Source organism: Corvus cornix, chromosome 1 (assembly GCF_000738735.6).
Source record: "Corvus cornix cornix isolate S_Up_H32 chromosome 1, ASM73873v5, whole genome shotgun sequence".
Lineage (NCBI taxonomy): Eukaryota > Metazoa > Chordata > Aves > Passeriformes > Corvidae > Corvus > Corvus cornix.
In genome coordinates this window covers 53,095,196-53,219,181 of record NC_046332.1, presented here as the reverse complement: position 1 = coordinate 53,219,181, position 123,986 = coordinate 53,095,196, and the positions used below count along the sequence as shown (strand labels likewise).

Below are 123,986 nucleotides of genomic sequence, written 5' to 3'. Positions count from 1 at the left end.
GTCCTGGACAATCTGCTCTAGGTACTCACTTTGGCCAGGGGGGCTGGAGAAGATGACCTCCAGACGTCACAGAATCATAGAAAGGTTTTGGTTGGAAGGGACATTAAAGATCATTTACTTCCAACCCTTCTACTGTGGTCAAGGTTGCTACCCACTAGATCAGGTTGCTCAGGACCCCATCCAACCTGGCCTTGAACACTGCCAGGGATGAGGAATCCAGAACTTCTCTAGGTAGCCTGTTGCAGTACCTCACCACCCTCACCATAAAGAATTCCTCCCTAACGTGTAATCTGAATCGCTCCTCTTTTAATTTTAAACTGTTGCCCCTTGTCCTATCACTACCTGTCCATGTAAAAAGCCACCCTCCCTCTTTTTATAAGCCCTCTTTAAGTGCTGGAAGGCTGCAATGAGGTCTCCCTGGAGCCTTCTTTTCTTCAGACTCAACACTCTTAGCCTGCCTTCATAGGAGAGATGTTCCAGCTCTCTGACCATCTTCATGGCCCTCCACTGGACTTGCTCCAACGGGTCCATGTCTCTTCTGTGTTGAAGACACCAGAGCTGGATGCAGAACTCCAGGTAGGATCTCACCAGAGAGAGTGGCAGAATTCCCTCCCTCGCTCTGCTGGCCACACTATTTTTGATGCTGCTCAGGATGCTGTTGGCCTTCTGGACTGCAATTGCACATTGCCAGCTCCTGCCCAGCTTTTTGTCCATGAGAACTGCATAAGCCCTTCTCTGCAGGGCTTCTCTCAATGAGTTCTTCCACTCTGTACTCATGTGTGGGATTGCCCCAAGCCAGCTACAGCACCTAGACATTGAGCCATTGACCACAACTCTCTGGCTGCATCCATCCAACCAATTCCTCCCCAGCTCAGACATTCTGTGATTCTGTGAACTATAAATTATTAGAGCTGAGAAAACTATTTGATATTCCCCCCATCATGCAGATTGTTCCCTAAACAAGCAAGTGAAACTCAAAAGCCAGATATGTAGGTGTGTCCCTCATTAATTAGTCCTCTTGCTTCCAGGAACTCTCCACCATTATTACTTAAGTCTCATCTTAATTAAGCTGTGACTTGTGGTCCTTCAGCTTCTTAAAGACTTGGTCTAAGATTCATACCTTCCAAGGGAGTGACTAAGGACTCCTTTTCAAGTCAGTGGGGAGAAACATAAATTTCATCATCTAAAATAGTCTGGACTTCCTGTTCCCTAGAATAACTTGCCTCCTCTCTGAACTCAGGCAATAATCTTCAAATGTTGAGAAAAGAAAGGTGTGTTGAGTTGAGAGATGTAAATCCAGCAGAGATCTATTCTGTAAACATTCCACATGCTTTTAAGGCAACAGCTCTGTCAGGGAAGAGGCAAAAGACTGAGGGAGAGAAACCAATGCCTGTTGCACCCTCCTTATGAGAGCTGTTGGTTCAGAAATGAGATGTTAGGCCATGTTTTCTGGACCTCCCACAGACCTCTTCCAATTTACCTTTTGGAAAGGTCCTGTTTAAAGAAACAAGGTTTGAAATTCCCTCAAATTTTGGACAGCCTCAATTCTGCAAGAGGCTGAAGAATGAGTTATCTGGATCGAACTTCGCATATAAAGCATTTTATTATTTTAAAATTGAGTATGTGGTGGGGAGAAAAGAAACATGTAGCAATGTGACAGGAGATCAGAAATGTTTTGGATTGTTCTGTCAAAGTCTCTCCTGATCTAGAGAGTCTGATACTTTCACTAAACGCTTCCCAGGACCCCGGAGAGCAGGATGAGTTCCTTAAGTTGTTCCAAGGAAGACATTTTAGGTATATGAAGTCTTGACGTGGACTGACACATCATTAGTAAGATTTTGAAAAAAACAGCACCATTCAGTCTTACTGCTACACTGACCCTCTGGTCTGTGCCTATACTCTGCAATCAAGACAAAGCAGGGGAAGAAGTGTATCAGCTAAAGATAACCTCCAGTGGAAATGGACCCCATGATCATATTCCTGGGATCCTTTTGGAGACCGTGCCAGGCGCAGTTTGACACTCTGCCCTCGGCCTCACAACATCAACCTGCACACAGTCGCAGGCAGCTCCCTCTCGATAGTGAGGAATTCACTGACAAGCAGGAGATTACGGCAGGGCTGCAAGCCAGGATATCGAGGCCCTTCCTCTCCTGGCTAGCGAGAAGGGCCAGCATTTACATAGGCAAAACTTGGGGGAGTGTGGGATGCAGAAGAAACCCCGTGTTCCCGGGAGGCCTCCGCCTCCTCACAGTACCCCCCCTTCCATCCTGCCCGCGGAACCCGAGGACATCACTTGAGGAGGATGCAGGGCAATTCAAGGAGCAGCACGGGTTATGTCTGACTAAGCTGTGCCAGTGCTGTGCTGCTGTCCACTCTCCTCTGACATCTCTGGGAAAAACGCTTCCGAGCAGCGGCACAGTCCCCTCCACAACCTACTGCACTGCCTCCTTCCACGGGAGTACGGGTTCTGTGTTCGCTGGGTGGGGTGAGGGCGAGGAGGAGGCGGGGAAGGAGGCGGGAAGGAGCTGAAGGAGGAGGCGGAGGCAGAGGCAGAGGCGGTGCCGCTCCCGCCCCTCCGGGGCGCTGCCAGCCGGGATCAGCGGCCCGGCTGGTCCCGCCCCGCCGGCCGGGAGCCGCCCTTTCCGCCGGGAAGGCTACGCGGCGCTGCCCAAGATGGTGGCGGGAGGGCTGTGCCTGTGTGGGCTCCTCAGGTACCGGGGCGCGGGGGCGGCGCGTCCTGGCGGCGGGCGGGCAGCGAGGGCGGGAGGCGGCCCCTGCCCGGCCGCGCTCCTCCGGCCCCCCGGCGTGGCCCCTGCCCGGCTCCGCGCTGTGCCGCCGGGCTCGGGTGGGTTAATGTGCTTTTCCGCCGCTCCCGGCCCAAAATGAAAGTGCTTCCTTATGTGTCAGTCGTGACACGTGGGTCGCTCCTTTGGTAAGCAGGAGCGGCCGAGTAAACGCTGTTTATCCCAAAGCGTAGCGGCACTGCGGCACAGGCGCTCTCCCTGCGAGGCTCCTGGGCCAGGAATCCTCCCGCTACAGGATTAGGAGAGCTGTCAGGGAGGCGGTGGAGAGCGGAGGGAATATGTCTGTCAGTGACTGAGAGACGGGAGGAAACGGGTCTCTCTACACAGGGAAGCCGCACAGAGTTGCTCTGGACAGCTGGCATAGCTCTTCATGCCTCCGGGGAATGGGAACTGAAGGCTGGAATGGGAAATGCCTGGCCCCAGTAACTCGGCACCAAAGCAGTTCACAGTAGAGCGAGCCAAAGAGGAGATCGGACCGAAAAAACCTCTAAAAATCTATTTAGAAGTCACTCTGCTAGTTGTGTGTTGCCAGGTTGCTAAGGGGATGCAAAGTGTGTAGAGCACACTCATATAGATAACTCATATAGGGCATGAATAAACAATAATAAATGATTGCAAGGTAGCAGCAGGGCAAAAAGAGATCTTCGCATAACGCAGCATAGCGATTTCATTTCTGTAGTTGTAAAAGTCATACACACTGGTGATTTCTGAGATTAGAAGAACTCAAGAAATTGTTCAACTCCCTGCAACTCTACCTTTAAACACTTCTTGCTCGATGTCATACATAGTATTTCTTTAAAGCAATTACATATTTTAAAATTTCTGTCTTGTTTCAGATTGCTGTGCTCATTGTTACTCCCTGCGTTATTTCTAAGTGGAATTTTGTGCGTCTGCTTGGTGGTACTGCTGTGGGGAATACGGCTCTGGATACAAAGGAAGAAACAGTTGAGCTCAGCAGGAGGAGATGGGAAGCGGCCGCTGCTGGTGGCCTTTTTTCATCCATATTGTAATGCAGGAGGTGGAGGGGAGAGAGTCCTGTGGTGTGCCATAAGAACGCTCCAGAAAAAGTAAGCATATGTGTTTATCAAACACCATATTTCATTCTTAGCTTCTGATGCCATTCTTTATGCATATGTTGGCATTTTACATATTTAAGCGGGTGTCATTAATCTACTGGTCTTACATTTTATTTTACATCTTGAGTTTCATGTGGTTGCATTCTACTTCATGCCTTTAGATTTTGATATTTCCTGCTGTGGCACCTCTCACTTTTTTCCTTTCATTCCTTAAGAGAAACCCTCCTTCCTCTTCAGTTTTCCGCTACTGGTATGGAACTTTGTACAGTCATAACTCCTCAGTAGATAACTGATCATCTTTACACTTGCCTCTTGGTGCAGGGGGCAAAACGAGTTAATACCTAAAGTGGATTTAAAATGGGTACATCCATTGATTTGCCATAATTTTCATTTTTCTCAGGCTATATGCTAGACAGATCTCTCCTAATGTAGGGCAGGGTGTTCTGAAGTCTGTAGAATAATACTGAGCTCCTTTTATGTTTTACTCAAATGAAAATATTCCCCAGTTTCTCAGCCGTATGTTTTTCTGCAGATCAGAAAAAACCTGAAGTATAAGGAAAAGTGTAATTTAGTTAAAATCATTTTTTGGCCAGACATTTCTTCTCACATTCTTCTTGAGTACTTTTAAGTGGATTATATTTTAGTTTCTTGCTGAAAAATATAAGAGAACAATATTTGAAATTCTTTTTCTTTATTTTTACAGGTACAGAAATGTAACATGTGTTGTTTACACTGGGGATAGAGATGCCACTGGAGAAGAAATAGTAGAAGGTGCTTTCAGAAGATTCAATATTAAGTTAATCCATCCTGTGAAGTTTGTATTTCTAGAAAAACGCTTCCTTGTGGAAGCTTCTCTTTATCCTCACTTCACTTTGCTGGGACAAAGTTTAGGATCAGTGTTCCTTGGCTGGGAAGCTCTTCTAAAGTGTGTTCCTGATATTTATATTGACTCAATGGGTTATGCCTTCACAATTCCCCTCTTCAAATACCTAGGAGGTTGTCGCGTTGGATGCTACGTCCATTATCCCACTATCAGCACCGATATGCTCTCTGTCGTGAGGAATCAGGATACCAGGTTTAACAATGCTGCCTTCATTACAAGCAGTCCTCTCTTCAGCAAATTTAAGCTTGTCTACTACTACTTCTTTGCTTTCATGTACGGTTTGGTTGGTTCCTGCAGTGATGTGGTTATGGTGAATTCTTCTTGGACACTGAATCACATCCTTTCCCTCTGGAGAGCTGGGGCTTGCACTAGTGTTGTGTATCCACCATGTGATGTTCAGACTTTCCTGGATATTCCACTGGAAGTGGAAAAGAGCACCAGTGAATATTCCATTGTTTCTGTCAGCCAGTTCAGGCCTGAAAAAGATCATCCTTTGCAAATCAGAGCCTTTGCTAAATTGCTGAAAGAGAGAGTGGGGCCGCAGCCGTCACTGAAGCTGATCTTAATTGGTGGCTGTCGTAACCAGCAAGATGAAGAGCGTGTAAATAACCTGAAATGCCTGTGTGAAGAGCTGGGAGTTAGTGACGATGTGGTGTTCAGGATAAACATTCCCTTTGAGGAGCTGAAGAGACGCCTGGCCGAGGCCACCATTGGCCTGCATACCATGTGGAATGAGCACTTCGGGATCGGTCAGTACATTTCCTGAGTGTTCAGCTGCTTGTCCCTAGGTGTCTCAGCACAGAGGTCTGCTTGCCAAGCAGGTCTCCAGCTCCTGTTCCCGTTGGAGGTAGTGGAGCTGCCGTAAAGCCTACAGGAGCAGTGCAGGTGTGGTGCAGATGATGCATCACTAGGTGCTACTGTAGTGCAGGCTGAAGTGCTGTAGTCAGAGACTCCTAATTCTGTACATCCTCTGGTCACCTAAACACAGAGGTAGTCCCATCTGTGCTGCCCAGAATGTCCTGCTGACCTCCAGCTATAGCCCTGCAAGGTCATGGGTCACCTTATTGTCCTTGGGTTAGGTTTGCTAGCCTTCTGGAGCTTCAAGAGGCTGCAGGTGCTTCTGTTTCAGCACTTTAAATTGTGCCCTGTTGGCTTCACTGACTGTGCAGGGAGCTTAGAGACAGTTCATGTGTAGACATCCACGTCAGAGATTTTGCTTGTGTGTTTCACCTGCCTCAAATGCCATTTGAAATGTCTAGTATATGTCATGGGGCTCCAGCTGCTCTTTCAGGGGTGTGAGTCTCCCACACATCCTGTCTGGTGTAAGTAAGCCCCATATAGATGCCCCCAGGTGCCTTTGGCCATCTCATTGCGTTAGGTATCTCTGCTGAGGCAAATGTATCAAGCCCTTAAATTAGTTGGTGTAGCGTGGAGCAGAATGCTAGAGAGGAGCTGGGACCCAGAATTAATTATGGGGCTCAGTTTGTTGGGATTAGATGGGCCCATGTGCTATAAATCTACAACGGTTGGGTAAGTTAGTAGCCAAGCAGATGGATGCCATACTTGGCTATAATGTAATTAAACTGCAGTTAATGTCTTCAGACTTTATTAGAATTCAGGTTAAGTGTCAGGAGTAGTAGTTTATGGTCTGTAGGAACTTGGTATAAAAAAATTGACACTGAATTGTCTGTCAGAAGCAACTGCAAAGTACTGGAAATTGTCTTTTTTTTTTCTCCCACAGAACAGTTTTGTTAATTTTTTTTTAAAAGTGGTGCAATTGCACTGTGATTTTGAATTTGAGCAGGATTTCACCTTCATCTAACGGGGTTTTTATGTATAAAAAAACATATTCCAAAACTTTGGAGCATTATTTATAGTAGGCAATGTTTGAGCTGAGGGAATTTATAGAAATCAAATGAGAACTGAGAAGAATCAGCATTACTGAGGTCTGTTCTGGAACCGTGGAGGAGAATTGAAGTTGCTGTATACATTATGTTGTTCCTATCCCCCTGCTATTGGCTGAGGAAAGCTTACTGATTCCCATTTCATTAAAGTTTCTTCCATCAAAAATAAAGATGTAGAGATATCAGTTTTTACTAGTGTCTTGCTGAGTTGTCAAAAGCTATAAAGATTTGTTCATCTGCAAAATACTGAACTTCTGAGTATTACCTGATTGAAATGTGCATAGTCAACTTTTTTCATGGCATCTTCCAAACATTTAAAATCAAGTATGTTACAGGAACAACAAATTAACCTGTTATATCCAGTTTCTAATTTCAGTGTTATGTGTTTAAGAGAAACTATGACTTCAGTCCTTAGAACTGAAAAATTCAAATTTGTGTTTCTTACAGGACCATTTTCACTGTATTTTTCCAGCTGATTTGGAATGGCAGTCTGTAGTGAATTTAACTGTTGGTTTAACTTTCCAGTGTTTTATAGAAGGTCAAAGCACATGATGTGCACCCTCATATCAGCATTTTTTGTATCTCTTACAGGAGTGGTTGAATGCATGGCAGCTGGCACAGTTATCCTGGCTCACAATTCTGGAGGCCCCAAACTGGACATCGTGGTACCTCATGAAGGACATGTCACAGGCTTCCTGGCAGAAGACGAGGACAGTTACGCTGAGACCATGGCTTATATCTTCTCTTTGTCTCCTGAGAAAAGACTGGAGATCAGAGAAAACGCTCGGCGCTCTGTGCACAGGTTTTCTGACCAGCATTTTGAAGACACATTCCTGCTATCTGTGGAGCCATTATTTAAATAAATGTATATAAGTAAAAATGAATATGGGTAAAATTAACGTTTTTTTTGACTGTGTGGCACATGTAAATATAACTAAGCTAAGATCCCTTGGTCCCATTCAATAAAAAGGTTGTTTTTCTTTCTGTTAGGCTGTCTGCTTTATTTAACAGAGACTTTATGCTTCTATGTTAACTACATGAGAGTATGGTGCGCTTAAAAACCCTCTGGATTCACAAACCATGATAGTGCTTTGGTAATAGAACTACATCAGGAAGTTCTTTTATTTATCAGAATCCTCTTTTATTTATTGAATATTTTCAGTCTTCACCTGTTACATGGCTCTCTACCCACAGTCACACTTTTTGAAGTCAACACTTCGTTTTGTAGCCTTTGTAACCAGATTTTTTTTTCCCCCAGAATCTACAGTCCTGTACTTGGCACTGGTGAGGCTGCACCTCAAATTCTGTGGTCAGTTTCGGGCTTCTCAGTTCAGGAAGGATGTTGAGGTGCTGGAGTGTGTCCAGAGAAGGGCAACAGAGCTGGGGAAGGGTCTGGAGCACAAGTCCTATGAGGAGCATCTGAGGGAGCTGGGGGTGTTTAGCCTGGAGGAAAGGAGGCTCGGGGGGAACCTTATCCCTCTCTACAAGTGCCTGAAAGGAGGGTGTGACTGGGTGGGGGAGTCAGCCTCTTCTCCCAGGCGACAAGTGATAGGAGAAAATGGCCTCAAGTTGTACCAGGGGAGGTTTATACTGGATATTAAGAAAAATTTTGACATAGAAAAGGTTGTCAAGCATTGGAACAGACTGCCCTGGGAAGGGATGGACTCACCATCCCTGGAGGTGTTTTTTTAAAAGACACGGCACATAGGGACACAGTTTAGTGGTGGACTTGGCAGTGTTCGGTTAACAGCTGGATTCAATGATCTTTTCCAACATAAGTGATTCTTCAAAAAAACTGCTAAAATCAGACTATAGACTGTAGTTTTCTCTTTATTTAAGATTCACTTGGCTTGTATTAAATTTTTATATGGAAAAATAATGGTTGGAAGAACCTACATACTTACATGTTTTATTAGGAACTGGGGAATGCACAATTCTCATGGCACTAATAAACCATTTTACTGCTACTATCTAAAATTCCTGAGTAGTTGATGTTACTATGTATGGTGAGTACTGTGTAAATGAAACTGTAAATTACAAAGCTGTACTGGCAGTACACAATGATTATGAAAAGCTGGAAGAGATTCTTAAAACCAGGAGTTGATTTATCTAGGGAAATAAAATACACAAAATAGGACACTCTCTTACATAAGACAAAAATGGTAAAACAGAGTACACAGAAATCAGAAATTTGCTCAAGCAAGACTTGTCAGTTATGTCCAAGTAGTTTAGGATAATAGATGAAACAGCATTTCAGTCTGTATGAGGATTATTCAATGTTCAAGACATCTGAAAAGTACCTTGGTTTGTTTTTCCTTTAAAACAAAAGACTTACAGCTTTCTATTAATTTTAAATCTTTTCATTATGTGCATCAACACCAAATTATCCATGATTATTTTCTAAATCATCATCAGATTTTCCAAGTTTGTAAGGTAAACTCATCTTTTCTTCATCTGCTTGACCTTTATTTATTGAAAAGATGTGAGACTCTATGGTTCTCTCTGCTGGAGAAGTTGCCAACTTTTCCAGAGATTCTTCCAGCTCGTGTCTGAGTTCATCTTCAGAATCTTCAAAATTCCTGCACAGTAAAACAAGAGAATTCGATTAATTAAATAAATATAACTTTATTACAAACCTTTCTCAGTTCAAGGACTCTTAGGGTTTTTTAAAGCACTTTATAAGAAATATACAAGCGACACACCTAATGTGAACTGTTTCTTCTGTTTCTGTGAGATTGTTTACCTGTATTTAAAAGGCAAGAGAAAAGAGCTGCAAAGCCATGTTAATATTTCTGCTGTGTTTTTTAATGACAGCATTGGCTGTGACAAATTACAGAATTAAAAGTTAAATTAGCAGATTCTGTAAGTTTTCTTTATTTATGAATTTTTAAGAACACAGAAAAACTTTAGGCAATGCAGCCTGTTATTTCATGAAAACTGTCCAGTTGTGTGGATTTTCCTTCTGATGTGCTTGACTTACGTGTCTTCATCATCTGATCTTGGCTCAAGTCTACCTTCATCAACAGCAACAGCAGAGTAGGTTTCTGAATCATCTTCCTTGTTTTCTTTTGGAGGCAACAGAGTTAATCTCCCTTCTGTAAAGAAAGGGAAACGTTTCTTCAGCTGTATAGTAGAAAACTGTAAAAGTATGTGTAAAGGAATAGCAAATAAATGCTTGAAGTGTTTGTTGTTCAAATTACAGCAATGTAAATACCACACTTCTGTTGATGCAAAGTAAATGTAATTTCTGAAACAGTCTGTTACTTTAGGAAAGTGTGCTGCAGTGTAGGTGAGTTTGAATCAATTGCAGTGTCAGCTGTATCAGCATGGACCATGTTGTAAAGCCACTACTCATTTAAGTCACCATATATGTATTTGAGTAAATGTTTTTTACAGGGTTCTTCAACCTCAACAGGTTTGTGGTACCTGCCAACATGCTGGCAGTAGTAGCTTTCCTCTGTCTACCCAAGCAAATGAAAGAATTACATATGAAGGTAATAGCCAGTAAGTAGGGCTTGGCCTTTTCCCTGCTATTGAAAATAACAACATCCTGAAGAGGCCTCTCTGTGCTTCAGGACAGAGCAGAGGTTCTGTCCCTGTTTTTCTAGGTTGCCAGCTGCTTCAAAATGTTGTTTCTCATCACACACCCTCTGCCAATGGTAGAAGAAATATTACACTAAAGAAAAACATGCAGAATTTACAGGAAAAAATATCCTACCTATGTCTTCCTCGAAAAAGATAAAGGAATCCTCAGACAGCTCTGCTTTTGCTAAGATGTTCAGGAGTGTCTCTGGTGGTGTCTGTTTCCACTGCTTCCTGTTTTCTGGGATGTCTTCAGACAGATTATGGTCAGCTGAAGAACAGCAAGGTTCTCAGATCACTAAAGCATAACTGTAGCTCAGCACTGCCTTTTGTCAGATTCTGACTTTCTAGTCTCTATACTGATTTCTTCCTTTTGTGTAATTCTGGAATCTGGTTTTTTTTTCCTTTATGGAATATGCCTGATTTTTTTATAAGTACTTGATCTGATGGATAGGGAAAAATTAGTCTGGACTACTCATCGCTAAAAATGTTTAACACCAGTTTTAATGCTTAAGTAACTTCCATTAAGCCTGGAATACTCAGGTGCAGCTTCATTGAGCAGTCCCTGCTCTGAAACTTCTTGGCTTCTTGGGGTTGACAGAGCTTAAAAAAAGCTCCTGTTTCTTTTGTGCCCTGTGGTCTTTCATCTAAGGCAGAATCAACAAAAGCTGGTGTATTAATAATATTCTGCTTTGTCTTCACTATCTATGAAAACTCTTCAGGTTATTTTTTTGTCTATCTCGGGTGTTTGGAGCGTGCTGGAATGCTGGAAGAGCTCCTTGTTTGCAGAAACCAGTCACTGGAGATACTTGTCTGCCTGGGAATATATGCAGTAGTACTGTAAGAACTGTAGGGACTTTTCTCTTCTGAAGTGGAGCATCACCACAGCCACAGCTGGGTGAGGTGGCATTTGTGACTGGGTAGCACTACCACTGTGTGCAGAGGGAAAACAACTCCACCACATTCCAGGACAGCACTGGCACTTCACTGCCCTAGTTTCTGTGTGTCATCAGCTCAAAGCCTGAGAAAGTGGCGTTGATGAGCTGAATAGATTGGCATTTTTACCCTGGCCACAGAGTGATACATAAAATGCAGCACTCTCAATATGTATGAGCAACACAACGTGATTGCAGTGTTAGAGGGGAAAGTGACAACTGTTTTTTATGGCTTAACACGTACAGTAACCTCTGATGTTACAAAGCCCTGCAGGTAAAAGCCTGCTGGATCATGTGAACATTCAGGTATGGATGAATCCAGTCTGGCTGAATTTTAGGTGCTCACTGCTTTCACTGAAAGCCAAAACTTTCTCACCACCAAGTTCGTTTCCAGCCATAGTAGGACATGCAGATGGGACGTCAGCACCAGCTAAAACGTCCAGTAGTGTCTGAGGGGCTCCAGGTTGCCAATGTTTTCTGGTTTTTTTCATACAATGTATGGACTCTAAGGGGAAGAAAAAGAAGAGGCAAAGCTCTTTGGATTTTTTTCTAAAGTAGATTTCCATGTGATTATAACATTATGTGATATAAAGAAAGAGCTCATGAGATGAACTTGTTATAGCCTGGAGTTACTGAATTTACCTAACTCCTATGTAATTTTCAGGATTAATACTCAGCATTGCATTTCCCCAATAAATACCTGTTGGGTAGTCAGACAGTTCTTCCAAAGCTCTGTCTGTATGATTTTCATAAACTTCCACCAATTTCTCCTTAAGATTCTCACCATCCACAAAAGTTAAAGTCTCATTGAGTTTATCTAGTACCTGAAAAAACAGTAAGTTACTCTGGGAACAGTAAACAAATATGGTACAATAGCTAATCTCTTCCCATTTTACTGTTTGCCAGCCAACCTCATGTATGCACAGGAAAATTGGGTAGCAAAAAGTGAAGCCACATTGTGATTTGTGCATCAGAGGGCTGCATGGGGCTCCACAGAGATGTGAAACAATAGAATTACAAAATAGTGCTTTAGAAATTTAAAATATATATACTAGAAATATAATTATTTTTTGCTGTTAGGAATATTTTTTAAAATTCTAATATATTAATAAAAATCTTAATAGGTAGCTATTACATGTTGATTAGCCACAAATATAATTTTACTAAATGAAAACACGTCTGTAGTTTTTCTTGCTTTGTGATACAATACTAGTGAAAAGAAACAGAAATGTACTAAAACAATCTACAAATTGAATTTGGCATTTGCAGACTAACTCAGTTTTGAGGTAAGTTCTTCCTCTCAAGCCCATTTTAGGAAATTTTAATATCTGCACTCCTTCATATTTTACCATGTGAAAGACTGACCCAGGCATCACCCAATTTCTTCTGAGCAGTTATCCTCTTGCAGAAGGGCAGACATATGCAACATGTCAACAAATCCTTAATAGGAAGCTTCATTGTAACAAAGGCAGAGGATGATGGTAATGGAAACAAGTCTTAGATTATGGAGCTGCCATGGTTTCTGATTGCTAATGTAAATGCTCTGAATATAATCAAAACATACCTCTGCTTCTTGAATACTGTCTTCCTCAGGAAAACATAGATCTAAATTAATTTCAAATTTTACTCCTCCCTAAAGAAAATTCACATTATTAATTTTTTTTAATAAATGAAAGGATTTAATTAAAAGTACACAGATTATATGGAACTACAAATTTGAAAATTATTCTTCTGTTGAAAATAACTTCTATTTAACAACATTTTTCTTCTATTTAACAAGATCAAAGTTGAACACATTGGACAAAAATAGACTTCTTTAAATACAATCCTTTTACTTTAGTGATATTTTTAAGTTACTGCAACCACTTTTGATTTCAAGTGGTTTATTTATATATATTATATGAATATATATATATTCATTTAATTCAAATCATTGCAATACACAGAGTTGCAACACAGAGTTGGTTCTTGCAGCTGGTTCTCAACCAGAATTAAAACTAAATACTGTACTGCTTCCATGCAATATTTCACAAAAGACCTTTAGTCCACTTCACAGTGATCTTATGGTCAGAAACCTTCCTGGTATCTTATGTGCATTTCTAATTCAATTCCCATCCCCTTCTATGATTTAAAAAGCAGTATAGAGAATCATGTTTTATAACAAAATATTTTAAAATTAGCAATCTGACTTGACTTTACTTAGACTTTGAATAAACGTCAGTTCCCATTCACAACTAATGCAGTTTGATATAATGAGGAGTAGATAGAGATTAACTACTAGGTAGGACTATCTAAAGGGAATCTCCCTCAAATTATCAGAAAAGCTCATTTATTTTCTTCTGATATAAATTTTAAACAAACAGAAAATCAGCACTCTTAAATGACTCTCAAATAACTTCACTTCCAGAGCTACCACAGTAACACAGTAATTTGAAATGTACAGACATAATAAGAAAATGGAAAAAAACCCAAAAAACAGTAAAGATGGATACTTTTGTGTTATGTTTCTTTTCTAATATTGTTTGGTCTTGCCTATCCTGGAGTCTGACTTGTTTAAAGTTTTCCTCCATGTCCTGGAATGAGAGAAAAAAAAACCAGTTTGAATTACACTCTTTATAACTGAGTATGTGTATACCTCATAAAGAAAGAGACTTGTTTAAGTAGCAAATATAGCCTTGAATTTCCTTGTACATAGATCTGTAAGAATATTCTGTTCATTGCCAATTCTGGCTTATCTGGCCAAAAGAAAATCAGAAATTCTTGCATAAAGTGCAAGCCTCTGATTTTTCAAAAACCCAAGTTTGAAAGATACAGTACTGTGTCAAGATATAAATAATACTTTTTTTTTTTTTTTTTAATGATCACATACAAGATGACTCGGACTCATTTCATTCTGGAAAACTTTGGAAGTGATTAAAATTAAGATTTTAGTGGAAGCCTATGCCTGTGAAAGTATAGCCATGTTTTGCAGTATCTTATTTTCTGGAAACACCTAAAAATATTTAATTACTCCTTTTCATATGATTATGTCTTTGTTAGAACCTTTCAGAGAAAAGCAAAGTAAATAATAGTATACAGCTTCTTCAGTGATCTGTGGCAATCAGTGCATGTCTTCAGCTTCAGGAGAAACCACAACAATTTATAGATTTTACTTTTTAAAACATCTATACAGTTTCTCCAAAGATGGAGAGCCCATGAAGTAAGGTGACACCAGGCAGGCCCAAAATCTATTGTTTCTTTTTCATTATCATGCTTTTCCCATTAAATCACTGGGAGTCTAAATTCTCCCCTAATGTGGCTCTGGCTGCCTATAAGCCATTTTATTGGTATGAATTCATTTTAGTAAAAGTCAGATCCAGGATCACTGAGGAGGATGCTACTGATATTGACAGATTTGTCACAGAGAATGAATGAAAGACCATGTGGGACTTGCTCAGAAAGATCTATTTAGATGGAGATGATACCAATACCTGAAGTGATTCTTCTCCTGTTGCACATATATCTTTGTTTTCAGACTGGTGCTCAGCTTTCCCTTGCCTCACAAGATAGGTTTTATCTTGTATTTTCTGATTCTCCTAGGGAACATTTTAAAAAATGTTCATTTCAATTCCTAATAAAGTATTCTAGCATAAAAAAGTAAATATGACTACCCATATGTTTGAGCTTTGTTACCTGGAGTACTCCTGCTCTAAATCTGAATTCCTTTATATCACTGTGGTATTCTTCCCGAATTTTCTGCAATTGTTTCAAATACTCCTAGAAAAGAACAGTAGGGTAGAATACGTTTTTAATAAACCAAAGATAGAAAGATTAAATGTATTTATATATGTTCACATAAGATAGAAGTATCAGTTTGTTTTCTCTGTCACCCAAAAGCAAAACTAGAAAAGTATGTTGTTTCTCTATAAAAAGATGGGAAAGAATGGAAAAGAATCGATGATCAAAAAGAGAGTCTGATGAAAAAGAATTCTTATACCAGGAATACTACTGTCAAGTAGTATAAGAAGACAGTTTTAGGCAATTAAGGAAGAAATTTCATTTACCTGTTCTTTCATTTCATTCTTTCTAGACATGTTTTGCTGATGGGTTTTGAGATGCTCTTCCTTTATTTTCTGCTGCTGTATTTGGTCATGATACGGGTCAGCAGAGGATGGTCGTAGTCCCTGTGGATGCACAAATGAATCCCAGAGCAAATGAGTTTTCATTTAGAATCCTCTCCTTCAGTGCTCACTCAATTCATTCTCCCTGTTCCACTGAAGAATGCAGTAAGGCAAGTGTACATTTTTGGAGGAAAAAGTCACAGTAGAATTACACATTGTTACAGTTTTGTATGAGAAAATAAAACCTCAGGATGAACATTGAAGAGCAGATCAGGGAATTTGCTAGAGCAAAACCTTCTACCTGACAGTGTTACAGACTGCCACTCAAAGACATCCATTCATCTTTGGATTTTCATTCTCCTTCTTTTACAGATTTATTTTGTGGTTCAGTATTTACCTACCATCTGTTTTTCCACTTTGATCTTGTACTGCTGGGCTTCAAACCGCCTTTGAAGAAATTCTGCAGTCCTGAGAGAAGAAAGTGATGTACATATTCTAAGTTTTATTTCACAGACTCTGCTATGTTTGCACAAATAATCCTCTACAGGTTCTACCACATATGACAAAGAGAGCTTTCTTTGTACTACATGAATATATAAATATGGGTAAAATATGTATAAATATGGCACAACAGTAAAATAAGAACACATTCTTTTCAGGCATTCCTTTTCCTATTACTTCAGTTACTTAAGCCTTTCAAAGAGTACAGCAAAGCCCTTCCCCACCTTTTATTTCCTAAATGGTATTGAAAAGCGTTAATTAAAATAAAATTGATTTCCCTGACCCTCAAAATGAGTGAAAATTGTCAGAATGAAGGTTGTATATTCAGCAACCTTTTTATTGTCTTTCTCCTCTGTGCCTAATTCTATCAGTCCAACTTTGTGTAGTTTCTAAACTTTTACTTTGCTTTTTGATATAAAATAACCATCAGTCACTTGTAAGCTCCCTGTTTCCTATTTCTTTCATTTCCTATCTCGGGAATCCACTTGTGCAGCAGGGAGCCAAACTGAATTGACTCTATCCTTACACAAGGCACCAGAAATTCAGATCAGGAAAGATGTTCTAAATCTGAAGATCTGTAACTGAAACATTCTAAACACTGTTGTTGTTGAATGAGAATTAAAGATTCTGTCAACCTTAAAGGAAAGCTTTGGAAGTAGGCTGTATTTAAAATTTATTTCTCAACTTTTTCAAAGTTCATCCACACCTAAAATGGCCAGTCACAGAATGGACAGGAAATCTCCTAAGGTTGTACCTCTACTTTGTAACAGAAAGGCTTTGAAGTAAATAAACTGGTAGAGAAAGGGTCTTTATAGCTGAAACAGAAATATAAGCGCTGCGTGAAAAAAAAACCACTTTCACGGCCTGTCTCTCACTGTTCCCTTCAGTGCAGAACTGCTTCTGATCTCTGTATTATTCTCATCCTGGTGTGAAAGACAGGGCTTATCCTTGGTATAATCAGAGATTCAACAGAAAGCTTATGCTTTACTATTTACCCAGTACAAGATTGGGCTGAGACTTGGGAGACATTTTGACAACAAAATGTCAAGCACCAGGTTAATTCAGGTGGAATTTCCGGATGAACAGGAACAGGAATTGTGTTGCTGTGTAACAAACTTATGTAAAAAAAAAAAAAAAAATTGAAGAAAAAGCAGAGAAAGCATTCTACTAAATCAGCTATGCCCAGTGTTACCTACTCAGGAGGGCTGATAGCTCAAAATACACAAGACAGACCACTAATAAATAGAGTGAAACAGTTTACCAGTCAGGTGGTGGAGGTGGAGGTGCAACTCGTCCTTTAAGTTTATAGTAATCTTCAACTCTTTGGCTGATACGAGAAAGGTCATAATGTGCATTAGCTTTCCTCTGCAAGTTGTCAAGCTTGTCATAGTAATGACCATAATGGCCACGTACTCGAATGCTTTCTGGCCTTTCTGCCATATTAAATCTGGAGGTCTGTGGCTGAAAGTATAATAAAGGATGTTATTTTACCTGTACTCATCTGTATCAGTACAAGTTTGAATTAACCTGTTCTTCTCCCCAGTCTGAGTTGCATGGTAATATGGACTGCCTATAGTATAGTCAGTGTAAGTTTTCCAAATCCTTTCACATATAACCCAGAAACTTCCAAACTTCTCACTTCTTACGTGATCTCACCACTGCCTTTTCCTTTTCCCCTGTTCCATTAGCTGCTGTCATTAATCAGCAGCCCACATTGTTGTGCAATTGAATCAGCATGGGGCTTTGTACTCTGTAGTGCCATTGCCCTAGAGTCACTTCATTGTTCTGGAGCCTAAAGCACTGAATTATTTCAAGGAGAGCCTCATTTTGACAAGTGATAGCAAGGGGAACCTGGGATGCAGTTTTGGACAGTACAGGCATTGATGGCTGCTTTCAGGGAAGCACTGTGCTGCTTCATTTCATGTCTCTTTGATTATGTGCATGTGGGAGTTGGGCCTTCACTTCTCGAAGCCCTTCCTGTGATGAAACAGCCCCGTGTTTCTTCTTTGTGACGAGAACGTCGTTTCCATTTCTCCTAAGAACAATGGAGAGAAGATGATCACCTAGCTGCCACTGCATGATATAAATGTGGTCAGACATCCACAAACTTCTCTGTTGTGGGAGACTATATGGTGCATGAGAAAAATGCTGACTTTGCTTACTTTCTTACATAAATGTCAATGCATCTAAGTATTGCTTTCACAGATGGTAAATACATTAACTACTCCTCTCCATTTTCCTTCTTAGATACACTGAAAATAGGCTCATGTGCCTGGTACAGTCCAGATTACAGTAGAATATAAATTCATATCTGTATAAGAAGAAAGTTTCCAACTTTCAGTAAAGTTCCCAAGGAAGAAGTAACATCAAAAAGTGTTTATGTTGTTCCTCACTGGAGTAGGTTTTCCAGTATGGTATCCAGAAGTATGGCAACCCCAAGCAGTAGGGAGAACAAATCAGGCTATCTAAATAAATGTCAGAGGACTGAGAACTGTGACTAATGAGGTAGGCACCAGGAAGTCATGCTTGACCAACTCAATAACATTCTACAATTAAATGACTGGCTTGATAGACAAGAGGAGAGCAAGGGGGTATCTCTTATCAGGCAACTGCCTTCATGGAGGATTTTGACACTGTCTGCCATAAAATCGTCATAGAGAAGCGATGAATTGAGGGTGGGATGAGCAGGCAGTGAAATTGCTTGAAAAGTGGCCCAGAGTGTGGTGATCACAGGGCATAACTGAAGGCCAGTAACTAGAGTTCAACATCTTCACTAAAGATTTAGGCCATGGGAGAGAGGAGGGCAGAGTGCACCCCCAGCAAGTTTGCTGATAACACAAATTGGGATGAGTGGCTGATACACCAGAGGGTTGTGCTGCCATCCAGAGGGACCACAAAGGGCTGGAGAAATGGGATAACAGAAACTTTGTGGAGTTCACCAATAGAAGTGCAAAATCCTACACTCTGCACCAGTATATGCTGGGGGCCATCCATCTGGGAAACAGCTTGGCAGAGAAGAAGGGGGGGCCTGGTGGACAACAAGCTGACCATTAGCCAACAATGTGCCCTCACTGAAAAGGTGAATGACATCCTGGCCTGCATTAGTAAACGCATTCCCAGCAGGTCAAGGGAGGTGATCTTTATGCTCTGCTCAGCACTTGTGAGGCCACACATGAATTGCTGTGTCTAATTCTGAGCTGTCCAGAACAAAAGAGGCAGTTACAAGCTCGGAAAAGTCCAATGAAAGGCCTGGAGCATTACTCCTATGAGGAAAGGCTGAAAGAGCTCAGACTGTTTAGCCTGAAGGTGGGATCTTATCAATGGTTATAGCTACCTGAAGGGAGGGTGCAAAGAGGATGGAGCCAGACTCTTTTCCACTGGTACCCAGTGACAGAACCAGAGGCAATGAGCACAAATTGAAACACAGAAGTTTCCCTCTGAACATCAGAAAACATTTCTTTCACTGTGGGGGAGGGTGCCTGAGGGTGGGGCATAGGTTGCCCAAACAGGATTTAGAGTCTCCATCTTTGGAGATACTCAATAGCCAACTGGACATAGTCCTGCACAAATGGATCTAGATGACCCTGCCTGAGCAGGTGTGGACAAGGTGACGTCAAGAAGTCCTTTCCGATCTCAACCATTCTGTGATTCTGTGAATCCTGAAGCAACACCTTCAAAGTATGGCACTATGCAAGTATCCCTGAAACCCTGCACACTGTTTGCTTTATTTGGACGTTGAAAGAATGTGGAAACATTCCCAGTGTCGGTCAAAACACTGTGAGCAAAATTCTGCCTTTGATTATAGCAGTGCACAGTGAAAGGAAATGATCTTTCTAACTTAATCCATCTCTGGATTTGCATTGGCACAAATGTAACTGTGAGGAAGACAAAATCCTGTGCTATGCACAAGAACAGTATTAGTCATAGGCAGTAGGACTGCATGATGGATGCAATTCTGGGAAATCCATGTTCCCTATCAGCAGTTAAGCTCATATAACTGCAGCGTGCGGATCTGGGGGCTCTGAGATCCTAAATGTGCTTTGCTTATGTTCACCAGCATTCAAGGTACTACTACATGCTCTTGAAGATAAACATAAATGTGTGCAGTGATGCTAAGTAAGAGGCTGGACATAGCATACAGCTGATACCCTGCCTGAGGAAAGGAGGAGGTAGAAAACAAGTGAGAGACAAAGTGGTTGTGGAAAACTGGGCTTGCATTTGGGAGAAGGCTGTCAGTAACAAGTATCTGAGGCAATGGCAGTGAGTGCTGGTGATTTTGCCCATGAACGAGCTGTCAGAAGGGCTGAAGTAACAGGATCAGTGTATTTGCTTTTATAGCAAAAAATGCAAATGCGGAGCTTATTTGCCTTTGTGCAAACATAAATGCAAAGCATGCCTGAATCCTTTTGTTACAAAGGACCATACCAAAGCAGCCTAGTTTCAGTATTTCCCACTTAGGCTTTCAAAACACTTCTTCTGAGGATTCAGGCATGTTTAACTGTCTCTACTGACTTAGTGTGGGCACTAAGCTAAATTTACATCCTTATGTCTTGAGCCTTTTAAAGTATCTGTTTTAAGTGCAGGTATTTGCTTCCTGAATATTATATGTATATATACATACACATATATATGTAATAATATATAATTCTGAAGATGATTATATGTGTGTGTGTGTGTGTGTATGTGTGTGTATATACATATATAAGAATGTGGATACACAGTACCTGAGGTTGTTGTCTTCTTGAAGGAGGCTTCCACTCATTTCTTTGAAATATTTCTTGTTTCCTGACAGGCACTACCATTCCAGATTCCAGAGAAACTGGGTCCTGGACTCTTGTTTTCTGAAGTTTATATGCTTTTTAACAATAACAGATTAAAAAATTACATTCTGTACTCTATGTGATTCATGATCGTGTGGTTGCAAACTATAGTAGGGTGCCCACACCTAACACTGACAGGTTGGGTTAATAAACATTCCTTACATCCTTTCACCATCATCACCCTACTTCACAGCCTCCTAGGGCTCTTCATTCTGAGAATTACAAGCTTTTGAAAACATGGTTTGTCACATTCATGTAAAGAGGATCTTATTGATTAGTTTTGTAAAGCACACTGAAGAAGAGGGAGACCTCTATAAACTAGTGTTGATTTCATGCTATTACCAAGAACAGAAAACAGGTCTGATTCATAGGTTCCAGGTGCCTACCTGCTTAGGCATTCATTCCCTTTCTAAACCCAGCCCTCCATATTCTAAAAATCATTAGGCAATGTTGTAGTACTTGTGAAATTAGAAAAGAAAGGCTGAAAAGTGAAAAATCTACCTTATCAGTTTCCCATGTAGGAGAATACAAGTACAGACCATTCCAGTTTGGTCAGTCAGTATTTTGCAAATATCTTGGCTGCAGAAATGAAAAGCAGTGTCCTTTCTTGGATTAAGTAGTTTCTAAGTGAGTTTTAAATCTTTCATGAGTATTGACTGTTAGATTATCATGTTTGGGAGATAAAATGTATTAAAACTATGATTAAATGACCAGAGATTTTTTTTTAAGTGCTTAAGTTACTTAGTTGTTCAGGCTTCTGTCCAAATTGCATTGGTTGTGTAGGCAGATAAACCTCTTTGAAAGTCATTTTCAAAATATCATGGGTTCCTACACTACTGATGAATATTTTTGAAGGTGGAGGGGGGAGGAGGGGAATCCAAAGTGTATTAAGTAACTACAGATCTGTTTCAACTGTTTTGATATTCCAAAGATAAATTTGAGGACTAATTGCAATATAATGAAGAATATAGAATTAGGAAAAGGGTACACTGCCAGAAACATGCTAGATGTTCAACAGTTCATACAGACATACATTTAGTCTCATCCATGCTTTCTGAGAAACTGCATACATAATCTGGTCTATCAATGGGCACTAAATCCAAACACAGCTCATTGTCTCCCGATTTAATAAAATTTATAAGATTTTGTAAAATACATTTTTATTGTTTTGTAAAATACTATGGAACATGTTTTGCAAGATTTATGCTTTTTTTCACACAGTTTTTCATGTGACAGACCTAAACTAGACCAAAACCTCTCAGTTTTGCAAATTCTGTTTTTTAAAGAACTAAGATTAATGTTTCAGCACCTTCCTATGGCAGCTCTTCTAGGTGAATGCAGCAAATAAGCTAGTTTTAAAGCTGTCCTTCCCTGAACAGGACAGCAGTGCACTGACTGGGTAAATGGTTCTGCAGCTGTAGTTCTCTATTTACTTTTAGCTTTGGGTGAAAGCTTTTTATCCAAATATGCAGCAAGGACTGTTGGTGAAAGCTATAGCCAACAGTTGTATCATAACTGACAAATGTTACTGTAGAACTAATGATACATAATATTATTATCATTACCTTGTATCTGCTTGGCTCCAGACTGCAATGCCAAAGGCCTTTTTCTTTGTATTACCGTGTGACTGAGTTCTTCCTGTGCTACCTATCAGAAAAAACAATATCTGCTAGAACTGTTTATACTACTTTCATACTTATTTTCTCTCAGCAGGCAGCAGTACAGTCACTTACCTCAGGGGGCAAATACCTGAGAACAAGTTTCTGCAAGAAGGGCTTCCTTAGAATAGAATTGATGGATGGTCGATCTCTCGGAGATGTTTTAAACAACTGGGAAATTAATATTCTCAGATCGTAGGAATAGTTAGGAGACACTGGTTGAAAACGTCCTCTGCAAATCTTCAGCACCAGTTCATGCAAACTATTGCCTTGAAACTCAATTAAGGGAAACAATAAAAAGAGGACAGTAAGTACTGCTGGTTCAGACATCCCAACTTGAAAATAGGTACTTGTTCACACAATCATGGAATGGTTTGGGTTGGAGGGGACTTCAAAGATCATCCCACTCCAACCTCCCTGCCATGGGCAGGGACACCTTCTCCTAGATTGGGTTGCTCAAAGCCCCATCCAACCTGGCCTTGAACACTCCAGGGATGGGGCACCCACAGCTTCTCTGGGCAACCTATTCCAGTGCCTCACCACCCTCACAGTAAAGAATTTCTTCCTAATATCTAAGTTTGCCATCTTTCAGTTTAAAGTCATTCCCCTTTGTCCTGTCACTCCATGCCCTTGTCAAAAGTCCCTCTCCAGCTCTCTTTCAGGTCTCTTTAGGCACAGGAAAACCGCTCCAATTCTCCCTGGAACCTTCTCTTCTCCAGGCTGAACAACCCCAACTCTCTCAGCCTGTCTTCACAGGAGAGGTGCTCCAGCCCTCAGATGATCTTTGTGTCCCTCTTCTGTACTCATTCTAACATGTCCACATTCTTCTTACGTTGGGGGCTTGTCAGAGACTGAAGTATTATAGTCTATGACTTAAACATTTTCTTAAAGGGCTTTTAAAACTGTATTACAAAAGCTGCAGAGAAGACTGCTGTACCCTGGATGGGGCCCTGACTGAGGCCTTACACTGCTCCCTGATGAAGATAAGATTAAGTAACAACTCAGGGCTGGGGACATTCACTGAGCACAGGCTTAACACCTCCAAGATGAGGACCACAGCCCCGGGGCTATCAGCTGCCAGGCTCACACAGACCCCTCGAACCAACTGGTGGAGGGAGGAGAGGCTTTGGGTATCTGGGAAAAGCCTCTGGTCAGAGGTGCCGTGACTGCCCATCCTCCACTGTGCAGAGGAGCCCAGCTGAGGGGTCCTCACTGGGGGGAGAAGCTTATCCACAGCAGAAGGGGGTGACATGGCCCATCACAGGTGCCCCCCGCCAAGGGGTCCCCAGACCCTGCACCAGAGCACCAGAGATGATGCAACAGACCCTCAGTGTTGCAAGGGACAGTGTGTCAAGCTGGCCCCTGCAAGAGAGGCACGTGGGTGTTCCCACCTGGCCCGAAGTGTATATTAATCCATGGGATTCTGTACTCTTGGGCGTGTGGTGTAGTGGTGTGTGGTGGTGTGGCCACAGCGGTGATGGGGGACCCTCACCACCAGAAGATCAGATGAGGGGAGCAACGAGACGTCATTGGGACCCTCGGATGGGTGATACCCTTGGATGGTTAGCTTCCAGCTAACCCCTGTCACCTCTCCCTGTCCCCCCACCCACCAACCACACTTCTTTTTTCTTTCTTTCTTTTTCTTTCTTTCTTTCTTTCTTCCTTTCTTCCTTTCTTCCTTTCTTTCTTTTCTCTTCCCTTCTCTTTGCCTCTTTTACTATTAAATAAAATACATCAATTTTTTGGCATCAACATCTAACCTCGTTTGGTTTTAGTCTCATTTCTGGGAATATTTTGAACCTTTTAAGTTCTTTTCGGTTTATGCACAGAGACTTAGCTTGCTTTGCTTTTCTGAGTTTAAACTGGATTGTAACAGGGCTGCAGAGCTAGATGCAGCACTCCAGCTGGGGTCTCACAGAGAAGAGTAGGGGGAGAAGCCCTGTGCTGTGGAATCCCTCCACAAATCCTTTCTTGCTAACCAGAAATGTTATGCTGTGGAAAATTAATATAACCACTCTGTTTTTTGGCTATGTTCTCCTTGTTGCAGCTGCACAACTAAAAGGTCTGATGACTTCTGTACCTGGAAGAGTTTTATTCACACTCTGCTGTCAGACAGCAACATAGAAGCAATCTTTCCAGAATGAAACATGATGTATTTTGCAAAAGTTGTTCAACAGAGATCTACATACATACAGTCTTCACAGTGTTCACCTTCAAAACCTCACTTCACCCAACAGCCTCTGCATTCCGTGCTCCCTCTGGAGCAAAGACACAATCCTGATTTTTTAACAAGTGATGCCAATCAGATAATTCAGTCCTCTCAGTTCACCAGATCTCTTAAGAGGCCAGCATCAATATAGTTTTTAGGGCCTTAGGCAAAAAAAAAAAAAAAAAAGCAAGTGCTTTCTAAAATCACCCTTTTATTTATGTGGCTATTTTGAAGGCGGTAGAATTGAATTTACCTTAGCTTCACTTGCATTTCCTGTCTACATCTGCATTGAGTCGCTGCCCTCACACTGAAACAGTGGGCAGCAATACAGAATAAAACACCTAATATTCATACAAAGTAATATTTCATGTTTTGCTACTTTGTGAAATCAGCAGTTTTCTTCAGCAGTATCCCCCTTGCTCCTAGCTCAGCACAACTGCTCTATTAGTGCTGCTCTACCTTCTCCCACATCCAAGCTCAGCTAAAAGTCAACATCTGCTGGTCCCAGGAATCCGATCTTTCTCCTGTTGTCAAGATTAGTTTCTGCTGTGTTCCCTTCTCCACCTAATAGTCACAGGCTAAGGATTACCTGACCAGGCTGAGGACAACACAACTTGCTGAAGATGCTGTTTCAGTTATTTTCTTACATGAATGTGCTTTCAAACCAAATAAAAGCTTTAGGAAAATGCTTCTGGGGACTCAAACCATTTTCTGGGGAAATGTGGACTATAAGTTCTTTAATAAGTATAGATTGGTATTTTCAAATAGAAATTACTAAAATTATATACCTAAGGCTAACCTTGAAGTCTGGCTTTAATTCTTTCCATTGCTCATCTGTCTTGATTAAGTTTAGTACTTTTTAGAGAGTAAATATATGTTCAAAGTGTGTATACACACATGCACATATGTAAGTTACAGGAATACTGCATAATACCTTTTATTATGTACAAAACAGATAAAATATGAAAAGTTAGGCACTAGCAGTCATTCTTTAATACCAATAAATAAGATGAAAATAACTCTTGTAGCTGACTATTACTACTACAGGCTTTGCAAGGTGACCGCTATATTTTCAAAGAATAAGATAATGACCTGATTGTACAGTACTTACAGGATGCTTTAGTGTGCACAGCTCATAGAGCACACAGCCAAGAGACCAAATATCTCTGTGAATAAGAAGTAATTAAAGTTTTCAGAGAAAAATCGATAATATTTTCATCCATGTAATCAGTACCTCTTCTCAGCTCCCAAATTTATTACCATTATTCTGTCACAGACTGGTGCAAGTTTTATTTTTTCTTAAGATGCACTAAAAAGACAACTAGAAATTTATTTTTAGTTGTGGCCCCAATGTTTCTATGGAATCTAATTAGGTTTTATCATTGTAATATGAAAAGGGACATGATACAGAATGTCTGCGTAATATTTCTAGCAGGATGAAGGACAAAGCTGACCTGATAGCTGAGGAGACAATAAGGGAGTAAACTTGTGTGAATAGCACCTCAGAGCTGAGATGCTACTCTGGGCTCCAGAACATTTGGTGTTGATCATATCCCCCACACAGATAAGTGGGTCTAGGCCCACTCACCTCCTGACTTTGCAGGGCTTCTCATCTGGTATTTTGTGTTAAGCCTCAGAACCATTTGTCCTTCCTGCAAGTGGCTACTGCAAATTTCCAAAGTAGCCAAACTAGCAGCTTTCCTTTTAGTGTATTCTTATAAATAATAAATGAGTGTATCAAAAATTCATGAACTTGGAACTGTAAAGATGCATTGGTTATTGCATCTTGGAAACAAGAGAAACTTAGTAACTGATGGAGAAGCAGATAAAGCAATGGGAAAAATACTGGTTTACATTTCCCACCGCTACCCACAAGAAATATTAAAAGAGAGTTTAAAGTATAAGTAATTTTATGAAACCAAAAACTGTAATTATGTTAAGCCTGTAGATTAATCACAGCAAAGTCAGGATTGCTATATTTTGGATACTGTGAGTCAAAATACTGCTGACATTGTTGTATAGTATAAGGTAGTTGTTGTGTACAATGATGCACCTACTTATTGTACACAATAATACAAAACTTCACAAAGGGTGACCATGAGAAATTCCTGTGCACTGCACACAAATACTGATTTAAACCATATTACTAAAATGAGTTGTTTCATGCCTGCACATCCTCACACACATATGAAAGAAAGACTGAGACTTACGTTTTGTTGTTGTATGGTCGATTTTCACATATCTCAGGTGAAAGGTAATAGGGGGTCCCTACACAGGTATGGGCAAACTCTGTAGTACTAACGAAACAAAATGAACAGAAAGGCTTACACACTGAAAACATCCACAAACAACAGAACCAGAGACTTCTGTGCCCCAGGTTAAAAGCCTATGGGGGACATTATTTCTGCCCTCCAAGTAGTTGAATAATGGAACACCCCATGAAAAACTACAGTATGTCCCAGTTCTGTGTAAAATGACCCCCTATTTTAATAGTGGAGAGTGCTTGCACTTCAACAGAAAGCACAGGAATTCCCTGTCTTCATCTTGGCCCATGAGCCTTTCGTTGTATTTTCTCTCCTCTGTAGAGCTGAGGAGGGGAGTGACAGAGCCGTTGTGGACACCTGGTGTCCAGACAGTGTCAACTCACCACAGAAACTTAATTCACTAGTTACAGGAGGAAAAGTACTGTCAAGCTCCAATTATATTGTTCTATAAGCCTATTACAGACTTCTAAAAATGTGTGTCTTGGACATTCAAATTCTGAGGTTTACTTTTTATCTGCTATGTACTGTTTTGCTGCATAGGAGCAATCCTTACAGCAATTATCCCCAGAACACTTGTGAAGGAAGGCTCTTTGGGCATCAGTAGTTTACATGCTGAGAGTTGAGTTCTGTCAAAGATAATAAAAAAGCACAAAAAGAGATCAAATCTAAGCATTTTCCTGTTGTTATCATGCCCCCTGGAATGTTTTGGGCACACCTGGCCACTACAAAGGATACAACAAAGGGCCAACCTTGTCCCCAAAGTCATTAAAGATAAGGCCTCTCTTTTTGGGGGAACACCACAGATGCAAGCCCAGCCATACCATGCTCTCAGGCCCAGGTGGTCATTCTGGGTCCTTTTAAAAAATTAACGTAGGCTCAGTCTTTGAGGACACACAACATCTGCACAAACTCTGTTCCTTTACTCTCTCTTTAGTTTTAAATGCTCTTCGCTTTTGTTTTTATGAGGTAACAGAAATTATTACCAACAGCTGCATGAGCAGGAACTGTGCCTCCAGAATCTCTTTATGTTCTCAGTTCCACAGAAAACAGGCAAAGACTGTAGCTTCTCCACCCTATGTCTTATACCTCAGAGAAGTCCAGTTACTAGGCTAGATATATCTGTGGTTCCGTGCAGGATGGCATGTTTTAGGATAAAAAGAGAAAATGTAGTGTCAGACCCTTTGTATCCCAGACCTCTTGAGTAAGCACAATCCACAAACGATTTGCATGTTCAGGCTGCATTCTGGACATTCACAAACAGTCCTGTTTGGTGCAGGTCACTAATTAAAACCATGCTTACCTGTTCAACTGTCTTGCGATGCCAAAGTCCCCAAGCTTTGCTACCTTTCCATTGTTGCTAAGAAAAACGTTCTGCAAATAAACCCAGAAATGGTATGTGAAAATGAAAGATGGCAGAACTTCTTAAGCATATTTTTCACAGGACAAAATAACCCCCTCTCCAGTACCAGTTTCACTACCTGTGCTTTTACATCTCTGTGTAAAATCTTCTTGTCATGAATATGCTTCAAGCCCAAGGAGATCTGCACAAACCAACTGAGAATCTGCAATGAAAGTTAAAGAAAACAGATACCTATGGATTTGTGTGACTCCAATGGGACATCTTACTGAAATATATAAAATAAAGACAGTAACAAAATCTAAAATATATAGAACATATACAACGTAAAACAGTAAAAAAAGTATTTTCCAAGTTAATGCCACAGACTTCTCCTTTCCATTTTGTGCTACCACTAAACTAAATGGAAGTAGATACCTACTCTACTTCCCTTATCCCCATCAAGTTTTCCCTGACTGTGCCAGGACATGCACTTGAACAAGGACTGAAGAATCATGACAAAGGAGAGGGAGAATAATAGACATTTTTTAAGAAGTGAGGGAGTGCAACTAAGACAGAATTGGGAAGTGTCTTCTTAATCCTCAGTGATGGAAGTCATGCCACCCAGCTGTATTATTTGTAGTCCCACTGAATGTGATCCAGGAACCAAAAAAAAAAAGAGAAAAAAGATGAAGGACTGAAATGTGGTGAAAGATGTGAGCTATGAAGAACTTGCATAATAAGTAAGCACATGTGTTTATCCTTTATCCTTGACCCAGTACAGCTTTTAAACATATAGTTAACTTCCAATATACACGTCTTCTTAAATAAGGGCCTTTGGACTAAATTCAGAAACAAAACTACAACCTGCTGATATGCTTCTCTATTTAGGAAAATTCATGCACATGAAAGACATTGATTCAAGTAATAACTTTCTATTTAGCCATGCTTCACATTTAATAGATGATTTCCTGATTAAGGCTGATGCCACAAATGAGGCTTTCTCAGAAGTACATTTAAAAATATAAAGATATTTTAATACTATTATGTTAAATTGGGCAATTTGCTTCCTTTCTTTTATCAGCAGATATATCTTTAGTTCCTATAATTCATTCTTCTGTCTGTATTTCTTTTGCCTTTTTTTGATATGCATTATTCTGTGTCGTTGTCAAGGGGTTTGTGCGTTGGTTCTCTCCTTTGTGCTTTCATGATCTGTGGGTTTGTCCTCTCTTTATTTTCATGTTTTCTCTGCCTCTAGTATGACTCCCAATAGGATCTTAAAATTCATTATTACTGAACCAGTAATTCACTTTCAACTGACTTCTCCACCAAGGAGTTATTCTTTTACTACTAAAGTAAAAAGAAAAGTCACAATATTTTTTTTCCTTCATTTTTATGCCTTAGAGTATATTTCCACTAGCAGGTTGGATACTATCTACTCTGTTTCTAAGCAAAATTTCATTGTACCTGCAAAGGTAGATTTTATTTATGACTAAATAACCCCAGAGTTCAGTACACTAATTCCCACATAATTTCTTTCAGAAAGCTAAGAGTTAGTAAAAAAATAAAGGAATAAGTAAGGAATAGTGGGAAATTCTACTTCTGTGAATTGCAATACTTATCATACTCACCTATTTACAAAATAAAATATATGTGAACATGGCCCAAGAGCAGTCAGATATCTGGGCTTGTTTCTCTGTGCTGGTTTAAAAATTTAAATGGCATCAGAGAAGTTTTGACCGAAATGAAATGAATGAGAGATTTACCACAGACTTCAGTATAGAGGAGGCTATGTCATGATGCAAATTAAGAATTTGTATCTAATACATCCCCCCCATAACTGGAAAGCCATGGTTTAATGGGTGTATTACCAAGGCAAAGAAAACGTACATCCATGATGCAAAGAGCAATGGGAGGAAGGGAGCATAAAAAACAGCATCATCATCATACTGCTAATGAATTCATGTCAGATCTTAAAGAGTGCTTAAAAACCCTCCTACACTCCAACTAAAATTACCAAAGTTTTCTTTAAAAGTTAAGTTATTACTGGGTAATTCAAACCACGTGTTTCACATACTATGTTCTTCCCTCTTAAGAAAATGTCTTTCACCTGGTCCTCATCAAACAGCACTCCATGCTGCATATTTATCCGCTTCATTAAATCTCCACCATCACAGTATTCCATCACAATATATAGCTTGTTCTTTTCTGAAAGGAAAAGCATAATTTTTCCTTTATTCCTTCATTCCGTCATTAACACAGCAACAACTTATTTTATATGGTCTTTCTTTCAAAAGGTAGCAGTTAACCTCTACCTGCTCCTCCATTTCAAAAACTAACTGAGAAAAAATGGATACTTCCAGTGAAACCTGATGCAAAAGTAAGATGTGAAAATATATTTAAATGAAGATTCAGCAAAATATTAAATACATGAGGAAATCCTCAAGAGACCCCACTGACAGATGTTCTTACAGGAAACTTAGCAGAATGCTTCAAAGCGCAGTTTTTTGCTCAACAATTAAGTATGCAGTAAGGCTTAGGGAAAAGGTTAAAAGTAGTCAGTATTCCAAACAGCAAAAATAAACAGCAGGGTCTGCTTAATACGGAAATTCAACCAGTTCTTACCTCTTTGGGGTTCAGAAGACTATCTGATTTACATGTCCCCTAAAAAATTTACAGTCCTGGTCACAGGGAACAATTTGGGTGCAACTATAGCTTTTATTACATAAGGCACTGCTTATGACAGATGTCAGCAGGAAAAATAAATACAGAAAATCAGCTTTTATGGTGACTAGGATTCCTTCTATCTCTTTCAGTCCTGAAGAATTCTTTATCCTTGAGTGATAATTCAAAAATATACCTCAAGAAAAAAGGCTAAGCACAGCATTGTGAGATTAATATTGGATCACTGGAATGACTGTGCTGTTCCAATTGAACAACTGAACAACTGACATGCCAATACTGTTTTTACATTTCAGATGCTGAAAGACATTTTCAGATTTGCTAATAGATTGCATTATCATTTAATGGCCTCTTTTTGTGCTTGCCTGTTTTGTCTGTGTGTATGTATATGCATACATAAGTATGTATTTATGTGTGCATGCATATGTGATGTCTCATGATCATATGTCATATGTATATGATGTGGATAAGCAAAATATGAGGAACCCGAGGTTAGATCAGATGAAATTATCATTCTATTTCATCAGCCTTTTGTCCTATCTGATCAGCCTATTCCTTACTATACTCAAAAGCTCTCTTCTATTGACACTCCTAGAAAATTCCCATTAAACTCTGGACTCCTATAAAAAAATCAAGACTAAAGTTCAACTTGTACAGTACCTACACCTCAGGATCTAGGATTCCTGCCAAAGTACCCACTCACACAGATGAAAAATGCATGTAGATGCCTGAATTTGATGCCTTGTGTCCATTTCTAGGAGCTGAGACCTGTTCCCACTTTTAAGTAAGGCATTAGGGACAGGGCTAAGGGTGGTAAACACTAACAAGGTAGGTTTTCTGCCTTTCACTCTTTTCACCACAATTAAAACAGAAATGTTAAAAGTAAACCTTGCAAAGAAGCATAGAAGGTTACAATATTTGCATGCTTCATCTTGGCCAGAAGAATGACTTCTTTCTCAGAGGCTTCTTTTTCTTTCACAGGCATCTACAAAGAATTAAGAAACTAAATGGTAGCAATGATATGTTTAACTCTTTTCAAAAACAGTTACATCACCAGCAACCCATTCCCAATAATACAAAAATACTGTGTACCAAGACAATGTAGGAATATTATAAGATATGATGTATATCTAACATAAAATATAAATTTGCAGTGTATGTTTGAAAATGTATTGGAACATTACTGAAGTCAAACCCAATTTTGACATTATACAAATAAGAAAATGTATACCTTTAAACTTAAGTTAAAGAATTTAAACTCTTTAAAGAATTCCCTTAAGAATTTGAAGAATATGGATCTAGATGATTCTGTAATGCTAATAGGGGTGATGTCAAAAGATTAAAGTAAAAAGAATAAAAAGGTCCTTCATTTTACTGGTGTTAGTTGTTCTGGTAACATTTCAGGCAAACTCTTTGCCCTGTTACATTAATGGAAAACTTCTATTTAGTTTATTATGATCACATTTTCTTCAATACTACTTAAAAATTAATTTCTCTGAGTATCTATCCATCAAAATGTCCTCTTGTATTTATAAACAGTTTCTTACCCTCATTCTTAAGAAATATTTTTGAAATGTAATCCTTAAAGATTCAAAAATCAGTAACTGAATAAAACACACTCTACCAAATAAAAAAATCTTATGATTTCAAAGTAGTAATTTTCTGTATCCAGCTTCTGATTTTTCAACAAGTGGGATCCACAGTAATATTTCATTAGCAGCCATTCTTCTAGCTGTACATCAAGATCTAAGATTAGATATGCATGGGGTTTACTGGTCACGAGCAGAGAGAGAAACTATTCACCTTTTCATTTAGCTGTCATTACTCATGTATCAGTTTTTCCAGGTTTGAATCTGGAAGATATACAGCTCTTTCTAGAACTCATTCTTCTGTTGTAATTCTCTAATATATTAGAAATTCACTAGTGTGGCCCAGAATAGCAACAGACCTGTCAAAAGCATGTAGGCACTCGCTGAAATTGACTGCTAAAACCCTTGTATTGAAATCACAGAGTTTTTAATTGCCTTTATGGAACCAGATGCAGGCATGGTATTCCTCTAACACCCAAGCAAGTGGCCCCAGGCTGCCTCTGCAGTCAATGGGGAGAAAGAGAGAAGTTTCATGGCCCGACTGAGCTCATTCTAAATCAGAAATCTAAAACACACATGATCAACAGCTTCCTAAAGAGACATATTTCTCTTACTCTCCTTGAAAGGGAGTCTAGCCAAGCAGCTCAGATGCTGACAGCAACAGAATGGAAATTTAAAATCAGATGAGATGAATTGAACTGGCATAAACATAAATGAGAATTGGGAAGACTCCATTGTGAATTACTCATGTCTGAAAATATAGGTGTGGGAAACAAGGAAATAAAAAAGCTTAGAGAAACGTATCACAGAATTGTGATTTGTTATTTTAGTGGGAATATTTTCACTGTAGTTGAATCAACTATTACAAAGTCTGAATTAGTGTCACACACTGTAGGCAGAAAGAAGTTTTGAAAAGAACAAAAATTCAGTAAAAAGCAAAGACTTAAAATACATATTTCATCTATGCTTTTAAAACAATAAATTAGCAAAGAACATAGTCTTCGGAAAGCTTAGCTCTACATAATTGAGATGGAATCCCAAAGGAGATCAAATATAACCCAAGTTCATACCCAGCTAAGTTCAACTAGCACAATAAACGCAAGCAGCACAATCTGGTAAATGTAATTCAGGTTTTATTGTTTTACCTTTGTTAAATTGATCTCTTTGATAACACACGGCTCATTATCCATTTTTCCTTTTGCCAAGAATATTTTGCCAAAAGATCCTTCTCCAATTTTTTTAATGATTTCATATTTATCCATGATGTATTCGTCTTAGAAGAGCGTCTAAAATAAAAATTCCCCAAATTAGTACTGCACATAGTCAGTGCTTTAACATCTGAGTTGGTGCTACTGAAATAGACACTACCTTTTCAGACTGTCATTTTTATTACTTTTTATAACGTTACTGCTGCTGATTCTTCCTAAAAATACCATGTCCTGGAAGTATGCAAATTATTGCAGATCTTAACTTTTAATAAGAAGCAAGTTTATGAGTGTCTCATAAAGAAATGCATAGTGCAGCCTGAAGTTAATGCATGAGAAAGAAGTACAGAGTACTGTGTAGGATTATGATATGATTTTGTAAAATGTGACATTATTTCGTGAACAATACTGCAGGATTGTTCTTTTAATGGAAAAAACAATCACCTGTTTCATGTTGATTTAGTTTATACTGATGTGACCTAACGTTGGCAGCAAAATGAAAAGCCACTGCATTTTGCAGGAGCCCACGGCCAAGTGAAGTCGGGCATTAGGGGTCGTCTGAAAACCTCTGTCAGGAACACTGAACTCACTGGGTACTTGCAGTGGTTCCGTAGGCAAAGCTGCACACCTAAATATCAGCAAACACCATAAAACTGTTCTTATTAGTTGTCCTGAGGTAAATTTAGCAAGGGAGGTTGGCTCCTATACCAGACGTTCCCTGCCAGGGAAGCTCTGCAACAGGCTCCATCGCCGGCAGTCCCCGAGGGCCACTGGCAGCGCCAGCAAGGCGAGCTCGGGACGTTTGTGATTTCGGTGTCTGGGTCAGAGCCAGCTCCTGTTGGCAGTCCCAGGAGAGAAGCGGCACTCGGGACAGATGTCCGCAAGAGCAGAGGGGTGCGCCCCGCCAGGGCTCAGCCCCGCATCCGTAGGCGACACACGGCCTCCCGCCGCCCGGGAAGGGCCGGCCACGGCAGAGGGGCGCTGGGGAGGGGCGGGCGGCGGGGCCAGCGCCTCCCGCGCAGCAGCGCCTGCCCCGAGTGCCGGGGGCGGCCGAAGCGCTGCTGGGGCCGGGGCAGACACACCGCGGGCGCGGGGAAGGGCCCCTGGCGGCGATGCCGCGCTCTGGCCGCCCTTTCCGCCCGGCCGCCCTGCGTCCCCATGGCGACGGGACGCGGCGGCGGGCAGCCCTCGCCGGGGCCTCCCTGCCCTGCGGGCCTGCTCGGCCCGGCCCGGTTCAGCCGGCCCAAGCCTCGGCAGCGGCCGGGGGCGCCGGGGGGACGCGGTACCTGCGTGCGCTCAGCCGCCGCCGGAGCCCACACGGCCGTGGGAGGAGCCGCCCCGCTCCGCGCCCCGACGGAGGTGTGGCGTTTGCAGCGCCCTGCGGGAGCGGCAGGAGCCTCATTTCCCTCGCAGAAATCGCCCCTCCTTCCCACGGACACAGACTTAGGTTTGGATGGTCAGTGGTGGGAGTGGAGCGGTCCGAAAGGAAATCTCGACTGCCTCAAGGTCTTGAATCCTTGGTGGAAACTCACGTACCAGCCTATGTGCAGTAGGGGAGGTGCGGTATGAACTGGCTCCGCACCAGAGCTACAGCTTTCCTAAAGCTTTCCTTGTGTATTCTTTCAAATACTATTTTTTACATCGACATAGCCCGGGAGAGCGTCCCCAGGAGAGCTCTGCCAAGAGAGTTTGTGCTCTCCCTTGCCACATTTCTCTTGTAAAGTGCCTATTTATTACCCAGTAACCAGAACAGAGCCCAAACTTGACATTGCCTATATACAGCGCTCTCTGCAGCCCAAGTGTGTCTCCAATCAAAGTCGGAAAATTTGTCCTTATTTACGAACACATTTGCTTCCTTTCACACACGCAGTGGCATATAAAAAACCCTTTTTATTTAATCAAGGCAAAAGTTCAGTCTCAAAGAGTTCTCAGGGGATTAATAACTGCACAAACAAAAGCCTTAAATACTTATCATAGCTAAATGTTTCCCATAATATGCCCTTCAAACATCAGTTATACATATGTATGCATTGGTTTGTGCGGCAGGGTATCAATAGCAGAGAAGAGCTGCAGGGGTGGCTGCCAGCCAGCTCCAAGACAGATCCACTCACCTGTGTCCCCATCCCTGCCCCTCTCTCCCCTTCTTTAATCTGTTATTCCAGAGGCATTACCACCACCGCTGATGGGCTCGGCCTTGACCAGTGAAGTGAAATTGAGTCCAGGAAGAAGGGACGGTGGGAGAAAAGTGTTCTAAGATTTGGGTTTATGTCTCATTACTCTGCTCTGATTTGGTTGGTAATAAATTAAATTAATTTCCTCAAGTCAAGTCTGTTTTGCCTGTGACAGTAACTGGTGAGTGATCTCTCCCTGTGTTTATCTTGACCCATAAGTCTTTCATTAAATTTTCTCTCCCCTGCCCAGCTGAGGGGGGGAGTGACAGAGAGGTATCCACCCAGCATCAGCTCACCACAACGCTGCATTTCCATATGAAATCCAGAAAAACACCATTACACTTCTCGTAGTGCTACACCATCTCCTCAAAATGTAACAAGAGGGCAATTTGGAGAATGCTGTAATTTGACTGAACATTTCTGCAAAGCTATTACCAACTTCAAATACATTTAATACGTGGACTTGTTTAGCTATTTGCAAGTGTTCTTCCTCAAAAAGAAACTTTTCTAAAAGAGTTTATTGTACATTTTCCATCCTCAGTTTTGCAATACAGAAGATATGCCCACTCAGATTTTTTGGACTGAAATTATTTAATGAATAACCAATGATTAACAACAACTTGGATACCAGCACACCTAACTTCACTAATCATAGATAAATTCAAGTTTTCAGTCATTCTGTTTCAATACCATTTTCAGTTCCAACACCCAGTCCGGGTCATCTTCCTCGAAGTCCCTAAAAGTAGGTTTAAAAACATGATAATTTAAAAAGCAAAATACAACTTTATAAATTGTTAATTGCTTTTTTCCCCAAAAAAAATTACCCTGTAATTAGGATAAATTATGTTAAAAATATCAGCACAAGAGACTTACTTCCTGCCCCACTGTGATTAATGAACCAATAGATGTTCTCTTTGGAATTTACAAAAGTAAGTTTTATCAAAAGCAAAGCCAAATTCATATACTAAGAGACTGCAGATGTGTTGATACTGACAGCCTGCAGCCAAACTGCAGCAATACAGGCCTATGTGGTTCACCTCTAGGTGCCACAGTCTGAGAACTACCCCCAAAATATACAAACATCCATAAATCACAGCATTTTTGTTCATACATTGTAAGGTATCAAATGCTACTAGATTTCTATTTCATTATGTAAGAAAAGGGATGGATTTAAATGCTGAGAAAAATACTTTTTTTGGGGGGGGGGAGGAATGTTATTATGCAAGAATCTCTTTGAGGAACCAAAGAAAACATAAATGCAAGGACATCATTTGGACATACGTGTCATCTTCATCAGATCTAGGCTCAAGTCTCTCAGAATCTACGACAACAGCTTCATGTTCACCATCTACTTCATCAGATGCTTTGCTTTCATCAGAAAGTGGACCTCTTAATATGTTTTCAGAAGCTTTGAAAATACAAAAATTAAAATGTCACCAAAATATTTTATTTTTTAAAGTAAAACTATTAATAATATAAATACAATAGAGTCTTTCTAATTCATCCCCGGTTTGCAGCAGGTTCCAGGATAAGTTGTTACCTATTTTAAGTGGGAAGATAAAGTAGTAAGACAACTGAAGTGCAGAATATGTATTTGTGACTGTGGCTGTGCACATCTGTAGACTGCAGTCGTCTTCAGCTGCGCCATCTGACCATGCTGCCCTCAAACCAGGGCACCACTGCCTTAGTGAAGGTGGATCTACCTAATGGGGCTACAGTGCATTTCCTGCACCTCCCTAACACACACACACCACACAGCTTAGCAGAAGGGAGGACACAGGAGGCGCCTGTGTTTTGACACAACCTCATTCAGCTGTTGAGTTGCATATGAAAATCCATCATGAAGAGCTGTAGTGGAGATGTACAATGACTCATGAAGGCCAAACCTGGTTTTTTGAAGTCCATGTTTCATTTGGTAAACTTAAAAAACCCAAAATCTAGCGTGTTGTGATACGAATTCAAGTGCACTATCATAGGGGCTATGTGTGAAAAAAATAAAGAAGAAAAAGCCTTTATTAATAAACCTGTTTGCAAAAATGTTTGCCCAGAAAATGGGGATTTACCTGGTTTATAAATTGTGTATGTTTTAAATGCTAAGCTGACATCTGCATTGCTGAGCATGTTCATCAGGGTCTGAGGAGGTTCCTTGTTCCACTGCTTCCGTGGCTTATTTTCACTGTAGTTTATAACACCACCACCTGGGTATAAAAGCATTCATAAATGCTATTTAGATAAAATTGCATTAGCAGTGTGGGTCACACTCAAGAGAGAAACACAGGAAGAAAAGGTGCTCCATCTGTAGCATCACTGACCTCTCAAAAAACTGAGGTTGACACTGTCAGCATAGAAAGGAAGAAAAGTTACAGAAGGCCACGGTGGAACCACGTGTGGCCAAGGAGCCAGCAGGAACTGGCTGAGGGGTGTGAGGAGGCAGAGTCCCTGCAAACTTATGTGGTGGCTCTGCAAGTCTCACAAAACGAAGCCTGAGGCTGTTTCTGTGCTTTTTAATAGCAGAACACCTAAATACATGCATTCCTCTGTCCACTTTCCCTGCCCTGTGTATAACTATCATCTAACATTCCTACCACAGCTTAGGAATTTTCTGACTACTCGTATCGTGATTATTTATTTCTGCAGCATTTATTCACATTTACCTAGAATACATATCCAGAATCACATTAAATAACAATTGCATCAGTGTGGGGCATTTTAAAATTGAAGCCTTTTTCAGAAGAAACCTCATGTTAAGTGTTTTAATTAAAAGCTGTTGAGAATGAAAAGTCTCTGCCTCACATCTGCGGTACATCATTAATAGTTGTTGTTACTGGCCTTGTTGTCATTTTGTATGTTAAATGACAACAAAAGTAGAGGTGTAGATGTTCTATGCTCCCAATAGTATGCTGTACTCTAAAGGTTGCATTCTGCACCAAATGAATTCCTCACTGGTACCTCCACAGATGGTGTATTAAGAGGAGGGTTGTAGGATAATTTCTTAGCAATGATTGTAATTGTAGGGTTGCTAATATTAGCTGTGTTTTTCACGACTTTTTGCAATCCTCCTGTCACACAAAAACACAAAGAAATTCCCTTCAGCACAGTGAAGTTTTTGAGTGTTCATTAATGAAATATTTTAAAATTATTTTAACATAATTTTAAACATGCCGTGTAAAGTTTTGGCTTTTAAAATCTGTAAAGAATCACTGACACTACTTGAATTAAAAGCACATGTAATTAAATCTTACTTTCAGTCTCTTCAGGTGTAAAACTGGAAGAAAGCAAGGATGCATTTTCCAGGACATCCAGTACAGTATTGGATATCCTCTTTTCCCATTGCCTCCTGTGGGCGTGTGACAAATCAGTACTTCCTGGGAGGACAGCAGAAGCTGATACTGTAATTGTAACAAAAAAACCCCATGATAACCAGCATCTAACTTGATTCCATGTCCAGACTGCCCCATACAGGCAAAGCAGTACTAAGAAGCACTTAACTAGCAGTGATGTTTGATTCTATGGGTACAAATCTGAACTGGAAAGTGTTCCCCATACATTTACTCTATTCCAAATGTTTTCAAACAGTCATTTTTTAATACTTTGACAAGATAATTTTTAAGGTTTTTTTTAAAAATCTCAGATGAGCACTATGAATCAATGTACTTGCAGAAGTAACTGATGGTGGCATGGTTTTCTTGTCTTGAGTTACCTGAGACTAGTTTGAGCTACCTATTTAAATGGCCATATCACTGACATGTAGATACCAGTACACAGAAGGAAGTCCATCAGCCTTAAAACTGTAAAACTTACCTTCTTGATAAGATTTCTTTTGTTCCCTCGTGCCTTCACTCAAACCCTCAGCATTTTTCCTTTCTAAGGGGCTATGCTTGCTACTTTCATCTTTCCTTCGCTTTAAAAGAGTAAAGACTGTATTAATGTTCTTGTTGTCAAGAAAGACAAAGCAGTAATATTAGCATGGCATTAATTATTTTAGTTTTGCTATAAAATACCTGGCCTAAAGATTGGAAGATTTGAAAACTAAACCACTAACATCATGAAGACAACTGCAATTGCACATTACCTATTATTACACTGTATTTCACACTGTGTGCCCATGACAGACAACCTCAGTTTCTGAATCTAAGCACATATGTAGTTATTTGATGTAATTTGGGGGATTTTTTAAGTAGTTTGGTTTTTTTTTTTTACATTTAAGAACAAAAGCAATATAAATTATTTACATTCCCAGGGAAAACAAGATGCACCTGACTACTAAACTTCTCAGATTGACAGGTTTATGAAAAGAAAAAAACATAAGCCCCAGGGCAACATGCTTTTTAAAAATATACTGAATATGGCTGAGTCAGGCTATGCTGTAATGTACCCATAGTAACATCTTGGCTACCTGTGACTTTATTCTCCTCACTTGAAATCTCACCTGGGCCCTAAAACCTGGTGACAATTACGTCAGACTAGACTGTTTCCACAGCAGCCAGTTCTAAACGTGTCCCAAAAGCAAAGAAAATGGATAAACTTTGGCAGTATCAAAAAAACTTAGAAAAACAAGAGAGGTTTTTTTTGTTTGGATTTTGTTTTAACAGGGTTAGAAGAAAACCCACTTTGGAACAGAACTAAACGTGGGAAGAATCAAAGAGTTAGAATGGTGGGAAACACAGAGGAAAACTACAATTTGAACACTAATAGGCCGATTTATGGTTTAGCATAGCAATAATTTTCTGTAAAAACTTTTCTATAATATAGAACATTCTAAATTAGTAAAATACAAACATTTATATTTGCATACTTACTCTATTTTCTGTCTTATTGTTTGAGCTTCCACCAACCATGACACTACCTGATACATTAACGAACAGATTCAAGAGTTAACACCTTTAGCAAACATTTGTAGCAAAGTGGTATTCCAGAGTATGACAGCAATGCCACTGAGCCAAGCAACAAAAATTGTGTGATAGCTTCTTCACACTTCTGACAACGTTGAGCTCAATTTCAACAGAGAATCCCTCTACTATTCCATTCCAAATGTGCGCAAATTTTGGTGTAGCTAAATTTATGCAGAAGAAAAATGTCCAACATTCTCGCTCTAAAAATTAATGAATGTAACCTGCTTCACCATTTTCTGGGAAAAAAAGAACTGTCATGTTCAAAATACATGCAATTGTTAAAACTTTTATTTATTTTAAACATGAAAAGCTTATTTCTAGCACAAGCCTTAAGTCTTACAATACACATATTGCAGCTTTGCACTCTACTTAGAATATAATTTACACCCTTCAAGAATTTTTCCATGTAAGTTCAATAATATAAGATTTTGAAATAATTAAAAGTAGATTGGACAGATAATACTAACGTTTTATAGCTGTATTTAAGATCTTTCATTTCCTACTCATTTTGTCATTCCTTACATCAACAAAAATGTTACTGACTTACCCTTTGGTCTTGATGCATTGCCTTCATGTTTCTTGGTTTCCTTTAATACCTGCTCAAACTCATTTGCCATCTGAAAGGTGTATGAAGAAATGCAAGTACTGTGTCATTTTAAACTTCTTCAAATTATTGCATATATTATTGTTAAAAATAGACTCACTATACAAAAGCACTGTTCCAGCTAAAAATATCTAATTTTATTAGCCTTGGGTTAATATCCAACCTTAATTTTCAAAACAAACACTTGTAAGAACTCGAGTTTTCTGGTAAGTCTAGAATTGTATGGCATTTAGAATAGGACCTACATAACACTACATTTTATAGTTACACACTAACAAACTACAAATGAAAATGACTTAGTATCTAAAATGTAGATAGTATTGCTTAAATCTAGAGGCAAAGAATATACCATACCTCAGAAGGAAAACAATTTTTTACAAGTTTGGCTAAGCAACCTCTTGAAAGAATAGTACTGGCTGATGGACGATTCTGGGGATTTCTCTTAAACATCTGTTTTATTAAGTAATGAAGTTCATAGGAATAGTGAGATGGAAGTGGATCGTAGGACCCTTTGCATATCTTAAGGATGAGATGTTTCCAGCTATTGGCTTGAAACTGCATTAAAAATAAATTAATATTAGAGTACAGAGTTTAAGCAGAAGGTAAAAAGTAGCTGACATAATTTAAGATAACCTGTACAACTGAAAAGCAGATAGGAATTATTACTATAAATTTATGATTGTTCAGATTTTATTTTTATAGAAATCAAGTTCATCAACCCATATACTTGAGCTCAGACTCAAACTACAAGAGTGAAACAGTAAGCTAGGAAATATGGAGACTCTGATTTAAAAAAATCATCAAAAGTAGGCTGTAAGAGCACAAACATCCTCTTGCAAATCTAGTGTCTGAGAACTTCTAGATACCATGCAGGAAGTTTTCTTGGATTACACCCTGCTGGCTTGGCCGCAGGGTGCCAAGCACCCAAGGAGTGTGTCATCTTCTTGTATCACCTCTGATAGCTTATGCAAGAACATATGTGACCATCACATCAAAGCAGATATGTAACTTTTCAACACTGCTAATAAGGGAAGAATACTCCCCTCCTTGAAATCCCAGCTCTGAGCTCTGCCCCAAGAGCCGTGACACTACCAAAGACTTGCCACAGACCTACTTAGGCTAACACACACCATGCACAGGCTCCCTTATCACTCAGTCACATCAATGTGAACTTCTACACTCTTGCACAGCTGGCACTGGCAGCTGTGGAGAACCTTTTGGTGACACACAGGATGTGAACAATGCTCTCAGGCATATATGTCATTCTTGGGCCTGTCCTTTGCAGGGTCAGGAGCTGGGACTTTGATGATCCCTGTGGGTCCTTTCCAACTCAGAATATTCTGTGGTTCTGATTTCAAGATACAGTATGAGCTCAATGAAAGGAAACTGCTGCTTATAAAAATCTAAAACAAAATGACCCTCAATTAGGATCTCATTTTCCTGCAAAACAAACATATCCTGACAAGGGCTCTCATTTCACCTATGTGTCTGTATAGAGAAGCCAGAGGAAGTTAACATGTAAGAAACGTAGCAACAACACTGTAAAAGACAATGTCCCAGAAATGACAGAAAGACAACCATTCATCAAGGTCCCCACCGTTCCAACAGGAGAATAGTGTTTGGACAGTGACTTGTTTGATTTGAAGAATAAGCAAAGGTGTATCACTGATGCAAGCTATGAAAATGTTTATTGCTTACTACATTTTGCTATACTTGCACACAATGTATTTTCATTAGCAGAGATTTTGAGTGTCTTTGTCTCCATGTCCTGTGATTATCTTGATCCTGTAAAATGCAATGCTCTTGCAACTGCAGATATCTGGAACTAGCCTGGCAGCTGCTGGACTCAATATGCCCAGATCACCTCACTGATATTGAGGAAAATTAACCAATTAAAAAAACAATTGTTTTCTAACAAATTTGAAAATTGAGTCTTCTACAGAAGGGTCCAGTAGGTCCCAAGAACTGCTGAAACAGAAACATATAGTGAAGGAGGCATGGAAAGGGTGGAGCAATACCTCCCTCTTTTGGAAGCAAGCAGCAAGCACTTCAGTCAACTCTATAGTACAGCTAACTGCTAATTAAGTTTCAAGGAATTCCAAAACTTTTATAGCAATAAAGCTGTACTTACCGGGTGTTTTAGAGTGCACAGCTCATACAGAATACACCCCAGAGACCATATATCACTGTAGATACAGAAAGAGATAAAAAGTTTTGAGACAAAAATTACAATGTAGTATCTTGCTTAAAAGTGTGAGATTTAATATGTGTACATAACTGAGCTGAATAAGCTAAAAATAAATGTAAGTAACCATAAAGGACAATACAATTATGTGTTTAACCTCTCCTGTGGAAATGTTCTTGCTTATTTTACCCTACCCTGATATAAAAAAGGATGACTGTCATACAGTTGTAGGCGGCTTTTTATTCCTAAGATGTCTCTTAAGCAATTTGCTCCAACAATATTTATTCTGCACTTGAAAGCCTTTGTATTCTATGGCCCTTAAGTCAGATGGCAGCCACACAATCCTAATTCTGAGAGCTAGAATTCTGGCCCTGCCAAAAAGAGTTCTCCTACTGAGAAAAAAACCCTCATCATTTTTCACCAAAAGTGAGTACTGCCATCTGCACAAGAAGCAACTGCAGCCTTTCTTGCAAGAAGAGCAGGAAACAACTTGAACTGTAGAAGGTTTCTTACCTCCCCTGGAAAATCAATCCCAGTTCTTGCATAAGGACCAGAATAACTGAGCTCTATAAATCTAAGTAATCCATTCTGTGCCATTATCCCTACATAATCAGGACTGCCATGAAGAGCTTAAAAAAATCAACCATCATCCAACCAACCATCCCCAAAAAATAAGACCAGCAAAAATATGCAAACACGTACCTATGTTTGTGCATATATACACACTTCCTTGTGTGTGTATGTTTGTATGTGTGTATTCACTCTCCCAAACAAACAGAGGTCTGCACACTGGTTTTCAAACTTCGAGGACTAAAGATACTGTGCTCTCAGCTACCTAAGTAAAGAGGAATTTATGCACTACCATCTTAAAAAAATGTAATTACCTCTTTGTAAATATTCTTCAGCTCAGTATCTTCTCTGAAACAAATATGGATAAGCCACAAAGCCAGATTGAGACAGCAATAAAAAACCCATCCATCAGTCAGGCATTATTTGTGACCACTGAAAACATGAGTACCTTTTGTTGTTGTATGGCAGGCTTTCCCATATTTCTGGAGGTACGTAATAAGGAGTTCCCACATAGGTGCAAGCATATGACATTGGACTAATGAAACAACAAAGAAGAAATGCCAGGTGAAAAGCAATGATTTATGAGCTCTGTACTGTTCGTCAACGGTAAAATTAAACTTGACGCCAGTGAGATCAGTTGGGATGTCCACATACTGTGCAAGAAGGCGTGCAGATCCAAAATCTCCCAATTTGACTTTTCCACTTTGAGTGAGGAAGACATTCTGCATTTCAAGAGCAAAGATTAACATACTTAAATATTCTCCTACAAATCTTCTGCAGTTTGGATATACAGAAAACACAGAGATAACTACTTCTGGTATTTTATCTTTGTATCTCCTTTTACTTGCTTCTCCTAATACTTCTGCCAAAAAAAAAACCCCAAAAAAGCCCAAACCAGAATGGCTTTATGGGCCTAAAGCCCTAGCATCACTAGCAGAGGAAGAATCAGAGCTTAGAATTGCCTTAATCTCTATGCTGTACTCAAACCAAGGGCCTACTTTCTTCTGAATTTCCCTCTTTCTGATAGGGAAGAGTAGAAAAGAAAAAACTGTGAGGCAAGATATTTGCAAACTGCATAATCCATACACCTTTTTATAATTCTGTAATGTCTTAAATTATATGCAGTCTGTCACAAGCAATTGGTGCTATCAGCTGTGTGGATATGAGGGATATAGATATACTTCAATGATGTTTACACCCACAGTATTACATCATCCCATGCATTCAACAATTTCATTTACATGATATTCTTAGGCCTAAATAAAACCCACAGAACTTAGCAGTCACGGAAAATTATGAAAGAGGGGGTTTAACTTTTGCATGCAGGAGAGTTTATTAATGGCAACAAAACTTGCTCTGTTCACCTTGGATTTTATGTCCCTGTGCAGCACACGTTTATCATGAATGTGCTTCACAGCCAGGCACATCTGCACAAACCAGTGAAGGATCTGAAAAAGAGTAGCTAAGAGTTGTAACAGCTCACTGCTCAACATAATGAATACTTTACTAATAGATTTTTAAAAAATTAGGAAAACAAAAGCATGTTCAGAACATTTGGGAGTTAAAAGTAACTCCAGCCTCCAACCAGCATGAAAGACTGAGCTCTTCAAGACACATTATATTTTAACATAGCAGAAGGAATGTTGATTGGTTGTGTCCAGAAAGCTCTAATAATACATAGCAATAATGAATGCGGAACCACTACCCGGGCCTTTACCTGATGGTCATTTTATAAACAAGTTAACTACAGTTACACAGTAAATTAGCAAACAGAAAAAAAACCCAAACCACCAAATATCAAACAAAAACAAAACTCACATGGAAATAATGTACTGTTTCTAAAAGGAAATGTGTTCCTTTTTAAGTACAGAGGAAAACTCTTAAAGGTGCATAGAAAGCCTAAATATTCAATTAGCTGAGGTTTCTGATCCTATCATTTTAACACAGGTGATACTCCTAACTGTAGCAGGAAATAGCTTCTATTCACAAAAACGTCACTTTGAATCTTCTCCTACCTAATTTTATAGCTTCTCTGACTTCTCTTCTAAAAGGAGTTAGCACATGCTGAATAGTTTAAACATTTAACTGCTACCTAAAAAGCAGACATTTATTCTCCTGGTTAGCTTTATTTATCTTGCCAGAGTGGTTTGTTTACTTTTCATTTGCAGTACTCTTACTGTGCTTTAAATTCTGTCTGAAGGTTGTGTAAAATTCCTACTTAATTGCATACGAACCTGACCAGTTTTCACACTACCTGAACAATTTTCAGATACAAGTAGCAATTTCTTTTTTTATTCCTTTCAGTCCAATTCTTGTCTTGATCTGCTGGAAGCTATGAAAGAAATAATGCTCCTATCTGTAAATTACTTTGTTTCATCAAGATGTTTGCATATCTCTGATTTGGTTTATGCAGCATGCTTCAGTTTACCCCTTGGTTGAAAACGATGTCTTTTCTTACCGTGTCTTCAGGGAAAAAATTTCCTCCTTGGTGTTTAATCTTTTGCATTAGATCTCCATTGTCACAATATTCCATCACTATATACAGATGGCCATCAGCTAAATTTTTGATAATTTAAGAATAATTAATATTTTCATTAGCAGGATAAGTACTGTTTTTTTACTATACGTAATACTTTTTACTAGAAAGCTCTGACTACATGCTATGTCTTCTATGTTACAATAAACATGTATTTTGTTTATAACACATTATAAACAAAAAAAGAAAGTAATCCCTGAGGACTACGCAGCTTCAAACAAATGAAGAAATTTAATTTTTTATACTTACCTTCAAATGATTCTTTAAAGGCAACGACATTTGGATGTTTCATTTTAGCCAAAAGAACAGCTTCCTTCCTAGAATTCTCTACACCAGATGAAGACTGAAAATATAAATACACTTACTATAAATGTCACACTAGCAAGTTTTCACATATACACATAAAGTACCTCACTTTTCACAGAAAAATATTTTTAAGAATTGTTCTTCACTTATTTTAAGTCATTTAGAAACTTTTAAAGTCCCATCTTTTTAATCTATGGTTTATTACTAGCTGAATACTTCTTTGGGTTTTTTGGGCATTTGGTATTTTGTAGGGGTTTTTTTTTTAATTTGAGAGATATTTTCCTACTTCAATTAATAACTTTTTCTATTTTAAAAGTGCAGAACTATATAACAAAGCAGCACACACAGACTTTGAAACAGCTGATAGGCTGCATGAACTCAATATAAAGCGAAGTGCCCATGTGTTAGCCGAGCTTTGACCTCCAGAAAGCTAGTGCCCCCCATTTTGTGACTTTCAGCTTAGCTGAGTGCAGAGAATGTAACCCAAATAACTAATTACCAGCAATAATATGGTATTAATTTCCTCATTAGGCATTGCAGATGAAATCTGCATTTTAGTGAAATCAAGGGCAATCACGCCAAGGGCATCAGGGGGAACAGGGGTTTCATTCTAAGCATCTTCATACCTGCTACACTTCCCAAAATCCCAAAATCTAACCACGTACTTCAGGTAGTACCAACAACATCAGCTCAAGATGTAGTTACACAGTAACCATACTACACAACTGTCTAATACACAAAACTCTAAGCAAAAGTGTTCAGTGTTTCAAAAATACACCCAGAATTCCCATTTTTAATTTTTTTTTTTTTTTTAAGTGGTGAGTGAGGTTTGTGTTACACTTACCATTGGAAGCCTGATTTCCTTCATTACATACTTCTGGTCACTGATTTTGTGATGAACTAGCAGAGCTCTGCCAAAGGATCCCTCTCCTAGTACTTTCAACACATTGTATCCTTCCATTCCTTATAAAACCAGTTCCAACACTTTTCTTCAAGTGCCTTCTTTCACAGGATTATCTTCTTAACTTTGTCATGACCTTAACACTTTTAAAAATTTTCTCTTGATATAACCTGCATGAGAAAAAATCCAAACAAAATAACAAGAAGGGGTGATAAATGTGGGTACCTACATCTGTCCAGCATTACCATGACACACTTCCCTGCACTGTTACCTTGATTCTACTGAAAATGAGGCCTCCAGGAAGTACAACTTGAAACATTATAGTGTTATTTCTGTATTTTTAAATTTAAAATGCTAAAGCTGTTCGAAAATGTCAGTAGACTTACAACTTCACATCTTTTTTGTTACCTGCACTCCTGCAGGTGGTTTCGTAACACTAAAGAAAACTCACAGGCATAGTAATAGAAACAAGAAACTTAAAGCTTCCAGTGACAATTCTCACCTAAAACAGCATAAGCAGGATCAAACTGGTAAAAGTTACTATGCAAAGACTTCAACAACTGGAAGATACAGAATATTTTAGTTGCAAGCGACCTACAATGGTCATCTGGTCCAACTGTATGGCCACTTCAGGGGTGACCAAAAGTTAAATTACCTTGATAATGGCATTGTAACAATGCCTCTTGAACATTGACACGTTTAGGGCATTGACCACCTCTCTAAGAGTCTGTTCTAGTGTTCAACAACCCTATCAGTAAATAAGTGCTTCCTAATGGCCAGTGTAAACCTTCCCTCACGTACTTTTGAAATGTTCCCAGTTGTAAATCACTACATTTAGACTACATCGCAAGAATCAATGAGGTTGGAAAAACCCTCTGCGATCACTGAGTCCAACCCAAGAGCACCACGTCGACTAGACCATGACAACGAATGCCACATCCACTCCCTTTGTGAATACCTCCAGGGATGGTGACTACCACGTCCCTGAGCAGCCCATTCCACTGTCTAATCACCCCTTCTGTGAAGAAATCTTCCTGATGTCCAACCTACAAGTCCCGCGGCACAGCGCGAGGTTGTGGCCTCTCCTCCACTACTGAGCTTAGCCCCACCCCTCCTAAGAGCTCCCATAGCAGTTGAAACTCACACGTGATCCCGTTTTCTGCTAAAAAAGCATCTCCTGAAGGATTTCTCGGCGAGCAGTGGCTGTTAGCCTTTATTCCAAACGCTGGTGCTATTAAGTGGGTTGGCCATAATTCAAACATCCTCCTATGTATATACCTGAGCACACAGGGTGTTCTAATGGGTTGACGAGCTCTTTTGTTCCTACGGCTCCTTTACCCTGAAGAGGAGCAGCCCAAGCCCGCCCCGAGCCCCTCAAGCCCCGCTGGGCACTCACCTCAGCGGGCCGGGCCGCGACCCGCACCAAACGCGGGCACAGCCCGAGCGCCCGCTCCGCGCTGCCCGCGGCCGGCCGGGGCGGAGGCGCAGGAAGGGGGAGGGCCCCCGGGAGAGCCTGGGCTGCTGCTCCGCTGAACGGAAACACCCAGCGGGGCCTGAAGGGGGCGTGTGCGGCTGTTGTGTTCGGACAACTCGCTTTCAAGAACAGAATAAATAGTTTTAGCCCTTAAATAAAGAACAAACACAACTAAATTGATGAGTTTAATAAGTATACCATAGTACAAACTAATACAAACCAACATAAAAAATGTCAGACAGTAAGTAGTGTATCAGACCTCATCTAGGATTACTTGATAATGAACAAAGCTCAGTAACTAAAGAGATTAAACTGTTTTGCTGAAGCAGCCCTAAAACTAGATAAAACAGCAAATTCAGCACACACTATAGTAGCTGGCTTCCATTTTCAAAGCTAAATCTTGTCAGTGTAGACATGCACCTACATTACTTTGTTTCCTTAAACTAAAAGATTGAGGGTCTCTAAGCAATTAATAGGAGTTGCAACAAGAAAACAGTAGATATTAGCTATATACCACAATCAACTACTAACATGAAGCATTAGACCTAGTCCTTAATTGAAAATTTAATGAAACAAAGACAGTGTTTAGTCTAGTACTAAACCAGGACAGGATTTGTTGCAATTTTGAAAAGGCAGAAACTTTAAAAGTTTATTTAGTGACTCAGGCAGTCAAATTTCAGCTCAGGCCATCCACTCAAACTGTAGATAGGCTCCTTTCTCAAAGCTGCATAAAACAAGTACCCTTCAACTCCCCTTAAAAAGTATGAAATCTTTAACCCCTCTGTAGCAGTAGCACTACTTCTACTCTTCTATTTCAGCACTTGTTTCTTGCAGAGCATTGCTGTGTTTGTGGATAAACACAGTGGCTTTTGATTCCAAGTCTCCCAGCTGCTCAAGTGAAGAGACACACGAATCTTGATCTTTAACACCCTCAGGCAGCTTGCACATCTTCTCCCGAATGCGTTGAGAATATCGCAAAGGAGTTACGATTTTCAGATCTTTAGCACTGCAGTCATTTGCCTCAGAATGCATCTTCACACTTAGGAAAAAGGAAAAAAAAATAAACAAAAAAAACATTACAGATAGGCACACCATCATACAAGCTACTTCTGCAGCAACTAGCAGAAACAGCAAATCACAATTCCTGTTCAACTCTTTCCCATTCCCATAGCCAAAGGAAATGAGCCTCTTCTCATTCATCCAGTTAAAACCAGATGTATAACTCTTTTCTTAGGCAAAATATTTTAACCCAGAAAAACTCCTGAAAAGAGTTTCCAAAGAAAGATTCTTTCCTATTCCATTACGGGGAAACTGTTCTTCTGGCTATGAGGGACAGTGGACAGCTGCCAGGACTCCAACTCCATCAGATGTCAAAGCTGAGCACAACTGAGCACAACTTTCCTAAGTCTGCTATCTTAGAAGAAAACTTATGGCAAAAAAAAAAAAAAAAAAAAAAAAGTGTTAGTTGGTTTGTACTGAGGTTACTACCCAGGTTTTGCCTCAACACACAATTAAAATAATTTTTACAGGACAGTTACAGCTTGTTCACTAATTCTGTGTTATATGACATAAAACCTTATCTACATTTGAAAAGAGGAGGAATGGAGACACCTACTTTCTCTTTACTTAGTTCAGTGTAGAACTGCTACTGCCATGTTGGCAGTGGGAGGGAATCCTAAATCTGGTCTCTGCCACAGAAGTCTGGTTACTCTGTAGTGAACCATTCATAAAGCAAAACAGTTTGCATAAATAGAGGAGCTTACTTAAAAATACTTCCTTCTACAGGAAGAGGAAGCAATCCTAAAAATGTAGTTCTTGAGAGCTTTCAACTAAGTATTCATAAGTGCAGTGCCTCCCTGTTTCAACAGGACACAAACAGTACTGTTACTCCGGACACTACAGACTTTCCATGGTTACCTGAAGTAATCTTACCTTTCCAAGTATGGTGTGGTAGGAAGATTGTATCTCATTGAATAAGATGTGTCATTCTCCTTCTCAGGAGAATTAACTGCTTGGGCCATATTTTTTTTCCCATCCTCATTCTGTTCTCTTTCGCATTTTCCTTTCTTTTTTGCCCGTTCTTTAGCCTTGTGCTTTTTATTCTTTTTTGGCAAGATCTCTTCTCTTGGTTTTAAGTCTAAATCAATTTCTTCTTTTTTGATAACTTCACTGCTTTTCTCTGCCCTCTTATTATCACTCTCTGCTTTTTGGTCATCATCAGGGCAGAAATCCTTGAAGGCTTCCTGAACAGGCTCTACAGGTGAATTTGGTTCCTTGCTGACTTCCACTACCTCACTTAAATGAGCTTCTATCACAGTTGCCCCTAAAAATAAAACATTGAAGAAAGTACAGCTGCAATTAATTACAACTAAAGAGAATGTTTTAGAGAGATACCTGAAATCTTAGAGCTTTACATGAGAATAAAAGTTGAGTATGCATTGAGTCTGAGCCACAACAATTTAAGTTATAATAATTTTAGCCACCTTCAAGAACCTGCAACCTGAAAGCTCAGGCTAAATACACATCCTGAGAAGTCGTTGTCTTCCTTTTCAAGTGCAGCAGCTCTCAACAAGTATTTCAGCCGGTTTCTGGGTTCAGATACTTGTCAGGTTATGTTACACTGAAGGGGAATATTTATGGCTACTTCACTTCCAAAATTAGAATATTTTAACTGACACTCTGCCATAAAACCACCACGCTTCTGGTAGTGAAGGGGTTTGTGTCAGAGGCACTGACTTTTAGCTCACAAGAGTATTTTTATTTACTCTTTGATTATCAGGCTGAAATAACTGGATGACACAGCTTTGATAAAGTTAAAGTAACAAGTTTGAATACAAGAGCATCCCAAATCATTTTAACATACCCACTGTTGAAGAGGATTTGCTTAGCCAAGATTGTTTTCAAAGACAATTTAGTATAAAATGATCACAGAAAATTTTCCATGAAATAAAATTTAATATCAGTACAAATAGTTTAAACAGTTCGTGTTGCCTGTCAAATCAGACATGTAACTAGAACAGATTACTCAAACTTACCATTCTCAGAGTTACAAAGACTTTCAGTATTTTTGATTGTATCTACTAGTGTGTGTCGCAATTCCTCTTTGGGCTGAAAAAAAGTTGTACTGTTTCAGAAAGACATTTCCAAAATGAATTATTATCTCAGCTTATTTGATTGGTATAATAGTTACAGGGAAAGTGGAATAGGTCACATGATGTTCATATTACAAATCCTTTATTTAATGCTGTTCAGAATTAAGTCAGAACAAAAGTAAATCCTGTCTTTTCAGTATTCAGTGTGCTAAAGCTGTATTTGATGCTCTGAAATCTTGCTGATATTAAAGCACAGAAATTAAGTCCATCAGTAAATGTAAAATTAAGTTCTATTTTGGGTTTCTAGCGGTACTAGAAGTCTCAGTCTTTAATTCATTCTAGGCAGAACATCATATGGTATTTTGATGATCCTAAACCTTTCTTCTTCAAAGTAGTACCTACAGTGGTTACAGAGCAAACCAAATCCATTATTTAATGGTCAGGTAGGTCATATGGCTCTCCTCCTACTATAAAGGTATTTCATAAAATCAGAAGCAGTTGTATTTTACATGCCATACTTTCATGCCTCTCTAACTGTTAATCTCAGGTATTAATAAAAGTTGCTCACCATTGCTCCTGCCAAAATGGCCTCTTCATAGACAGCAATAAGCTTTTCAAGATGGCCCCTCTGTTCAAGATGCATACAGCAGATCCAATATTTTGCAAGCTTTTTAACCCCAGGAATGCTCTGTATCAGATCTTCCAGCATGGCACGTACTTCATCACCTTGATGCCCCTAAAGTCAACACAAAAGTAGAGATTTAAATGCAGCTGACACATTGAGGTGCTGTAGTGTTGTTGCTTTTGAACTAGAAAGCAAGGGTTTTTTCTGTGGCAGAATTGTGATTCACCTATTTTTCAAAATTAGAATTAATTATACAGTCTTGTAAGTAGAAGGGGTAGTAAGATGTACAAGCATCTTCAGAACTACTTGAAACAGACTTTTTCAGAAGTACAGACAAGTTTCTGGAAATGCAAACTTGTTATAGGTTAATTCCTTCTAGCTACTCTCATTACATTGTAGTTCTACTACTATTATTACCATTATGGCCTATACTTACTTACTCAGTAGCTCAGTAAGTTAGTAAAGCTTAATTTCTTCAGTTGTTGGCAAAAACTATGATATTGCTTAACTTGGGGAACAATTAGTCCCCTCTATTTGATTCACGTGGGTCTAGCATGCCCATAGGATTTACATGTTGTCAGGACCTATATGATCAGAACTCAGTAGGCAGGGGTCCAAGTACCTGTTCTGTTAACTGCAGGCATTCACTCAGAGTCTTGTTGACCTTTTCGATATCAGCAGCAGAGAGTTCTTGCTCTTCACTTTTAGACTGGGGTCCCAGAAGTGCATATATAGGAGGTCGTCTCATTGCTTTTCCTCTAGATGCCCTCCATTCATCCAGGCGAGCTCTGCATTTAGGAATATTATCAACTAAAATAACAGATGTTTTATCTTTTTTTTACATTGACTGATGCTAATTAGGGTAAATCATGCCAAGATACACTTTCCAGGTAGTCTGAGTCTTCTCCTTTTAATCTCAAGAGGCATAAAGCAACCTTTTAGATCTGCACGGAAATTCCAAAACTACACGTTACTATCTTCTTTAGGTAGCTATCAGGTTAAAACACTTTAATCTCTTCCCTTCCAGAACAAGGACTTAGGTTACAAACCCTTGTTGTCAAAAGAAGGTAAAAAAATGCTTCTGAATTATTCATCTGTGTCACTTTTTTTTCCTCCCAAGCCCACTTCAAACCAGAAAACTAGAAACTAGTCTCTTAAGACACAAATGTTGCGGTGACTAAGTCCACTTTACACCCCCCAAATTACCCTAATCTCTTAAGACACAAAGAGTGGAGAGCAGCCCAAAACAATCCTATCAAACAATTTATAAAATCTGAAACTGATGTGAAGCATAATTCAGTTTTAATATTTCATTTCAACTCCACCCCCTAGGCCATCAATTTTTAGTAAATGTGACGTAGTTAAAGGAGCTCTATATGAGGAATATTAAATAACTTTTAAACTGTGAATCATATCCCCACCCATTGTCTACGCTGCATTCACTAAACTGAAAAATGTCATTGACAAGTGTTCTCCTTTAGTCTGTAAAGATGGTCCCATCTATATACATCATGCCTCAGTCATTTTTTTTAAACTGTGACATGCAAGTGAAATTAATTTACAGGATTATCTGTCATACTTAAGGCTGTCACAACACTTAGACTAAAAAACAGCTCCAGCAACATCTATTTTTCAACTGCACAGGAAAAGTTGTAAGCCTGGAAAGCTCTTGCAATCAATTTAAATCCTGATTTCTCAGTTTAGGTCTAAAGTTTTAGTCTGTTGTCCTTGGGCATCAAGTCCAAACACTTAGTTCTCTGAGAGTCTAGCTATTCTTGGGAAAAAGGCCTGAATAGCTTCCAAGAGTAATTTAGTTACCTTCTCTCTTCTGCTGACTCTTTTGGCAGAATAGATTTTCTGTTGCCATCCATTTTAGAATTCTGTCCTGATTTTGTACCAGGAGCAACAGAAGTTGATTTTGTTGGAGCTTCTGGTCTTGCATCTTCACAGAAATCTGCACATTTCTTCGCACCCCACACTCTGCGATCAGGATTGCTAGAAGCAGCCTTTGATGGCTGTGGTCCCCTTCCACCAACCACTTTTGGGACTGTTCCTTTCTTTGGTCCTACTGCAAATGTCAGCTGTTTCTTCAGACCAGACTGCAAGTTAGTAGCAGCTTTGTCAGATGGTTTGCTTTGAAATGGCAGGACACCATTTGATTTTACAGACTTAGGGTTGTTTGTGACTTTGATGGTCTTCAGAACTGCATTACAGCTTTTTGTGGACAAAGAATTTGCTGCTTGTTTGGTGGCAGAAGGAAAAGGCTTCTTGTCTGGCAAAGAACTATTTTCCCCCTCGGTTTTTACTGCTTTTCGGAAAGAATTTATCTTGGATTGGATAACTTTGCCACGATATCTGCCAAGAGCTGGTTTCTTTGGTGCACTGATACTTGCATTTTGTTTTTCTGCTATCAAATGCTTCTCTTTAATTCTTTTTATTTCCAAGAAGGCCTTGCTAAGTGATACATGCTGAGATTTTATATCAATAACTTTATTCTTTGGATCTTGATCTTCAAGATTACAGTTTGTCCCTGATAGGCAACTTGTCAGTGGAATTGCAGAAGAGTTTAAAGTGACTTTTGTTTCTGAGCTTACAACTGAGTGGTCCCATGACACTTTATCAACATTCTCTTTATTTTCCTGAAATCAAAAGCAAGTCCATGGAAATGTTAGAAGTACATTCATGCTGCATGTTACTTATTTCCAAAGAGGCTTCCAATGATTTACAGGACTAAAGTGCTTAACAGTAAATGCCAGGTGCCTACAGAAGCAACGTATAAATACTGAGTAGATTATTTGTCAACTACTACTGCAGAATTCACATCAAAAAAATCAAGTAAAAATTGCTTAAATGCTGCCTTGGAAGTAAGAAATAAAACTCCTAAAGCAACTGCTGGCTTTTAACTGCCCAAATTACCTTCTTAGAAGAGTTTAAAAGTAGTTGCTTTAGGCTGTATATAGTCAAAAGCAGTATCTGTTTGCATACCTCATCACTTAAAGGCAGCACCATTCCTCCACTTAGTGTGGATAGCCTACTAACACAAGATAGTGAGTAAAATAGTAATTAAGGCACTAAGAGATGTCACCAGAAGAGGGAGAATTTATCTTACAATTGAGATATAGGATGCTGCAAGCTGAGAATAATTACATCAGTTTTACATGGCTTTACTGAAACTCTCAGCCACATGTTCTCAGCACAACCCCTCATAAGAGGGGTCTTTTCCTCCAAAAAAGATGCTCTACAGCAACAAATTCAGCATTGTCCAAGCAGCAGCTTTTGGAAGAGTGAAATATCCAAAGGCAGGAAAAAACCATGTGAATGACACATGGAAGTCTGAAGGAGCAGACTTTAAGGAAGATGCCCTTGACCTGTAGGAAAACTACACTGCATCTCATTTCCTGGTCTGTCATTGAGGCTTAGTAGTTAGATTTGACAAAGCCTACATAACCAGATCTTGAGTGTGAGGACCCTTATTTTAGGAAACTACGTAGCTTAACTCAACTTTAACACAAGATATTTATACAGAACAAAATATGTCCCTTCAGGAAATTTAAGAAAGCACTTTTGTTCTCTCTTTTGGAATTTTTCTCCTCAACATTCAGTTTTGAAGTTCTAAATTTTTTGCTTTTCTCCTCAAGTAACTCCAGGTCTCAAATATTTTGAAAGCCAAACTCAAAACTGTCTACCATGAACACAGGTCTTATGTCTATTTTTTCCTCACCTTTCCCTGAGGACAGGTCTGGAGAAGAATCTCTATTTTGCTATTTCTAAGCAGCACAGCCATTTGCATCTTAATTCCAGGAAAGTGACATGAAATGATACAGGGAACACATTCCCTTAAACTCTGATTAGGTATTGGCATTTACTTCTGATTACATTAGTTTTGCCAGCACACCACTGAAAAACTCTAAACACTTAACAGTTTATTTTGTTAATGGTTTGGCTTTCTTCCAAGTAACAGAAAACTTTTTTACTGTGACAGATGACCTTACTCAGATTTTAAATAACTCCCCCAAAGACTCAAAATGTATCAAAAACCCCTCTGAGATTGCTGAGAAATGTTGTTAAAAATTAAGCATTATTTCAGCAATAATGGTATCCTCTTTAACTCTCTCTCCTGTTGGGTACAAACTGAATAGCAATATGATCCATTTCCTACTGTAATATGACAGTTTCCCAAAAAGCATATAGTAAGCAGTGACTAAAAGTTTTAACAAACCACACCTCTGCACTTGCAAACTTCTCATGCTCTGGAAGTCATACAACATAAATAAATTTAAGTAAGTGGAATGTTGTACCCATAGAAACAGAGTGCCATCAGTATAAGTATCAGTCAAAAACTTACCATTTCTGGCTTAGGAGACGTTGAGAGCTGTAATTTGTCTTGCAGTTTACTGGTAGTCGCTCTCCTAGTTCTGCTACTGCTTAAAAAAAAAAAAAAACAAAGACATCTTAAATCATGCAACAAAGGAATGTATTTTTAGAGGATGCTCACATGTTTCAGTTGGCAGTCTGCAGAATGAACTCATACTGAAGCATTTCTGTTTAGCTTGTACTATTTCTCCAGCAAAAATAAATGGTTAAGCAACCACTGATCAGAACCCAGGCTGCAAAACATCCCTTCTTACATCATAAAGAGCTGTCTAACAGATTGGAATTTACTGCTGGTGTAATTTCTTATGTTTAAGAATGAGTACCAGCTTGTCTAGTCTGATGCATCTGGTACAGAAGGTCAAGTTTCTAAATGCTGCTGTTGAGGGGAAAAGGGGAGTAGCACAAGAAGCTGAAGCTCAGCTACCACAATCATGAGAGCCCAGGCCATTTGAGGCAAGTCAGAAGAAGGACACGTAGTTCCTACCACACTGACAGGTTCCAAAACCTTCAGTCAGGCACCAGAGCTGGCATCAGACTGACTACTCAGAAAGTTACAAAACCACCAAGACCAGTATTGACTCCTAGCAACTATGAAAATGTATTGACAACTCAGAAGAAAAACATCTCTGTTTACAAGGTTACAAATCCAAATTCTCCCTCAGGTTCTTTGTGATGTGTTATATAAAAGATGTGGTACTACTGCATATGCCTGAAAATGAACGTTCTAGATAGCAAGTGGTATCTTTGCATCAGATGATCTTACAGAAGCCAGCTGAGATTAAATTGAAGGAACATTAGTGAATATAAAAATAAGAGAATGAAAGCCATAGCAGAAATACTACCTGATCGATGTCTGGTTTTCTTGAATGGGCACACCAGAAAAAGTCTTCTTTCTTGATAGATACTCTTCGACTTTCTGTCGTCTTTGTTCTAGCAGATTTTAAGAAAGACAGACTTGTTACTTTTTTAGCTGAAATATTAATGCCGAACTTTCTTAGTCAAGAAGGAAATGCAATTGGAAAAGCATCTAGACACTACGGATTAAGAAATCTTTAGTTTTCACATCTCAGTATCTTACACGTTCTCACATTTCTTGAGAAAGGCAAAATTCAAGGGATGGTTGAATGTAATTTCACAGCTACACACGATGGCTGGTTTGCTGTATTAAGCTAAAAGAAACACAATTTTGTGACGTGAAGAAGTCCGGCTTGCTCTTATCTCCTGGATGCCTGTCCAGTATTTCACATAGTTACTGTTGGTTCAGCAAGCACACTTTTCACTTGTGGCAGTAGCAAGTATAGCATACATCACAAACATCATGCACATGAACCCAACTGACCATCGGTAAAATCATTTGCTTCTCTTCCACTGTCACAGATGTTAGACTACTGGAAGTGTTAATAACAGCACGAAGTGATCCTGAAAAGGCTCTGAGAACAGCTGTCACTATCCCTCCAGGGATGGTGACTCTACCATCTCCCTAGACAGTCCACTCCCATGCCTAACCACCTCTTCTGTCAAGAAATTCCTCCTAATGCCCAGCCTAACTTCCCCTGGCACAGCTAGAGACCGTGTCCGCTTGTCCCGTCACTGGCTGCCTGGGAGAAGAGGCCGATCCCCACCTGGCTCCACCCTCTTTTTAGGCAGTTCAGAGACTGATAAGGTCCCCCCTTGAGCCTCTTCTCCACGCTAAACACCCCCAGCTTCCTCAGCCGCTCTTTATAGGACTTGTGCTCCAGACCCTTCCCCAGCTCCTTGCCCTTCTCTGGAAAAAGCGTACAGAAGGCAGCGTCCATCACGGGCTTGTGAAGGAGCTACCACAGCTCGTACAGCAGCGGTGCCCCTGCCAAGAGACAGAGCTCGACGTGCATCCCAGAACCTCCCAGCACCTTCTGCTGAAAAAGCGGTTCTCACCGCCCCTCACACAAACAGCAAAGCCCCACCAAAGCAGCTTCCTTGCTTTAACTTGCAGAAGCCGAACCGGTCAGAAAGTAAATAAGCAGAAGAGCGCGGGTCTAGGTCGGCGTCGCACTTGGTGCTTTCAAGGGGATGCCCTTAACGTCAGGGCGTCCCATTTGTCAGGAGGGAAGGCTTCCATCCCAGGAGCCCTATCTGGGGTAGGGAACAGGGTGGGGCGGGGTCCGTACCGGCCCCAGCCGTGTCAAGGGAGCTTGAAGTCTCGTACGCCCTCTCGCACCGCTCGGAAGCTGTAAGACCACGACAGCGAGCGCTGCTGCCAAGACCTGTCCAGTCTCCGACCTCGCCTGGAGCTCCTGCCCTCCCCTCCCACTGGCCAGAGAGAGCACCCAGCTCCTCTCTCCCACCGGCTCCCCTGCCGCCCGCCGTGGAGACCCGCGAGGCTGCAACGGCGGCCAGTAACGCTCAGCTCCGCGCGAGCAGGCGGCCCGCAGCGGGGGCGGCTCGGCCCCTCGGTGTCCTGCGGTGCCTGAGTGTCCCGGTACCCCTGTCCCAGCCCGGTATCCCGGCCTTACCGCGGAATGCGGGCTCGGACCTGCGACTAGCCGGGAGCTGCGGAGCCACACGCGCCGCCATGGCCACAGAGCACCGAGCGTTTGAATCGCCCGGCGCCCGCCCCGATTGGCCCGGCCGCGGGGCTTGAACTGGCCAATGGCGGCGGGCGCTGCGCTCCCGCCGCTCGGCGGGGGGGAACATGGCGGCCGCTCCCCGGGCCGCCGCTAGAGGGCGCGGGCCGACCGCGCACGGTCCCTGCGCGCCCGGCGGCCGCGGCCCGGTGCGGGACGGGAAGGGCAGCCATGGACAGGTTCTCGTGGACCACCGGGCTGCTGGAGCTGGGAGAGACGCTGGTGGTCCAGCAGCGCGGCGTGCGCCTCAGCGACGGGGAGGAGAAGGTGACGGGAGCTGGAGCGGCCCCGCGCGGGGCCTGGCGGCGCGGCCGGGGTGGGGGAGGAGGGTAAAGGACGCGGCCGTGGGCCCCAGGCAAGGGGGGTGGTATGGCGGTGAGTACGGACGATGTCGGGCGAGGGGCGCGGTACGAGGGGCGTGAAGGGCTTGGGCTGCAGGCGGAGCATCGATTGGGGGTGTGGGAGGACGTTCTGCGCCAGGGTCTGGCAGGGTTTGTCTCTGTGGGGAGATGAGGGCGCAGGCTTTGAGGGGTTGTGCCGGTAGACAGCCGGCTGAACGTCACCCAGCAGTGTGCCCAGGTGGCCAGGAAGGCCAGTGGCGCCCTGGCCTATAGCAGATAGTGTGGCCAGCAGGACCAGGGCAGGGACTGTACCCCTGCACTGGTGAGGCCGCGTCCCGAATCCTGTGTTCAGTTCAGGGCCCCTCAGTTCAGAACAGACAGAGGTGCTGGAGCGGATCCAGAGAAGGGCAACGGAGCTGGGGAAAGGTCTGGAGCACAAATCTTAGGGCAGCTGAAGGGGCTGCGATTGTTTAGCCTGGAGAAGAGCAGGCTCTGGGGGGATCTTACTGCTCTCTGCAACTGCCTGAAAGGAGGGTGGAGCCACGTCGGGGTCGGTCTCTTCTCCCCGGAAACAAGTGACAGGAAAAGTGGAAGTAGCCTTAAACTGTGCTAGGGGAAGTTTAGGTTGGCCATTAGGAATAATTTCTTGACAGAAAGGGAGATTAGACATTGGAATGGGCTGCCCAGGGAGGTGGTGGAGTCACCGTCCCTGGAGGTGTTTAAGGAAAGACTAGACATGACACTCAAGTCCACGGTCTGGTTGACATAGGGGTGTTGGGTCATAGGTTGGACCCGATGCTCTCAGAGGTCTTTTCCAAATTAATTGATTCTGCGGTTCTGTGAGAAAGGCCTTGGACAGTGTATGTGATGTGGGGTGAGGGTTGGGACCCCCACAGAGTGTGTATAGGCAATGTCACTGTCACAAAGCACTGCCCACTGCTTGGGCTGTCACTCCTGTATGGGAGTGAGCCCTTGCTTTGGTGTGGTACAGGGCATGATGCACAATTCACACTTGAGTCATCCTGGTAGCTGTAAAATGCTCTTGAGCCCTAGTCATCAAGGGTGCTGACATACTCTCTACTCTTTTCTGAGCCATCCTGCTTATTGTTTCACTTCACTGCCGGACTGACTCTTGATCTCTCCATTTTTCCACACCATGGTAATTGCATGCCATCACAAAAAGCTGTGAAAACATGCCTCAGATTTTACAAATAGGAAGCAATTTGCTAATGCAGGTTTTCCAGGTACTGTTTGCTGTCTGATAAGTAAGGAGCTTTTCAACAGCAACACAGATAGAAGCAATACTCCTGTGTGATAGGATGGAAGATTTCAGACTGTGTGCAGCATCTTTTTATTAGGTTGCTTTGCTTTTTTGCATAATTTTTACCTTCTTTGTCAGAATATAATGAAGGTTCCAAAGCCAATAGCTCTGTTTAAAATACATTTAAGAACTTTTGTACATCTTGCAGAGTATATGGAGGGAGGATCCCTCAGGATTTCCGGGGGAAAAGTTTATACGCTTGAAAAAGGAAGTTTGTGTTTATCCATCTAATCCTTTTATACTATTTTTCTAAACTTCATGTATTTTGTTTTCTGAAAAAAAGGGAGTGTTCTCAAAATAGTGGCCTGTTAAATCTGATTGCTGTGTTGTGGTAAGGTGTAACGTTTCCAAGACCAGTATTTATGCAACTTACTGGTTCAGTTTTTTGTTGATCTGTTTTATTTTTCCTGTCCAGTTGAAATTCGATAGTGGAGTTTTACTGCTGAGCACACACCGACTGATCTGGAGGGATCAGAAGAATCATGTAAGTCCCACTTTTGTTTCCTGTATGTTCCGGTGTCACCCCAAGACACTGTATGTCATTCAGTTGGAAATTCCATAATAAACAAGTTTTTGCAATGAAAAGCCTGCACACAGAGAGGGGATTTTTCCTGCCGTTGTGTGTGTTTTGTTGTACAAGTATAGTCCACTTTTTGGCTCACAGCAGAAAGAAGATTATGTAGTGTTCTTTCACTCAGTCTTGCTTTAATAAAATAATCATGCAGAGATGAGAAGGGATAGGAATGTATCCTATAAATTTTCCTTTTCTAACGACACAGAAATAAAGGAGGAAAGAGCCTGGTGTCATGCACTAAAAAGCATTGATTTTGAGACTTAAGTTGAATGTGTCAGGCAAATCATAATATGAACTTCTCTCCTGTGCTCCTTGTCTAGGAAAGCCTTTTTTTCCTTGTTGGTTTCAAGTCCAAGTTTCACAGTCTTCTGCTCCCACCATATAGGCCAGACCATGATTTGATAATAGGACGTGTTTGGTGGCAGTATTGTTTTGCACACATCTTGCCCTCCCAGCTGCCTGCTCCTGCTATGAACCATCCCTTCGATCAGCCAGAACATTTGTCTGTACTACTGTGGACAGCTGGTCACAGGTTAAGTGGCACTGTCAGAACTGCAGTGTGGTAACTGTACTAAAGTAAAAAAATAGTGCTGAATGCTTTGTGTCATCAACCACAGCCCAGGAATGCAGGCTGGAAGTGGGAGAGAAAGACCACAAACACATAAAGCTCTACGCATAGACTGTGACAATGGGCACTGCTCCACAGATGCAATTGAAGGAGAAGTCTTCCTCAGACCAGGTTGGATTATGTTTGTTTTGGACACAGTAATTGAGAAATTTAGCCCTGAAAGCCAAAGTTTAGACAGAGCACGTTTAGGTGACAACTTTTCAAAAGCAAATTGTATTCCACTGGGCTGGTTTTGTGCAAGGGCAGCTGAAGCACCTCTCACACCCAAAGGCTGTTCCCTAGCAAATACCACATCCTTGCTCCAAAGCAGGGTGCTACTAAGGGCAGTCTGAAGGTAATGTCACCAAGGTTGTTCTTAATTTGGCAAAGCAGTGTTTTTTTCTTTAGGGATTGTTTGCAGAAACAGGAGAATTATTTTTAGTACAAATTTTTAAAAATGTTTGAAGGGCTGTTACCCGTGGTAGGGTTACTGTTACACAAGTTAGGGCTTGATTGTCCAGACCGTGGCTGTTTTGTATAAATTAACATGGGGCTTTTTTGCACAGTCATCATATTATCACATAAAATAATGTACTAAACTCTGTTAATCCTAAACCTTTTATTTCTTCCTCAGCATCTCTTTTTGAGAGCTGAGCATGTACTTCAGCAACTACTGCTTCTAATCGTCTCACTTGGACTTTTTGCATGCTTGGAGTAACATTGGGCTTTATGGCTTCAGCAAGCTGTAGAACTGAACATAGCCCCATTCTCTCCTTTCCAACAAAAAGATTACATTTGTCTCTTTTCCCCAACTTCTCCCTCTGCTTCTAGGCCATGTGATTTCTTGTACTCTCCCAAGGTCATTGAATTTACTAAATCAGCAGAGGAAAACCTTGGAGAAGAAGAAAAATTATTTTATTTTAACTAATTTAACTCAGCAAAGATTCTGACAGACTCAGGCTTGATTAACAGAAGGGGCAGAAATATGGCTTAGAGATGGGCAAAAATTACCCATCTGATTAGGAGATGTAATTAGCTTTGTTAGTGGGGTAAATAAAGCTGATTTATTTTCAAGCTCTCAGTACTGAAACGTGGGGAGCATGGTGCCCTTTTGTTTTCATGGTGAGTTGTTGTCTAAGCTCAGGTGTGATTTAACATCAGACTTAGAAACCTTAGCTAGCTTACCTCGAATAAATTTGTAGAGAGTCCCTTTTTATTGTGTCAGTAATCTATAATAATAAATGGGGCTCTTGTCATTAGCTGTGCTTTGTAGCTGCTTTTTACATGCCATCTGCAGTTGAACAGTGTTTCCAAAAAAAAAAAAAGGAATTCTGTAAAGTTTGTTACATAGCTAATTTGTACAAAATTTTAAATGATAAAATCATGCAAAATGTGGGCATGAGACATTAGAAGAAAAAATCCAAATAAACACACAGCATATTTAACACATTTCTATTTTTGTATCCCTTCCTGTAACTTCTCTCACCAGGAAGGGGTGATTCTAAGTCCTTGTACTTAAAATAAGTTCACATAACTTTCTATCTTGGAATGAAATTAATCAGTCACTTTGACAGTGTACATACTATATATAGTTGAACTCTTTTTGTCATTCTCAAACCCTTTTTTTAACAGAAGTGTCATATTGCGTATCTTTTAAAGTATCCAGAACTTTGTGGATGTTTTACAAACAATAATTGTTTGTAATGGCTTCAGCAACTAGAGTAATAGAAGAGTCTAGATAGCTTGCAGTAAGAGTTTTTAGAAAAGGAAGTGCAACCCATGTTTTTTCAGTAAGAGATTTACTTATTGGAGGTGGGGCTCCTGCATGTATACTTCCCCGCTCTCAGATTTAATGGGTATTTAATTATTCCATACAAAGAGGAACAATTTTGGTAGTAGGGATTTAGAGGGCCCTGTAACAGTGTCTATTGTAAACTGGTGTTAGGCAGTAGCAGGTGGAAGAGAGAGGTTCAGAGAGGAAATGCAGCCTATGTTTCCTGCATTCTGTGTGACTGTGTCAATCACCAGGCTGTTGTATGGGAAGTGATGTTCCTCAAAGGATGTTCACCAAAACCAGACCAGGCACCTTATTAGATGCTTTGTATCATTGTTGTAGCAATTTCTGTCTCAAATGCATGTATAAAGAGTTCAGCCTCGGGTAGATTAGTCTCCAACAACTGGATACAGTCTTGTTTCTTGCTCTTTTGTTTAAAGCACAGTCCAGTAAATGTGTGTTGAGATGCACCAATTGCTGGATTAAGTCCTTCACTGTACGATAGATGGAAAATTTCCTATTGCACTCAGACAATAGTCTAGGTTTTAGATATTCAGTATTTAAAGAGACTGGTGGGTTTGGGTATTTTTTTAGCTCCCAAAGTAACATCAATGCAAAAATGTCAAGAACCTATGAGTATCATGCACCTACAGTGATCAGGTGCAGTAGTGTGGAAATTTTAGTGTTTAAGTTTTGAACTTAGATCTAAGGATTTGTTAAATCTTGTAGTCCCTTCTATGAATCTAGCTTGAGGTTTTTAAAGTTGACACATTGACACTTAAGTTTGTTGAGGTCTTTTAATTAACTAGAACTCAGTTTCAATTTTGTGCTATTTTTCTACATATATTTCACTGTAATACATTGTTTCTGTTCTTACAATCCTATTTCACATAGAGTGCCTCAGGCAGCACCTGTAGATATCCATACTGTTTGTGAAATGGGGAAAGAGAACACTTGGGTTTAGAGAGTGAATAGACAGGATATGGCTTTAATTCACCTGTGTTTGTGGTGTTTATTCCAGGAGTGCTGCATTGCTGTACCTCTGTCTCAGATTGTGTTTATTGAAGAGCAAGCAGCTGGGATAGGAAAAAGGTATGGACATCCTCATTGTCTTTTTCAGATGGATCCTTTCACATGCATGTTATGTGAGGTACCTGATATTATAGATTAATTCGTGGTAGGTTCCATTTGCAATCTTAAGTTTCCAGACTGACAGCCACAAGGACAATTTAGGTCAAAAGTGTAAGAGAGTCATGATTGATGTGATTTGTTAAGTAACTGTCATGTAATCACTAAACAAGTGTGTGTTGATGATTTTAGAGGTCTTTTCCAACATAAACAATTCTATGATTTTAAGTTTCTAAAGAGAGAAAAAATTTTACCTGGAGAAATACATACATAATTAACCTCTGCTTGCAGTGATATCTTTTCCTGGTCTTAAAATCAAGAATCAAACACAGTTAGAAGGGAAAAAGAGGTTTTACCTCAAATTTATTTTAAGGATCCTTAGGTGCTCCATGTCCAGGTGGAATGCCCCGAAATGCGCACTGCAATGCACACCCACAATAGATCGGGTATAACATTATAGGTTTTACTAATTAGCATATCTATCAAAGATCCCCCAATGAGAGGATCAAGTGAGCCCCCCTCCCCGAGGAACCTTCCCCTGGATGGTCCTATCTCAGCTTACAAAATGTGTTCTGGAGAGGACCTTGGTGTCTGGGGCTTCTAAGATGTTTAGTCTCCTAATTTAACAAATAAGTCTAAGAATGTAGGCTAAAAAACACTAAGAATACAAAAACTATAGAAAGGTGTATAAAAGAAAAGGCAAAAAAATCATCATGGCATCAGCAGCCTACAGTCAGATCAGTACAGTAATATGCTGGGGGTATTCAGAAGAAATCAGTTAATTCACTAATGCTGGAGAAGTAGATAAAGACCAATGAAAAGAGTATTAGTAAAATGAGATGGGAATGGGGGACTTGCAGTCATATTGTGATAGCAGTCTGTTCATTTGCCTAAAATCGTGCACTCCCAAGGTCTGTTTTGGTAGTAGGTGTCATTTTAGACTGTTATTTCCATGCATGTTGCCTTTGAATGTTGGTTTTGGATAAGTTCACATACAGTGTCCACAAGTGACATATAAAAGTGGGATAGGTTACACATAATATTGAAACCTTTTGTTTTCCTGTGTCAAAGATAGCGTATTTTGGCTTTTGACCTGCAATAACTACTGCCAAATTACACGACAACGTGACAATCACTTTTTATCCTAACTAAAAGGTTTTTCGGAAATTATTGCTTGAAATTTTTAAATTTGTTGTGTTTATTTCTTAAGAATTTATGGTAGGTACATTTTAAATTTGTGAAATGTTTCTGCTTTAGAGGCTGTAGTAGTTTTTGCAAGACATACTTCAAAATATTCAAATGTTGGTGCATAAATGTAAAGCATTTTTCGATCATCTGTAGCTCTTATGTGAGATAGTTAAAAGAGGTTTTGATGAAAGGTTAACTTTGGGGCAGAAATAGTTTATTTAGATATTACAGAAATATCTTCTCTTTCCTTTACCTTTTCCTTAGTGCCAAAATAGTAGTTCATCTTCATCCTGCTTCTTCAAACAAAGAACCTGGTCCATTCCAAAGCAGCAAATATTCCTACATCAAGCTTTCTTTCAAAGAACATGGGCAGATTGAGGTAAGTGTTGTACCATGGACAAGTCTTGCACCATGGATGCCGAGCAAATCAGGTCTTTGGACATGCTTTTCTCCTCTTGCTGTGTTTCTGATAATTTTCTATGATCTTTCCATGTTTACTTTTGAGGTGGAGCTTTTTCAATACATCCTTTTTGAAGACAAACACTATGAGCCTCCCATGTTGTCTACTTTCATTAAATACTGCAAATAGAGTTCCAAAAATGTCAAGAGGCATTACAAGGCTAGTCCTTATTTTAAGGCGTTTAGTATAATCTTATACTTCCTTTTTTAAAAAATCTACTAAATTGAACACAGGCTTTTCCAAAATGGCATCTCTGAAATCTGTTAAATGTTTAACAGAGTAAAAGATGTTTCTTTGTACCTAACCCTCTATTGAAGAGGAATCAAACAACTTATTCCTAATTATCTCTCTAATTTTATTGCTGAACACCTTTTGTTGCCTCAGAACTTGCATTCATTATACACTTTATAAATTTTTTTTTTAACCTACACCGAATCTCAAAGGCTTTGAACATTCTAAGAAAAATGTAATATATTCTTAAAAGAAGGGTTATCCTAAAAACCAAACAAATTGCGCTCTGTAAAGAAATTTCACAGTGGAAGATCCTCGTTTGATGAGACTGAGAGCTTTAACTTTGGACTATGGAAAAAGCTGTACCTGTACACTGCAGAAAATCAGATTTTCAACTCAAATTAGTTAGAAATGTCTTAAAAATGCATGTGCTTGATCAGGCTCACTTTCATTTCTTTGTGAGCAGTTTTCAGATTATGGTGACTGTAGGTTTAAGCATAGTATAAATACGTGTTTTTCTCAATCATAATCGTAATTATTTTAATGTTAATGTTGTGTCTGAAAATTAAACTTACTGTGCTTTCTGGTTGCCTAGCACATCAATTACACCTGAGCCTTTCTTTATGACTTCTGAATGCTTTCCTGTGAAACTGAACAATGAAAAGGGTGGAATAGATTTTCTTTCTGGATATTGGTCAGTGGGATATACGTAGCATTAGCTAATGCCACCTTCTGGTATTAGCAATAAACAAATCAGTTTAATTGACCTGTGTGGTTGTTTTTATATTGTTGAATTAGCAGATCAATAGCAATCGTATTGTTCAACTTCCCTTCCTTTACAAGCATGCCTTTGAGTATACCTCAACATTTTTAACTTTAGCATGGTTTGGGACATTTTGAATATCTGAAGAAATATTTCACAATGGAAGTACTTAGTGACTACATGGCTTGTCCTATCTAATGTGAATAGTTTTGAAGACTGGACATTAAGAATTTCCATATAGTGAGTTCTGTACCATAGATGTGTAGGTGTTACCATGCTTTGTCTCCATGCTTGGTGAAGTTTATTTCATCACCACCAAGATGCTAAAATTACCCAGAGGTACTCTGCACAGTTTATGAAACATCTGTTGTCACTCTTTAATGTTTGCAGTTCTATAGACGATTATCAGAAGAAATCACACAAAGGAGATGGGAGAGCATACCCACTGGTCAGGCCATGCAAGTTAACAAGGATTCACAGGTATGTGCAGAGCTTCTGAGCAGGATCTCTTATTGCCACACTTCTTATTGTGTGTAATCTCTTATTGCCACTTCTTGCCACCTCCATATACTGCATCCAGCATGTGACTCTCTAACCAACATCATGGGCACATGTAGGAATTCAGCTTTAGTTTGCCTGTTTTTTCACTGGCATAAATTAGTTTCTCATTTGCATTTTTCACCTGATAGAACAAAGTATCCTCTCTTTCTTGAGTGTGTTTAAATAATGAGCTCTTTTTTTTGTTTGTTTCAGTTAGACACACACACACATAATTGTGCAAATAAAATATTTATTTGCATATACTTTTATTCAGCATGTGAGGTCCAATGATGCTGGAAAATTTTTTTGTCTTAATTGTGATTTCTGGTTTATTTTTTTTGTGGCTGGAAGTCAAATATATAGCATAACTTTTATTTAACTCTTTGAAACCTATGTATGTTTGATTTGAATGTGTATTCTGAATGGACAGTTGTTTGGAAGAATGTCATATGTTAAAATACCTTCTTTATCTGCCTTCATACTTTTAGATTATAAACTGATAAACATGTAGGTGTTGTTTCTATATATTAATGTGCTGAATATATGAATATATAGTATTGTGTGAATGAAATAGGATGATTTAAAGATTGTTCAATATGAAATCCTGTATGTCCCTTTTGGTCAATGTAGGACCTATAAGCACAATTGCATTTGGAGTAATGCATGAAGAATCTAATCAAAATGCCTTCCCTGTTGTACTTAAGCCATAGTAACTCATTAACACCAGTGCTAAGATTTGCAGTCAGAGATTAGAGGCCTGACACTGCTGCCATGTAGGTACCAGCCTTTCTAGAACACATTTGGCATCTGGTAAAAGTTTCACCATCACCCCCATTGTAAAACCTCTGAGGAAGGTAAATTAGACTGCACTTAGCATTGTGTTTCTATGTTTCTGTTTCTTCAGGCTGGATTTCTTGAAGTAATACACTCAGGCATTTCCATAGCTCTAGTATGGATGCTCACATGGTCTTGGGAGGCTAGAATTGAGATGAGCTGGATTACTCAGTCTGGATGTTAAGCCATATTAATAGCTTCAGTGTATTATCAATATCATTATTTGTCTAGTACAGCAAGTTTATACATGGTTCACATTTCTTGTTTGTTTGTTTTTACAATGGCTTAAAAATTACTGTCAAGAAATGCATGAAGTATTGTACGAATGATATCTGCTGTTTGAAGGAGTATTTCCTGTCCTCTAATTTTCACAGTGAGGCAGGTGAGAAAACTTAACATTTCCTATTTTGATTCTTTCCCTTTTTCCTTTTTTTTTTTTTTTTCAGGCAGGAAGAATAAGGGCTGTAGGAATTGTAGGTATTGAAAGGAAATTAGAAGAAAAAAGAAAAGAGACTGACAAAAACATTTCTGAGGTAGGTACTTTGGAAATTTCAAGGTCAACCACCTGTCTGAACTATTTACATTCATTCACACTTTCTTTTAGGGACAGTTGAGACTATTTATTGTTTTTTTTGAGAAGTCTGAGTTGATTAAGAGTGTACAGTTTACAATTATTTATTTTGTTAACTGGCTTTTCAATATATGTAAAGGTACTTCATTTAAACAATTCCTTTCAAGGATATTGTTCTTTGAAACTAACAGTGTGTATTTATTAAACTAATTTTTGTTTCAATTGAAAATTGAATATATATTAAGCAGAATATGCTGATCCGAGTGTCTGCACATAACTGTGATGAAGTTAGATTTTCATCCTATAGTCAGGTTTTTAAATGTTACATTTAGGCTTATAATTACAGTAAAATGATTTGCAGTCCAGGCATTGACAAGATGTTACAAGTATTTTGTAAAATACCTGGGCTAGATGGAGATCATCCTTTTCCATAGAACCAGCACAACAGTTGAATTTCAGGTTCAATACTGATGAACAGCAGAGACATTTAATTTCTTCATACATACCTGAGAGCAGTACCCTCAAAAATAGTCTAATTCTGTCTTGGTAGTAGAGATTAATACAAAAGTACTCATAAACTACATGCAGCAGATTTGTTCTTGGGGCAAAGCTTTATGGACTTCAGTGTGCCACGAGAAAAAGGCATTCCCTGCTCTAATACTTATGAAAATGATAGTGCCTTTGCAGGCCATGTGCTATTTCAGATACTGGGAGCATTAAACTTACTTGCTTTCTGTCTGTGAGGAGCGTAATGAATGAAGTTTTGTGTGTAGTTCAAAAGGTATTGTGGTTACATGCATGTGTATATAGTTCAAAAGGCATTGTCTGCTTATTTTTTCCTTAGTAGCTTTGTCAGAGAGTAAAAGAAATCCATTTAAACATGCTGTGTGAGCAGAGGAAAACCATGACTTGTAAAATCCTGCCTTCCTCCAGCTTTAAATGTTATAAATGACTTAATTTTAAAAATGGTGCCCTGGCTTCCAGGAAAAGGCTTCCTGCATCTGCTGTTCAGTGCTGATAAGAATCCAGCTCTTTAGCCTTTTGTTTATCTGAGGAAGTTCCTGTTAGGTGTGTGCACATTCCCCTTTGTTTCCAGGCCTGCCCTGGGTGAGTCAGGCAGAGGAGGAGTTAGACACAGCATGCTGTTTATTTAGCTAAATCAAGGGTTCTTTTGATCAATGTTGTTTTCATGCAGGTATAGAGACTAGAAATAAGCTGGGAAAAGCCCTGTTAGAAAACTTCTTGCTGATATCATATACAAGTAGAGTAGCAGGACTTTGATTTACACTAGGGATTGGGAAACCTATTGTAAATTATTCAGTTTGGAAGATTAGGGAGTAAGAAGAAGTATTCCAAAGAGAAGTTTTTCTTTTCTTAGTGGTAAATTATTGTTATGCAGTGGTATATTTTCTTTTCTCCATGTGGACCACTTAATTTTGGTGGTACCTAACTCAGGTACCAAATGTTAGGAGACTAAACTTGTCCAGTCAGTGGAGAAACACTGGTGCTATCAGGAGGTGAAAAGCAAGGCCTGTCTCTTTCTAGAGGCATCTCCTTTTGTTCTTTGTATGTTGAATCTCTGACCAATAAGCTTCTACTTAAGGCACCTATATGTAAAGACCTATTGGGGTCTTCTGCAAAAACACAGCTAAAATGTGTCTTTCTAGTGGGGGATTAGTCAGAGTAAGCCAGAAATGACATAGAGGCAGTGACTGGAAGCTGCAGGCAAGATGTCTCTCTGGCCATTTGACACTGTAACCTTCTTTACTTGTGGCTGGAGGGCTTGGATGCTGCTGTCAGGCAAGCATTAGATGAAAAGGTTCAGGAATTTTTCTCACACCAGTTGCTCAGAAAAGGTTGTTTGAAAAAGGTTGACGACTTGGACATGTTGTCATGTATTTGAGAGAAGTGAGGAGGCTGAATGAATGTGTGTTAATGAGGGTGGGAGAAAAGAGGGTTGCTTTTTAATATAGTTGCATTAATGGAGTTGCTAGCTCTCTTTTTTTTAACATGAATTTTTTAATTCTGGTTTATTGTTACTAAAAGTTTGGAATTTCAGTATACCTTCAGCTATTTTTAATGTATGATTCATTTAAGCCTAAAAACCGTTTGTGAGTTGCAGAGTTGTTGTATTTGAGACCATAGCATTTTATTGAAGTACTTAAATGAAGAGATGTTACCCCACATTTCAGAGGTTTTGTCGTCAGATACCGTCTTCCTTGCTGATTTGAAATGAGTGTTTCTTACTAACTAAGTAACATCCTCTGATTAAAGTAAAGCTGTCTTGTCAGGAGGAGTACAACTGTAGCTTTACAGCTGTCTTGCAGCTGACCAGAAACAACAGATCTCCTGCAGTGAGGGTCAAGTGTTGGGACAAAACCTACCATCAGCACCCAGAAACCTTCCCCTACCTTACAGAGAGCATAATAAACTTGGACAGTTTAATCTTTTCTGGGACTCAGTGTCTCATTGTCCTTCCTATCACATGGACATCATAAATCATACCGAATTTCTGTTCACATGCTGGAAAAGTGTGTGATTGATTCTCTTCTTCATTCTTTGTTATGTTTATTTTAACTATAAGACATGCTGTAAAACAGTTGTATCAACAAATAAGTTATGGTATCTCACATTGTAACATACCAATCTAAAGGGGTAGCAGCTCTTATGAATACCTACCTTAGGTAGATGGACAAAGGCATCTCCCTGTATCCATGAAGCTGAATGCTGTAGTTACACTGATCTGTGTTGTCTGCTTTTTGTTTCAGGCTTTTGAGGACCTTAGCAAACTAATGGAGAAGGTATGGATGGATGGCATGTGTCACTTTTTCAAGTAGACTTACGCATGTTTTCTCAGTTTTAAACACAATTTTCTCTCTTGAGCTGAAAGTTGACTTATCTGTGTGTGTTTCTTGATAGGCTAAGGAAATGGTGGAGTTATCCAAGTCAATAGCTAATAAGATTAAAGAAAAACAAGGTGACATCACTGAGGATGAGGTAATTTAATTTTGTTGTAAATTCTACAAAAATGTTCCTATAAAAAGCAAAAAGCTATCTGTTTAATAGTGTAATGTTAATAAAAACCCTTGCTGGTTGGTTTTGTTGTGTTTAGTCCCTTATACTTGGTGTAGAGTTTACTTGCTTAGTGTTAATTTTTCTTTAACTATTTTTAAAAGCAATGATTTTACTGCTTTTATATAAATTTTTCTATTTTTTTACCTGTGCTGGTCAAAAATAAATGGTACTAAGTCTTGCCTTCTCTTTGCCTAGTAATTGACTTTCTTGGTAGCAAACTGAAGGATTTATTCCCCGAAACTGCGTTATAGTAATAAAATTAAAGATTTTTAAAACCCAGAATCACTTATTAGCTGACGTACTTTTAAATTTATTTGTTTGTTCACTTGTTCAGACCATTAGGTTCAAGTCCTATCTACTGAGTATGGGTATAGCTAATCCAGTTACGAGGGAAACATATGGATCTGGTACACAGTACCACATGCAGCTGGCGAAGCAACTGGCTGGAATCCTGCAGACACCCTTAGAGGTAAAGCACCACACCTTGCACCAGCATTTTCCGTGTGTTGCTGAATTTTGATTGTAGGTGTGTTTTGGTTGTTGTACTCTGCCTCTTTTTAAAGCAGATTTAGCAGCATAGCCTCCTATTCAAGTTTATGGGAGGAATATATATTGTCTTTATGAATAAAAAATTTTGTAAGTATGAATTGTTCTTTGGACTAATGGCATAAACTTCTAATTTGCAAAATGTTTATGAGATTTAGAAAATTGTTCAAGTGGTCTTTTTTCTATTTGAACAGCCCTGTATTCATCCCTTGCTGCAGAATATTTCTTTTTTTTTAAGAAAGAATGAAATTGCACCCACTGAAAATACAAGTAATGAATCTTAAAGTGCTTAAAATATACATTTTTTCCAAGTATAGGACAGAATTATTAAGTAGATTACCAGCCCTTAGTAATATCTTGTGTTTTAATTTATCTTAAGCTATTACAGAGTACAGGTTTCTCACCAAAAAGTTAAATTTATGTTGCAACTTAGAAGGCTATGTTGCTACTAAAAAGCATACATACTACAGTATTTTTGTGAAAGGTATGTGCTACCTGCTGTGATCAGAATGGAAAACTGAGTTTGTCTGAAAAGTAAAAATGGTAAATTGATTGATAGATTTAATATATTGAAATTCTTTGTTCCTGTGATTTATTCTCTGCTTCAAAATCAAAGTAATTCACAGTCCTTCAGTGTAGTGTCACTGTTTCGCATTTTAAAATTGTTAGTGAAAGGTGTAACTTAGCTCTTTAGTTTTCCCCATTAGGGCCCATCATTCAGCCCCTCTGTTTTAGCTATTTAATCAGCCACCTGCAAATAGAGATGCTGTGTTTCCTGGGTTAATGCTGTTTCTCTTACCAGTCTTGTGCTTATTCACGCAGGAGCGAGGGGGGATCATGTCTCTTACAGAAGTGTACTGCCTGGTGAATCGTGCTCGAGGGCTAGAGGTGAGACACTGCCTTGGGTCAATATTTTATAGCAGGACTTCAGTGATAAGGATATTAAAAAGGGTAAAAATGTTCCCTAGCAATTGCTCATTCTACTTGTCTACAGCAAGATGTGATCAGTTTTTTATTAAAATTAGAGGGGTTTTACCTTTTTTCCTTTCTCATTCTTACATATAATACTTATGTATCCTTTATAAGTTGTGATAATGTATTCTGCTTTTTATTATACCATGTGAAAGGGAAAATCCATACTTATCTGGAAACAAAACTTAAAGGAAAGAGACTACTAAAGAATGGTGAATGTTCTGGGTTTATTTTTTTACAAAATACAACAATTCTTTCTGTAAACAGGGCAAGAAAGATTATTATAGAACACAGAGGAAGGGAACAGAAAGGATCACAGAAGCTAAGAAAATAGACTGCACAATAAAAAGGAAAAAGAATTAACAATAATGTAGCCTGGTGTATTTTATAGCTGCAGCTACTAAAGCTTTGTTTGATGTTATACACCTGAAATGCAAGCTGTGAATAAATATGTTTCACTATTTTAATAGTTGCTGTCCCCAGAAGATTTAGTGAATGCTTGTAAAATGCTGGAATCACTGAAATTGCCACTAAGGTAAGAGCTTTACAGATTTGTTTGTAAAGCATGGCACTCACAGGTCAGACCATGATGATTTAATGTTTTACTAGCAGTAGATTTTTTTGTTGTTGCTGTGGCTATTTTTAACAAAGTCATTCTTTGCTCAAAGGATGCTGGCGTCTGCACCAACATCCACTCTAAATTAAAACATTAATGTTTAGCTAGGAAGACATTATTTTTTTCACTTACAACTTTTTCAGACTGGAAAAGGGTTTAACCAAGACCAGACATATGCCCTGCTCTTTTCTGTCTCTTCAGATTTTGAAGATGATGTTAAGCTTAAGTTCATCTTACTGAGCTTGTTTGGGGCTTGGGAGATTTTTTTCCCCTTTTGTAATGTGGTTATAGGTGTGGCTGCATTAGAAGTGTGACCATAGGTGATGTGCACAGGGTTTTTAGTTACTTTGCCTCTCTTTTTTGATTTTAGGCTTCGGATATTTGATAGTGGTGTGATGGTGATTGAGCTCCAGTCTCATAATGAAGAGGAAATGGTAGCTGCTGCTTTAGAGACAGTAAGTGTACTTCATTTCCTTCAGTGTTCTGCCCCTGCTAGGGAAATTTAAACACATTAGGTAAAAAACTTGAGGTATGGGATTTCCTCTTGAGGTTTCAAAATACAAAACATTCCACTTCATATCTTCTAAGAGAAATATTTAAATAGCACTTCTCATCTTCAAAGTTCTGTGCAGGCAATAATCTTAGTCATTGCATTCTCTTTTCGATCTCTTTTCAAAGTTTATTAACCTTCAGCCTTCCTCCAAATCTTTTGCACTGTAGGATGAAATTCATGGCATGTATTGAGCGCCTGATTTAACAGAAGTGAACTTCAGACACTGTACATGATGTGCTTGTAGGCAGTAGGAGCACCTCTTAAATGTTGATATAGGTAGTTGTTTAGGTTGGGTTTATTTCACAGAACAGTACAGTATATGTGTAACATCTTGTACCAAGTTTGCTGCTGTGAAGAGCACTCAGTTGGAGAGTAGTGTTTATAGAATTAAGCTAGCTTCATCGGGGAAAAAGGTAGTATGAATTGCTCAGTATCATAAACCTTTGTGGTCTTGCTGCCTCTGGACACTTCACAGTCCTGTTACCCCATTATTTGATGCATTTTTCTGTCTCTTTCTCAGTGGAATGTAATTTTTTGGTTTTCATACCTTTGAGAAAAGGCTGATTCAGTGTATCCAAAGTTAAATGTCAAAGTCAAAGAGGGAGCAGTGGAGAAAAAGTAGAGCTATCACAGACACCTCCTCACTTGACATGAGATAGACTGTTCAGTGCATTTTGCATGATTGTCACCATACAGCTTTTGCTCATCAGAAAGACTTTTAGATAAGAGAAATATATACAGCATTTAAAAGATTCCATTCTAAAACACGTCTTTCAATATACGTTAATATTTTCAGGGTTTTTTCTTCTATTTATAGAAAAATACCTAGACCATTTTAGGGTTTTTTTCTGATTATTTTTGGTTTCTAATGAATTTGTTGCCTTTAGTAAGAGTGCTTATGTCTTTGAAAATAAAGGAAAAACCTTTCTGGATAACAAAGGAGGTCAACTGCAAAAAGTAACAGATAGTGGATTTATTACCAAGGTGTCTTTTTTCTGTTACTTTCATAATATGAGACTTTGACTCCATAGAAAAATGCAAGGGAGAGGCATCAACTGAGGAAGACTATCCCATACGGGAAGGGGAAGATGAGATCAGACTTGTGGCCAAAAGCACCCTGTACTTTAATGTTACTGCACATTATACATTAAGTTCTGAGAAGAAACGAAAGGAAGCCATAGGATTTCAGGCAGGACAGAGATGTGGTTCTGAATGGCTGGTGAAGACAGGAAATGACATGGACATCAAAGGAATCCAGAGTCATCCTTGATGAGAGTAGTGGTTTGGGAAGGAAAGATAAATAATCACCGATTGTATAGCTGACATCCATTACTCAGATTTGATCACTTAGCTTCCGACAATCTCATGTTAGGACTAATTTAATCTGAGTTTCTGTAAAAGGACTACTGCTGAGAATGATGCAGAATAGACCCCTCCCCACCCAGTTATGTGGGAAGCAGGAAATGGCGACTACATCCGGATTTACAACTTTGCTTGGATCTAAAGCAATGGAGAATTGGAAGAATTAGTAATTTTCAGGGTAATAAAACATGTTTATCTGGGAAATTCAATGCAATAATAAGTCTAGACTTCATATGTCGTATTTATCTAGTATTTTAAACATCCAAATGTCCAACATGTGTGAGAAGGTTTCATTTTAGTATGTATTAAGGAGCATGGTTGAGACAAAAGGGCCAAAGTTTTGAGTCCCAAGAGTGAACCTGTCTTTGTGTCAGCTGAATGTGATGGTGGCTTTTAGTTAGCCCTCTAGTGTGCCATAATGTCATGTGAAGTACTAAAGTTTGGGAATTTTTCTGTAGGCAGTGGGTGTACTTTAGATGCCATAAAACTCAAATTCTTCACTTCTACCTGAGATGACTTATATTTCTACATTGATGAGCTGCCCTGAACAGGTCTTTTATTTCCTCATTTAGGCTTCAGTGTTTGCAGAATCACTTAGGATAGTTCTGCTGTGTAAATGCTGATGGAGACTGTATTCTGCTGTCTGAGCTATTCTAATTTTTCCGTTCATTTTGGTTCCAAGGCATCTTTAAAAAAAAATCCAAAGGAAAGGTTACCATATGATTTTTTTTACAGATTTAACTCTTTTCTCTCTTCCTTTTTTATACTTGGCAGTTTTCCCAGGACACAGAAGAGATGCTTTTAAAGGGAAATACTCAGAATTAGTTGTACTTTTTCAAAATGCAAACAAACTAATTTTCTTCTCAAGGGATTTGCTACCAATTCATCACTTCTCGAGGCTAGACCTGATTCAGTAGCTGAGAGAACTTTGTTGTTCTTTTAATGCCATAGTTTGTTTATTTGTGTATTTGGTCTTTGACAGGTATCTGAAAAGGGTTCTCTCACAGCTGATGAGTTTGCTAAGCTGGTGGGGATGTCTGTTCTCTTAGCCAAAGAAAGGTAAGTAGCAATTGTGGTGTTTAATCCTTTAGTTACCATGTTGTCCTCAACTAATACAGGACATCTTCTATTGCTTTCTCTAGGCTGCTTCTTGCTGAAAAGATGGGCCATCTTTGCAGAGATGATTCAGTGGAAGGCTTGAGATTCTACCCAAATTTATTTCTGACACAAAGCTAATACCATTTGTGTACAATTTGTTATGTAATAGTTGAACAAGAGAGCAGAGGGCAGAATCCTTCCAAGAACTGACTTTAAAATTTTTATTTTGTTAGTGAACTGCAACAGACATGAACATTGCAATGCTTTCACAGTTCTCAGGTATTTCAAGTGCTGAATCCTCTTACATGGAACTGAAAGGAAATAGAAATCACAAAGTCAGAAGCATGTCAATTGTCTCAAGACAACTCACTCATTTTTCAAGTTTTATTTGATGTGCTCTGTAGTTTCTCACTTCAAGAGAAGGCTCCACACCAGTGAAAGTGGAGAGAATATCGCCATAGAGTGCTGTGAGGGCAGTGCCCAGAAGCCAGGTTACTGCATACTCCAATTCCAGTTTGTTTATGTCTGGAGCAACAAAGCAGACAGATGTATCCACAGCGATAAGAAACAGGACTTTGGTGCGTACTGAGATATAAGGAACAAACCAGTGTAGAGTAACCCCTTCTCCCAGAAGTGATGAACAGTTTTCTAAGGGAGGATCTTGGGGTTCTGTAATTTGAGACAGAACCTGCTGCAAGAGAGATTACTGTATGTCATGTGAACCTAGAAATGACCATGTTTATTTTGTCATATCTTACACTAGTATCTCAGATAGAAGCATTGTTAGCACAGACTTCCTCCCTTCTCTTTCCTTGCCATCTTCCTTCCTGTCCATTTATGTTGCACTTTGGGTGCCCTTTCTCTGTCCTGTCTGTAGCAGAGTGGAGCAGCCTCCTGTCACTTTACCAGACTCTGTGCTTTAATGTGCTTGTATCTTATCTTGTACTTCTAACAAAAGATCATTTGTTTGTTTCATCAGCCTATTACCTGTTTTAGGGAAACAGTTCATTTGCTTACCTCTCAAATGTGAAAATTAATATGCTTTCCATACTGAAGGGAGGAAGAAGACTATCACCCTGTGTTTAATAATCACAGGTATCATTGTTTGGTATTCCTCACCCTGTGTTCACACTGAATGCAATATAATAGCCTCGGTTTTCATAACTCCAGTGGAGTTGCTACACTACTTGAAGATCTGTTGTCATGATAATAACAGTTAAGTGGATGTTTATGATCCACATTACCTAAATTTTTGGCATTTTGAAGTGACTATTTTTAATAAATAAAGTTAATTCAAGGTATGGGCAAGGACAGCATACAGGTAACTGCATTGTGGTTGTAATGGCCAGATCAACTTCACAAGAAAGGACAAAAAGGCTTTTAATATGAGCCTGAAAATATTTTCAGAACTATTTCTAGACATCAATTAAGAGCCTGCCAATAAGGAGTTGAGTGCAGAGATTCCTACAGTGATCATGCCTGTGGCCTGTAGGATGTCCTTTATATCCAGTGAATTGTGTCCTCTTACTCTTGTCACAAGCAAACTTCCATGCAGTGCTTTCTTTAGGGCAGTTTTCCTCTGCTCCACAAGGGTGCTAAAACTTACATCTTTGACACGGCTCAAGGAACCAGTTCCACACTATTCTTACTGTGTTAGTCTCCTGGTACCATCTCTTCAGGAGCCTTACAGCTTGCTGCTATCCTTCATCCTCCCCACAACCCACAGGAGACATCCATGCAAAGTGCACCAAGCACCACATATCTAAGGAGGGACTGAAAAGTGAGAAATTTGGAAGCAAAAAGCTGTTTTCTGACAACTATGTCTTTTGCCCAATAAAAAACCTGTCACGGAAGGCCAGTGGTTTGTGGGCCTAAACCTCTCCCCACGAGGGGGCACGTGTGCAGGAAGAACAAAACCTGAAAGGAAATGCCAGGTGTAAGCTGCCAGCCTCTGTTCCTCCAACCCCCAGTGTTTCATTATCTTAAGTAAGCAATAATAATACAGCCTGTTTAGAATAATGGTACTTTCTCAAGATTTTCTTTCCCAAGATTTTTCCTTTGTTTTTCCTCCAGGGAAGAAGTCTATAGTGTAAATTGTATAGCTGGTTTAGAATTTAAATAGACACATGAGAAAATGGCTACTAGAAAGCAAGAAAAATTAAAACATTTTCTTAAATAGACTGTTCTGTTGAGTTTTTTTCCTTTTAAATGTTTTAAATGCTTTAAAATCTTTACATATTAAAATCATGTGGTTCCATGGGGCAGGTTGTTAAAGCACATCATATTTTTGCTGTCTCATTTTGTACCTAAAAGGATACAATATGGTTTTGATTTAAAGGGCAGAATTAAATGTAATTGGAAGGCCTTGCTTCTGTTGCTGAGTAGCCTGTGACCCACCCCAGCCAGAACAGTCAAACTATAGGTGTCTACACAAGCACTGCTTTCATGAGGGAAGCAGTCTGAGTGCAAGCCAAGCATTTTTATACATGTGCTAGCACTGGCAAGGCATTTGGCACATTTAAGTGTGTTTTCCCAGCTGACATAGAAATGAAGTCATGTATCCAGAATCACAGGGAGAGCCAGCTGTTGGGTGAACAAGGAGTGATGTGTACAGGTGTGTGGTGTCATGGTAGTGCACCACACTGTCCTAAATTGTCATTGCCTGGTCCTATTTCCTCTGGTACTGCCAGCAAGAAATCTATTGACTCTTGAAGCAGGGTTCTAGGAGAGAGGAAAATGTAGGAATTGCCATTCTTACAGATCATACTAGTTTAATGCAGAAGGTGCACATATGAACCTTTCCTGTTTTGATTATTCCTAGGATATTTGTATCACAATATATGACCATTTTGCCGGGGCTGCCTACACAAATAGTGCTTGTCTTTTTATGGAGCAGTCTTAAATGATGATTATGTTTTTCATTTGAAAACATGGGCCTTTTCCTCTGACAGGAAAACACTCCTCAGGAATCTGTACATCTTTTCCGTTTCTCCTTTGCCTTTGTTTTCAGAAAAATTATATTCAGCCTATGGAAATGTGGATCTAATCTAGACCATATTTCTGAAGTGCAAATTTTTTTTTTCTTCTGAGAAGTATACATGGATGTGCATTTGGAAGTCCTCAGAAATGTATCTTTCATAATCATTACTGGGTGCATACTGATTAGCTAAACTCTTTGATGCTCAGTTCTTCTAACAGGACTTTCATGGTTTGTCCAAAGAGCCTAACTGTGCTTCTAAAATTAGTGCAAGTATTGTCGCTGAATTCATGAGAACAGTAGTGGAAGACAGTAGGAGCCTGTTGCCAACAGTAGAGGCTCCTACTTCCTGAAGCCTGGGAGGCACTCATTTGCAACTGCACAGTTCTTTCAAAATACACACTGAAAAGGCAGGAATGGCCAGTTTAAAATTATTTGTGGATTTGATAAGAAATCGTCATTTTCTTTGGGAGGAACTCCTTCTCCAATGTATTTTCTGTTGAGTTCAATTGACAAATCTGACAATTACATTCCTTCTCCTATTCTAGCAGTTCCCATTTCATCCTAACTCTCAGCCCTTCAGGCGTTCATGTGAAATGCAAGACCCTGTAGTTCCAGGTCACCTGCTGGGAAGACTTCAACTATCATTTTGTTCTCCAAAGAATGAGCTACAAGTATTCATGCTGAGTGAATATTCTAGACATGTCTCTTGGCAACATCTGTCTGTATTTTAAAGATCTATTTAAATACCTTTATTGGAGCAGAAGTCCAAGTATCTGTCCTTCCAGGTAGTTGTCCTGTCCAGCAGGCTTGAGAGTAATTTTTGTTTGTGGTTTAGAATTAAGGTATTATTAAAAAAAAAAAAAAAAAAAAAAAGACCAAAAAACCAAACCAAAACCACACATCAAACCACAAAAACTCCAGGAGTGACTGAGACAAGTTTCAGAAAACCCCACAGTCTGCTAGTTAGCACATGCTCATGAAGAGGCAGACCTGACAGAAACCACGCTGCTTCAGATCCCTGCTCCGGACCAAAGACCAGGTAGGATCTGGCATCTCCTGCTTTGCCACTGCACTCTGAATGCTGTGACTTCAAGTTTTCTACTGATGAAAGAGCACATTAAACCCTGCCCTGCCATGCTCACAGCAGAGATGGACAGCAAGTTCAAGGTAAAAGGGGCTGGTACTGATGGAATAGTTGATGTGAATCTAGTCCTGCTCTGATGACAAGGCTCAGACTATTTAGACTTTTTGCACTGGAATACAATTCCAAGTATTTTATGTACTTGTATTATCACCAGTATTATCTCAGGAAGTTGTAAAGGTGATCTTTACAATCCAATCAAAATGCTGTTTCACTGTATTTTTCAAGCCAATGGTCAAATTGGCACTCCTGTGTCACTTGCTTCATACATGCAGAGCACTCCCAGAAACTAAAAGACAGGAGTCGTTACTTTCTTTTAACTAAAAGAAAAATTGCAGGAGGATACATTCTGTGTGAAGAACTCTAATTTTGCAAAGAGCAAAAAAAGCCAGCACAGTTGCACAGAATACATTTGTGTCTGTTGCGTTTTTACTGTGGCTATTGAGTGACTCATTTCATGTAGGTAGAATTCTTTCTAAATGTTGCCTAAATATAACAGTATTGGACATGGTATATGGGAAACGTCTGTTGTTTCAGCCAGGCTCAGCAGTTGGGTGTGTGTGTGGCATAATTCCCCTGAGTTTCACTTAGCATTGGACAGAGAATTTGAGGTGTGTCCTTAAATTGCAAAAATACTCTGGTTTGATCCACCCATTAGATGAGAATGGCAAAACTCCCACCGACTTCAAACCCAGCCTTTGTTGTGATTATCAAATGTTGACTCGTTAGCAGCTCTGGAAATGGGTGTATTGGGTATGGCTGAGCTTTGGCAGGGAGAAGGAAGATCTTAAAACACATTCTGGAGTGAAAATCAAAATGTTTTGGTCTTTTCAGTAGAAAGATCAAACTAGGCACAACTGTTGCAAAGGGACTATTTCTGATCTTTCTGCATTCTTATTGCTTTATCCACAGTGTTTTGGGAAAGTCCAGTATTAGGCTAATTCTGGTTTTCCACCAGGACTCTAATCTCTGTATAGGTTACAAGTCCAGAAGAGACTAATATGACCATCTTGCTTGACCTCTCAGGTAACAGAAACTGTAGGACTTCCCTTATTTAATTTGTGTTTGAAGTAGAACTCCCCTTTAGGGACAACAAGAGATTGCATCCTCTGGGAAATCCCACTGCAGCCCTTGGCAGATTATTCCAGTGACTATTACCTGTTGAAAAAATGGCTTTGGTGTATACAATCAGAATGAGTTTAGCTTTGTCTTCTAGCCACTAGACCTAATATTCAGTAAGTGCTTTATGAAGCATGAGTTCCTGTCATGCCCAGTCTCTTGGAATATAACAGTTTCTTAAACATTGATCACTTGGAGTCTTTTTGCCCACCTTGTTGTCCTTTTTTCTGCTCTTTCAAAGGCTGTCTGTAGTTACCTAATAGCTGCTGTAAATTGTGAACACCAGCACTGGGCCAAGGAAAGGTACAGTAAAAGTGTTAATTGCAGAGGTAATTTGTTGCCCCAGTTTTTATGCCCACCGAGGGCATTCCTGTGTTACCAAACATGTGCTTGAACCTGTGCTCATGCTCACACTCCCACATAGCTCAGACTTGTCAAAGTAAGGTGACATCGTTCTCTGCTCCAAACCTGTGGGCAGCAGCACGAATTCATGGATGTGACAGTGGGAGCTCAAGATTAGATAACAACTCAGTATGATCTCCAGATCTTTGTAAAGTAACGACTCCCCAGGAGGGAGCTGTGCATCCTATGTAGTTCTACGGTCTTTGTTCCTAGATATGTCATTTTATGGGAGCTATATTAAAACAGGTATTGTTGACTAAAGCCCAGCTTACTCAGAGGTTGTTCAGTCACAGTGACTTGTCTTCAGAATTTACCATTCTCCCAATCTGTGTGTCATCTGAAAACCTGAGCAGTAATGTTGCATCCTCTTTTAGGTCTCTGAAAAGTTTTTAAATTGCTAAAGCAATTTAAATTGCTAAAATCCATCCTTAAATCTTTAGGTAAATATGTCCTGCGTGAAAATTACACATTAAAAGGACATTTTGAGATCAATTAGTCAACACTTAATCCTTTCAAAGCATAATGTGCTTATTCTACATAAGCATCCTCCATGGAAATATCAGGTTTTACCAATCCAAATATTCTAAGGAAATGTGAAGTATTATTATACTTTATAACATTGCTCCCTTTACTCACCAAACTAGTAAATTTATCTAAAATACATTTTCCACCAATGGCTGTCAAGTGGCATTGGTGATGCTACTCTCACTTTTATGATCAGCTTTTCCATCCCTGTGTCTGGAATCTGGGTAAGGTTGACAGCTCTGTATCAGCCAGGCTGCTCTCTCTTTACAAACCAACCAAATCAATGAAAACCCACACATGATAATTCATCCAGTGGTCTGAAACCTCCACAGCATCTCCAGACCAACTGATTGGGAAAATAATACTAAAAACTGTTGGATGAAAGCTTATCCAGAGCTGCTGATTTTAAGTTCTTTAACTAGAGCTGCTCTTATTTTACATTCTCAGGCTTGCATTGGTACAGGAAGTATTTTATTACCAATCTAGAACATGGCCTTATTGTCAGTTTTTCACCCCAAAACAGAACAGAAATATTTATTGAACATCAGTGTTTCTTTTGCACTTTACTTGATTAGTCAAATTTTTCACATAGCAGTAGAATAGCAACCATTCATTTGTTTCAAATTTATATTAAAATTAGACAAATCTTTGTCACTCAGCATTGCTGACTGCAGATCTAATCTTTTTTTACATTCTTTACTAGCTTTTGCTTCTGATTTAGAACAATTTCTGACAATTCTAGCACTTTTTTCCTACTTATTTTTATTAATTTAAATACCTTTGGTCATTAAATTATTCATATTCTTGTCAGTTCTCCAACAAAGACTGCAGTGCAGCCTTTCTCTCTTCTTTTTTTTTGAGACATTTTCTTGAGCAATGCAGAAATATCATTTCCAAAAAGCCATGTTTCAGTTTCTCACTCCTTCCAGCTTTTTGAATTTTTCCCTAAACCACCAAATACTTACATTACCATTTTGGCCCTTACCTTGATCATCCATAACAGATGACTCTCTTGTATCCCAGCCAGCACTGCTTTGGGGGTTTCACAATTAATTCTCCTTTGCCAGTGTGGATGAGGGCAAACAGATTTCTCTGGCTTGCCTGCTTATTATTACTGCTCCCCTTAGGAAGCTTGAGGTCAATTTAATATCAGCAAGAGACAGCTTTTAGCATATTTTGCACAGATAGAAATCGCATACAATATCGCATCTCTCCCCACAACACTGAGCAGAGAGGGAATTTAGTAGCCAGCCATTCTGCCTTCACACCTGGTGGTCTGCAGACAATATGTGCTACTACACGATCTTGTTTTTATGCCAACATAAGAAAAAGACATTTTCTTCCCAGCCCAACTGTGCTAGCAGTGGGGACAGAGCCAGAAACCAACACACCACCTTATGCCCACTGAAAACCACCAACACAGCCAATCTGCTGATTGTGCCCTTCATATAAGAACCCTTAGTCTGGTTTGGGTAAAATCAAGCAGACCTGTTTCAGCTCCTGGCTGGAGTCAAGGTGGCTGCTCTGGCCTGGCTAAGCAGGGGCAGCTGCCCACAGCCTCTGACACCACCCATCACCACACCTGCAAGTGATTTCTGCACCACTGCCAGCAGCTGGAAAGCACATAATCCCATTTTTACAGGCCACGAATCTTTTTCCTGTCTGACCTTCCTGCCATGCCTGTCTTCAACATTTCAGCCACACGGGCTGCCTCAGCCCAGCAGCTCCGTGGGATCTGTGCGCAGGTGGGATCTGTCTGCACTGCCCGCTTGCTTATCATGCCGGCAGCTGGTGCTAGAGATCAGCAATTAAAGGTTACTCTCTCTTTGTATCCTTCAGTGTCTAACTTAATTTAGATCTCAACATCATGGCTGTGGGCTAAATGGGTACTCGTCTGCTCCCTCGTTCTCCCATTCCTTCTGTTATTAGTTTCCTGCTCTCCTGGGAGACCAACGTTAATGGCAAGGTTTTATCCACCGCTAGCCAGATGCCTCAGAGACCAGCTCCGTTGAAGTATTTTAATGAAAAATATGTTCCTGATGAAATTTGGATGGCATGTTAACAAAGACAGATCTTCGTCCTTAGCATCACAGCAGGTGTATTATGTGCAAACATAATCCACTGTGCTTCAAAGGGTTTAATAAAGTAGCCTGTCTATTTATCCTCTGCTCATCCTCCTGTTATCTGGGGTCTTTACAATTTCTACCATATAATCATAGGGGTGACTTCTGATTTCTCATCACCATTTTTTGGACTGTGTCCCCTTTTGGAAGTGTTGACACAAAGGCAATATGGTCTGAAAGAAGGCACTGAGGGGGAGTGCAGTGACCTGAGCTGCTGTCTTGGCTTTGTTTCTGGCTTTACAGTTAGAGCATAATCCCAGCAAATCAGTTTACTCTGGCAGAAAAAAAATAAGACAAAGCTTTTTTCATCAGTATTGGGAAACAAAAGATCAAAGATCCCTCATAACTCATAAAATACTGCAAGGCCATTGGATCAAAGGCACTATAATAAGTGCAAAATACTGTGATACAAGTAAAACATCTTGCCATGTGTTCCAGACTCTTTCCTGCTGCATGGATTTCTTTACTTTCTCCTCTGCATTACAACAGAGGAAAGAGACTTTTTTTCCTAGTGATTAAATCTTCAAAAGATTGTGCTCCTAGTGGAAAAAAGCCTGGCAATAGATTCACCAGTGTAAGATTTTTCAGATGTTAAATACAGGCAGCGAGACTGGAGTTTCAGTCTTGGACTTGAGCAGATGTTTCAGAGCAGGGAACCATTCACCTCACTCTTTTTCATCTCTGAGCTTCTCCATCATCTGGAATCTACTTACAGTATCATTTTCTTTATTACCATGTGTGATTGATTTCCTGTTTCATTCAAACCAGACCCAGTGCCACAGTGCATTCACTTGTGCCAGCTGGTACCTTACATGATCAATGGGAAAGATGCTCCTGGCAGAACTGCACACCTCTGCGCTTTAGCACCTCTGCAGTGGCCCTGCCTGAAGCTGAATTCTTGCTACCAGAGTCACACAGACCAGGACCAGACATGGGCACAGGAAGCTCCTCAGCATTCAAAGGAAGGGTTGCCCAATCTCACCACAAGACATGTAACAGATTATGTAGCCACAAGTGTCTGGTGGAAAAATGCATCCTTCACTTATTAGACTGGATACACACATGTGTGTATCCTCTGAAACATCAAACAAAATCTTACCTACAATAAAAGACAGGCAAGTTAAAAAACCCCAACTGTACACACTTCTATTAAAACGAACCAGGACAATACTTAGAATCTGGATTGTTCAAAACAAAATGTTTAAAACAGCCCAGAAAATCTTGATGACACATGAATAGTTCCCTTTTTGCTGTCCAGAATACAGTCTGAGTTCCTCAGCAAGGGTTTATCTTGCTCTCCTGAAGGTTTTTGTCAGTACTCCAGATGGCAGTGTGCCTGTGAAGCATTAACCACCGCAGACCCCAGCCAGCATACAGAAAAGGAGTTTAGCAGCAGGTTGATCAGAGTCCAGTGACTGCGGTGGGCAACAGCCCTAAGCAGCTGTTCAGTCTCAGCATTCACGTGGGGCAGAGATACCAGTGTTGAGTGGAAATTGTATTTTCTCGGTCATATAGATGATACAATTTAACTTGGAGGGACCTTTTAGTCTATAGGGAGCTTTAGCCTTTAATTCTGAACACCAAAAGTTGACAATTCCTTCCTCTTGGGCCTTTATGTCATTATATGTAACACTGTCTAGTGTAAATGCTCCTTGAAATCCTTTCCCATCTTTCTGGGCATGTAGGTATCCATTGGTCTGTGTTTAAATCACAGACTTCATGTCATGCAAATAAATTTAACCACAGTTTGAGATAAATGTGTTTGTTGCATAAAAATGGATGGAGAGGGTTTTTCTTGAAGAAGCCTCACACGAGGATAGTTTCATCATGTAACAACAGTCCCTGAACATTATCCATAAACACTGGACATGACAAATATCCAGATACACGTGACCTTTGGCTGCAGACGGGCACATTAAGGAGCTGGTGCTGCTCTTTGCTGTCTGATGCTCCGTCTCCTCTGCTGCAAGCTGACTCGCTCTGGAGAGCAGCCTCCTGCCTGCCCGCTGCTCTCTTCACAAGTCATCAACCAGCCTGGCTCCGACGTGCCAGTCCGTGCCTGGGCAGGTTGCCCTTACCAATGCCCAGCGGGAGGGGAGTGATTTTCACGGAGTATGCTGACTTGGAAGGGATCCACAAGGATCATTGAGTCCATCTCCTGGCCCTGCACAGGACACCCCAAGAGTCACACCCTGTGCCTGAGAGCATTGTCCAAACACTTCTTGGACTCTGTCAGGCTTGGTGCTGTGACCACTTCCCTGGGGAGCCTGTTCCAGTGCCCAGCCACCTTCTGGGTGAAGAACTTTTTCCTGACATCCAACCTAAACCTCCCCTGACACAACCTCAGGCCATTCCCGCGGGTCCTATCACCACAGAGATCAGTGCCTGCCCCTCCGCTTCCCATCGTAAGCTGTAGACTGCAACGAGGTCTCCCCTCAGCCTCCTCTTCTCCAGGCTGAACACACCAAGTGACCACAGCCGCTGCTCATACGGCTGCCATACAAACCGCACGCACCGGGAGGGGAGCTGCGGGGCTGCCCGAGGGCCCTCACCGAGACCGGCCGCCGGCCCAGCCCAGGGGCGCACAGCTCGGGCGCGTCTCTCCCGGCTCTCCTCTCCCGCAGGGCCGCCGCAGCCCGGCGGGCGGGCGTGTGAGGGCGGCGCGGCCTCGGCGGGGCAGGGCTGGGCCGGGCTGGGCCGGGCCGGGAGCGCCTCGCCGCCAGGGGCGCGGGCTGCCCTCGCTCGGCGCCCGCCGCCGCCCCGCGCCCGCTGACAGCCGCCCGCAGCCGCCATTTAACCCTCCTGCCGCCGCCGCCGCCGGGCAGTGAGCGCCCGCCCGCAGCCCCGGGCAGCGCCGGCGGCCGTCTCCTCCACGGGAAGGACCGCGCTCTGTCCCCGACCCGCCGGCTGCTGCGCCCGCGGCGTGGAGGTGAGCGCGGGCCGGGCGGAGGGGAGCCCAGCCCGGGGGTCCCGGGGCGCGGGCGGGTCGCTGGATGCCGAGGAGTGGGGCGGTGAGGAGCCCGGGCAGCCCCGGGCTCGGAGCCGGCCGGGTGGCGGCTGTCGGCGCGGAGCCGGCGGGCACGGGCGGGGAGAGCCGTCGGTCGGAGCGAGCGGTGCCGCGGGACCGCGCCGTGATCGCCGTGACGGAGGTGATTTGAAACACCCGTGTGACGGCAGGTCTCGGGTTTGCCCCTGCCCAGGTATTCCCTGTGGTCGCTTCTGCCTCGGAGACGGGGGCCGTCCCGCCCGGAGCGCCGGTGCTCCAGCGCTCCCGAAGTGCCGGGAGCATCGGCACGGGGAGCGACTGCCCGGGTTCGTCATCCGAGTCCGTGATAACTAGGAATAATTTTAGTGGTTTTTTAGTATGTTTGGTGATTTCTACTTTATATCAGTCGCTGGACCAGACGAAACCGTGTGAGTACACGGCAAACCCAGGGTAAAGCGTAGGAGAAAGCCTCCCAATTCTCTTTTTAGTACTAATACTTCATGGTATTTCAGACCTGCTTCTCTAACAAACTTCTGATTGTATCAGCTGTGCCATATATGTTCTCCGTATTGTGATCTTCATTATAAACTCCACCAAAAGGGGAATTCCAGGAACAGTGGATAGCATATATATGTTTTTTAAAAAAACTCTGAAGGGGGAAGGAAAGAATAGATGACTGCATTCCTTCCCTTATGCCATAAAGTCTCATCTAATGTATTTAATTCTTTGCATTCTTTATTTATTATTGCTCGAACACCTTCCCAAATCTCTCTATGCTTAATAAATTTATTTTCACTGTACGTTTTCCAAAGTAAATATCATCTGTATATTCAGTCTTCTGTAAGCCCTTTGGTTTCAAAGGACAGATGTTGCTGGCCAGCTTGCTCTTGAATTGCTATGTTAATATCAAAAGGAGCTGAGAAATCCCAGGATTTTTTGAGATCTGACCCCAAATATTAATGAAAACAGGCTTTACCAGCTGATTATTGTTTTTTTCTTGCACACGGAGGATCTGGTGCTGTCAGTTTCAGCCTAGTGAATTTAGATGCATAGTTTTAATAAAGTCATTATCTGATAACAATGTAAAATTGTTGGATGTGTAAATAAGAATGAAATATGCCTTTGAGAATGTCAGCTCCAGCCCCCTGCTGTGGCAGACATCACACAGACACTTTCCTGGCTAAACTCAGTTATCTTCCAAGAAGTGACATATTTTTGGCCCTGACCACTCTGGCTGGTCAGCATTGATTAGATTTTGATAAAATGTGATGCATACCTGAGGTGTTCTCTCTTTAATGTCAAAGATTATATGGGAAGTTCTGAAATTCCCAGCAGGTGGTAACACTGCAATAGCTGCCTAATGTATGATGGTTGAAAATAATTAATCTCTTTTCCAACATACAGATAAAATACCTTAAATTTGAAGAAATGTTGCAGATACACATTTCTTTTTGCTGTTAGTGCTGCTTGTGAAATGTAGGGAGGATTTAGGGATTTTTCAGGCTTTTCTGTCTGTAGCCTATTTTGCCATCAGCTTCTCACTCATAGCCAGAATTGTGCAGATTTTGGGTTGCAAATACAACTGGAAAATGTTTACTAGTGAACAGGTATAAGGGATTTTTTTTCTCTCTCTCTGATTCTATCAGCATTTTGCTTTAAATTCCGATAAATATCCAGACCCTGGCTGGTTGCTGTGTCCATCAGAGTGCTTGGGGTAGGTGCTGCTGCCTGAGGCAGTGCTTGGGGCAGGGGCAGGTTGGTTCCAAGAGGATCACTCCTCAACCTGACACCATACCAGCCCCACACACACTTACTCCTTCCCCAAGCCCTTCTCTCTCACCTTGCTCTCACGTGTGCCCTAAGTCACGGGGGGTTCTGTGCCATGGCTGGGTCCACCTTCACCTGGAGCTGTGGGTTTGGGGGCATGAGGAGACAGGAGGGTTGTGCTCAGAGGAGAGATGGGCAAGAACAGGCCTGTTACTGAAGGAGGATGGAGCTAGGGCAGGGGAGGGCTCCGCTCTTGGTGGGGATTTGCAAAGAGGAGGACTGAGGGTACTTGTGGGTAGGCGAAATACAGGATCCCTCAGTGGCACTTCCCTTTGCGTGAATGAGGCTCCAGAGCACAGAGGTTTTGAGTGCTATGGGTTTGTGTTCTCATTAAACTCAGTGCTTGGTCATGGAGTGTCTGGTTAATTCCTGATGGCCCTTTCTTAACTACAAGGCTGATTTGCCTCTCATCCCCCTTATGAAGGGGGAGTAGGCACTGAATGCTGTGCTGTTGCAGTTGGTGAAGGTGGTAGCTGCTAAATCAGCAGGTGACAGCTCTCAGAAGAGGTGGCTGGTGTATGAAATGTCATGTCTGCACTGCAGCCTTGGATACTGCTGCAAAATGTACTAGGAGTTATAAATCCAGTTGGCTTGGAGGTTTTTGTTGGTTTAGTTACTTTGGTTTATTTTAGGGTTTTTTTTGTAAAACCAAAATGATCCCAATATACTTCATGGTTTTAATGATGTAGGGAAATAGGGACCTTTTTTGAATAGATTAATATATGTGATTCTCGTAGTATTATAGCCTATTCTGTTACTTATTTGCAAAAAATATTGTAAGTACAATTTCAGATTTCATGTTTGGCTCTTATGTGGTTCATGACACTGTGGTACCTGCAAACCTCACAGCTGGTGAGGATTTATTCTTGTAGCCCCCATACCAGATAGTGAGGTACTATCTCCAGAGGAGAGCTATGCCACAGGAAAACTAAGAGATGTGACCAAGATTGCACAGGAAATCTGCTGCACAGCAGGGACTCGAAGTTTTCCCGTGTCATTTGCGTTGCACACAAGCTTCTTGGTCTTCACTTCCAAAGCCCTTTATGGCTTATGCTCTCCTCATTTGTCATTCCATCCCTTTGGAGAGGAAGTATTCCACTTCCAATCAGCCCATTACACTGTCTCTTGGAAGAAGAAAGCATCTTTTTATGTTTCTGTGCTTCTGCTACATTTCACACAATAGAGCCTCAGTTCATGCTTGTCCACGAGAGCAATAAATTAAAAAAGCCAATTATTTGAAGTCTGATAGCCATCTCCGTTCCATCATTTTTCATCTCATTAAGTTAATGAACTTGAGGTAGAAGATCTGAATAGAATAGAAACCATTTAAATGTACTGTCTGCTTCAAAAAGCAAAATTTTATATGAGTGTGAAAAGTGGAGAAATAACTGAGCAAGGGGCAAATATATGGAGAGTTTGGAAGACGACCTAAAAGTGAGAAGAAATCTGGAAAGAAATTCGCTTAGAGAAGACAGAGAGAGTAGAGGGGAAAATTCTGAACTGAGCTTAGAGGACAGTGTAAGGCCTGTCCAAAACTGAGATGAGGCAAAAGGAAGGAAGAGTGAAGGAGGGGAGAGGAACAAACCTGTGCAGAAAAGGGGGGTATGGGGGCAATACTACACCAGAAATGGGCTGTCAATTCTTGCATTTAGAGGTGCTGTTGGGAATTCAGCTAGCAAAGGTGCAAAAGCTCAGGGAGGCTTCATGGAGCGCTTTAATTGGGGCTTTGTTCAAAGGTAGGGCTGTACTGCAGCTGATAGCCTGAAGTAGCTGTATGTGTGTGAGATGGGAGGGCTCCTGCTGCAATCCAGTTGCTGCAGAGGCATGCAGAGGGTGAAGTAGCCCCGGGCTAGGCTTCCAGAGGTACCTGATCTTACTAACTGGAAGTTAGTTTTGGTACAGTTTCAAATACTCCAGTTCTAGCCTGGGTGTTACCCGCACTGCACGCCGGAATCTTTTCCCAAGCGAGCCAAGATAACACAGAAGGAAGGTGAGAGGGAAGGAGGTTTTGGTGTGATGAATGATTGGTGTTACCAAAACACCCGAGGGCTCTGGTGCTGGGCTCCATTCACGGGCTTGGTTAGAAAGAGTCTCTGTCCTGAAAAGTCTTTACTGTAAATACAGAGTGTGAAAGATGGGGTGGAAAGGAGGGGAGCAGATTAATGCTGCAGTTTGCTGACATTATGTCTGGCAGTGGCAGGAATAGGAACAGAAGTCAGGTCTGGTCCCTGTGCCTCCCGCTGGCGTCCTGTCTCTTAAACCATGCTGCTTTTTCCTCGGTTGGGCTGATGTGCAAATTAAGATGTAAGACAACTACCTCAGGAGTGCTCTCCTACACAGGCTTTTTTCTTTTTTCCTGAGGTTTATTCTCCCTTGTGTATCTTTATTTCCTCTCTGCAGTGTGTCGCTCATTAGACTGAGATTAGGATTATTTGAATTTCATCTATCAGTGTGTGACTTTCTGAAAGAAGTATTTGTAAAAGCCATTTGAAGAATCTGCGGCTAAGAAAGCTAGGAATGGAAAGAACCCATTAAAGTCATCCAGCCCAATCACGATAGTGGCCCACAAAGCAATTTTCCCCCACTTTATTTCAGGGCAGTTTACAGCAATGCCACGTATCATCTGTTTTCTCTGAGCAGTTAACGCTAGAGGCCAAGACATCTATCACAATTATTGTTCTTAAAACAAAACCTGCTTTTCCTCCTTTGGACTGCTTTGATTCTTTGTTTCGATTAACTGACTAGTGATCAATAACGATACAGGCAAGGAATGATGTTCCTGCTGTGATGCTGCGCTTGCTGCCGGCAGCCGGGGGAGTTAGGGAGCGGCTCTCTCTGGAGGCAGGCTGGCTCCCCACCGCCCTCCCTTTGCAGCCGCCCATCTCCTGAGGCATTAGGTTTGTCTTCCTGTAATTTACAGCGTATCAAGTGAAATTGAGGGTGGTGGCGGTATCACTGTCCCTATCTAATGTTTTCTGGAGCCCTGTCAAGTTCCTGGGCCAGATGATGATTATTCCTTTCAGATATGTGCAGCTATTATTGTAATGGGCTTTTACTGAGCAAGGCTGTGCTGCTAGTCTTTTCTTAGAAATTATTCTCTCCAGCCACTTGGCACAGAGAGCAGTTCAAAAAGCTTTCAAGTAACAAGTCTGCTGCCTCTTACTTCAACAAGCTGAGCAGTGTAATTGTTGAAATACGTCCTTTGTGGTTCCTAAAGACATGCATGATCTTTGCCATACTTGGTTCCTATGTTTTACCATTATCCTCCACAGTTTTACTCGTTCCTAACGTCTGCCTGCTCCAGAGCCAGATTTCTGTCATAAAATTAGGTTGTAAACTTCAGGGATCAAGACCTTTCTTGCATGTTTGTGTGATGGTGAGCACAGTGACACTGACCTACAGGTGCTCCTGTGAAACATGGAAGAGCAATTCTTATACTTTGAAATGGCATCTGAGTAGAATTTCTCTTATTAGATTCCCTCCTACTTATGTTTCTGAAGGAAGCTCTTTGGCTTTGCTGCCATCATTGTGCTTCCAACCTATTTTATCTAATTGTTACGAGACTCATAAAGACTAGTTTAAACCACATGGACATAAAACTGGGAAACTTGCCAAAAGAAGTCTGTTTCTATTGGCTTAGACAAGGCTGTAGTGAATGTAAACTTTAAAAATTATGGAGGAAAAAATGGAAGTTAGCACCTTCTCCATATGATCAGTCTGAATGACATAAAAGACAGTTATAGATCTTTTATAAATCTGATCAGATCACTTAAGTATATTACTAGACCTGAATAACAGAGGAGTTCAATTACCAAAAAAGTAATTTGCTACTGAGCTGCTTTCATACTTGAAAGAAGCTGACAAACTATATGAATTGTGTAGCAGCAATAAATCTCCAGTATCAGTATGTGCTGAGCTCAGAGTTATATTTTGTATGAAATGCTCATTATTTTGCTATTGTGAGCCTTGGTCATAATATAAGACACGCACAGCAGCAGTTCCTGCAGTGCAGAGATAAAATTGTTGTTACCTGTCTTTGTTATTCTGGCTCAGGAGTTGCATTTCAGGACAGAAAATTATTGTACAGTGAATTGCAGTTGTGCTTATCCAGATGCATTGATACAGTGTTAGTAATTGTTAAGTAAGTGGGAAAGAAATGTTACTTTTTAGTTGATTAATATTTTTTTTTTTTAACTTATTAATGGGATGCCTTTCTTCTTGTATTTTATGAAGCAAAGTTGACACAGCTGTAATTTTTTAACTTTTAGGTGTTCTTGGAAAACGTGCTGGCACTTTGGAGCTGAAAAAGGACATGAGGAGTAAAAGGACCCAGGATCTCACTGGTCAGAATGAAACAGATGTTGAAAGATTTTTCAAATCTATTGTTAGTAGTGCTCTGTGACTACGGTGAGTATTAGAGCTGTCAAGGGAAAAGAGTGATGTGCATTCACAAGGTGCTTTTGGATGGTGATGTTTCCAGATGATCTGTGGAAATGAATGCTACAGAAGCTACCACTGATAGGCACAGAATTTAGTCTAGATCTTATGCAATAGTTAGGTGGAAAATGCAACTTGCATAAACTGCCCCTTTAGATCAGAGTGGCAGGACCCTTTCCTGCTGTAAATTTGCTCAGAGAAATAAACAAGATAAATGAACAAATGTCCATGGGCATCAAGGGACTGGCTGTGTAGTAGTAACTAGAACTCTGCTCTCCTGTAAGACTTATATTTAGTAATATTTAATGAACATCATGGAAGATGGGCCTATTGTAGGTATCCATAGCAGGATGGGTGGAACTATGCCACGAAACTACCTGTTTCTCTCCATTACTAGGAAAGGAACCTGGATGGTTGGCTGAGATGCAAGCATCTACAGCCGACCTCCTATGGCTGAGTGAGCCCCCATATGATGGATCTAAGCTGACACCTGGAGAACATTTGAGCACAACAGAAGTGTTCTTTCCTCTGACTGTTAGGCAGGTAGTCAGAGACAATCAGTCTTGTTTGAGTAGTCCATGCACAAATCACTACATATTGAAAGCAGCTCTTACCCATCTGCAACTGTGATATGTAGAATGAGAAAGCTCCTCCTTCTCACCATCAGCTGCCAAGGAGGGAAGTTAGACATCCTAACTTCAAGTCAGAAAACTGCAAGATATCTACAAGCTGAGGAACATCATATGCATGGTGTCTTCTCCTTTCCAAGAATGTACCAAGTAGGAAGTAGATTTGCAAATTAATTTCTTATTGCAGAGTGAATTAGAAATTCTGAAGATGGGACTCTTAATTCCTAAACATAGTACATATATTTTAGAAAATTACATTCCTAGTTTAAAAGCAGGCCTTGTTCTGATGGCTGCAGTACGTTGTCAAACCATGCTGAAGGGTTAAGCTGTGCACTGCAGAAGTGAGTACAATGTGGAAAACGTGGGAAAAGGGGTGGTTAATCCCCACATATGGAATGGGCTGTAGAATGTAGTTCATGCACCAAGCAGCTGAAGATGTCATAGAAAAGAGAGAAATGGACAAAAACATATGCAGTTTGCTGTCCTTATATAAGTGAGAAAAATCTGATTATAAGTAATGACTGAATAGTAAGTATGCCACTCATTCCTCTGTGTGTGCTCCACAACAAGGGATCACTAAAAGACGTAGAGAACCTAAAATTGCTGTCTTTTAGATGAACTTGGTTCCAGTAGAAGTAAAGACTCTTGTCTATGGCTTTTAGTGCCCTTTTTTCTTTTAATAAGACAGTTAATCAGCCCAGATAGAAACACTGCACTGAGTGGGTAATACAATGAAGGTAAGTATTAAATTCATGGGAACCAAGAAGTGAGATGAAGGATTGCAATATCCACTGGTTCTTGGTGAGCCAGTCCTGTAGACATTCACAGCTGTTTGACTCAGAGGTAAAAGCTATTATTCATGAACTTTATAGAGCGTGGTACAGCAAGTAATTACAAGGTGCAGTTAATGAGGTAAACCTCTGCTGCAAACTTTAGGTGCATCAACTTTTGCCTTATTTCCAGTTAAAGGGCAGTCCATAATCGAGAAAATTGCTTCCAAACAGTTCTGCATATGCGCATCTTTGAATATTACCATGTACGTAGATGTTCGATAACTATTTCACTCATATAGTTCTCTGTTTCAGGCCAAGACTATTTTTTAAGTGATCCAGTATGCTCTGGAAAATTACTGAAGTTCTAAAAAAAGCCCTAACGTCCAACTAAACAGTATTCTCATTTGTTATCAGTTTTACTGATGTTTTTGTTCTACTTAGCTCTGTGTTACCGATGGCTGACAAGCCAACAGCGCAACCCCAATTGGCTTAAAAACACTTAAAAATAAATAACCATCTGAATATCACCCTCAAGTAATTCTTGCTCTTCAGTGAAAACAAGGACTTTTCTTTTGATCTTTTTAAGTGGGGACTCTTACAAAGACTCCTCTGGCAGGTTGTTGGTACCACAGCCAGACTTCTTTCAATGGGAGGCCATTGTAATGACAATGAAAATAATACAGATGCATTGAAGGATGCCCCCTGACTGGCTGTCCAAACAATTGGGACCACGTGGCAGAGTCATGGGCATGTAGGAGGCTGGAGGGCAGCTGAAGGAGCTTGCAGTGGAAGCTGGCTCCTTCTGACTGGTGTCTTTCAGGGCATTGTGAAAAACTGCTATGTGGGCTGTTCAAAAGTGCAAAGTTCTTATTTACCAAACTGGGGGAAAGGATGCTGTGAACTGGGGTGCACTAGCCAGAGCTGTGCAGTGCTGTAACAGCATCCTCCAGTAATGCTCACTTTCCTCACTTCCTAAGTGATCTGCACTTAGGGTTGATGGAAACTACACAGCAGTCCCCTGCCTTCTCTCCTGTCCTTCCTCCCACATACAGAGTGGTGTTACTCCTTGTCTCAGCCATTCCAAATAAAAAACAGTGCAAGAGGATCAAGACAGTAGTGAAAGAGAGTACAGACAATAAAGCAGTAGGTACAAACATAAATGCTTTTCATTACTATCGCTTGAGTGTTTTTGTTGCAAGTTTAAACCTTAAAATTGAAATTTTTCATGCTGGGTTTTTGCCCTGGTCTGATTTCCTTTTCCTTTAATGTTTCAGCTATGTTGAATCTAGCCAATTCCCATGTAGAGAAATGCATCGTTTTGCCCACTATCAAAGAAACAAAACCCCGGCAACTCACAACCATTTCACTGGGAAACTCTTAACACAGCTGTGGTAACTTCATCTTTGTTAGAGTGCTCACAGTGGCCTGGGACATGCTTTCTGCTGTCCTTATAAAGAGTTGCCTAGGTCTGGTCCAGATCTAAATCCTTGCAGATGAATTAGTGATGAGATTCTCTGAAGGGTCAAGTGTGCCCCAACTCCCGCTGGCCTCTCTTGCCAGCCCCATACAACACTGTGCATGCTCCAGCCCAGGGCAAGAATTCCCCCACATTATTGGACAGAAGAGTTGATTGTCCTGTGCTCCCTGATGTCATGCTAGCACTGAGCAAGGAAGGTGGGAAAATGCTGGACTTAATTGCAGGCCCAAGGAACAGCAGAAGATAAAAGAGCTAGAAGGTAAAGAGATGGGGGCAGGAGTTTGTGGTAATAGTAATGGAGTTAGGCTAGTACCCAAGAGATACTGAAAGTAGATGGTGGTAGAAATGGGGCTGTAAAATATGGGCAGGAACACGTGACAGAACCAAAACATGAAGAGCAAGGAGAATGTGTTGATGGGCAGTTCAGAGACATATCTTTCACAGGTGTTTAAGGTCTGTTTCTTACTCTCTGGGTGTCCAAGTTGAGATCAGGTTTGCGGCAGTTACGTGTGCTCACCACAGCTGCAATGACCAGGATCCTGCTTTGGATGTCTGAAGGACCATTGTATTTAAAATCCAGTCCTGGCTTTCACAGGGTGCCACAATTAGTTGATACTTGACAGTTTTTACCTTCACACCTGCACCTTGGTTCCTAACACACTAAACAAGAATAGTAACATCCTCTCATTTTTCAGGGATTTTAGAAGGATAAACTCATTAATATTTCTAATGCACTAATACACTACAATAAGAGCACAATAGAAGAGTCCATGGGGGAAATGAATAATTCTGTGTTATCTGGACGGGTTTTGGATGGTGTGCAGTCAATAATACATAGGACCACCCATAGAAGAATGAGAACAAAAGAACCCTCTGGTAATGAGCACCGTCCATCTGCCAAATGCAGCAGCGCCTTGTGGAAATGCAAATGAAAGGCTTGAGTTATAGTACATACATGTAGAGTATATGCATGATTTATGTGTGTAAGGCTGTGCATGCCACCTTTATTCAGACTTCATGTATGTGGTTGGAGCTGGTTATTTTAAGGACATGTTATAGCTGGTGGCAAGTAATAGGCTCTTTTTTTTCTAGTGCACACTGCACCCCACCCAGATGTAAATGTCTATAGCCAGTCAGATTAATTTCTTCCTGAAAATTTTCCCTGCTGAGAGGAAAGTGAATCCAAGGTGACTAAGCTTCAATTTGAGTTAGAGTAGTAGGCGTCTAATACTATGTGAGATGAGTCCTGCTACTCCTGACTGCTGAGTGCTTGCTTTGGCAGTTGCAGTGTTTTTCCAGCAAAGCTTTCTTTGAGGTAATCTTAAGACATGTGTAACAGATTTAACAAGTCAAAGTATTGTTAGTTGATACTACTTATGAAAGGATTGCTTTAACTGAAGTTTTACACTTCCGTGGCACCTTCCATCCAAGATTCAGAAGACTTTCCCCAGACAATTAAATAAAGATGTCTCACAGCACATTCTGTACCTGGAATAGATGTATGTAGTTCCCGTTTTTCAGATAACCTTCCTGTGTCTGAAATCCTTAAGGTTCAAGCAACACAGAGAAGGTAGCTGAGCTAAGAATGAAAATGTGATTTTCCCAATTTATTGCTTTAGATATCATCACTAGTTATAGCATGTCTCAGGATAATTTGGCAACTTGCACAAACATGGTCATGCAAGAAGTGAATTTGAAAAGACTGCGCCATTTATAATGAAATGATGTCATTTAGACATGTTGCACCACATCTGAGACAAGAAAAGTGCTGCAGTCACCCTCACGGTTATTTTCAGCTCTTTCACTCAAGTGTCTGTGATGCAAATGAGCAAAATGAAAGATTCATAAGACAGAGCAAGAGAAGAGGCTTCAAAAAGCATCATGCAGACTTCCTGTTCTGTTTAACTTGGGGGACATTTTTCATCTGTCTGTGTAAGAAACCACTGTCCTTTTTTTGCTAAATTACAGCTGAAGCTGAAAAACAGCTGGCCTCTGTGGAGTTTAAAAATCTGTAAGTGAAAGAAGTTGAAAAGTTTGAGAATCTATTCTGATAAATTAAGTTTTCTGTTAATCTTTTGGGTGGTTTGTGATTTGCTTTAAAATTCTGGTTTTTACCTTCCTGAACATGTTACTGTGGCAGATTTTGAGCTGCTCCATATCACATCCCTGCACAGAACAGAGCTGTTGAGCTCTAACTGCTATTGCTAGGACCCGTTCTTTTTTTGTGAACTGATTCACTTGAAAAAGATTGAGAACCACTTCTAATATCCAGTTTTAAAATATTTGTTTTCTTCCATAGGAACAATCACTTGTCTGTTTCTTAATACTGTTGTGAAACTTTTCCTTTCAGTTCTTGGCGAAGTGGAGTATCTCCTGTTGGAGCACCCAGATCATGTAGCCTTCAGCAATGACACAGTGTCTGTGGAATATCAGTACTACAGTGGTGGTAATGTGACAACAGAGCATGTGTCCATCCTTTTACTGGATGCCAGCACCAGTGAGATAATTGCAAGAAAACAGCTTCCAGCAAATCAGTCCCAGGGGACGGTGGTGTTTGAGTGTTACCATTTCAGGAGTGCTGGTGACTTCTTGTTCAGAATGGTCTCTCCCAGTGACAACAGCAGTGCTGCCCAGTGGAGCAGAAGGAGCGTGTCCACCCTCCGTGTGGAATGGCCTGTATTTCACATCGATTTGAACAGGAGTTCAGAGGTGCTTGGGAGCTCCCTTCAGGTTGGACTTTTTACAAATGGGCAGTTGTGTGCCATGAACAAGACTGTGATTTCACTGGATGTGATATTCACCAGCGCCCTTTATGAATTCAGAAGAATAAGCTCTGATGAGACTATGGGCATTAGAACTAGCAAAGGAATCCCCCTGTCTAGGTCCCAGTGGGTAGAGTTTGATTGCCCACCTGTTGGTCAAGAAGTATACATCACTGTGTTACTGAAATCGTTAGAAACACATTCCATCATTGCCTCCATAGGACCTGTAGATCTCCTCCACAAATTTGGATACAGACTGGTTGTGGCAGCAGAAGCCACATGCAAAACTTTGGTTCAGGTCTTCGTAATCTCTCCACCGTGCACTTCTATCAGTGGAAAAATTGTTGTTTATAAAGAGCCTCTCAAGCATTCGAGTCAAAGAACAACTTGGCTGTATGAAAACACCCTTCACCCAGGAGACAACAGGACAGAATTTAACTGCACTTTGTTTGATGTGGGGAAGAACAAATACTGCTTTGACCTCCTCAGTTTCTCAAACCGAAGCTATTTTCCAGCAAGAGTTAAGGAGTGTATGATGATCCAAAGGAATATGGGTTTGTACTGATGTTTCTCCTCTTTTAGCCAAAATCAGCACCCTTCCCAGCCAACATGGTCTGCTGCACCAGACAGAATAGTTGTAATGTCAAATGCAGGTAGGAACAAGATAGACTGTTTGTAGAGGAATACCACAAGGACATTTGTTAATAAGTGCCACTGTGGTAGCTTAAGGCTGCACTAAGTTAACACTAGGTACCAACCAAAACCACTTTGGGCATTCTGAATGATGTATCTGTCTAGTCTGGCTGAAAATGGAACTTCTCCCTCTCAGTGAGGTAAGAAGCCACTGCAGTAGATCTGGCCCCCTGGAAACTCTAAAGGTAGGATTAGTCATACCTACATCTAAATGTCTAAAAGCCGGGGGCCCAACATTAAGTAGTTGTCTACCTTTTTAGTCGAGAGGCATCTTGGAAGGGTGGTTCATGTGTGTTGAACATACAGGGGCTGAATCCTTACCCAGGTGTCTTTTTCTCTACCCATTTGCAGTAGAAGTTTAGAGCCCTACCTGTTAGATGCACAAACTTTGGTGAGATGAGTCAGGATTTGGCTACAGTGAAAGGCACAGCTGTGTCACTTGGACAGGTGGTGGTTTTTTTAAGCAGCCTTTCAAGACTTGTTTTGGCTGCTTAGAACAGACCAGGGTGCATTTTCTGACCCATGAGGCCATCTGGCAGATCATGGTTCACATTCATATAGCCAAACTTTTCTTACAGGAAAGATTAGAATCATACAAACTGGCAACTGGGGACAGTCTGTGGTCCATATAATCCTTTGGACCATGAGCTGGCAGAAGCCAAAACCATGTATATATTATGCAGCTGTAGCGTTAGAAATGGCAGTCCGCGCTTTGACAGTCTACAAATCTCTGTTGCATGGCAGAGGAAGCAGGTGAGCCAAATATCCTTCTCATCACTCATTTGTGGAAGGCAGCCACAGAGAGGAATGGGCCATATGTGCATGAGGGAATTGGGACTGTGTTGGGTTAGGTTGCATTGCCTACACCCTGAAAGGTAAATGTTCTCATTTGGAGAAGGCTTGTGTCTGTAGGTAATGAACTAGTCTTTTCTAACTGCACACTTCAAAGAGTTTGGATTGAAAGGTTTAAGATATGCATCATTTTCCTCACCTCCACACCTTGGTTCCCTTGAAAAGAAAGTGCAGGCAGTCTAGCCAAAAAATGGTCATTGTGCTTCATGAGCAGGTATCTGAGAGGGATCATGAGGAGACCAGGAGTGTAGGACATGCTCCAGAGCACACAGTCCCAGATACAGCCTACCTTAATGAGGTTCCTAGCATCATGTGGTCTTACTTTGCGCTATTTCACAAATTCTAAAACTTTTAGCTATTTAATTAACTCTCTGTACTAAAAATGACCTCTATTTTCAACACATGCCAAACCCAGTGCATAGTTCTCTTCATCTTAACTTCCCATCTGCATTCTCTGTTGGCACTCCCTCTCTTCCTTTGGGATAAGAAAGTCTATCTAAAAATGAAAGCATATTATTTTCTTAATGGAGATAATTCTCAAGGAAAAAGGAAGAGAGAATTCTAGTTTGTCATCTATACCTGGGTGGTATGTTACACTGATATGATCTAGATAATTACCCTGACAGATAAATACTAGCATAAGATATAGATATGATTCTGTGCCCAATATTTAACTCTTTTAATTGATGAGATCTATGTTAAGCAGTGGTTCTCTGCAATCTGCTCTGTTTCCCTGGGTTCTTCAGGAGAACCATCCTTACAACTGCATTCGAAAGAATCAGGCTATGCCTTTTGAAGAGCAGAGTTAAGTCAATAGCTGCCAAGTTGAGAGTATCATATCTACAAAGCTGATGAAAGCAAAACCACACCATATAGCCGTAAATAAAATGTCAACCTGAAATTAATTAGACTGCAGCACATCTGACTTTGTGCCTGCATCTGTGAGACTTCAAAGCCTGCAGGCAGTGTTTGAAAGGAGCAGGGTGTTCTGGGAGGGGCACATCAGCCTGAAGCCACGACAGACAGAGCAAACCTGCACTGCCTGTGATGGCCTTCAGCCTTCTGGCTCTTTCAGAAGGTGCTCCTCTGAGCCTCCTCACCCTGCTGCAGGGCACTGTGAGGTGCCCTGCTTACGTCCAGACCCCGATAGCTGTTTGTGTAAAACATGCAAGTGCTGCACAACAGGCGCCTCTCCTCAAGTCTCCTAATTTCTGCTTTGGACTTCCTGAAGTTTAAGGCAAGGAGAGGTGATAAATCCTCTGGTCTGGGCTCCTGTGCAGCATGGGCTATCATTTTTCATTCAGTTACCCTGGTATTGAGCCCCACAGCTAGACTTTGCATCTGACTGCCACTTACCCTCCACAAAGTTATCCAGTCTTCTGCTGAAGGCACCACAAAACAGACTTTTCTGGTAGTTTCTCTCAGTACTATGCTCTGATTTATTTATTCTTTTGAAAAGGGAAACTTTGTGTTTCATAACTAAAGCTAATCTAGCTTCATCCTCTGGTGACTGGATTTTACTCTGCTGCTCTCTGATAGCTGTTTCCTATCCACTGTCTTTGCCTCACGAAGACATTTGCACATCCAGGTCATCTCACCTCTACCAGATTTTCTCTCTGTTCTTTTAAATAAACTGAAGAGATTTGAGTCCTTAATTGGAAGGTATTTTCTTCAGGATTTGATTAATTTACTGATTCTGTTTGGCTCCCTTTCTGTTATTTTAAACACTAATTTTTATTTGACAGCCAGGGTAGCAGCTTTGTGTGCTGTGTTCAGACATCTGTCTCACTGATGCTGCTTGAGCAGTAGCATTCTCCTTACCCCTACCTCTGCTTTCATTCCACTGATTGTATTATGCAATTTTCTATAACTTTTGCCCTGTAAACTCCTCTTGAGCTGTTTCAGTACATAGTCTACTATCCTGCAGGTGCAATTTACATTCCTTCTTCCTATATTTTTTACTTTGCTGATTTAGGATCTATTTTGCTTGAATTATCCTAACTTAGCAAGTACCCTATGTTGCTCCATATAACTGCACTATCTACTTATGTCATTACAGGGTGACATATTTTCTCAGTAATGGTTTTATATTTATTTTCATGTCAGCTAGGGAAGCACTGGGCTTTACACTAATCCCTTTGGAATCTCTTCAAATGCATTCTCACTCAGTGATGGTTTTCTGTTGACAGTTGCATATCCAATCTGTCACTCAGCCAGTTCTTACTTCATTTAGCATATGCTCTATTGTTATGAAGCAGAGATATTGTTTTGTAAAAGATCAGAGTTCCTAAATCATTAAAATGATCTTCATCCAAACCACAGACGGTGAGATAAAAGATGATTTTGCCACATCTATTTTCCATATATTAGACGTGAGTTATATTCCATGATGCTTTGTCAGTCCTGCTCTTTATTCCTCATCCTGGCCAAGTATAGTACAGCCTTTGGAACAGGAATCTGACTTTTGCATGGAGTAGGAAGGAGGAAGCTCCCGGTGGCCCTGAGTGGGCTAAGGCAGCAGCTCTTCCAGCCCAGGCCATCAGCTTCAGAGTAAGTGTCGCAAGAAACTTGTGCTATCCGAGACTGTGAATGTATCTATGAAAGGTGGGGAATACATCCATTAATTGTGAGACAGCACTTATGCAGCTTTCTGTGGACCCTAACTGGAGAACCCATGAAAAAAATTAACAGTGAGATGTGAGTCACATCATTCATCTTGGTGGGTTCTTCACTGTTTCACACAGGAACATGCAGCTCATTTTTTTCCCCAGTGTTTGACTGGATTACTGGGATGCTTGAGGTAGGAAACTCTGTTAGATCATCTTACCGAGCAACAGATGCATCAAAGGCTCATTCTTTTCCATGCTTTATCCTGTGCTTTGCTCATCTGGGATTTAAGTGTCCCCAGCAGTGAGACTTCTGCACTCCTTAGAAGGATGTCCCATGTCCTAGCCTGTATCCTGCTTGAAACATTCAGGACAAGACTGATAATATTAATCAGTATTGCTAAACCATAGAAAAAGGCATATTTTTTTCATATTTCTGGTGTTAATTAACTTTCTTTTCCAGTTCTTAGTTACACGCTGGAGACCAATTTCAACTTTGGTGTGATTTACAGTGAAGTCTCTTGCACTTGCCTACAGCACAAATGAATTTTGTTCATCTGACTTTTGCTAGCTGTGAAAAAAAGCTATTGGGTTGTTGGCAGGGCATAAGAAATGCAGGTGTTGCCTGAAGAGGGAAAGAGGAAGGTATGGGAAGACCTTCTGAAGAGAAAAGTGGTCAGTAAGGGAGGAGAGGAGTAAATAGAGCATCTAGAGGTCAGGCAGGGGTGTACAATTTCTGTCAAATTTTTGCTTCCTGACTAAGACTGTGTGAATCAGATCTGCTTGTTGGTAGGAAAATCTGAGAACCAATTAGCTCTGTTGCCTGAATTTGTATCTGGGTTGTTTGTTTAGAAACAGGCATATGCAGGGGATCTGGGTATGCCAGGGCTGGTTTGTACCCCATCCACTTCTCCTGTGTCAGTAAATGCTTCATCTGCACACATTAGGAATAACTCAGATTTTACAGACTCACTTACAGACTCTTAGCTTCTGGAAAAAATTATTTTTCGGCTGTGCCTCCCCATTTCTTAACAATGCCTGTTTGTGGGGAAAAGATTAATTTTCCCAGGCAGAGTCTAGGATTTCTTTCTTTAAAGGGTTCCTTGTCCTTTCATTGTCCAAATTAGTAAGTGCACCCAGGCTTCATTTCCACGGAAGGGTGAGAGGTTGTTTTCCAAGGTCTTGTCTAAACACCAATATGATGTGTGTAAATGCATTCTCAGGACCTAAAAACTGATCTCAGCTTCCAAAAATATCCTGCAATCCCCTAGGCTAGCATAGATAGTTGCACGAACCTGTTAGTAATTAGTGATTTTGTCCCATACCACTGGCCTGATTGAAGTGCTCAGGACTATCACATGTGTCAGGCTGGAAGGACTGTTCTGAGTGTCCCTTGCTGACTGTGCTGATGGACAGCACTACATGCACAAAATCTTGTGAACGGAGAAATCTGAGGGGAGAAATTTATGCAGAGTAATAATTAACACAGTTAATTGCATTTATCTTTCATGTTGGCAGATCTGCCAACTGTCAGCTATTTCAAACTAACTTATCAGTTAGATGTCTTCACGTTGATAATTGATTCCTCAATTGTATATGAAAAAACCTCACGCTTATTAAAGCTAGTTTGCAGTGCATACCTTCTGGTTTTTCCCCTGGCACTTTCAATCTGTTTGTCTTAAATGGAGGTTAATAATTTTGTTTCCTTGGGGGAGAATAAACTGTGCTTCATTTTCTTTTATATTCTGGTAATTGCAGGGGATTGCAGAGCAAGGAGCAGGAGTTTAAATTTCCCATCTTTCATGGGAGCTGGAGCATTTCTTGCTCTCCTGCTGCTTGAGGCACATTTCTTAGCCCCAAAGCTATGGATGCCAAGTGTTTTTGCTAAGGAACTCCATGCCTTTAGCCAAAGTCCAAGTCAGTGAAAAGTGTCCTGGAGCAATGGGCACATCTTAGGTTTGACGTCAGTGTTAGAAAATTACTCATCCTAAATGTTCTTGTATGTTGAAACCCACAGGCATCAATGTGGAGACTGTTGAGCACCCTCCACTCTCACCAGTGTTAGCACTGGAGGCAACCAGAACCTTTCTGAATCTGGCTCTGCATCTGACTCTAATTAACAGAAGTTTAAACGAGCAGGAAATGTGAAGAGAGGAAAACAAGTTAGCTCACACACTGGAAATTATGACAGGAACTCACCAAGCTGCTCACACAAAGTAGTCTACAAGGAGGTAGGTCCTCAACTAACCCCTCTACCAGCGGTGAGGGACACTGCTGGAGTCCTTCATGATAGTGATAAGAAGAAAAGTGTTGTGAGATCCCAAATACTATGATACCGGGAAGTTTGTTTGAGGAGGCATAGATGAGCCCTTGACTGACTATTGATCATGAACATTTTTTCCTCCTGCCCTCAGTAACAGCTTTGCTTGCTAGCTGGTGTGATTTTGCAAACTGTCCATGGTCTGTACCTTTGTGGGACTCCTTATCCCAATAAACTTCCTCAGTTACCTGCTTCTTGGCATCCTCCTCTGATTCTCTTTTGCCCTGACACCATACACTTGCTCCATTTTGCACTTCACTGGGAACAGAGAGAACTGAAGGAGGAGTGTGAAAGCTCAGCCTGCCTTTGGGCTCAGCTCTGGAGACAGAGGGGTGAAAGCAGAGAGGTGAAAGAAGAGCACAAAGTGAAATACAGCTTGGGATCTTGGATGTTGCAGTGTTGTGGTGGAGTCAGTGACAAACAGCTGGGGAGGTCACTTGGTGTTGTGTGGGCTTAGAGCCGCAGCAGCACCAGGGTGTCTTGCCATGCCCATCTCTCCTCTGCGTTAGGCCAGGCAGATGTCCTGGGACATGCAGGCACACAAATGTGTGTGAGAGTGTGCCCACACACTCTCTGCAGCTATGGCTGACAGCACAAGTGTAAGCTCAAACTCTGAGGTGTCATCCTGCAGTGCAGGTGAGGACCTGCACTGGGAGGGCAGCCCCACTGGTCCTCTTAAGCTGCTCACATTAATGCTGACATGCTCAAAAAATTTGTAGGACAAGGCCCAAAGCAGTTACAATTTCATGTTTATTGAAACACAGCTGTATTTATTCTTGTTAGAGACATTTAAAAATAATAACACACTAGGAATAATACAGCAACCAATAAAACATGAAATCATAAAACCATTTTCAGTCATGCAACACTGTGTAGTCCTTTGACATCATAACTTGGTTAAGGGCTCGGGCCATGCTAGCAGCAGTAGTAAAATTAAAAATCATGGCTTGTGTTTGCACTAGCAACACCATAAATTATTTTAAAGAGCAATGTTTAACAAACCTGATATACTTAAAAAAAAAAAATATTTAGCTGTTGTTGTTCTTTATCTGTGAGCAGTGAAATGGAGTTAAGTAGTCTATTGTTCTTCTTTCTGTCAAAGTCAACTGACCCATAGGAGTGTCTCCAGGGGTTTTATCCTTTAAGATTGCACCTGAACTCATGCATTAGTTTGGAATTTAAAGTTGTGTCACTGCTTCAGTGTCACAGCGGTCAGATGTGGGCAGAAATGGTCCCGTCTTTCTGTCTCTGGGTTCTCACTGCTGTAAAGCTTGAATGTGGAGATCACTGGATGAGGATGTTGTCTAAGAAAAAGAGGGATTTTATTACACGTTAAAAAATTATAATGTAGTGTTAGAACCTGAGTCTGCCTCCACTTTAAATAAATAAATGAACATGCAAAATTTCATCTCGAGTTAATTGCCTAACCATAAGCAATAAAACAATAGAGACCTGTAAGCTGTCAAATGAATGACTGAATAACATGCTTGTGTGCTGAGAAGAAAATAAAGAGTAAATCAATGTTGCCATTTCATTAGGCCTTGTAGGCTTAACATCCTGTCACAGTCATATAAATCAGCAGTAACTGTACTTAAGTCAGTCAAGTTATCCTGCCATAAATGCCCTGTTTGTCAGGCAGGAACTGGATTAATATATAAATTACCAGCTCACTTCAAAGATCTGTGGATTCATTTCCTTTTGCTGTTGTTCCAGGCAGAACTTGCCTGTCAGTTGACTGACCACTGTGTTGCAGGCTGACACTGGGGTGAAAAAAGGAAAACAACAAATGGAAGCTTTGGCTCCTCCCTGGACGCTGCTTGCACTTTTGGTCTTGCCGTTTGCATTGTTTGGTTATTTATTGCTGTTTTTCTTAATAAGGAGAAGACAAATGGCTGTGTCTTTAAAGGTAAGGAGGCAGACACGTTCCTCATTGCTGTGGGTTGTGTGTTTGTAGAAACGTGGAGCTGGTGGCAGCCCTGGAGCCCGTGCAGTGTCACCTGTGGGGACGGCATCCGGGAGCGCTTCCGAGAGTGCCTCACCGCCTCGCCAGCAAAACCAGGCTGCGCTGGATCGCCCAAGGAGACTTCCCTGTGCTCGCTGGAGGAGTGTGTGTGTATGTAGCTCTGCTGTCCTCTTCCCCTGGTCGTGTGACTGCCCTGGCAAAAGCAAAGTGTGAAGTGCAAACATCCCATCTCTCTTTCAGTCATATTGATCTGGTTGATGGATTAGGGCAGAACCCGCTGTGCATTTGATTTGTGGGACACTGGAGAGAGGGCTCCAGGGCATACATAATATTTCTGAATGCCATGCGTGCAATGGAAGCTGTTTAAAATCTTCAGCATGGCCAGGGAATGGAGAAGTCCTGAAGAGAGATCTTGGGGCTAGCAGAACAGGTTCAGTAGTGAAAGCCAAATGCTCCAGTGGAAACCTATTAAAAAGTTAAAATCTATTAAGAAAGAGTGCTGGTTCCAGCTGGGACATGCGGTGTGAGGTTCCCATTTTGTGAGGTTTTTGAGTGGGCAGGTCTCCCCCTGCTCCAGCTTGCTGCTGCTGCTGGCTCGTGACAGGGCAGGCTGGCCACTGCTTGCAGGTGGCAAGTGAGTGCAGATACAAGAGACCTGAGCCTTCTGTAAGATGATAGATAGGTTGCAGCAGCCACATGGCCCCCAGTGAGGCTGGATGAGGCTGTGCCAGCATCATAGTTGGGTGCTGACAGCCATCCCTGAGGGGCATGAGAAGTGCCCTGTTTAGTGGAGTGCTGGTGCTCAGTCTGTGCATAACTTTTGCTTCTTGCAAACTCCCTGCTGAAAAGGAGTGTGCTGATGCCAAGGGACCACAGAGACCAGAAAGCTGATCTACAAGCTCCAGTGACTTTGTGTCCCACAGGCACCACAGGGGGCAGGATGGGGAAGGAAAGATGCCCAGGAACTGTGCAGGCTCCTAGGATCTCAGACTATAATATAACCATATTATATGCTAACCATATTTTAAGCTGTTACAAAGTGAACAAAGCTGTATTCCTTGCTTTGGCTGCTTGCAGGCACTTCTTTCTGCTTGCAGAAGTGCAGTGTGGAGAACTGGAATGAAGGCAGCTAAAAAATGGACATTTGGGGATGTGGGGAGTTGTTTAGCACATGGCTACTGCAGTGCTTGTGCCACTGAAAAGGAAAGGACAGCAGGGGTAGAGAATGTGCAGCTCGAGCAAGAAAAGGGGAGGACTACGTTTTTAATGGAAATGTTGACTTGAACCAGCTTCAAGGTGTCTGAGGATGAAGGCCTCAGAAGTATATAGGCAGGACTGAAGTGTGTTGTGGAACACTGCAGGAAATGGGTTGCATTTAACAAAAGTTTGGGTAAAGGGAAAATACTGACAATTATATTCCATCAAGCCAGGTATTGCATGTTGTCAGTGCTCATGAAACACTGGGAATGTCTTAACAAGTCTAATGTTTTTAATGACTTGAAAATGCTGGCCATGTGGGTTTGCTTATTTTGTAAAGCTGTGAGTGAAAGCAGAGAGGAACAACTCCTATGCTTTGGCCCCCAGCTTAAACCAGCCCTGCTCTAGTTGTCTTCTCTGTGCCAGACTCTCTGAGGCTGCTGTGGGCAGTAATGCCACCACCAAAACGCAGTGGGGTTCTTAGTGTTTTCCCAAAGCCACTGTTGAGCTGTGCTATCCCGTGCCTCCTGTTTGTCTACTGGAGAGGTTTGTCTGTGTCATTTGGTTTGTCTCCCTGACAGCCAGTTCCACTCCCCACCTCTGGAGCTCAGAGCAGTCCTGGTGCAGAGAGCTCCCTGGAGGGGGGTCCCTTCGTGCAGAACACGTGCTGGACACATGATTTTTGTGTGCACCTTGCTGTACATGCATGGAGGTGACAGGCCTCTGGTGCTTCTTGGAGGGGTCACTCTTCCCGTGCAGGTGTGCAGCTGTAAAAGGTGTATGATGGTTTCCAACCATCCTGTGCATACACTGTGCACACACCTGTGGCAGCCTGGTTGGACTCAGCAGGTCTGGACAATCCCCAGATTCCAGTGAGACCTCTGGGTTAATAAGGAAGGTTAATACATAGAGAGCACAGATGCATAGGAAGCCTGCATCTGCACCCATTGCTGTGGGATCATCTGGAGGAAATACCTCGTTTCTGTTTTGCACATGGCTTCTAATCCTCCTGCTCCCACATGGGGCAGCTTCCTTTACAGAATCACCTACGTGATTTCATCCCACTGAATCTCAGCTTGCTCGAGAAGTGATTTGACACTGTGACTTTACGGTGTTCGTTCACTGGCTGATCTCAAGCTGGGAATGTCGCCCTCACCCTTCCCACCCCGGCTGTCTGCAGCTTTCAGAAGCAGACAGGTTTTGTTTCCAGCATAACTCTGCAGTCATTAGTCCAGCAGATGGAGCAAATGGCTGAATGAGCAAGGCCGGCACACAGTGCAGGAGCCAGTGAGGTGCAGGGAGAAGCGAACCATAGGGACTCAGTCCTGTTTGGAAGCTCGCAGTTCCTTGCTGTTAGCTGTGTACCCCAAACAATGCAGCACAGAGAATGGAGAATTTGGAAAATATCCATAAGCGAACACGGCTGAGAGAAAGATGAGAAATGAATGAATTGCTTTGCTGCAGTGGTGCTGAACAGAGCAAATGCTTCTCCCTTGAGGTCAGCTTGTTCACGCCCTGCACAGGCGTCCAGAACGGTGTTCCAGGTTCTGGCACAGGGGCGTTGGACTGAATGCAAGTTTTAGAGAACCTCCTATAAGATTCACCAGGCAGTGATCTTGTTCTTTAAGCTGGTTTCAAGCTCTCAGAGTGACACAAAGACCAAAGTTAATCCACTAGCAGGATTTTTTAGAGAACTTGGCGTTGCTAGGTAGCCCTGAATCAGGGAAGTGGATCTCCTGCCCAACCCAGCACCCTGCACGTCTGTTTTGTAGCAGCCTGAGACCTTCTGGCCTGTGTTCATCAGTGGATTTGTACATCCTGCCCACCTAACAACTGCACTACCAGCTTGCTGTTGAGTGTGTGTTCTTCTGAATTATGGGAAGTACGTGGTGTCCAGTTCTTGTTACTCTGTAGTCACATTTCCTATTCCTGGACACTCACTGTGGTGCAGGCAGGAGCACCTGCCAAGTCTTACAGCTGTCTGTCTGTCACTCTGATGGAAGGCTTTGGGTTCTGGATAAAACGAGAGACTAGGGCAGGGTTGTTTCATGGTTTCGTCTGAGCTCACAACTTCATGGCCAGCTCTTGTCAACTGCAACTAACCAGCCTTGTCCTCCAACAACATTTTCATGGCCTTATGGAGCTGATGTCTGATCAAAAGATGTTGGGCAGTGCTAACAGATACTAAAATTAGCTATGGGACCAATTAGTCCACTTTCAACCATACTGTATTCTGCTCAAGATTGCCCCTGAAATGCTTGAGACCTCATTCAAAAAAAGAATTACCAATCTGTCATTGGTTCAGCCATCTGTAATGTGGTGGAATGGGCAAGCGAGAGGTTTAAGTAGGACAGCTCTGAGATGTTCACATTAAAGATTAGAATCATAGAATATCTCAAATTGGAAGTGGCCCATAAGGATCATTGTGTCCAAATCCCTGCTCCCCCAGGACTGCTAAAGCTAAACTCTATGACTGAGAGCATCTCCCAGACAGTCCATGAATTCTGGCCGTGATGATTTCCCTGCGGCGCATGTCCCAGTGGCTAATTATCCTCTGAGTGAAGAAGGGTTTGCAGAGTATTCTTCCCTGTTTGAAGTCCCATTTCCAGTCCACAACAGAAGGGTGTCAGTAGTAGAATGCTAGGGACATCAGAGCAGTGGCACTTTCAGTTGAAAGCTTGTTGTGGCATGGGAAGGTTTTGTCCTCTGGGGCTGTGGCACCAGACAGTGGTAGAAGCATCCTCAGAGGACTGCTTAGAAAAGTTACGTTGCCTCTCCTGGTACTGCCTCTGTCTTCCAACTCATTTCAATTCTCACACCCACTTAAGCTCTCCTAAAAATAATTTTAAAGTGATACCTGAAGTACTAGCCTGGGTTGAATTATTTTTACCCCCTTTATGTCACTTTTCACCAGGGAATCTGAATTTACTTCATGAAGAAGGGCAAATAGAGCTCCCCCATTTTACAGGTACTTCGGAATACCTTATGGAAATCTCAGAGTGAGAAAAAATAATGATTACATTAAAAAGGTCTGTGGGAGCCTCCTTGATTTAAAGCAAGTAGATGTTTGTGCCAGTTTGAAGTCATCAAGTAGTAAGTCATCTCCAAAATTTTAATGGCAGACAACTTCCTGTACTTTGTTGATGGCTTATTTTCCTTTGTAGTAAAGTACCCATCCTCACATACCAAAAAGGTGCTGCCGGTGCAACTCTGACAGATGTGTGTGCTCTTTCTTACAGCTATCCAGCCTCCCACCCCACCTTCTGTCCAGCCAGGAGAGGACCAGAAAGCAAATAATATAGTTACCATCACAGGTATCTCCCTATGCTTGTTCATCATTTTTGCCACTGTTCTCATCACCCTCTGGAGGAAGCTCTGCAGAGCTCAGAAATGCAGCAGCGCTGTCCGACGAAACTCCGTCCATTCCCCTGGCTTCCGGAAAAATTCTGATGAGGAGAACATTTGCCAAGGCAACAAGCAACGGGAGAGCTTTGCTGAAGGAGGGGATGCCCCTGTTAACATCCCCCTAACCTACAGGCGAAGCCTCCAATTTGCCCAAGAAGATGATGCCTCTGGAAGTGAAAACTTTCAGCCAAGTGCCCAAAAAATAATCCCTCCAATTTTCAGCTACCGCCTGGCACAGCAACAGCTGAAAGAGATGAAGAAGAAAGGCCTGACAGAGACCACTAAGGTGTACCATGTCTCTCAGAATCCCCTCACGGACACGGTTCTTGGTGCCACCACGATGCTTCCCCTGAGTGGGGAAAACCAAGAGGAGGGAGCAGCAAACAAATTTCGAATCAAATCTCCATTTCTGGACCAGCCAGCCAGTCAGCCTAAGTTCCTGGGGGAAGGCTCTCACCCTAGGTTGGATTTTCCATTCTCTCAGGCCAATCCTGCAATGAGCCCTACCCAAACCTTGGTAAGAAGAGGTCATTTCAAGCACCAGGATAACAGAGTGGACTTGCCTGAGAGGGGCTGTCACAGAAACTCGCAGTTCAGAAGAACAGCCAGTTTCCATGAAACTAAAAAGGCCAGGCCTTTCAGAGAGAGAAGCATGTCCACTCTCACACCCCGACAGACTCCTCTCTACAACTCCAGGACCAGGACGTGGGACCAGGGTCTGGAGGACAGGACACGGCCAAAATCAAGAAACACTAATCCAGCTTGTGAAAAGCTGGATCAGCCCCATGGCACTGTGCTGGGGTGTGAACCACAGAGCCATGGCACAAAGCCCCACCACAGGGCAGGTCCCCCGGTGAGGAAGCTGGACCTGATCACTGACCGCCAGCCTGCCGGTCAGGAGAAGGCAGCTGAGAAGCCTGAGCCCAGCCGAAGTAAGAGGGGCCCTTCGCCTAACCCCAAAGGCGTGTGGCGGAAAGAAACAGGCCCAAATGGCAAAAATAATTCCCAGAGAGGCCCAAGTGTAAGCCCTGCCCAGTACCGAAGGGACAAGTGCCAGAGCTTCCCCTTGGACCCCGAGTTTGCCTTTTATGACAATTCTACTTTTGGCTTAACGGAGGCAGAGCAGCAGATGATCGACCTCCCTGGGTATTTTGGCTCAAATGAAGAAGATGAAACAAGTACTCTGAGCATTGAGAAGCTGGTGATCTGAGTGAGTCATTGCAGCCCTGCAGGAGTGGCATGCGTGGGAGAGGATCTGCAGGATCGGTTGGCTTCTGGAAGAAAGAGCAGGAATCACGTTACCTCTACACACAGCAGGAGGGAATAATGCCCCAGGTCTGGCTTGTGGGAACATATTCCTTTCTAATTACTGAAAAGTGCTTTCATATAATTATTTTTTGTGTCTGTGTGTACAAGGTGCACAAAGTACCCTGGGAAAGCACGTGTTATTTAAGGTGTGGCACAGGAATAGCCAGTAGATTTTATTGTGTAAAACAGTCATGTTTTGTGCATCATACATGATGAGCGCCACTGACATTTCCTACCTTGTGGACTTTGTACTGGTAGACAGTGAGATACTGAAGTATCCACTGTCCAGCACCCTCAGCCATCTGCCCTGATTAGTGAATCATTTCCCATCTAGAAAGCACAAAGCTCAAGCTGTGGGCAGTTTTCATCATTTTTCTGATAGTCATCACTGAACAGCGTTGATTTGTCATTGTTGCTAGAATAACGCATATGGTGAGGGTTTTTTAGCTGGTTGCATGAAAGTGCAAACAATTGATGCTGAATACTTGAGTGAATTTAAAATTGAGGAGGCATTTTCATCATTCAAGACTTTGATATTTTCTTACTGTCAATATTTATACCAAAAAAACAACGTACAAATATTTGCAGGAAATTAGTACAAAAGGCATGCTACAGGGAGGGCAAAGAAAACAGATGATCAGATTTTAGTCCTCCCAGAAATATTACCACAGCATGTTACCTGTAAAAAGCAGTTTGAGAACTGTTGAATTATGCATCCTTTCCATAGTCATCCTTTCCTTTATTAAAATTTTTAGATGTAAATATATTGACAATAATACTACTACAGCGCGCTCAAAATAAATTATGAACAAAACCAGCAAACAGCAAGATTATTTGATTAATACCTGTTCTGGGAACAAAAATTAAAATGACTTGACAACATCTGGTGATTCACAGAGAATCTTATGGAATCATTTACATTGGGAAAGACTTCTAAATTCATTAAGTCTAGCCATTCATGTAACACCACTATTTTCACCACTAAACCATATCCCTTAACTGCCACATGCACACACCTTTTGAACATTTCCAGGGACAGTGATTCCACCACTTCCCTGGGATGCCTGTTCCAATGCCTGACCGCTCTTTCAGTGAAGAAAATTTCCCTCATATCCAATCTAAATCTCCCCTGGCACAACTTGAGGCCATTTCCTCTGGTCCTGTCACTTGTTACCTGGGAGAAGGGTATAGGTCTCTCTCAAACTGGGAAAGGCTGGGTTTAGCTTGCCTATGTTCCATCTTAGTTTCTCCCTCAGCAGAAAAAAGAGAAAAAACCCAAAATTACTTTAAGTTGCGCGCAAGAAAGAGGAGGAGAGCCCCATATTTAAACTTACAAATCCCGTTTTCTGATGAGGCTGGCTCCTAGAATGGTCTGCTGGGGGGATGGTCTGGCAGTTTGATCCTCAGGGACTTCAGTCCTGGGTGGGAGGCGAGGGTCTCAAACTGTCCCCGTTGAAAAGGCCTGCTAAAACGTAGGTCTGTCTTCAGAGGAGCAGCACACAAATGGCTGGTTCTGTCTTGGCGATCAAGACGCAGCTCAGGCCAGGTCCGGGGTCCGGGGTCCGGGGTCCAAGGCTGTTTGGGCGCCAGTTATTACAGCTGGTGGTGGGGTCCGTGGCTCTGACCCAGGAAGAGATGACCGGTCTGGGGAGATGGTCCCGAAAGGAATCGCCTTCCCGGGGTCTGGTGTCTTCCCTCAGCTGCTGGCAGGAGGGCCCTTGCAGAAGCTGTCAGCTCTTTAGTGATATCAGCTCGTGATTCCAGCTCAGCTCTGCAGGGCAGCCTCCAGGCCAAACCAGACCAGAGAGAGAGACGAGAGACTCGTGTGGCTGGTTCCGCACAGAGGTAGCTTTATTGTGGGTCCCCTCCGGCGAAGGGGAAAGCCAGGGACAAGAACTCCCTCTGAGTCTCACAGGGGCAGAGGGCTTAGCTTCTATAGGGATACAGGGGATGGGTGAAGGCCAATGGGTTACAGAGGATCTGCATAGGGTCTCCTAAAGGATTGTGGGTCTGTCTCTTCTCGCTGTGACCAAAGTGGTTGCCTTTCCAGGGAGTCCTGCTGGGCGATTATGAAATGTCTTATCTCAGCAGAGATCCCTCCAGGGCAGGGGCTGGGCATACCCCACAAGAAGGGGCCAACCAACCCCCACCTTGCTACAACCTCCTTTCAGGGGGCTGTAGAGAACAGAAAATCTTCTTACTGCAGTGAACTACAAAAGCCGTGATGGCTTTTTTGTTGTATTTTGAAACCAGACATCACAAATTTGCCATTAGATTCTGCTGTAAGTATTCAGAGTTGGGTTGGAGCCCTGGTTAACAGCAGAAGCAGAGCTCAGGCCTTTGTGAATGACTAAGACTTTTCTTGCCATTTGTTAGGATAACCATCTTGCAAAGGCCAGGGGAATGCTAGTGGGCAAAACCAAGAAAAGAGATGCTGCCTATGGAGGTTGGTGTGAGAGAGGAAAGGTTTAGGCAGTGTACTATTAGTCTTAAATCAACTCTCCCATAAGGAGCCCAACCCTACATGCCCTTTAACCTGCCTTGTGGGTGTGAAGGCAGAATTAGCATGTGCTCCGTTCTCAGGAAGTAGGCTGCTATCTTTCTCAAAACTGGCTTTCTGAGCAGAGAGAGAGATTTCCCAATCCCACACTTCTTTTTTTTCCCCCTAAAAACGAACAGCAAATTTAAAGGAAGAGCAGCATTGCCGTGCATTAGCTGCCAGTTTCTGATGTAGCTTGACAGGCACACAGTGTTACCTGCTGTGACAGCATAGGAGGAACAAGCCTCAGCATTTGGCCACCAGAGTCAAATCCGGCTGTTTGAATGGCCTTTTTGGTGAGTAACTTTTTGCAGCTGCTGCTAGAGCGAAGGATCTGACTCACAGGGTGATGTGAGCTCCCCCTCTTTCCCGGGAGCCGTGCCAAGATGCCGATGTTCAGCCCTTGGCCCAGTGTGGCGTTGGTACCAGCGATACATTCCCATAAACTGTCAGCTGAAAAGCTGTTTAAAGCGTTTAAGAACATGTTCATGCTTGAAGAGTTATCCAAAGGCAATCAAATGTAATGAGTCTTTAAATTGACTTAAATGAGCTGGAAATCAGACATCTGAAGCAATTGCTGCTCAGGTTACTTACGCTGCCTGTACTAAGGTAAGTCCTGCGGTGTGAAGTGCCTTTGCCCTGAAGCAGCAATCCATCAGCACTGGAGCTGCAGGGCTACAGGATTTGTTTAAGCTTTGTTCAGCCTCTCAGCATGGGAGACCCTGGAGGAAGGGGAGATCAAATGTGCAGTGCAGCAACATGCAGCAAGCATTCCCCTAACCTTCAGCAGGAGTGATTTGAGCTTGGCGGTAGCTCTCAGATCCAATAAATACTCAGCTAGCGGCATTCTACCCTGTTTATTAAGATAAAGGTGGTTCTGAAATGCTTCCTGGGAGTTGCAGTCTTCTGCAGAAAGCTCTGTGACCCTTGCATCCCAGAGGGTGTTTCCTTTGCCACAGGAGAGCAGAGAAGAGGTGACATTGCTCTAAATCAGATGCTGCTTCCTGCAAAGTTGTCCCTGTGTTGGGCTGTCTTATGCATTAGATGTACTTAGGTACATCTTACATCAAAGACAGCAGGCAGACCCCTTCCCTCCCGGCTTGTCATACCTTGGCCCCCCTTTCTCTCTCAGAGACAGGAAAAAGCACCCTAACACTGATGCTGGCTGAAGGCAGTCCAACTACAACGCCTGCCCCTCCATACTGACCCACAGGGAAACAGGCTCCACAGTCTGGGCTTCACATCGCTCATTGCTCACTCACTGGGGAGCTGGACTGGGTGCTGGTTGTCTGACTCAGCCCTACTGACTTCATCTCCAGCTTGATTCTCCATTATCAGATGGGTTACCAGCTGCTTGATGAACTGCCAGATCACAAGTGCTGTCCCTTAAGTGCTGTAGTTTCCACAGTCTGTAATTTTTACCCTACTTCCTTAGCTCTCTACTGAAGAGTGGGATTGAGCATCACCTACCAGAAGGCATGAACTTATTTCACTCACATTTCTCTGTCTTCCACCTAGACAAAGATCATCCTTTCTGCCCCCAGCGCTGCATCAGTGGCCACCCAGTTATAATGTGTGCAAAGTCATTTCTTATGTCCCAACATGCAGTTACAACCTTGCACTAAGATTTTACCATATCAAAATACAGAACTAGTGATCAGAAGGGGAATAGTAAGTGCTGCCTGGTTGCAGCCCTTTCTTCACAAGGGCAACCTCATTTCAGACATGTAGGTGCAAATTTCATTCCACATGGATACTCTTGGGAAGAGGACAGGAGTGTAGTCTGACCAAGGGCACAGGCTTCAGGAGCACAGCTCCCTGGAGTGCTGCCCATTACACTGGGATGTTCATGCTTGCAATCACTGGGATGTGTCGGAAGCAGTGAGATCAAGGGTTTATCTCTTGACAAAGCAGAGGGACCAAACCAAGTTTTACACTGAACCTTTACGCATGCCTCTGCATTGTTTCCAGGATAGCTTGAGCCATGAAAATTAAACTTACCTTGCAGACCCTCTCAACTACCCAGTACAACAGATGAAAAAGCACCAGAGCCAGCACTGAAAGAATACATTTCTCATATTATGAGCTTTCCAAGATTTTGATCTGGATTTCTTTAGACATTCCTATTGTTGAAAACTGGATAAAAAGTACTAAGTCCTACTCAGATGGTTTTATTTCACTCTTTATCGGTATGTATACAAATTACAGTATGTATGGATATAAAAGCAAGTAAATGGAAAAGAAATAAGAGTTTAAAAAATGATTAATAATCAGAAAAAAAGGAAACAGGTTTATTCTACAGCATGGTAGTTAAACTATTTGCATCAAGCTGATAATGCTGTTCATTTTTAACTGTTGTTGTTAACAGTTGTGGAAAATAAATTTTCAGTATTCCATTTCTTTCAGTCATTTGTGTTGCTTTTTCATTTCACCCCAGTGAGTCAATGAAAGCAGTGTGCCTTGTGGTTCGACCACTTTCTGATTCCCCTTCACTAACGCAAAGTCATCTGGTAAAATACAGGAGAATGTACAAATGAATTGTCACTGCATTTTAGGAACTCCTAAGAATATCTGCACTCAATTTTAGTAAAATCTGCCTAATCTTAATCTGGGTTTTAAATCTGGCCGGCAGGGTTGTCTTTGTCTGCTTTAATGTCTTGTGGTGTACTCCAGCAGTGGATCTGCAGTGGGAAGCTGTTGGAATGGAACCCACACTGTCCATATTGTGGGTGTTTACTTTGAAGCAGCCTTAGTCTGGATACACATTAGCAGTTGGAGCATGTCATCCACAAGTTTGGAGCATGTCCATCCACAGGTTTGGTTTCACACACTCCAGGAGCACTCTGCAACTGAAGTGTGGCAATTGGGAACCATAGGGAAAGTTGCTTAAAAACATTCTCCTGATGCACAACAAAGCACTAGCAAAGGCACACCAGATGAAGTCCAATTCCCCACCCCCTTGTTCTTTCTATCCTGATGTTCTTGTAACTGAAACACTGATGGTTAAAATCAAAATGAGAAAGGTTTAGACCTTGAAAAGTATGATTGATTAAAGGACATGCTTGATCCTTCAAAGTCCAGAGAACTTTCAATAAACAGTCTCCAACAAAGTCTTGAAAACTGCTGAAAAAGAAATCTCTGGTTATCCTGTGACTGAGATCCATGTCTGCTATTAAATTGTTGTCTGGCTGTGCTCAAACAACTCGTGCTGTTAGCTTCAGGTAGCAGAAGCAGGCGCAACTCCAGCTATCAAGTGCAGGTTTGGTGATTGGCAGCAGCAGAGAACTGGCTATCAATGTACACCATTCTTTTCAGCCTGTGCCTTTTCTCTTTCCAAAGCAGCAGGTTTCAGCTGCCCTGACTGTTCTCACCATCTCCACTCTCGCTGTCAACAAAGAATGGAGCCCTGATTTTCATGGCTGAATATTTCAGTGAGTACCACATCCCGTGCCATGTAGACCAAACCAAGCCATCATCATGGGCTCCATTGTACCTCCCTCTTTTGTAGTATCTCCCATTGAGGTTTACAGCATGGCACCTTGGAACAATGTAGGAAAGAGGAAAAGGGAATTATGTTTAGCATGGGAAGATACTGCATCATTGCAGTGAAGTACTGTTCTCACACAACACATATTTAGAGGTACGAGGGCAGGATGGATTAAATGGTTAATGCATTTAGTGGAACACAGAGGAATACGTGGGTCATCCTACAGCAGACACCTACACTGGTCAGATAATTCAGCCTGTTGACTCCTTCAGGTGTATTAACTACAGACATTGTAACTACATGGTCTGAACAAAGGGGTGTAGTGCCATTTGGTAAGCTCTAGCTCAGGTGTAGGCAGCTCCATATTGACACCTAAAATTGCAGACATCTTTTCATTGAGGTAAATCCTACTATTGGTGTACATTTTTGTAGCTCCACTGATTTCAATTGGTATGTGATGAGAATTTGGTCAAAGAGGCTCATCCTGCACTAAAGCAGAGAAAATCTGAGAGTGGTATATCCCTATTTCCAGGGCTGTTAAACATGAGTCCCTATCCATTGATGTGTGGCATATGCCCAATCAGCAAATATACCATCGTAATTGCTATGGGGTAGCTCTGCCCTCAGACATGCTCCACACTAGGGAAATGTCCTTTGTACACACTTCACCTTACCATGGCTACGGTTGTTTCTGTTGCTGGAGAATAATGCAAAGCACTTTCAGGAATTTTAACTGGGCTCTTTTCCTTCCAAGTTATTGTCCCCTATGGATTTGTTCTGACCCATTTTCTTAAAATTCAACATACCTGCTTTGCTATAATCAAAGAAGCAAATTGTTTTCCTTTGAGGATCTGTAGGTGTGAACATCTTAGGTTTGGCTGTGCAAGGTGGCAAGTGCACACAGCAACCTCCAGCTGCTGTAAGGCAGGCAGGTCCTCTCAACTGTACAGCCACCCACACCCTATGCATCTGAGAGGAATTAGGTGTTTTCCATACCTGTTAAACCACCAGCCACCCTTGTTCTCTGACGCACAGTTCCCTGCCAGGAATCGATCGTGATCCTTATCAGATGTGGTGAACTGCATCCCTCTGTGAGAGGCTGACCACTGATCTTCAAAATTGCTCCCACCAGACAGAGCGTCGCCAGCATTACCAGAATAGGTGCCAAACCATAACCTGTAATTGTCCTGCAAGAATATGTGAAACATGTCTTTGATATCCATTCTTTCTGCCTTTCCTCCCATTTTTGAGGTCAAATTAGCTCTGGATATTTAATCCACTGTCAAAGGCATGACTGTTGAAGTCAAGGGTGACTTTTGTCTCCATGCTTTAATGATCTTAGTGTAGATCAATGCAGGACTTAAACTTCCAGAAGGGATTGGTAATTACTGCTGCTGCTACAAAGGGCTTCAGGTTTACTGTCATTCAACAACCATTTTATACACTTTACAGCAAGATGGAAAGCTCTTTCTAGCTGATCAAGAACAGCTTAGCAGAAAACTGTGCCAAGTAGTTGCCTCCATGAACTGATCAGTTGTTCAGTTAGAATAAATGCTTAGGCATTTTGTTCTTCCAAAGACTAGAAGCCATCTGATTTCTATGGTCTGGTCCTGGTACGAATACTTAGAATACTAATAGTTCCATTGTGGACAGCTAACAGGTCTAAGAGATATTTGATATTAAGTGGATGGTCACTTTCGTGTTGTGGGCTTTCTCCTGTCATCAGTGTCCTCCTTTCTTTATAAAAAATGGCAGTAAGGTATTAAAATGAAGCTGTTCAAACTTTTCTTAAGAAACCTCTAATTACAAACTGAGCATAATGTGCACATTTCTTGAGTGGTGATGGAGTTGGAATTAGGACTGGTCCATGCAGCATTCTTGGTTATTCAGGCTACTTACACGTGGCATTCAGGAAGGCAAGTCTGCAAAGAACAGCACCTGTATGGAGCTGGACACTGTCTACAGCTAGACAGCAAACATGAAAATACAGGATGTGTCTG

At 41.2% G+C, this 123,986-nt stretch overlaps 7 protein-coding genes across 18 annotated transcripts in view; 3 read left to right on the top strand and 4 right to left on the bottom strand.

Annotated features, from left to right (window-relative positions):
- The first annotated feature begins 2,603 nt into the window (after positions 1-2,603).
- On the top strand, positions 2,604-7,656 carry ALG11 (ALG11 alpha-1,2-mannosyltransferase). The gene is made up of 4 exons (XM_039567152.1): positions 2,604-2,711; positions 3,641-3,871; positions 4,584-5,512; positions 7,259-7,656. Exons 1-4 carry the CDS (start codon positions 2,674-2,676, stop codon positions 7,528-7,530), a joined length of 1,470 nt encoding a protein of 489 aa, XP_039423086.1. The 5' UTR covers positions 2,604-2,673; the 3' UTR covers positions 7,531-7,656.
- Positions 7,657-8,481: 825 nt separating this feature from the next.
- On the bottom strand, positions 8,482-35,021 carry NEK5 (NIMA related kinase 5). 3 transcript variants are annotated; one of them, XM_039567131.1, is made up of 23 exons: positions 34,835-35,021; positions 33,489-33,629; positions 31,643-31,739; positions 30,183-30,280; positions 28,215-28,298; positions 28,037-28,107; positions 26,683-26,769; positions 25,584-25,638; positions 22,339-22,539; positions 22,171-22,252; positions 20,510-20,640; positions 17,047-17,246; positions 15,686-15,752; positions 15,228-15,347; positions 14,857-14,940; positions 14,655-14,759; positions 13,677-13,757; positions 12,749-12,817; positions 11,885-12,008; positions 11,561-11,689; positions 10,386-10,520; positions 9,648-9,762; positions 8,482-9,246 (listed from the first exon to the last, which is right to left on the bottom strand). In XM_039567131.1, the coding sequence occupies exons 2-23, from the start codon at positions 33,603-33,605 to the stop codon at positions 9,051-9,053; spliced, it is 2,448 nt and encodes an 815-aa protein (XP_039423065.1). In that variant the 5' UTR covers positions 33,606-33,629; positions 34,835-35,021; the 3' UTR covers positions 8,482-9,050. The 3 variants fall into 3 exon arrangements, with proteins under 3 accessions (XP_039423065.1, XP_010398686.2, XP_010398687.2); XM_010400384.4 differs by lacking the exon at positions 34,835-35,021 and adding an exon at positions 33,993-34,575; XM_010400385.4 differs by lacking the exons at positions 11,561-11,689; positions 34,835-35,021 and having other exon boundaries at positions 33,489-34,576.
- Positions 35,022-36,219: 1,198 nt separating this feature from the next.
- On the bottom strand, positions 36,220-49,273 carry NEK3 (NIMA related kinase 3). 5 transcript variants are annotated; one of them, XM_010400379.4, is made up of 16 exons: positions 49,110-49,273; positions 47,657-47,883; positions 46,756-46,849; positions 46,429-46,526; positions 45,335-45,418; positions 44,625-44,692; positions 44,419-44,505; positions 43,347-43,401; positions 41,570-41,770; positions 41,159-41,228; positions 40,519-40,565; positions 39,521-39,620; positions 38,962-39,108; positions 37,783-37,917; positions 37,001-37,127; positions 36,220-36,455 (listed from the first exon to the last, which is right to left on the bottom strand). In XM_010400379.4, the coding sequence occupies exons 2-16, from the start codon at positions 47,771-47,773 to the stop codon at positions 36,389-36,391; spliced, it is 1,497 nt and encodes a 498-aa protein (XP_010398681.1). In that variant the 5' UTR covers positions 47,774-47,883; positions 49,110-49,273; the 3' UTR covers positions 36,220-36,388. The 5 variants fall into 5 exon arrangements, with proteins under 5 accessions (XP_010398681.1, XP_010398682.1, XP_019141938.1 ...); XM_010400380.4 differs by having other exon boundaries at positions 38,962-39,084; XM_019286393.3 differs by lacking the exon at positions 38,962-39,108.
- An 86-nt stretch (positions 49,274-49,359) lies between these two features.
- CKAP2 (cytoskeleton associated protein 2) lies at positions 49,360-59,875 on the bottom strand. 2 transcript variants are annotated; one of them, XM_039567092.1, is made up of 9 exons: positions 59,771-59,875; positions 58,121-58,208; positions 57,250-57,328; positions 54,723-55,543; positions 53,527-53,692; positions 52,848-53,015; positions 52,223-52,295; positions 51,120-51,510; positions 49,360-50,226 (listed from the first exon to the last, which is right to left on the bottom strand). In XM_039567092.1, exons 1-9 carry the CDS (start codon positions 59,829-59,831, stop codon positions 49,989-49,991), a joined length of 2,085 nt encoding a protein of 694 aa, XP_039423026.1. In that variant the 5' UTR covers positions 59,832-59,875; the 3' UTR covers positions 49,360-49,988. The 2 variants fall into 2 exon arrangements, with proteins under 2 accessions (XP_039423026.1, XP_039423034.1); XM_039567100.1 differs by having other exon boundaries at positions 57,250-57,325.
- Positions 59,876-59,990: 115 nt separating this feature from the next.
- VPS36 (vacuolar protein sorting 36 homolog) lies at positions 59,991-80,615 on the top strand. The gene is made up of 14 exons (XM_039567080.1): positions 59,991-60,148; positions 61,959-62,027; positions 65,520-65,590; positions 67,079-67,193; positions 68,659-68,748; positions 70,089-70,175; positions 72,982-73,014; positions 73,133-73,210; positions 73,623-73,757; positions 74,657-74,722; positions 75,277-75,341; positions 75,793-75,877; positions 78,320-78,396; positions 78,480-80,615. Exons 1-14 carry the CDS (start codon positions 60,053-60,055, stop codon positions 78,571-78,573), a joined length of 1,161 nt encoding a protein of 386 aa, XP_039423014.1. The 5' UTR covers positions 59,991-60,052; the 3' UTR covers positions 78,574-80,615.
- Positions 80,616-89,514: 8,899 nt separating this feature from the next.
- THSD1 (thrombospondin type 1 domain containing 1) lies at positions 89,515-116,842 on the top strand. 3 transcript variants are annotated; one of them, XM_039567063.1, is made up of 5 exons: positions 89,515-89,654; positions 95,807-95,945; positions 101,205-102,170; positions 110,042-110,200; positions 114,487-116,842. In XM_039567063.1, the coding sequence occupies exons 2-5, from the start codon at positions 95,888-95,890 to the stop codon at positions 115,860-115,862; spliced, it is 2,559 nt and encodes an 852-aa protein (XP_039422997.1). In that variant the 5' UTR covers positions 89,515-89,654; positions 95,807-95,887; the 3' UTR covers positions 115,863-116,842. The 3 variants fall into 3 exon arrangements, with proteins under 3 accessions (XP_039422997.1, XP_039422999.1, XP_039423006.1); XM_039567065.1 differs by lacking the exon at positions 89,515-89,654 and adding an exon at positions 89,781-89,874 and having other exon boundaries at positions 114,487-115,862; XM_039567072.1 differs by lacking the exon at positions 89,515-89,654 and adding an exon at positions 89,909-89,925 and having other exon boundaries at positions 114,487-115,862.
- Positions 116,843-120,654: 3,812 nt separating this feature from the next.
- The window catches only part of LOC104689999 (fibrinogen-like protein 1), a 9,436-nt gene continuing 6,104 nt past the window's right edge, over positions 120,655-123,986 (bottom strand). For 2 of the 3 annotated variants that reach the window (XM_019286363.3, XM_019286364.2), the window contains exons 8-9: positions 122,983-123,173; positions 120,655-122,037 (exon numbers count right to left, since the gene is read on the bottom strand). In XM_019286363.3, coding sequence (XP_019141908.1) covers positions 121,848-122,037; positions 122,983-123,173 — 381 coding nt within the window. In that variant the 3' untranslated portion in view covers positions 120,655-121,847. The remainder of the gene's footprint in view (positions 122,038-122,982; positions 123,174-123,986) is intronic. The other variant, XM_019286365.3, reaches the window with a different exon arrangement.

Excerpts from the sequence above, each read along its gene's own strand:
- ALG11 (XM_039567152.1), top strand. The coding sequence starts at position 2,674 with ATGGTGGCGGGAGGGCTGTGCCTGTGTGGGCTCCTCAG. Across the intron at positions 3,872-4,583 it reads ATAAGAACGCTCCAGAAAAA|GTACAGAAATGTAACATGTG; the intron begins GTAAGCATATGT and ends TTATTTTTACAG. Across the intron at positions 5,513-7,258 it reads GAATGAGCACTTCGGGATCG|GAGTGGTTGAATGCATGGCA; the intron begins GTCAGTACATTT and ends TATCTCTTACAG.
- NEK5 (XM_039567131.1), bottom strand. The coding sequence starts at position 33,605 with ATGGATAAATATGAAATCATTAAAAAAATTGGAGAAGGATCTTTTGGC. Across the intron at positions 31,740-33,488 it reads AAGAGATCAATTTAACAAAG|ATGCCTGTGAAAGAAAAAGA; the intron begins GTAAAACAATAA and ends AATTCTTTGTAG. Across the intron at positions 10,521-11,560 it reads GGCTGGAAACGAACTTGGTG|CTGACCATAATCTGTCTGAA; the intron begins GTGAGAAAGTTT and ends GCTGTTCTTCAG.
- NEK3 (XM_010400379.4), bottom strand. The coding sequence starts at position 47,773 with ATGGAAGGATACAATGTGTTGAAAGTACTAGGAGAGGGATCCTTTGGC. Across the intron at positions 44,506-44,624 it reads TCTGCACGCCTTCTTGCACA|TCCAATGTCATATGCTTGCA; the intron begins GTATGTGGACAT and ends TTGTTTCATTAG. Across the intron at positions 39,621-40,518 it reads ACAATAAGACAGAAAATAGA|CGAAGGAAAGATGAAAGTAG; the intron begins GTAAGTATGCAA and ends ACTCTTTTAAAG.
- CKAP2 (XM_039567092.1), bottom strand. The coding sequence starts at position 59,831 with ATGGCGGCGCGTGTGGCTCCGCAGCTCCCGGCTAGTCGCAGGTCCGAG. Across the intron at positions 53,693-54,722 it reads GAGTCAGCAGAAGAGAGAAG|AGCTCGCCTGGATGAATGGA; the intron begins GTAACTAAATTA and ends TCCTAAATGCAG. Across the intron at positions 50,227-51,119 it reads ACCACACCATACTTGGAAAG|TGTGAAGATGCATTCTGAGG; the intron begins GTAAGATTACTT and ends CTTTTTCCTAAG.
- VPS36 (XM_039567080.1), top strand. The coding sequence starts at position 60,053 with ATGGACAGGTTCTCGTGGACCACCGGGCTGCTGGAGCTGGGAGAGACG. Across the intron at positions 60,149-61,958 it reads TCAGCGACGGGGAGGAGAAG|TTGAAATTCGATAGTGGAGT; the intron begins GTGACGGGAGCT and ends TTTCCTGTCCAG. Across the intron at positions 65,591-67,078 it reads GCAGCTGGGATAGGAAAAAG|TGCCAAAATAGTAGTTCATC; the intron begins GTATGGACATCC and ends CCTTTTCCTTAG.
- THSD1 (XM_039567063.1), top strand. The coding sequence starts at position 95,888 with ATGAAACAGATGTTGAAAGATTTTTCAAATCTATTGTTAGTAGTGCTC. Across the intron at positions 95,946-101,204 it reads AGTAGTGCTCTGTGACTACG|TTCTTGGCGAAGTGGAGTAT; the intron begins GTGAGTATTAGA and ends TTTTCCTTTCAG. Across the intron at positions 110,201-114,486 it reads CTCGCTGGAGGAGTGTGTGT|CTATCCAGCCTCCCACCCCA; the intron begins GTATGTAGCTCT and ends TCTTTCTTACAG.